Raw genomic sequence first — 138,957 nt, forward strand, 5'->3', positions numbered from 1 at the left:
CCAAACACTTTAAAGTGCATCCTTTTATAACAGCAGAAAGTGATCTCCCATCTCCATATCTGACAAACTACCCCTCAGTGCTGTATAAAGAATAAGCAAAGTGTCAGATTTATCAAATTCTAACACTTCAATTATCTTGAATCTGTTTCTGTAAGGCTTTAATTGCCAAGATACATCAATTAGCCGGATACTTAGGCTAGTATTCCCTTTGGCATCAGTTTCAGGCACATCCATAAAAGCGAAACCCTCTCTGGCACAACTTGCTGTCTGTTGTCTGCTAAGGGCTGTGACACACGGGGAGATTAGTCGCCGCTAAACAAATCTCCCTTGTCGCGGGCGACTAATCTCCCCGAAATGCCATCCCACCGGCTAGAATGTAAATGGCCAGTGGGATGGCATACGCGGCGCCGCGATTAGCTGAGGTCGCGGAAGTTTCCTCTCAAGGCATCTTCTGTGACTTCGGCAAATCGTGGCGCCGCGTATGCCATCCCACTGGCCATTTACATTCTAGCCGGTGGGATGCCATTTCTGGGAGATTAGTTGCCCGCCGACTAATCTCCCAGTCTGTCACAGCCCTAAAGAAGCTATAGACTTACGACTGCCCAGGTTATCATTCACTTTCTTGGATTGATACTTAGCATCTATATGTGAATGAGCAGCATTCTGTGTTGGTCTAGTTAAGTGCCAAGAGGTGACCTCCCTTAACCTTATGTGTCCACTTGCCTGGGTGCACACAAAAAATGACATATAAAAAAATAGCATTGCACTTTGCAGGTCTGATTAAAAAAAATTATTTATTAGAGAAAGATTAATGGTCCACTCATTTTTCTCCAATAAATTACGTTTTTTTTAAATTAGACCTGCAGAGTGCAATGCTATTTTTTCAGTATTATATATATATAGAGAGAGGTGAGAGAACCTTTCAGGCTTTTTTTTTTACTGGGTCAAAGGTGGGCCCATGACATGAAGGGCGGAGCAATGATATTAATTGGGGCGGTGCATGAAGTCAGTGGTCCGCATCAAATGAAATTATTTTAAAGGAACAGTAACACCAAAAAATGAAAGTGTATAAAAGTAACTAAAATATAATGTGCTGCTGCCCTGCACTGGTAAAAGTTGTGTGTTTATTTCAGAAAGACTACTATAATTTATATAAATAAGCTGTTATGTAGCCATGGAGGCAGCCATTCAAAGGAGAAAAGGCACAGGCACATAGCAGATAACAGATAAAACACTATTGTATTCTATAGAGTTTATCTGTTATCTGCTATGTAACCTGTGCCTTTTCTCCTTTTTTCCAGCTTGAATGGCTGCCCCCACGGCTACACAGCAGCTTATTATATAAATTATAGTAGTGTTACTGTAGCAAACACACCAGTTTTACCAGTGCAGGGCAACAGTGCATTATATTTTTATTATTTTAAAGCTCTTTCATTTTTTGGTGTTCCTTTAAGGGCAGCTAGAAAGGGAGCTAGAAGAGGGAATAGGAGGTGGGCTGGGGGCAGATAGGAGGTGGGCTGGGGGCAGATAGGAGGTGGGCTAGGGGCAGATAGGAGGTGGGCTAGGGGCAGATAGGAGGTGGGCAGGGGGAGGAGTACAAGCAACTACATTACTGGCTAGGCCAGTGATATACCAGCCTAGCTACTCCTTTCTTTCCCTTAGTGTTAGGTGTTTCTCCTCCTGTTTCTCATCCATGACAGCAGGTCCAGTCTCTTCTTCATTCAGTGCAAAATCAGGGACCCTTGTGACCCTCGTGTTGCCTGAAACCCTCCTGTTGGGCTAGTCCAGTCTGTATGCCAATTGGACAATACTTTCATGGCTTATTGCCTGTCTTGGATTTTGCTGTAACTATCGGACAGTGACTGATCATATTTGCGTATTGCTGTGACTTTTGTGCAAAAATGACCACCAAGGGGGTAGTTGGGAGTAATATGGTTGATCCTATTTGTAGTGATAGATAATGGTGGTAGAATTCTGTTTTGGTCTGTTTTTTTCACAGGGCAAGAAGTGGCTCAAGGTAAACATGTTGCAATTGTCCATTGGAATATTCCGGTAGGTAACTATCATCTATTTAGCTGAACCAAATGTAGTAAAACTTCCTGAAAAAAATGGTTTATGGTTTAAAAAAGGTTTATTCATATACAGGTATAGGACCCATTATCCAGAATGCTCGGGACCAAGGGTATTCCGGATAAGGGGTCTTTCCGTAATTTGGATCTCCATACCTTAAGTCTACTAAAAAATCAATAAAACATTAATTAAACCCAATAGGATTGTTTTGCATCCAATAAGGATTAATTATATCTTAGTTGGAATCAATGACAAGGTTCTGTTTTATTTCTACATAGAAAAAGGAAATCAGTTTTAAAATTCTGAATTATTTGCTTAAAATGGAGTCTATGGGAGACGGGCTTTCCGTAATTCAGAGCTTTCTGGATAACGGGTTTCCGGATAAGGGGTCCGATACCTGTATAGAAAAAAACCCCAAAAGAATAGCAGTTTTGTTCTCTGTTCATTTATCTCATTGGTGTCTCTTTTTTTGGTCACAGGCATGGCTTTCTCACATGGCTTGTGATTGTGGGTTGTCTCTTTATACCTTGATTCCAGGCACAGATATTGTTCTTTCCCTGGTCGTACTCCATATCAGCACTATCTGGGATATCCCCGCCCCCATGCCCCATCAGAAGGATCCTCCCCAAAGCTTTAAAAGCCACCCCCACCCCCTCTATGGTGTCTTTTTTCCTTCTGCTTTCCTTGCTCCATTGGAAGCAACATTTTTGCTTTTTAGCCTTGGGAAAGCATTAGGTGACTGGAAATGGCACCTAGGGACTGGGGTTTTTGGTCCATGAGATCTTTTCCCCTGCACATTACCTCATATCCTGGGATCTTCGGCTCTGTTCTGCTTGATAAGGTAGGACAATGCTGTTGGTATATTTGATCCCATGTGCCTTTCTGGTTTGTCATAATGGCATCCAATGGCAAGTGCTAGTCCCCCCATCCGTATGCCCTCCCAGGCCATGAGTGTCTGGTGGCAATGGTGTGTGGCCCGACACACTTAATATTTTTGCGGATGGGCGAGGGAGGTGGAAGTTAGCAGTCCTCAACATTTAGTTAGTGGCCTGAGTGGCGATCTCCATATTCCTTTTTGTTCTACTGTGTGGAGCGATTTTTTTTTTTTTTTTTTTTTTTTGAATGGAGCCAGAGTTCGAAGCCTACTGCCTCCCTCACAAAGTCTTCCCTAAGGTTTTGTATTAAGAGGTGTTTAAAAAAAAAAAAAAAAAAGGGCCTGACAACCCGCTGTCTTTAAACATTGGGCTGCATTATGTACTACAGATGGGTTAGTTTGCCTGCTAGTTGCTACATACCTGGATAGCTTTAGCTGAATGTAACCAGTCAAATATTATGGTTACTTGCAGACAGATTGGGTGATTCATTGAACCTTTCAGCTGCTCTGGATTGTGTTACGGTTGCTAGGGCAGAGCCATGTAGTAACCTTGGGAACTGCCTAATGAAATGCCTGAGCATGCCTGAGTAGCCTCAGGTGAATGTGATTATGTGCTAAGCTACACTCTACCTGAGCTTTCCAGAGATTGCAGCAGTCCTATGTTATAGCTACTTGCTGATACATGGGGTAATGCGTCAACTCCTTTCAGCTGCCCGCATTGTGTTATGGTTGCTAGGGCACTGTAGTGTAGTTACTACTAAGAACTGGCTAATTAGATGCATTCCTGGGTAGCCTCAGGTGAATGTGATTACGTGATCAGCTACACTCCAGCTGAGCTTCCCAGAGAGTTGCACCAGTTCTGTGTTATGGCTACTGCTACTACACCAGGTAATGCACTAATATTTCACTTACTGTGGAAGGTGTTTATAGTAGTCAGGGCATTATAGAGTTGAAGTACCTCTGAGATCTGTATCTGCATTAGCTGGGTATAATTATGTGTATGCACATGGATCCAGTACTTTGCCATCACGAATGTAGCCAGATTGTATTGCTGCTGAAGTTGTTCAGGTGCCTAGCTAGTAGTAGCCTGGCTAATTATGTTTAAAACTCTGTATAAGGGTCTGTAGTATAACCCTACTGGCTAATTGGGGTGTAACCAGAGTACCTCTGCTGAAGGTAATTATGTAATTAGCCAAAGGTGTTGTGGCTCTCATTCCAATCCTGAGTTCCCAGAGTATAGCACCATGGGCTGGGAAGGTAAGGTTCTGTATACTGATTTTGTTTGCTGGTTTCCTTTAATCAGTCCTCCTTTAGGAACCTCTTTCCAGTTTTAGATGCCTAAGGTAGGCCATAACTGTTTGCTTAGAGAGCTATAGTATTATAGAAATTGAGAGCCCTTTATTCTGATCACTTAAAGGTGTTTTGTAGCACACTGCAGAGGGCTGTAATCCTACCTTGTCAGGCCAGGCTTGTGTTGCTACCAGTAAACTAACACAATTATTTGATTTGTGATTAGCATTCATCTGCATATGTGTTAGAGTGTATTGCCATGTAGTTTTCATTCAGGCTATGCATGGGCACATTGCCATTAAGTGTTCTTATACTTATGCTGTATGTTTCTCTGTACAATAATCACCAGCAGATTTTTTTTTTTCACTTTTCTAAGATTTAGAACCCTGTATTATGCATGCTTAAACTGCAAATGTCTGGGTACCAGATAATAATCATTAGTTCTTCAGCAACCATTGGCTGGTACCAGTTTGGGCAGTAAGCATACCTAGAGCTTTAGCTGACTGAATGTTTTGCTGTACTGGGCAATGTGCATGTTCATGAATCTGCAGCCCAAACAGAGTGCATCTCCAGCATTTCCAAATCTGTGCTATTAGCATGCCTAAAGCTGCAGCACAATTCATGGTTCCTGTATTATGCATGCTTAAACTGCAAATGCCGGGGTACAAGGTAATACTCATTAGTTTCTGCAGCAACCAGAGTCTGGTACCAGTTTGGGCAGTAAGCATACCTACAGCTTTAGCTGACTGAATGTTTGCTGTACTGGGCAATGTGCATGTTTATGAATCTGAAGCCCAAACAGAGTACTATCTCCAGCATTTCTTTTATCTGTGCTATTAGCATGCCTAAAGCTGCAGCACAATTCATGGTTCACTGTGTCCTATTATCGATAAGCCTCATAAGCTGTTGCCAGTTCAGGGTTTTGTAGGTCTTTTTTGCAGTACATCTAAAGGTGGCCATACACGTGGCGATCCGACGATGTTTCGTACGACCATCGGTCGCACGAAACATCGTAAGATCCGCCACACACCATTCAGGGCTGAATCGGCAGGTAAGGAGGTAGAAACAATAGGATTTCTACCTCCTTCTGCCGATTCAGCTCTGAAGGGAGAATTTTGGTCAGGCGCCTTCTATGGCGCCCGATCAAAATTTTCAAACTTGTCCGATCGGCGAGTCGTCCGATATCGGCAGCTTCCTGCGATATCGGTCGACTCGCCGACATGCCATAGACGCACCGATTATCGTACGAAACGAGGTTTCGTACGATAATATCGGTGCGTGTATGGCCACCTTAAGACCAGGTAGTATGTATGGGCCAAGCTGCAAGTTTCACTGGGCCCTGTGGTATGCAAGCTGAATGCATTATGGTTATAACTACAGCTGAACCAAAAGGGTTAGGCTCACATGCTGTAGTTCAACTGTGGGGCCATTGGCCCTGTAGTAATTATTGAGCCTGGCATAAACCATGATCCATAATATGCTGCAAAACAAACATTCCTCTGAGTTTGCAGTTATTCTAGAGCCCAGCAACACGTGTTCCTCTGTGCCACAGGGAGGCATCACTTTAGTAGTATATACACTTGGTGAACGGCATCTGACTTGCGTGTTCTACAGGGCTCTCTCATGAGTTTCATCTACATGGTAAGTCAGTCCAAAAACATTTAAGTTAAATAGGGGCTGGCTCCATGACCGGTTTGAAGCAAACCCATCAGTGTGTTCATGAATCTCCGCATTGCTAGTGTATAACACAGACTTTTTTTTTTTTGAAAGGTGCCATTACACTTGTTGGTATTGCCTCTTGGGACCTAAAGGCTGGCAGGTTGCAGCCAATCTCATGGCATCTGCTGGATCACAGTAGCTCAAGCAGGGTAATAAGATGGCATGTACATTACATCTTAATTAGGTTGCTGGGTATCTTCTCTGCCTTGAATAACTTCACAGCTGGACGCTTGTTATCGAAGCTCTGTTTTTTGTTGACACGGGTTAGGTGCTTGTTGCCCAGCAAGCAGCTGTTAAATAGACTTATTCATTACCTTGCTAAGCTATCATTGTCACTTCTGTTGGGTTCGGAGGGTCTAACCCTTGCATTGAATTGGCTGTGGGAGTACAGCTGTTTAGGCATATTGTATACATTCTACAGGGCTGGAGAATATATAAAGGTTCACCTGGCTTCCAACTACATGCTATGAGTAAATATATTTTGGGGTAGCTGCCATTCCATACCTAGTTCCCCCAAGAGGACACGTGTTTGCTCTTTGGGTTTTCTGTTATATACTGTTCTGATTGCAGGGCATATGGCATGGAATGACCTTGTCTCTCAAGGGATGTGTCACATTCGCACTGCTCGGGATGACCTATGCTTTCAATTTATAGACTGTGCCATCATAGTCTTTAGAGGTAAGTTCTACCTACATCTCCCTGCCTAGGGCCCAGTTATCTGGCCCATAGTATTACCTGCGCAACAGTTAATTACTTGCCCTGAAGTATTCTCCCTTGGGTGAGGGTGCCTCCAGCTGGGAAGCTTGAAACAGGGTGTTTTTGGCTTCCATCAGATTAGTCCGGATACAGGGCATACACACTGGTTAGGTCTAGAAGTTCTAACCTTAACTCATACTTGAAAGACATTCCTTATTCCTACCCAGTTACCTACATTGGCTGGGATTATGTCTTCCTGTTCCTATGCTATATATTAGTTTAGCGGCATGGTGGCTATGATTATGCCTTCCCTACCAGGGTATATCATATGTAGTGGCATTGCCGTTTGTCTTCTGCTTGGCTTGCTCGGGGAACAAGGTAGTAATCAGTCATGGGTTGCCCTGCTTGTTTCATTTTATGCCAGTCATCCTCAAATGTTTACCATAAGGGGACAGCATATAGCCCAAAAATTAGGGGCTGTTTTGTCATTGCAGTACCTGAGATTCCTGGAATTAGGTTACCCTTGTGGAGGGTTATCATTCTAGTATGTAACCTCGGCATGAGAGCAACCTTTAAAGACTGTTATGGGAAAGAATGCTACTAGCGGTCAAGAGGTCAGCATAAGCACTCATAGGACTCATAAAGGTCTGACAGGGCCCACATGGGTTCTGCCTATAGTACTTCCTTCATGATGCATATCTTCTACCTTGTGATGTTCATGTTGCATTAGTTTCAGATACGGATGTGTATAGAGACCGGATTCTCTGCTATGGTTTAGCAGGTATTTTCCCACTTGCGGTGAATTTCACAGCTGTCAAATGGTATGCCTCTAAATAGTTTTGTGAAATTCTGGGAGTTTGTTCTTAAGGTGTTTTGGGCACTGTCCACCTCTAACCAAGTGGAGATGAGATGGTCAATTTGGGGTCACACTCACTGTGTGTGTTCTCTGTGTAGGTCTGGGTCCTAGCAGGATCTTCTTTCCTTAGTATCACTGTTCATTCTTTCTCCTGGTTTGGGTTTGAGATCAGCCAATCCTATTTGAAGTCTTCAATACATTGCTAGGTTCTTTTCCTGAAGTCGTTAGCATGACAATGGATAGGCTACTATGACGTTCAGCAAAGTTATTGCAGTACCATCCAGAAGTCTGCCAGAGCCTAGTTTCCCTCCCAACTGGGTATTAGCTTGCTATGTCCCAGATAGTGCTGATATGGAGTACGACCAGGGAAAAGGGAAAATTGTATCATACTTACCGTGATTTTCCTTTCCTGGGAGTACTCCATATCAGCACTATCTGGGATATCCCCGCCCCCATGCCCCATCAGAAGGATCCTCCCCAAAGCTTTAAAAGCCACCCCCACCCCCTCTATGGCGTCTTTGTTACAAGCTTTAAGACTACCATTGCATAAGGGATGGGAACATGCTGATATGGAGTACTCCCAGGAAAGGAAAATCACGGTAAGTATGATACAATTTTCCCTTTTCTGGCATAGATACTGTTTGTTCTTTCACATTTTCTTTCTTATCTTACGGACCTTATTTGTGTGCACCTATAAAAATGAGCATATCCAGGAGCTGCTCAAGCACTCACCCCACGCTGGGCCCCTCAAGCGTATCCCTCCACCACTGATTCAGTAAAACCCTACAAAATTCAGACTTCCCCCTCTTGTTGCTTATTTTGCAATGTTCAGTCAAAAATTAAACAACGGGAAGCCAGCTCAAGATAAACATAAACATTTGGAGAGGTTATAAATATTCAAGCTATTAGTGTCCTGTGTTTATTATTAAAAGGCTTGAAAGAAGACGTATACTGCAAAACACAAGGCGATTCCAGCAGAACGTTGGCCCTCATTCGCCATCAACAATAAATCCAGATTAGGACACATTAATAAACAAGCGAAATATTCCTTTGTGCCACCAAGGGATAAGAGCACGAGGCCTTGTATATGGGATTAAAGGGAAACTAATGTATGTGAGTGTATAGATTGGTTAGTATAGGTTGTGTGCTGGGTTTACTCGGATGGGTTGAACTTGATGGACAATGGTCTTTTTTCAACCCTATGTAACTATGTAACTATGTAACTATGTAATAAAGCAAATAAGTCTACATTTTGATTACAGTATGTTAGGTCCAGCCTGTGCTGCTTTTGCCAAGTACTGTGTCTGACAGGAGCTTAATTTAAAGTGGATGGAGTTCATATTAGATACACAAATAAGTAAAAGTTTACAGATTCCAGCACATATATTGTCAGGAGCATTTCTGGCACAAACAAAACATCAGGCAAGCCGTCCCTCCCCTCGACACTCCGCATTTACAGTGCACAGAATAGGGCGAGGGGGCACCAATCTCTAAATGGCACGGAAACAGCGATGGTAGTTGCCCAGACTCACATTCTATTTTGAATGAATAGAAAACATCATTCGTATCCGTTGCTCTCAACACAATTTGCAGTCAGTTGCCCATGGGCCACAACAATCTTCTAATCAGCTGACATCTTATTAGGCTATGGATATGGTCCAGTACCACCCATTCTGCATGTCCCCTATGTGACTCACATGTTGACCTAAGAACAAAACATGATCTAACTAATCTGACCCAGTACTTGGGTGGCTCAGGCAATGGTCTCCTACTTTGGTGACCTAGCCAAACCATAGTCACATAGTTAGATAGGGTTGAAAAAAGACCAGAGTCCATCAAGTTCAACCCTTCCAAGTAAACCCAGCACACACAACCTATACTTACCAATCTATACACTCACATAAATACACTATATATACAACCAGTAATACTAACTGTAGATATTAGTATCACAATAGCCTTGGATACTCTGCTTGTCCAAGAACTCATCCAGGCCCCTCTTATAGGCATTAACAGAGTCTGCCATTACCACATCACTAGGAAGGGCATTCCCCAACCTCACTGCCCTCACCGTGAGGAACCCCCTACGCTGCTTCAAATGGAAGCTCCGTTCCTCTAATCTAAAGGGGGGGCCTCTGGTGCGTTGAAAGAAGAACACCCCCTATCTGCCTATAATCCCCTCTAATGTCATAGCTTCAGTATCATGCATAGTCCTTTTTCTCGAATTCAAGCCCTTTTGGAGTTAATGATTCGGGACTGTGCTGCTGAAACTGAGTTATGTGATTTTCTGGGAGAAAATGAGACTGGGATGTTCAAAAGAAAGCACTTTGACTATACTGTATCTTTGCATAGACCGTACCTTTATTCCATTGTATACAAAACTCCATCCTGTACCAGGACCAAGGAGTGAAGTGGATTTTTCACATCATTTACCATTAGATCGGCCCCTACTGACTTGCTAATGTATACATCAGCTTTATTCCTTCTCTCAGAGAGACCCATATAGTACTGATCCAACATTATGGCTAATCATTTACAAGTGTCTATTGGTACACGTCACTCTCTCTTCTAGAGTTCGCTACTAACCAAATGTAAACAATCTGTACTAAAATAAAATAACACTGAGATAGGAAAAACAAAATGCTAAGGAAAACAGAGTTTAAGTGGATTAAATAAAGTATTTGTTTTGGAGATAAAAGGCTTGCTTGTTTTGAATTTCCTGGACTGGGGTCCAATAAAAACAGCACTGTAGGCAACATGTCAAATAAATGGCAAAATGATGCCCGGGGGAAGAGCGAAAATAATTACACAATATACAAACCCCTTTCACATATCAAAATAGACTGAGCTATTTGAGGAAAATATGCCAAACGAGCAAGAAAATTTAATTTTGATGGCTGCATGTATGTTCCTTCTAAACTGACCACATCCAATTTAGCATCTCAGTTTTGGCCCAGATTCTGTTCAGTAAGAGAAAGGTTCATCATGAGAAAACCAACGGACGAGATTCAATTTGAGATACAATGCAATTCAAAAAAACGTTTCTCACGGTTTATCGCGTGAAAATTCTATTGAAGTCTATGGGAAAAAAACTAAATTAGGAGCACAGTTTGTTCTCCTTGAATTTAATCTCATCCATAAGTTTTCAACCATAAGGTAACTTTTTCCCGCTGAATTGAATCTGCCCCTTTATTTGAGAAACTCAAGTGGTCAGTATCATAGATATCATTTTTAATATTGCCTTTAGGGTAATACAATAAAAGGCACTAGTTATAGGTCTCCATAGATATGAGTCAAATGTTTTCCTTCTCACCACTAAATACTATCCATAGATGGGTTACTATATACTGCTCAGAATAGATTATTACCGAATTCTATCATAAAAGATAAAAGGTGTGTGAGATGGTTTTGTTTAATAGTTTGAGAAGCCCCAGCATTGACACTTTTTGAGATCATTGGTTTTATAAAGCTATTACTTCTGATTTCACATGTAGAATCCTGGGCAAGAACCTTAAAGGAACTAGATTCTGAGCAACCTCTTGCTCTTTAGATGTTATGAAACTCGCAGCATCTAGACTAAGATTCTGGGCAATAATATGCCAAAATCAGGGGCAAAGAAGGCCAGTCCCTATCCTAATCCCTAATCTAGTCCCTAATCCAGTACCTATCAGCCATAAATGGTCTCTACTTAGCATGGACAAGGCTCTAGGCTTGCCAGAGATGCCATAAATCTATTTCAGCATAGAAAGTCCCCTGCTGTAACATCAATTTCTGCAGAAAAATGTAAGGATGTAAAAAAAATGTAGGGATGTGCCCAATCCCTCATTTTTGTATTTGGCCAAACACCAAACTGAATCCAATCCCTAGTATTCAGGTCAGGTTCAAAATGATACTAAAAAACATTGTAATTTAAAAATATGGTTGCATTAAGTTTTTCCAGAAATAATCAATCACATGATTTTAAGCGGGAGATTTCTTAGTTTAACGTTAAGCTGGCCATACACGTGGCGATCCGACGATGTTTCGTACGACCATCGGTCGCACGAAACATCGTCAGATCCGCCACACACCATTCAGGGCTGAATCGGCAGGTAAGGAGGTAGAAACAATAGGATTTCTACCTCCTTCTGCCGATTCAGCTCTGAAGGGAGAATTTTGGTCAGGCGCCTTCTATGGCGCCCGATCAAAATTTTCTAACCTGGCCGATCGACGAGCCGACCGATTTCAGCAGCTTCCTGCGACATCGGTCGGCTCGCTGACATACCATACACGCACCGATTATCGTACGAAACGAGGTTTCGTACGATAATATCGGTGCGTGTATGGCCACCTTTAAGTTTAACTGTTGACTTTTCTTCCGTTTTATTCTCTGTGGAAAAAAAAAATAGAATCTCAACTGTTAAAAATTCCAATGAAAAATAGTAATAAAATAAATGTTGAAGAGACTCTTCTCTCCAGAATTTCAACAGGGTTCAGTGGGCAAAGTTTTTCAACTGAATGTTTTTCTTAATTTTATAAATATTGAATTTTCTATCTAGTATAAATAAATTTAAAGCAGCTGGACTTGCTGAGTGATCATTGAAGATGTTTCATTACTCATCCGAGCAGCTTCTTCAGTTCAACTGAAGAACTGAAGAAGCTGCTCGGATGAGTAGTGAAACGTCTTCAATGATTACTCAGCAAGTCCAGTTGCTTTAAATTTATTTATACTAGATATACCATGACCTGGATGAATGAAAATCTTCATAGACATTGAATTTTCTAGTTTGAAAAACACTAAAGTATATCTGGTTCCTTTTTTGTAAGAATTTCTTAAATAATGCCCTTGAGTTTTCAGCTAAACCCAATTGCCTGAAGCGAATTGATACAGGCTGAATCCGTATCCTACAAACATTGCTTGCTTTTGGCTGGATCCTGAATTATGTACATGCCTTTAGGGCATATTTATTGCTTTATTACCTCTATCTCAGACAGATTTCAGTGCCTATCAGCCCTAGCAACTAGTCTTATTTCCATCAGGTTGGACAATATCAGGTTTGCTACTAGGGATTCTTCACTTCTATTTCCCAGACCCCTGCCCTGTTCTATCCTCGTGGCTCTGAGAAGATGAAAGGCCCCATTATCTCCTTAGAGAAAATGATTAATGAAAAAAGTGTTATTCACGCTGAACTTAAAATGAACAAATCAAACAGACGACTAATCTTGTGAGGGTGCCAGGGTGCCGGCTCTCCTTCCAGCACCTTCCATTAGCGTCAGCACAGAAATGGCCTACTCATAACCAAAAAATGTTGGCAAAATGAGAAATTTGTTTTTTCATATTTTCTGAGAGCTCTTACACGCAGGCGTTTTTGCATGCGTTCTTGTATAGCAGCCCCACCTTTAGTAAAGGTCCCCCCGAGTGTGCTAGGATGGCAGTGCCAGAGAGATAAATGATACTGTAGCACCAGAAATAGAATCAGAAGAGCTACAACGCAACATGGCAGTACATCTATAGAAAGACCTGTATAATACAAACAGAATTACATTATCACAGACAAAACCCATGAATAAATATATCCTTAATAGGGTACATAACTCACTGAAATGCAGGCATTATAAAAAAAAAAAACTAAATAAAGGGGTAGTTTACCCCTTTTGTATAATGCAGGCATTATAAAAAAAAAAACTAAATAAAGGGGTAGTTTACCCCTATTGTATAGAATGTCCTATTCTTAGCAGAAGTCTCTGTGGATTCTGTGAAGTCTTATGGTTACAATTGTGAATTCTAATCTAAAGTTTAACCAGGTAGTTCACCTTTTAGTTAACTTTTAGTATTTTGTAGAATGCCCTATTCCTAGCAACTTTTCAGTTGGTCTTCATTTTATCTTTTTTTATAGTTTTTAAGTTATTTGTCTTTTTCTACCTCTTTCCAACTGTCAGATGGGGGTCACTGACCCCGGCAGCCAAAAAACTATTGCTCTGTGGGGCTACAATGTTATTATTGTCACTTTTCATTACTCATCTTTCTATTCAGTCCCTCTCTTATTCATCTTCCTCCTGGTTGCTAAGGTAAACTGGACCCTAACAACCATATAGCTGCTGAAATTCCCAACTAGAGAGCTGCTGAACAAAAAGCTAAATAATTAAAAAAACACACAAAAAATAAACAATGAAAACTAAATGAACCCCATCTTACAGCTGGGAAAGTGGTAGAAGAAGAAGAAAATATTTTAAAAAACTATAAAACATATAAAATGAAGACCAATTGAAAAGTTGCTAAGAACAGGGCATTCTATAAAATACTAAAAGCTGAACTACCTGATTAAACATTAGATTAGAATTCACAATTGTAACCTAAAGACTTCACAGACTTCTAATAAAGTCTTTATTTCAGTAAGGTACATGGTTATTGAGGGGAACATGTTTATGCATTAAAAGGCAAATATGAGTTAAAAGTACCAGCATCTCTCACAAAATAATCATTTTAGCAATTACAGAATCTCATGCTTTCAGAGCAAGGGGCACACACTGACCCAGTCGTACTCATTCACCTCTAATTGAGTAGAGTGCAACCCGTCTGGGCGCTGCACCAGGGACAACCCCTAGCCATAAACTGTAATTCCGTGATTTCGCATGCCTTCTTTGTCTAAAAAATGAAGCCACATGAAATGCAGACATCGGGCAGAAGTAGAGTAATAAAGCCTTAATGGTGCTGAATATTGATGTGCGCTGACCTTTTGTATTGTTTTCTCTGTATCATTGCAAAGCAGAAATGTTCCAGCTGCCAGAGAGAGTCTCAGATCTGACCTTACCCCTTATTGGGGGCAGAACAATCCTATTGGGTTTATTTAATGGTTAAATGATTCCCTTTTCTCTGTAATAATAAAACAGTACCTGTACTTGATCCCAACTAAGATATAATTACCCCTTATTGGGGGCAGAACAGCCCTATTGGGTTTATTTAATGGTTAAATGATTCCCTCTTCTCTGTAATAATAAAACAGTACCTGTACTTGATCCCAACTAAGATATAATTACCCCTTATTGGGGGCAGAACAGCCCTATTGGGTTTATTTAATGGTTAAATGATTCCCTTTTCTCTGTAATAATAAATCAGTAGCTGTACTTGATCCCAACTAAGATATAATTACCCCTTATTGGGGGCAAAATACTACTATTGGGTTTATTTATCATATAAATTATTTTTTAGTAGACTGAAGGTACAGAGATCCAAATTATGTAAAGACCCTGGAATACCCCAAGTCCCAAGCATTCTGGATAATGGGTCCTATACCTGTAGCAACAGTATTCACACAATATAAACCTGTTCCACGAATCCCTACTAGTTCTATATTCATATTGTTTGGACCTGGTGTCAAACAAGAGCCTTATGACCCCATTACCTGAATTTGAAATGGATACTCAGGGGTCAGACAAGTGCTGGCCACCAGTAACCTACTGCAGATAATTAGGGCTAGGGTACAGTGGCAATATTTTAGCAAAAACTCCAACAAGGAGTTAGAGGGGCTAGCTGGTATCTGGACTCCTTGTTGGAGTTTTTGCTATAGAGATGTAATTTCTATGTAGTGCTCTATGTAATTTCTGCCAGGAATGTCACCAGCAGTAGGGCTACACTTACAGGTAGGAAGGAGATGGTTGTGCAAAGTGCTACAAAATGCAAATAACCACAAAGGATTTTCTGTACAATATACATATTATACATGTCATGCCCAACTACTGGAAGCTGAATTCTGTTTGTATATTCTACTTGAGAAGGTCAACGGTAAATAAAAAGGTGCTTCATTAAATGTAAAGCTAAACAGAGCAGAGAATTCTGGGAGGCACCACAGAAATGTTTTTCCAAGAGCTTCATACTGTGCCAATGAAGTGTCAAATCATTTAAAGACTCAGTTTCATGGGTGTCTGCAGTATTCTATTCCCCCATTACTCTGCATGGTTGTCTGATTACTAGGGTCCCACTAATGGTCTTAATGACAGAATGGAAATGAATAGGACAGGGCCAGAATAGAAGTATTAATAATAAGAACTATTAACAATAAAAAATGTAGCCTTGATCTCAGAACTAACTTGCTTTCTAGTTGTCGGGAGACCAGCTGCAATTACAACCCCCCAGGACAATCATCCTATCAGTGGGATGCTGGGAGCTGTAGATCACAACATCCAGATGGGCTTAAGTAACCTACCTCTGTTTTAGATGGTCATACTAAGGATTATATTGCCTGACCCCACCATTCTTGATTGACTGAGCACTTATTGCCGATTGTATGTGGCTAAAAAGGTCAGTCAGACCAGTATCTCTCCGATTGGCACTTAGTAACTGGCATACTTTTCTAAAAAATAATTATTGTAATAAAAGGAATGTGAGGGGTCTAATACCTCCTTTTATTGATAATAAAAATATCTCCCACCTAGTCTATCTGTGCCCCCTTGCAACCTGATTGTTGGTCCAGGGCTGAAGAGTTTAGATCTGTCCAATATAGAGGTTTGTCCTTTAAACACCCCACCACTTGGGTGGTTACAGCAGCCGCAGATCTGTTCATCTGGCAACCTTGCCAGTCAAGAATATCCAAAAAGGATTTGGAGTATTTTGAGTATATAAAGTATCAGAGCCAATGGAACTGAGGGAAAAACCTTGTTATTTAAATGTGACCTGTGCTCTGATAAACTTCAGTCACACTTTACTGCTGCGCTGCAAGTTGGAGTGATATCACCCCCCCCCAGCAGCCGATCAGCAGAACAATAGGAAGGGAGCAAGATAGCAGCTCCCAGTAGGTATCAGAATAGCACTAAATAGTAAGAAATCCAAGTCTGGCTTGGGACTCCTCCAGTTACATGGGAGTAGGAGAAACAATAGGTTAGCTGAAAGCAGTTCTAATGTGTAGCGCTGGCTGAAAGCTCAGACTCAGGCACAATGCACTGAGATGGCGCCTACACACCAATATTACAGCTACAAATACATTTGTTGGTTCAAGAATTAAATTTTAAATGAGTGAATTATTTGCTATGTAAACAGTGTAATTTAGAAATAAAAAGTACCCCATAAAAATCACGACAGTATCCCTTTAAATAATATTGTGAATAGCACCTAACTGTGGCTTTTCTACATAGGAGCTGAAGGCCAAAAATGCCAGTTAATGACATCAACAACCTTCAAATCCATTTCTTTGATATGCACACTAAAATATGCACACTGAGCTCTCATAGGTGGCTACATCTATTCCTGACAGTCACAAAAAACCTTTATCACATAAAAGGAGCTTTTGCACGATGGTACTGAAGGAAAAATCAAAAGTTGTGAGCGTGGCCTGAGTTGGCCCTGTAAGCCATCACCAAAAATTCAACAACAACTACAGACGTCTCAGGGCGTTCATTGCAAAGACTGTCAACCTCATGATAATCACAAAAATATCAAGGAGCTCTGCCTGCATACCCCTGGGGACGAGAAAGATGGAAGTTAATTAGTATAGATTGAAGAACATTTGCTACGTCACCAGTGACCTTGATGATAACTTACTTCGTACTGTGCTATGCTTTTAAATTGTATTATAATAAGCAATAATACCAGATCAACAAGCAGCAATGTACATCTGTCTCTTTTCTGAGATTCACATTATAGCCAGAGCTCGGACTGATAGCATATTCATACTCATACTCAGGCAAGCGTGCTCCAGCCAACAAAACAAAAACAAAGGACTAGAAAACTCTTGGTAAGTAGAGTATGGCCGCAGATGCCCTACTTTTTATTGCTGCATTGTAACATCATACAAGCTATCGATGGAACTCCTTTTCCATCTCTTCTCCAACCGTGTATCTCAGGAAGGGGATCCACTCAGGAGAAGACTACACCATCAATTGAAAGGACAAAATTGTACTGAGTCCTGGCAGAGTCCAGTAAAAGGCTAGAAGGTAAGGGCTGGCAGAAGACTAGCAAGGTCCGTAAGGCAGGCCGTGGTCGTTGGTAGTCAGCAGACAAGCAAGGTCGAGTAAAGAGGAAAGAGGTCAAACCAGAGAATCCACAGAAAACAGGTACCATGTGGGGACAGGAGAGCAGGAACACGGAAACCAGACAGGAAACACAGGAACCGGTCAGAGAACACAGAAACTAAGAATCGTGGGTTAGATCAGGCTCGGGAGCTTTGATGGTCAAGCAATGGGGGGTTGCAAGAAGCTGGCTTACAAAGGCCCCCAATTGCTTGATCAGTAACATGTGGTAAACAAGGAAGGTGGTGACTGTTTTGCAGGGAGAGTTACTGGGATTCAGTTCAGGAAACTGGCCAACATGAGTGCCAAAACAGTCCCAGCGGCTCGCCAGAGTAATGTGAGAGCAATAAATCACAGTCATTAGAGAAGCTTAGCCTCCTGAAAAAGAGTCCAACTGCTATACATTCATATGTAATTATTAGTTCTCCAATGGGAAACTTTCTTTTGGTAGCTCTGTTCTACCATTGCACCACAGCCCCTGGCATATGTTCCAAAAAGCCTAGCTATAAACTGGCACATGATCAGGTCAGTTTGGAGCACACAGAGCTAACCGGTAGCAATCTATCATTGGCCCAGACATGTAGTTGGTAAATGAGCCAAGGCACAGAAATTATATAAAATAAAACAATTTAAGTGATGACAGTTATAGAAAAGCAAATTATTTTTATTATTATTATTAATAATAATAATAATAATAATAATATTAATATTAATATTAATAATAATAATCTTGCATTTTATTTCTGTTGTATTTATTTAAAATGTCAATATTTTACTGGGAATGCTCAGATGGAAATCTATACTACCAAATGGAGACTTTTCTCAATGTTTTTTTATAGCATTTCTTTACTGGAAAAAAATGAAAACATTTTAGAAATGTACAAAAATTGCCGACAATTTTCTGTTTTTTTTGTAAATCTGTTGCTAAATTTTCTTAGTAACTTAATGAGTTTGAAGAGTATGGGTGCTTTATAAATAAATACTGTAGTAACAATAATAAAATAAACTATTGCTCTTCTTTAACAGTAATGACAAGGCACTATTTGTTGTTTCAGAGTGGGCAGAGTTACAAAAACTGAAAACTATGGAAGATTTGGGGATAACCAAGCAAGACTAAGCAATAATAATAAAAAAAATTAATTTAATTGCTCATATTTATGCTTGAAAATAAAAGCATAGGTTCCATAAACATATAATATGGACATGCTGTTGTGTATAGAATACATTCTCTGTGCTGCACCATTGGAATTAATTCCAAACCAAAATCGTACTGGGGTTAATGACAATGCTTTGTAAGACTGCGGAGCTTTCTACTTTGTTTAACTGCAGAGGAGAAGCCGCCTGGAGGGACATATTATTCTTGGGAGGAGAAATGGTTCTACAAAAATGAAATGAATTTCCAGTTCAACAGCAGCAGGTTTGGAGTAATTCTTGGGGACATTGTCACGTTCCGTTAATAAATATGACAAAGGCACATTCACTCACTTTAGAAAGAAGCTCAATGCAACTTTGTAGTGATAAATACTGTTCCCTAGGAATACAACAATGGTATTCTCAGCATTGCATGCAATGTGCCTCAAAGGCATATAATGAAGAGTATTGGTTACAGGAACCCCTACCTGTGGGGTCATAACGAGAGCACAAATAGCTATCTAGCATTCCCATAGGAAGCAATTCTGAGAAGGTCAGGGGCTGACAGTACAAAAGACAGACAACCTTTAAGGCTCCTACAAAACTACAACCCCTAGCAAGCCCCCAGTAGCTCTATTCATGGAGAAATGTGGAGAGTTGCTATATTTTTTTTCTCCTGATAGAGGTTATCATTAACTAAATTGTAGAAAACACTTCTTTTTTATTCAATCTGTGGCTGCCCTACTTGGTTCTCTATGCTTCTGGCTAGAGATTTACATCACAAAGACCTCTGCCATAAGGCTTATGGCACACAAGGCTTTACTGTCACCAGAGAGACACCCCAGACTTTGTTGTGGCTAAAGACGGACTATTTTCCAGAAAAGTCAAATGAGGTGTGAGCCCTTTGTACATTGGTAACCATGGTACCTACTGGAAAGTTCTTCCACAATGCACCATTCCCTTTAGCAAAGTGGTATCTGTAGGTGCTACTGCCTCTTAAATGTGGGAAGTCTAGTTTGCATGTAATTTGGTGCTCACTTTTGTAAAATTCGACTTTTTAGGTGGATTCTACCCATGTGGAAAAAAAAGTCTGGCTACATTTAATCCTTAATTATACCAAAATGTCACATCAAGTAATTGGCTATTGGTAGGGTATGTGGCTGTGCCTCCCTTTGTCTCTCTACTACAACTTATGGGCTGATACTGACGTCTGGGTGAAATTGCCATATGGGTGATGGGAGCAGCTGAAGGGAAACAGGCTAACTGGTAACCAGAGTTTGTTATTACTCAGCCAATTGAGTTCCTTTACCAGTAATAAAGCGAAATATTCACAAAAACACCAGGTCGTAAATATTTATAGAACTATAATTAAATACAGATTTTTGGCTTAGTGATTATTTGTTTTTATAGAGGATTATCAGTTCTCCAAGTTCTATTGTCATTTTCTTAACTATAAAAGACTGGAACTGAGCCCTGGCCTTAAATGTCTTTAAATCCTATATATTATCAACCATTACGGGGCAAAAACTACCCCTGCTTTCATCACAAACCAGAAAAATATTGTTTAGGGCAAATATCTGTGAACTTCTTTTGCTAAGGGCAACAATAGATTGAGCCAGTATTTAGCCATACTGGTCCAACTTAGGGACCTGAACCCCACATCATAGCAAAGGTTAATTTTAAAGTGATTTTGCCATTTGCATTGATATTTATGGTTTCCGGTCAAATAGGGAAATACCGCAATTCTTTAACAATGATAAGGGGAACAAAAACCCTCAGCTACTGCAAATTCTAATTCTCTGTGCATATCTGGGGCACATAATGATGATAGAGGGTTTTAAGAACTGATATATTTGAATATATGAATATTTTCACTGCATTTATACTCATGGGCTCTTAGCTGTACCGATTTAGGACGAACAATATAATTCACAGACCCAAGGAGGGGTGATCTACCTGAAAATGGCCAGAGGTTACCCTCCTGTAACTGGGCATTGCCAAAAGATAAAGAAGTTGCCGAGAAGAACTTACCAGTCAAGTCAGAAATGCTATGTATGAATTCTGTTAAATTCATTTACTCTTCTCCCTGGGCTTATTGATAAACACTGGGTAATTTACACCACAGTATTAACCCCTAGCAATCCATGAACAGTTTTTTTTTTCCAGCATCCGTGGCTAGCACGAGGCTAAAAAAAGGTCTCAAGTAGTTAAAGGAATCAGTAAACCTTTTTCCGTAAAACTATAGGGCCCCCTGGCACAGATGCTCTAAAAGCACTGCCCAAGCACTATTGCATTTGTTTGGGAAAGATTTATGATTAAGACAATCATGGCATACAAAAAGGTCTATGGAGACATATAGGTCAGTGATTCCCAACCAATGGCTGAGGAGCAACATGTTGCTTATTTTTGAATTTCTGGCTTGGAGGCAAGTTTGCATAAAAGCCAGAGGTACTGCCAAAGAGAGCTTCCTGTAGGTTGTCAGTTCACATAGAGGCTACTAAATAGCCAATCACAGCCCTTATTTGGTAACCCCAGGGTACATATTTCATACTTTCTCCCCAACTCTTTTTACATTTGAATGTGGTTCACATGTATAAAAAAAGGGTGGGGATCCCTTATTCCCCAAGGGAATCCAGTTAGACAGCCCTGTTCTAGACAATTAAAAGCTAGCTACAGCCCTTCTTTCTAATAGGGGATTATAGACCAATGCAGGCAACGTTTACCACCTCTAAACCAGGGGTCCCCAAACTTTTTATACCCATGAGCAACATTTCAATAAAAAAAAAGCTGGGGAGCAACACAAAGACAAAAACTTTTGTAATAGTTGACCAATTAGGACTCAAATTGTTTAATTAGTAGCCCAATGTGGACTTGCAGAAATACTAGAGGCTTTGTTTAGCAGTACACATGGTCTTTATGCCTCCAAAACTTGCCTCCAATTCAGAAATTCAAAAATCTCCAACTTTGAGGCCACTGGGAGCAACATCCAAGGGGTTGGTAAGCAACATGTTGCCCCTGAGCCACTGGTTGGTGACCACTTATATATTTGCTTTTATCATTTTTTACTGCTGGATACAAATAAAACCTAAGTGCTGATTAATTGCTCTCAGTTAGTTGGGACAAACATTGCCAATGAAAAGGGTTCCTAGTTGAAGATTTTGTGTTTTCCTTACAGGAATTGCATCCAGAATTCCTAAAAAAAGAGCAGATATCAGTAGGAACAAAGCTCACTACACAAAAAGAGATTTACTGGTACAGATATAATAATTTAGATACAAAAGTGCATGGTAAAAATCTATAGAACATTGAAGTGCAACATTATATTAACCCCCACCCCACCATCTGTACAAAGCTCCACTGGATATATGGGCTATACATGGTCTCTGCAGAGTCAGTCTGGCCCTCTGCTGATAGCAATACCATTTAGCCTCGTATATTCTTTGAAGTCTTTAATATTTGGCAATTGATTGTCCTGTATGTTCTTGCTTGGATTATATCATTGTGGTTTCTGTCTGCATAATGGACTGGGCCCTTGAGTCCCTGTGAAACTGGGGTACACCCTCGGAGCCATTGCGAGAAATAGTCAAACTGTGCATCCTTTTATCGTGCTTCTTGTAGCGGATGTAGTCCAAGCTCCGCCATTTTCTTTTTAGCTCTCCTTGCACCTGGTGGGGGGGAAACGCACAATTAAGGGGGAACTCTGGTTTCCAAACCAAAATTTGTTAGAGCCCCACACAACTCAGAAACCCCTAATATACCTGTCACTGTAATCTGTTCCTTCAATACCACTTTTATATGCTGAAATATAGCTGCAAAACAGTCCTTCTCTTTCTGCATCATTTGAAATCCTGGCAGGGGAGGAGGGACTAAAATACTGATGTTACAATTTGTAACAACTTCTCAACAGCTTACAGACAGCATGCAGGAACTACATAACCCACAATGCATTGCACTGTGATGTTCCTTTCCTTATTGACATCACGTGTGCAGGGAATTCTGGGATTGGGAGGATGCAGGCTGAGGGCAGGCTGAGGACAGGCGACTACTGTTACATTTTATTTGAGTCACAAAGTAGTCAGCCAGATCAGCAGGGGAACAGGGGGTGGGGCTTAGGGAACAGGGGACGGGGCTTACGGAACTGTTCCAAACCATATTATTACATTAAAAATTATAATATTAAGGTTGCATATTTGTTAATTGATGTATATTGCAAAGTTGCTTGAAATTATGTTTACTTTTAAAAAAGCTTAAGTTGTGTTTGGGTAGAGTTCCCCCTGGATTTTACTAGAGGAGGGGAGAAGTCTAGTAACAGTGTTGGTGATTAATTTGATGAACTAGAATCTGCTGTATGACCCATGGGTGAGCCAGGTTTGGCTCACCCATGGGTATTTTAGCTTGGGGGGGATAGCTTGCCCAGACTGCACTAAGACAATGGCACCATGCACTGGCGTAACTATAGAGGAAGCAGACTCCATACCAGAAAAACGTCTATTTTGCAAAAAAAAACCACTTCAGTGGAACCATATGCTAAAAAAATGCAAGTAAAAATGATCCTGGCTTTGAAACAGCAAATGAATTCTGAGCTCAGATTCTTGTTGGTAATATGATGAGCGTTTAATTCTGAGTAAAAAATTAAATTAGGTTAATTTTGGGTGCCTAAGAACCAGGACAAATCTGCAATCAGCGGTTGAGTGTTTGTAACCAGACTTGTGCAGTATTTGGCACTGAATATATCTTGTCTACTAAGGCCACATGTGTTGCTGTGCTGCAGCCTCGCTTTCTCACATTTACTTTGCTTTATATATGAAATATACTAATCATGGAATTTGGAGATATAAATGGCTTACTTCTGTGTTTAAGAAACAGTATAGAATTGCCACCACCAGCCCCTGCAAAGGAAAGAAGAATATTTAGTATTGGCTACTTGATACACATACAATGAAATGATTACATTCGTCATTTGGTCTGCTTACCTGAAAGGACCCGACGCACAATTCAAACCATATCTGACAATCACTGAAACTGGGCATTGGGAAACCCACGAACACCATGTAGTGCACCCCAAAAAGGGGTATGAGCAGAAGGGTAGATTTGGCAAGCCTCCTGGCACAAACAAAAAACAAAAATGTTCATTAAAACAGGAGTAAAATGCACAATTTCAGTTGCTAGTTGGATAGAAACAAATACAAGACAGATAGAGAAAACTAGAGATTGAGACAATAAGGTTGTGGGGTTGCCCATCTCCTGCCGTATCACCCCATTTAAAAATATTGCACTTATTTCCATTTAGTGTGTTAAGTAATGGTGGGCATTGTGGTGTCAAAACAAAGGCTCCATTTGTAGTTTCTGTGCATTAACTCACATTAGTAGTTTACATGGAGCAATTCAAATTCACAAATGGAGAAAATAGAACAGATATATTGAATTCTCCATATCTGCCAAAATTCCAAATTAATTGTGTACAAAAACAAAAAGAGGTAAAAAATGTCCTCCATTTTATATAAAATGGGGATTGGTTATCTATAGATTGCAGAATATTTCAGCTGGTCGGTCTAGTCATATTCACCCCTAGTTTGGCAAAATATAGAACAGCTGCAACATCTATATATATATATATATATATATATATAAGGACATAACATGACCTTAAAATTTAGAAGTATTCAGTAGACACTAGGGTTAATTTATGTCCACAAGGGCAGTGAGCAAAGTACAATTTCAAGCACAATGGCCATGCTTTCCTTCCCACAGAGCAGCATTTTCCCCTGAATACCAGAATAATTGCAGTGGCAAGGGGGTGTTGTGCCTGATGCAGCTGCACTGTATCTGATGCAAATGTGTTTGATTCACAGAAATTAACCTGGGACGGAACTCGGGGTAGGCAGAAGAGGCACGTGCCTAGGGTGCAACAGCGGGGGCACTAAGTATGTACCTTTTGTTTCTGCCTACCCCCCACCAGACTTGGCCAGTTGGTGGTGGAAAATGATGGAGCAAGGACAATAAGAAATGTGTATGATTAGTAAGTGTGATTGTGAATGTGATCAGTGGTAATACAAAAATGTTACGTTTGATATAGTTCAAGTAGTTAAAGTGTCATTTATATCACCGGCCACCAGAGCAGGTGCTCAAGGCAGTCAGGTTAGGCAGAAAGGACAGCCTCCGCCCCAACAAGGAGGAGAAAGGGGAACCAGGTTCCAATGGGCACCCCATTAGATGGGGAATCCAGTGTCAGCATAGGAACAGCTAGTGAGAGAGTACAAGAGGCTCCTGGGCAGAATCAGTTAGAGGAAATGCCTATCCAGGGGAGAGTGGAGGTGTATCACTGAGGAGTATGGTCCACTAGAGAGGGGTACCAGCATGGAATACCCAACCACTAGAGCGGATTGGTGGGAACAGAGTTGCATGGTAATGGAAAGGGTGAGAGAAATTGCCTAGCTGAGTAACTGGCCTATAGGATACCCATGTGGAGAGCAAGAAATAAACACATGAAAGATTATTTGACAACCTGCCTGCATGTGAGCCTTGGTGTGCTTAATTGTTAATAACTGTTAGGTGTGAAGAGTGAGAGCCTGCACGTTTATTACAAAGTGGAGAGAGGGTACATAGTTGTAATACTGTAGAAGGGTTACTCTAAACGGTGGTACTTTAAGATCTGCTTGCGCTCCCTATACACTTACCTCCCTCCCCTGTGTGTAAGGGGGGGCAGTGTGGCCACCCAGGTTGCCCGGCCCTAAAATTAATGCAACTGAGCGTACTTTTTTGCACACATTGGAGGCAGTTGCGCAGAAGCCCAGCTGGCATAATTTCTATTGTTCGGTGTCTAAGTGATGTCTGCGCCTATTAACAGCTATTGACGAGGACGCTAAAATAACCTGCAATTGGTGTTTGTATTTTATATTATATAGGGTTTGTGTTATATACTGTTTTGTCATGAAGTTCTCCAGACTGGCATAAAATGGGTGCAAAGGACATCATTCATTAAAGGCCCCAAAATGCTCCTTGCACCTTTGCGTCCTGCCTATTCTGCTGAATCATGGGCAAGTGCACCCACTGACCCTGTACATTGTAGTTCCTGGGTTCCCACAGCGGCCTGTGCAACATCATGCTATTGGCTCCCTCCTATTAGTACCTTCAGATATACAAATAGACCACTTGCATTGGCACTATGCCCAGACTATACCCATCTACCAGACCCCCTTGACTGGTGAACATGTGCGGCCCACCTGATTATACGCTTTTCTCTGAATACTCACTTGAACTGTGATTGGTCGTTGCCCCCAACGTCGGGTGATAGTAGCTTCTGTAGCAGAATCCGAATTATGTTAATGAAAAGGCAGAAATTAAGCTGCAAGCCAAAATGGGTTTATCCGTTAGTTACCGGTAGAATTTCAATGGGGGAAATCAGAAATCATGCAAAATCAAGGCACGGCAAGCTGTAGGATCGTCTGTTTGCGCAACACAAGGCCTTTCTATAACTTAAGGGAAAACTATACCTCTGAACAATGTAGGTCTCTGTAAAAATATATTGCATAAAACAGCTCATATGTAAAACTCTGCATTATCTAAATAAACCATTTTCATGAAAATATACTTTTTTCATGTGCCATTGGGTGATCCTAAATAGAAAAGTGCCATTTTAAGTACTAAGGGCCGCCCCCTGGGATCATACAATTCACAGTGCGCACCAACCACACCAAGGGCACACATACATGCTAGGCCCCATCAGCCAATTAATGGGCAGAGTTCTGCCTTTTGCTCCCACACTACTTCCTGTTACAGTTAGAGCTGCATTATTTCCTGTCAGGTGATCTCTGAGCAGGGTTGCCAGAATTATTTTTCCAAACCAGGCCAAAACTAGCCAAAACCCACTTTGAAAGTAGCCCATAAATAGCCCAACATGCACAATGAAAAAAAATTCTAAAAAATAAAAAGTATATCTGGGAAAACATGCCTTTTTAAAGCATATAATCACTACCCATGCCCTGCGCCCCCTCTCCAGTTACTGGGATGGCTGATGTTTCCATCAGTCCATGCAGGTTATAGTAGTTTTGCTGCTTCAGGTTCAGCGTCTGTCTATCATTGCATGCTGGGTATTGTAGTTTTATATTAATCTTAGCTGTAGACTAATTGTAAGATACAAACTACATTACCCAGCATGCACTGGGCTAGGAATGTCAGAGGAAAAAACTAGGCTAGTTTCCAAACTACAAACCCGCCAAGGCTCCAAAAACTAGCCCAAATTTGTACCTTGGCGGGTTTTTACTTTAGAAACCCACCTGGGCTTTAAATTAGTAGCCTAATTTGGCAAAAAATCCCACCAACCTGGCAACCCTGTCTCTGTGAGAGCACAAAGATATAAAAGGCCAATATTTACAAATATATATTGCAGTTTGGTAAGATTCTTTAATAGGAAACTCAATATGATCTGAACTATCTGTTAAGTATTAAGTATTCATAAGTTTTCCTTTAATCTTTACAGCAGAGATTCCTGTTGGTGAAAGGATATTGCCACTTTCTGCTTTCTAACTTGTATTGCTAAGATGGTACAGTACATTGGATTAGACACTACCCAGGATCTAAAGTAGACTGAACTAGTTAATAAATGACTCTCTAGCCAAGACAATACTTGATTATTTTGCACATTTTATTTTATTCCCTTCCTACATAATAGATACAAGTTGTGTACAGTTATTAATTAATGATCCTTTCCCCTAATATCTGCCGTTGTCTCAGGCTTATACAATATGTATAAGGTTTAAAGGGGAGGTTCACATTCAAGTCGACTTTTAGTCAACTTTGCAATTGTCTGTTTTTTGTAGTTTTTAAATTATTTGCCTTCCTTTTCTGCCTTTTTTCAGAAATCAGGTGGGGGTCCCTGACCCTAGCAGACTACAATTTTGTTGTTCTTGTTATTTTTTATTACTGATCTTTTTATTTAGTTCTTTGCCTATTCATATTCTCATTCAAATTACTGCATGGTTGCTTGGGAAAATAAGACCCTAGCCACTAGATATTGCAAATGGACTCTTTACTATAGATCTGCTACAGTCCCTTACCCTCCGCCTATCTGCTGAGAGAAACATACAGAGAGAAACTGTTTGCATTGCGCATTTTATTCCACTAATGCTATTTATTCCATACCAGGGCTAGTCATTATGCACAGGCCTCCTTATTTTTCTGTATGTTTTTATGTAAAATTTTGTACAAAGTGCTGTGGGCGAATGAATTATCCAAGAAAGGCTGGCTGCTCTGCCTGACATTATCAAGTAATGGCTTTTCTGCATGATCTCTCTCCAATTAGGGAATGCCCCTTTTTAATTAAAATCCATAACTCTCTGTATAATGCTCTCCTAATCCCATTAATTACTCCCCATGCTGCAGCTGTGTAAACAATATAAACCCTGAAATAATCAATGACCCTTTGGTGGCTCCATTTTTATCTCAACCCTAATGTACAGCTGCAGTTTTTGACATAAAGGTTGGATAGACCCAACCGGCTATCACAAAGTACTGTACCCATACACATATGCACAGATATGTCTGATAGGTCTGCTTCCAAAGGAAAGCCATACCAAAGCATAACACTGGTATGTGTCATTCCCATTACAGGAAAACTATACATCCAGAATAAATACTTAAGCTACAGATAGTTTATATCATATTAAGTGGCCGTTAAAGTAAATATTGCCCTTTTCATCGTTTCTCTTTAGCCACCATTTAGTGATGGGCTGTGTGCTCCCTCAGAGATCACATGACCAGAAATAATGCAGCTCTGACTGTAACAGGAAGTAGTGTGGGAGTAAAAGACAGAACTCTGCCCATTTATTGGCTGATGGGGCCTAGCATGTATGTGTGCCTTGGCTTGTTTGTGTGCACTTTCTCTATTTAGGAATACCCAATGACACACACTACTAAAAAAGTATATTATTATGAAATGTTTGATTTAAATAAAGCAGGGTTTACAAATGGTCTATTTTATGTAATATATTTTTATACATCATTTGGGGGGAACCCTTAGAAAGAACTGTGTATGGGCATCACACCCTATCCCTACCTACCAAGTATCCAAAAGCACCCCAATGCATAGCTCCCAAAACATCCCTGATTGCCATTGAGGCGCAATAGAAATCCAGTGATTTTTAAAGGCAAGACTGACGCCACATCTGATTATGGGATGTGTTACTGGACTTAGATCCAAGCACATGTGCAGAATGTCCGTCCCAAAGCCAATGAACATAACAAAAATCTTTTTCTTGGACATTTACTTACAGTGATAGAAATAATGATTGGAATCCTTATTATCCACCAAGGAACACTGTGATCATTAGTATCCCAGCATCTATAGAAGCAAGAGAAAATGATGAGTTGCAGGAACCAGTACAGTTCAGTTAATCTACTTGATTCCAGGAATTTGTACTTACTCGGTATCGTCTAAATAAACTCTGGACACAATCCAAATAATAATGAATATGGTAGGGATTCCTGGTATAAGAAAGAGAGACAGAGCAGACAAATGAACCATTTTAAGAAAAATATCATCCTAAACCATATCTATATTTTATATATATATATATATATATATATATATATATATATATATATTCGGTCTCACACAGAAACCTTTATCTGGAGTGAAAAACAAAAAGTTGCGTTGCTCTCCAACTCTATTTAAATGTGGCTCATGGTTCAAAAAGGTTAGAGATCCCTGTATTATAGTGTGTAATGCAACGTTGCCCATAGCAACCAATCAGATCTTTGCTTTTGTTTTCTAGGTGACCATTCAATTCTAATTGCTGATTGGTAGGTATGGGCAACCTTACTGGTGATACTTGTTTACACACTATAATAAATATGCCTCTTGGTTTGCTTATATATATCAACCACTGTTACCGAGATGGATTATGAAAAGACTGGGGCCCTAGGCATGCTTATGATTTGTTGTTTTTCTTTTGACTAACAGTGTAGTGGATCTCCCAAATACAAACACAAAGCTAGGGTTACCACCTTTGGGCTCCCCAAACTCCAGGCAAGGGGGCAGGCTGGGATGTCACTGGGGGGGGGGCTTTGATGTCACAGTGTGGAGCGATCATTGGCAGGGGCAGTAGGGTGCTATCAGGGGGTGGGGCGTTCAGCCAATGTGAAAATTGGCTGAACGTCACATCAATCAAGGATAGTCCTGTCTGGATTTCCTGATTTGTAGAACCCGGCAGGCAGTTTTGACCCAGACAGCCCTTCTGAAAAACAGATGGTCTAGGTCAAAACTAAATGGTGGAATCCCTACCCAGAACTGTATTTAGGTGTTTCAAAGAAGGAACTGAACCCCACACATACTGGTGCACCAAAAAAAGGAACATTTAGGCATGGCAGCTATAGGAGGAGAAGATGGCTGAGAGTATGGCATTATGGAAAGGCAGGGCAAAATAGTGGCACTAACTGTGGCCCTTCAGTACAGTTCCCATACCCCAGTATCATAAACACCTGAGGGGACTCTGAATCTGTATTGTCCCCACCTTTTTCACCACTAAAATTCTTTCTGGTCTTACTAAGTCTCCTAGACCTGGAGCAGCCCTCCATCCTAGGCAGAATCCTGTACATTACCTAGTTCTGATCTTGTACAGATGTTTAGTTTAATTTAAATACATTTGCAATATTCTCAACCAAGGGTTGTCCCATTTGCACTAGTTATTTTCTAGTAAAACAACAGAAAGTAACTCACCCCATCCAATCAGTAGGTACACTATAAAAAGTTTATGTGAAGTGAAAATCACCACAAGAAGTGTCTGAAGATAAAGTCCTTCAACCAAGAGCCAGTAGAAATTTGCCATGACGCAGTACTGCATTAATACTAATATAACTTTGCAGCCAATCTGTAAAAAAAAAAAAGGGGGGGGGGTGATATATGCCAGTGTCAAAAACTAACTTAGCCCCATGAATGATCATGATATTTACTCTTCTTTATATATGACCAATTTAGCCAGACTTATCCCACGATGATATCACAAGTTATCCAAAATGTCTAGCCCTGGGAGGACCCTACAAAATGTTTTTGTGTGGTCCCAGTTACACACCACTGAGCATATTCCCAGTAGGAACAAAGGCTAAATAACATAGAAAGAGTGGTAATTACAATTAACGGCCCACTAACCAAAGATTCAGGACACGACTCTGGGTTGGAGAAGAGGAAGCCGTCCTTTATTAACACAGAGATGGCTTTCAAAATGAAAGAGATGAACATATTCAGATGAATGTAATTCCGTGTACAGTGGAGTTTTCTTAAGAGAAAAAAAAAAGATATTTGTAAAGTAAAGTTTTAGCATTACAGAATTTAAAAGAATAATAATAGTGCTATTATAAAGGAGTATTAAAGCCTAAAATGTGGTATGGCTAGAAACGACAGGCATGCATGGAATCTCACCTGAACAAGCAGAGAATGGTACTTCCTATAGTCAGAGCAATCAGGGAAACGCTGTGTCCGAAGGTGTAGATTGTCTGTACTATAATGTAGAAATTCAGCTGCAAATGGCAAGAAAGATGCACGATTCATTCAGCATTCATTTTTTATGCTATATAAAGTAGTATTTAGAGCATATTTATAGAGATTAAAATTATTGCCTGCTGTTCTGCCCTCATGTTAACATGTTAATGGAATGTCTGTTTATATACTGCAGCAGTGTACAACCTACTGTGCTTCAGATGGAACAAAACTCCCAACAACCACTGACAGAGGTCTCGAGACCAGAAATCAGCAAAATAAATACTTATACTTTGGGGCAGATTTATCAAAATGTGAGTTTAGAGCTTAATAAAGTGTATTTATCAATGGTATTTATCAATTCCCATAGGAATAAATAGAACATGGGTGACCAGAAATTTGACTCTTCTAGTGCGGGGGGGGGGGGGGGTGGCGGCATCATGAAAGCCACCTGAGGTAGCATTAAGGCCAGAAACGCTGCTGCCCAAATGGACAACAATTGGATCACCGTGACTGAACTGAGCAATACTGAAGGATACGTTCCCCAAACTGGCCATGTTCCCCAAACTGGCCACGTTCCCCACACTAGTTGGGGGGTTGCAGCTCTCTGGATGCTAACCAACATCTCAATGTCAATGAAGAATACAAAATTGGCTGCATGCACCAATGCTCTTATGGGTGCTTAACCCATTTATTGAGCCATTACCTTATCATCGATTTGGGGGTGTCCACCTCCCTCAGGAAGAAAGTCCTGATGAAAGGAGTTAAAACCTCCCAAAGTGTTGATGTAGTAGTGGATGAATAAATGGGTAAAGCACCCATAAGAGCATTGGTGTGTGAACGGATTCTACTTGGAATGCCAGGTCATTTTGCCCCCCCCCACACACACACACACAAGCCAGCATTAGTGCCAGGCTACTTAAGATTGCAGAATTTTGTCCCCACAGACATATCTTTGGAGGGGCCCGGCACACAGGCACTCCTATCTGGCCACCCACTTGCAGTTGCCTCACCCTCTTCCTAGCCCTGCCTGCTCACTCCCTGGTCCCCCACCTGCATCCCCCCATGTTTCTCATGTCTACCCTTCCCTGCCTGCAGGTAGAAGAATGGCTGGGAGGGGGAATTTATTTGCAACTAAAGAAGAGAGCAGACCCCAGGGTCCGGGTCCCCCCTGCGACCATGGGCTCTACTTTTCTATAGCTATAGTGTCTGTGGGGTCCCATAAAGTTTCCTTCTTTTCTGGGCCCCACCACACTGAAAGACAGCCCTGGAGGAGAACAAACACTGATTTTTTTGGTCAGTTAACAAATCATGAAACTGGTTCTTCATTTCTAGTCTGTCAATAAGTAAACTCCACAAGCAATGAATAATCTGTCATTCTCTCATTAGAATGGGATCTGCATATCCCCTTCAGCAATTTCTAAGAAGCAGACAATCCATTCTGAATTATAGTACCAGGATTAGCTGGCTGCTCGCTCTCGGCCTTTGTATTCTCTGCCCACTGACATAATTAAACAACACTTGGCGCCTTGTCTAGTGAAATGTTTATGAGGTGTAAATAGGCTCCATCAGATCCCGTACTTTTCCTTATGAGTATAGTAAATGCTAGATGCTAAAGTTCATATTCAGAACTGATATTTTATTTCTTTATTTTTGTTTAAAACAATAGATGAACTAAATCTGAATTAAGAACATGGAATATGGGCACTACAGCATTCTAAACCCTTAATACATGTTTTGTCATTTCCTCCTTTCCAATAACAAAGTAACAGGGTTATTGTTTCAGTCAATTTCTTACCATTCTACAAATATAAAAGGGAATAAATAATCACTTTTCCCAAATCCTTCCCTAACTGACCTACCCCTTCCGCTTTGGTCCTCAAGGTCCCGATGGAGTGACAGGAGGGAGTCAGGTATTGGGGTAAGAAAACCAAGCAAGGCAAAGACTATGGTGTGGGGGGGATTCATACTCACAACTTGCCAAATAGAGCAAAAGGTTATCTTATCAGGAAAAAGCATAGTGAGCCTAAAGTACTTATGCTCTGAATGCTTAAACACTATTAATAACTGTACTTGTGCCTATACATTCAGATTAAACAATTATATGCCTAGTGTCATTGCTCCAGCTCAGACTTGCTTCAATGAATAGCAAATAATTCACACAAAGTACAATGACTGCAAAAAAGGAATTAAAAGCTGTCCTGAGGAGTGCTACTTCCGAGGTTTCCCCTAGATAAGGGCTGCCCAATTGGAGGCCCGTGGGCACATGTGGCCCTCCAAAAGATATTTATGACCCCAATCTGTTCAGAGGTTCCATTGACTTTACTATGTCTGAATCTGGCCCTCCAACATGCTGTATGACAGGGGTCCCCAACCGCCGGGCCACGGACCAGTTCTGGGCCGTGGACGGCATGGCAGTGGGCCGCAGCGCACCCCCCCCAGCATGTTGCATGTATTATGCGCCACGCCCCGCCCCCCCTTCCCTCTGCCTCTGGTCCGTGGAAAAATGTTTTTGCCTCCTACTGGCCCGTGGTGCTAAAAAGGTTGGGGACCCCTGCTGTATGAGATATAATTGGCCGACTAATTATATTAAGTGACAACGCTGCCTTAAAGCACCTACACATGTGGCACCCACGCATGCAACTGACTTACACCACATGTACCACACATTTAAGGTCCCCATACACGGGCAGATTGTAGCTGCCGATATCGGTCCCTGGGACCGATTCAACAGCTTATCTGCCCGTGTAGGGGCAGAAACGAGGGGCCTGGCCGACCGATATCTGGCCTGAAATTGGCACAGATATCGATCGGCCAAGCTAGAAAATTCAGTCGGATCGGGGACCGCATTGGCTCATTGAATGTGGTCCCCGAACCGACTGCCCCTTGCCGCCAATATAATTCGATTGTTTGGCCCCAGGGCCAAATGAACAAATTATTTATTTTTTTAACTACAAGCTCCCCGATATCGCCCACCCATAGGTGGGGATCGCCAAGTGAGCGGATCTCAGCGTGTATGGGGACCTTAACACTGATCTTGAGGCATCCCATATGTGTGCCAGAAGTCAAGCCATTTGCATGGCAGATTTTGAAGACTCAGTGGTTTTTGTACTTTGCATGTAACTTATTGAGTGGGCCAAATTCAGTCAGTTCTTACTCTTCTCCCGCCCTACATGTTGTCATACATTTTGACATGGTGCTCCATGGTTTTGTTTGGAGGGGTTGGACATTGATTAGGTTTCTTCTACCTAAAAAGGTTCGAAATGAAAACTCATAAAAACCACATAAAAAATCCTCCAGCCGATGACCAAACTGACCTAGTGTATATGCAGTGTGTATTTTATTTGTTATACCTTCTATTAGTTGCTGGACTAAAGACTTTGCTGAACAGTCGCAATGCAAGGAGCGTCAGTGACCCAAAGTGGCAGGTTGCCTTTGGGTCAATGAGCACAGGTAGCATCAAAATCCAAGTCACTGAGACGGAACTCACGTTCCTTCTTTCTTCTCCTTTATTGGAAAGCATTTCTCAATTTATTTTAACAAAACATTTCAATTCTGCTACGTGGAACAATACCAGTATCAAATAACCCGAATTCATGCTTCGAAATGTTACATTTACATTCTCCATTGTCCAATCTCCAAAATGAATATTAAATAATTAGTTCTGCTCTCTCTACATAATACTGTGTAATCTAAAACCCTATTCATAGGGGAAATTGGCCTGTTCTTTCTGTAACACTGTAAGAGAGGGGTATTTTGCCGGCGGGGATTATTTGCCTTGATTGAAATTAGATAAGTTAAGCGAGGCGTTCAGGAATGACATTATGAAAGGGTAAATTAAGAAACTGAAATTCAGTATGCACCCAGCAGTCCTACATTGGCTTCTAACTTTGTTCTTTATCTATCAGCTTCCAAGCGTCCCACGCATCTATGGGTTGCTGCTCTGGTGTCACAATCTCGGGGGTCAGTTGTAAAGTACCATAAATAGTTTAAACTGACCCTATATGGTATGATCTAAATTTTAGGCCTATGTGCCAAATAACTAGTTTCTAGGAGACTGTCCTCAGCCTGCCTTCCCTGCACACAAGGAATGGAATGTCACAGTGCAATGCATTGTGGGTTATGTACTTCCTGCATGCTGTCTGTAAGCTGTGGAGAAGTTGTTAAATTTGTAACATCAGTGTTTTGGTTCCTTCTCCCCTGCCAGGGTTTCAAATGATGCAGAAAGAGAATTTTTATATTTCAGCATTTAAAAATGGTACTTAGTCATGGGCCTGATTGGACTTTCAGCTCAAACAAAACCATAGTCCAAAATGACGTTCATGCCTAAGTGATGGAAAGCTCTGTACAGGAAACCTGAACAGGTATGGGATCTGTTATCTAAAAACCCATTGTCCAGAAAGCTCTAAATTACAGGAAGGTCATGTTCCACAGACTACATTTTAACCAATTAATCCAAAATTTTAAAACACATTTCCTTTATTTCTCTGTAATAATAAAACAATACCTTGTACTTGATCCCAACTAAGATATAATTACCCCTTATTGGGGGCAGAACAGCCCTATTGGGTTTATTTAATGGTTAAATGATTCCCTTTTCTCTGTAATAATAAAACAGTACCTGTACTTGATCCCAACTAAGATATAATTACCCCTTATTGGGGGCAGAACAGCCCTATTGGGTTTATTTCATGGTTAAATGATTCCCTTTTCTCTGTAATAATAAAACAGTACCTGTACTTGATCCCAACTAAGATATAATTACCCCTTATTGGGGGCAGAACAGCCCTATTGGGTTTATTTAATGGTTAAATGATTCCCTTTTCTCTGTAATAATAAAACAGTACCTGTACTTGATCCCAACTAAGATATAATTACCCCTTATTGGGGGCAGAACAGCCCTATTGGGTTTATTTAATGGTTAAATGATTCCCTTTTCTCTGTAATAATAAAACAGTACCTGTACTTGATCCCAGCTAAGATATAATTACCCCTTATTGGGGGCAGAACAGCCCTATTGGTTTTATTTAATGGTTACATGATTCCCTTTTCTCGGTAATAATAAAACAGTACCTGTACTTGATCCCAACTTAGATATAATTACCCCTTATTGGGGGCAGAACAGCCCTATTGGGTTTATTTAATGGTTAAATGATTCCCTTTTCTCTGTAATAAAACAGTACCTGTACTTGATCCCAACTAAGATATAATTACCCCTTATTGGGGGCAGAACAGCCCTATTGGGTTTATTTAATGGTTAAATGATTCCCTTTTCTCTGTAATAAAACAGTACCTGTACTTGATCCCAACTAAGATAAAATTACCCCTTATTGGGGGCAGAACTGCCCTATTGGGTTTATTTAATGGTTAAATGATTCCCTTTTCTCTGTAATAATAAAACAGTACCTGTACTTGATCCCAACTAAGATATAATTACCCCTTATTGGGACAGAACAGCCCTATTGGGTTTATTTAATGGTTAAATGATTCCCTTTTCTCTGTAATGATAAAACAGTACCTGTACTTGATCCCAACTAAGATATAATTAATCCTTATTGGTGGCAAAACAATCCTATTGGGTTAATATTTAAACGATTTTTTAGTAAAGTATCTTAAAGTATACCCCAGGTTCCAAGCATTCTGGATAACAGGTCCCATACATGTATATATTCAGCTCTCAAAGAATATGATTGTGGAGGATACAACAGACCAAGTAGGGGAGTCATTTAAGATTTTGTAAGTACTTTCAAAACATATATTTTCATAATGAAGATGATTATGAAGTTTACATGCAGGAAACCTCTTCTTAACCACTGCAATGTAACGTATCTTATTAAATTGGGCTACATGAAGCACTACCCAATGGCAGGGTACAGAATTGACTCCATAATGCACAAGCAGTGATGTCATAACCAATGATCAATGTGATGCAACTCCTCCTATCTTGCCTTGGTACAACATGGTCACCGAATCAGAAATATGTGTACTGGCAAATTACTGGGGTCACTGTAGCCATACAATTATCATGATCAACAATATCTGAAAAGTCTAAGCACCTTCATCGGCCAGAGAAACATAAAGCAACTTGTCTTTCTGATCCTACTAATGAATATGACCAATTGCTTCAAGCAGGCGTGTGTGCACACAACTACACCACCCATTTCATATATATATAATCAGGTATATTGCTCCATTGGTTCTTAATACAGCAAGGGAAACTTGGCTGAGCTTATTAGTCTCTTATTTAGCAACGTATGGGGTAATGTAGTAAAAGGGACTAACTTTGTATACTAACTAGTAACCCATATCAACAAATCAAATGATTATTATTAAGTATCTGACCATTACACACCATTGGATAGCTTCTTATTGGTTACTATAGGTTACTAGACCTGTAGCCAATTAGCACCTTTTAGTACATTACCCTGTTCGGAAACTCTTCACAGAAATAATACAGATCTGCAGTTCAGCAAATGACAGATGGCAACAATAACACATACACAATAAATGGTGTAAACTTGGCCACCATTTAGTAACCCTTAGCAACCAATCAGGTAATTGTTTTTAAACAGCTCATTAATACATTCTACCTGCCCATTGGTTGCTATGGGTTACTAGACTTGTAGAAAATCTCCACCTCTGATTACATTAAACCCTTATTATCTCTACTGCCTAATCCATGGCCATTCGGCTGTTGTAGATGTGCAATTCCCAACACCCACTGACAGCCAGAAGCTGATGGGATGATAGGTTGAGTCTTATATATAATTAATTTGGCCCCTCCATAAAAGCTGTTTTGCCATTGGGGCCCCACCAACCTAAAGACAGACCTGGCTGCATGGATAGAAGGGAATGGATGAGCTTAGTCAGATTGGATTGCAGAATTAGTTCTGGGAAATTATTTTATTCAGAGAACAATGTGTAAAACAATGTGAGCAGCCATCAACACCAATATGGTTTCCATCCGGGACTGGCCGGCACCGCTGATAATATAGTGATTGGCAATTGTGCCAAGAATAAAGTGCCCAGTGATTGCTCTTGCAGAGCTTTTCATAACAAGGGGCTATAAACAGTGCTAGCAATCAATAAAGCCAGACTAGTGGAAAGGCTTATATTAATTGAAAATGTAACAGCATCAATAGAACTGCTTCCCCGGTGCTGCGAATACATACAGTAGGCTTGCCATTGAAAGGACTACCCGTTCATAAATTAATAGGCTGAGTTAAATCAATATTGTTAGAGGTTAATGAGCGAGTCATTTCATGCTATAGAATGTTCCCTTCCCACTGATAAAGGAACTGCAACCGTACAATTAAAAAGCCATTATACCTTATAATACAGTCTGTCGGACACATGAAATAGTTCTTGTATAGTTTTGTTGTACTTTTTCCACCCCCTGGCTTCTATAAAGTTGCTTCTGGCTCTCAAGCTTCCCTATTAATACCCATAGTCCCCCTTTTGTTACATTTCTTTAGTTCCATAATATTCACAGAGAACCTTCAGCTTCAATACTGAGTGAACAAAAAGCCTAAAAAGACTATAATGCAGGACATTCTAGGGACCCACCAAGAAAACTGACCTCTATTACTATATGGCAAACCCCTTCACCCACTGCCACCAGCCACATTACCCCTCCACCACTGCACACACCAGCCAATTAACCAGTAGAACAGTGGTTCTCAACCTTCCTAATGCCGCGACCCTTCAATACAGTTGCTCATGTTGTGGTGACCCCCAACCATAAAATTATTCCTAAGACCATCGGAAATATGTGTTTTCCGATGGTCTTAGGCGACCCCTGTGAAAGGCTTGCTCGACCCCCAAAGGGGTCCCGACCCACAGGTTGAGAACCGCTGCTGTAGAACCATGGGCCAAATCGACAGGTGACAGTTAGTGGTTGGGCAGCAGGACAAATCTGCACTGGGGACTGGTTGCATTTTTTACTGGTACCCCAGTGGGCCAGTCTGACCATGCTTGGCATGACAGTTTATTATAGTTCAGTGCTACTGTCATTGCATAATCTGGAATATTTTTAGGGCCACCATGAAGAGCCAAAAGGAAGGCCTCTTTTTGTATGAGATCTGCTGGCCACCCATGGCACGGGCATTGGATCTGCTAGCAGGCCTGGAACCTCCCCTGATATGGGGGCTTTGTAAAAGCAGGACATTTTGAGGTCATTGTCAATTATTCCTCAGTAGCACAGGAATGAATATTCAATACCAAGAGCTGTGAATCCTGAGCTAAATTACTCTTCGTTTGATCAACGATTAGGACAGAATATGCTGATAACCAGTAATGCTTTTTTCCGCTAACATTATACCCAGCTCCCTGCTGTGTTTAATAAGATGGCAACAGGCATTTTCCACCAATGGTCATGTGCAAACAGAGATATACAAAATACACACAATTGGCTGTTTAAACAAAGAGCTAATTTCACAAATCAAACACACTTGAATCATTACTGGATTCATTGCCAAGTACTAAAAATATAACCAAGGCCCTATAAAATGACCATGTTGAATGAGCGAGCAGTGTACGGCAGAGATAGGAGACATAATAACAACCCTCAGTGTGTTGAGCATGAAATATCGGCTATTTGGCTGCTCGGTAACCATGGGGTACATTGAGTAAAACGCGTGTCTGTCAGTACCCCAATGCTGATGCAGCTGCAAAGGAGTTTCCTTACTTACTTGTCCACAGACATCTATTATAAAGGGGCTAACTGGTCAAGAGACTTGAAGGACTAAGAATTTTGGGGCATCAATATCTTTATATTCTTGTCTTCCCTTGTTACAGCTTATGAATGGTGGAACCCTCAGTCCCCTGCTTGTGTTTTAGCCAATACAGGGCAACCACTGAGCCAAGATATGGTATTAGATATTAGTTAAACCCCCCAAAGGAGATTTTTTTTTCTTTTTCAAGGATGCTAGTCAGTTTGTCTTCTTGTCCCCCAAGTAAATGTGTTGGTCTTGGTTTTTATGCTGGATTGGACCAACTTCAAATTGGTAATATGATTTTCTTGCTCCTTTTTTCTTGGATGGCATTAAAAATCATAAGCAGTTTGTGTCGTTGAAGTAGACCTATCACTATTAAATTGAGTGGCAGCTGAGCTGTCTGATTTTGATGGATCAGAGGAAATTTAAGAAAAACAAATTGACAAGTAAGCACAAAATGCTGGTGTCAGTGGCTGGGTTTTAGTTACATGAAAAGATACTAATCTGGCATATTCCCAGGTACAGGGTAATGGCTATTGTCCAGCCTTTAGAGGCTTCTTGGTTTAATGCTGCATTACAGGGGTCTGTGGAGCCCTTGGGCCATAAATATCTCATAAAGGACCACATATGGCCTCCAGTTGGACAGATACACGGTTCAGGGTACTATGTTATATATATGTGATGGAAACTTGCAACACTAATGGCGGAACGATCGCCCATTTACAATATTTTAATTGCAAATGCACAAGGGATTTCTATTTAGTTGTCAAATATTAATAGCTTTGCCTTAAATATAACTTGTAGCACAGAAACCCTACTGGCTTCTTTCTAGGATGACTGAAAACCAAGCGGATCTTGCTTTCAAATTCTCCTATAATCGCCTCTCATTTTTACAGATCCCCCAATATTTATGCAGCAATAGGCATCATTAGACCCTCGGCTGTGCTTCAGACTTTATGTGGCCTTTAATATTAATGAACTCAAATACATATCACTGCAGCGCATTAACAGGATTAAGCAGCCTTTGCATCAATACTGCCAGCCCCTTGGATAATTTCTGGGACAAATCACCTTGTAATTAGTGTGAGATCTCTCTATACAGCACTAATCTGCTGGCAGAAACCTGCTCGAGTAATTAAACGTCCCTAATCTGTATCCTGCTGTTCCAGCCGGGCTTGGTTTTCCCTCTGAAAATGTTTTAATTTGTAATTTCTGCTGTCATTTCACTTAACTGTATGTGTTTAATGTATGTATGTATGTATGTATATCTTTATTTATAAAGTGCTACTTATGTACGCAGCTCTGTACAATAGAATACATTAATACAAACAGGGGGTTATTAATAATAATAGATAAATACAGAGTATAACAATAAATACAAATAAATACAAGGTACAGTTGCAATAAGATAAGAGTCAAAGACACAAGAGGATGGTCCCTGCCCCGTAGAGCTTACAATCTATATGGGAGGGTAATAGAAATGTAACATTTAGAAAATGATGCAGTAAGTGTTACACAATGGTTTATATAGAGGACATCAATACTGATGGCAGAGGGTGGGAATGAAAATGTATATTAAGAAAATGGAAGTGGACCCCTGTTTGACTTGCACCAGGGATGGAGCTAGAGGAGTAGGGTGGATGTTGATAATTCAATATAAGGGGAGCTAAAATGTATATACATCGGGGGTACTTAAACAAGATTTCAGTATTAGCGCAACTTTTGGAATGTTTGGATCTGAAGACTCTTTCCAGATCACCAGAATCACACAGCCTATAATAAATATTACATGGTAAACTCATATTTTGAAATGACACCTTTCCAAGGTGAAGATCCTGGTCAGCTTCTCCCTTTTATACCATAGTAGAACAATGACCTCTCCTGGTCAGTTAGGAACTGCCTGAGGCATACTGTTAAGGTGGCCACACACGTGGCGATCTGTGATCTTTCGTGCGACCATCGGTCGCACAAAAGATCATCAGACCCACCACTAACCTTCAGGGCTGAAACGGCAGATAATTAGGTAGAAACAATAGGATTTCTACCTCCTTCTGCCGATTCAGCCCTGACGGCAGATTTTGCTCAGGCGCCTTCTATGGCGCCCGATCAAAATCTTTAGACCTGGCCGATCAGCGAGTCGACCGATATCAGCAGCTTCCTGCGATACTGGTCAACTCGCCGACTTGCCATACACGCACTGAATATCGTACGAAACGAGGTTTCGTACGATATTATCGGTGCGTGTATGGCCAGCTTTAAACAGGGTTGGCAACTGCTCTTTTTAATGGACTGCCTGCAAACATGAAGGGTAACAACTTTATCAATCCCCTACATATATAAATATTTAGACCCAAATTAAAAATTAGACATGCTCCACATTTTGAAATACAGAATTTCATGGAAACGGAAAAAACTGCACTAACGTTATTGTGTGTATCTCCCTGGATACAAATATTACATTTAAAGTGTATGTCCAAAGTGTGTGTCTTCATGTTGCAATCACGGCTTCATTGCTTTAGGGAAAATGAATCTTACAGGGTAATTATTAATAAGATAACAGCTATATGAGTGTTTAGACATGAGTCTGTTGCCCCGTATGGAGGAAATATAAACTGATGTGTCCGTTTTTATCAAACAGGTGTAAATGATTTATCAGCTGCTCTCAAACCCCTTCGTGTCCTGTAGGCAAAATATTTGCTTTGTTGCTTGGTAATTCTAGGTTCCGTGACTGATATCTGTTTGATGGGGACCTGATGAGTGTTATTTATATACAGAAGTACTAAGCAAGAACATATTTTTTGCTGAATATCTTATTATTTAGGACCAGTATCCATCACATACTTGTATGAGGAATCTGAAGTTATCTGACAGTGTTCTGCAATAGTAAAAGTCAACCAAAGTTCCATGAACATCCTTAACACATGTGCTTATCATATACAGTTGGTGTACCCTTCCATCAGCAACTGAACCCTCCCTACCTGTTGGCTTACTCTATAATAGAATCTAGGTGAAACAAATGTTTTATATTGGTTTACAAGTAACAGTGCCAGGTATCTGTGTCCATAATTACCGGACCCCTACTGCATAATTCAATTAACTACCTGTTGCTCAATAGACTTTTGTATCTTACTACTGCAAGACCCAGCAGGGGACCTCTTATGATTACAGTATTATCACTGGAAGGATAGTTCTCCCCGACATAGGAAAGGTATCAAGTCCTTCAGCAAATGAACAACTACTCTGGTCACACCATCCTCGCCCAAGCTTTGGCTTCAGATTCATTCCCACCAAGAAGAACAAAGAATCATAAGTTATAATTAATCCTTATTGCCGGCAAAACAATCCTGTTTTGTTAACTCAACGTTTAAATGATTTTTTTAGTAGACTTAGGGGCTGAGTTACTAATCCACGAATCCGAATCCCGAATGGGAAAAAATCGAATTGGAAACGAACATTTTGCGTTTTTTTCGTCGCCGTCGCGACTTTTTCGTAGCCGTTACGACTTGCGCGAATTGTCGCGACTTTTTCGTAGCTGTCGCGAAAAAATCTGAAAGGTTTGCCCGCCGTTTACTAGCGCTCAATACGAAAAAGTCGCGACAATTCGCGCAAGTCGTAACGGCTACGAAAAAGTCGCGACAATTTACAAAAAAGTCGCGAGGGCGACGAAAAAATCGCAAAATACAGATCATTACGAAAAAAGCGCATTCGGACGCTTTCGATCCGTTCGTGGATTAGTAAATTGGCCCCTAAAGGTATGGAGGTCCAAACTACATAAAGACACCTTATACGGAAAACCCCAGGTCCTAAGCATTCTGGATAACAGGTCCCATACCTGTATATAACATGATGAAACTAAGAAGCTTGTTTAAATCTCTGAACATTTCTTTTATTGTTTTGTACAGACATCAATGATTGCATTGCCATCAAGTGAGCGCTACCTGTTCAGTAATGTTTTGTATTTTCTAACAGCTCCATGGTTCCATTATTAAAATGTCTGCACAGAAAATGTTACTTAGGGAATCAAAGAGGTTTCAGCAGGGATCTCTCAGAACCCACTTAACATTCTGATTTTTCATAACAAAAGCTCGCTGGATTCTTAACATAGAACCCGGTGACTCACTCTTTCCCTTTCTCCAGGCCGTATGCTCTTGCCTCCCTATTGCAGTCCTAGTTGCTAGAGGAGCTACATTGTTTAGGTGCAATTAGTGTAAGTAACAGCTCATAAGTACGTTTCCACTTTCATTCTTGAAAGGCTTTAATACACAAACATTAGAATAGATTTTTGTGCTGTAAACATAACATATAATTTGCATTTTTTGGTTAAATCTTTACATCTCAAGATTGAGTGGGAAAAAATATTTATCCATTAGTGCCACAGGTTATTTTTCTTAGCTACTATCATCTATGCCGTTCATCCATCCCAGTGCTGTTCAACTGGTGGCCCACGGGCTGCATGCAGCCCCCCTCTGTGTGGCCCCCATCTGTCTGGCTGCTGAGACGGCTTGCTTTTGGTATCAGTACTGTGATTACTGTATTGTTCACATCTCAGATTCAGGCTGTAAGCCCTTGTATTGTTTACACCTGTAAGCCCCTCCATTGTTCACACCTCAGATCTATACTGCCTGTGTGTGCCATACTCTGCCTGCCCTATGCTGTCTGTATGTACTGTACTCTGCCTGCCCTATACTGCCTGTGTGTGCCATACTCTGTCTGCCCTATGCTGCTTGTGTGTGCCATACTCTGCCTGCCCTATGCTGCCTATGTGTGCTATACTCTGCCTGCCCTACACTGCCTGTGTGTGCCATACTCTGCCTGCCCTATGCTGCTTGTGTGTGCCATACTCTGCCTGCCCTATGCTGCCTTTGTGTGCCAAACTATGTCTGCCCTATGCTGTCTGTATGTGCTGTACTCTGCCTGCCCTATACTGCCTGTGTGTGCCATACTCTGTCTGCCCTATGCTGCTTGTGTGTGCCATACTCTGCCTGCCCTATGCTGCCTATGTGTGCCATACTCTGCCTGCCCTACACTGCCTGTGTGTGCCATACTCTGCCTGCCCTATGCTGCTTGTGTGTGCCATACTCTACCTGCCCTATGCTACCTGTGTGTGCCATAGTCTGCCTACTCTATGCTGCCTGTGTGTACGATACTCTGCTCTATGCTGCCTGTGGGAGGTGAATTTGGAAATAGTTATTATATGGTCCCTAAGGTGTATAAGTATGTGATGGGGGTTGGTGCGCTATCCACAGGGGAGGAGGAGCCATATGGATTTGAGGGTATGGCTAAATATGACTTGTGAGTATGGTCTTCAAAATGTTTGAGTTAATATGGGTGGGTTTAAAGTGGGTGTGGTGTAAAAAAGGTTGGACAGCACTGATCAATCCCATGGTTTGCCCAAAAATATAACTTCTTTTTTAGTCAGAAACATGGGGTTACATTATCTAGGAGTAACACCATGTTTCCCCTCCCCACAACTTTGGCTTCTATCCTCTACATACCACCCCCCCCCCCCCGACCCATGCCTCAACAGTTACATTTAGACTGGGTAAGCACTAGTCTTCGGCTGAAGAAATGGGTATTTCGAGGGTACTTGTCAGACAGATCAAAGCTTGGGTGGCAGTTAGAAGAATTAATTGTGCCCACAGATAGGACCACAGCAACCTTGAAACTTAAACCCATTCATCCGCTACTTTGAAGAAAGCATTTTATTACTTTGAGCTTTGATGATGGTTGGAAAGTTATTCTAGGATCCAAAACTGCCGTGCAACTGCCACATACAGAATGCTCCTTCCGTCATATTTATTTTTAGCATTCATGTATTTGTCCTACATTCAATTAGTGTAATGCAGCCTAAGCCTCTCAATGTGGTAAGTGTAATGGTTAATTCCTTTATATCCCTTGGCCTAGGCAGATACCATGTGTGAATAATTGCAATACCTATCTGCACAATTAGAAAATGGAACATTCTATATAGACAGTATAGCGGATAGATATATCATTGTCATGGCAGGGGCTGTGCTGGGTGTAACTGCACTGAATATTGTACTTGCCCCGACAGAATTCAATGCATGGGATTCCGGGTTTCTGGGTTTCCGAGTAAATAGTTTTCAAAATAAACCCAATAGGATAGTTTTGGCTCCAATATGGATTCATGCAGCTTAGTAAGGATAAAAAACAAGGTTCTGTTTATTATTACAGAGAAAAAGAATTATTTAGGAATTATTTGCTTAAAATGGACCCAATAGGAGATGGTTGTCCCCTAATTTGGAGCCTTCTGGATCCAAACATCTAACACTCCTATGATGTCAGCAAACAACCAACCAATGGCAGCAAGTCAGGGTCGGACTGGGCATGGAAAAAACCCGGTGGGCCCTCCCCTGACGCATTGAAAGTAAGTTTTATTTACGCACACTCAGGGGAGGACGTTGGGTGGGTGGCTGGGTCCCCTGCAGTTGTTTAGGGGGGCATGGCAGGGGCACCTTGGGGGTGTGGGGCCCTTTGGGTGGTAGCCCCAGTGGTCCTGCACCCCCCCCCCAGTCCCCCCAGATATTTTCCTGCTGTATGCCGAACTGCAGCCTTTGCCATTGACTTCTACATGAACTTGGCAAGTTTATTCTGGTGAATTGTCGAATTCGGATTTTTAGCTGTTTAGACGCATAGTAAATCTCGGAAAACTTTTTACCCCACAATTTTTTTTTCAAAAAACCCGAATCAAGTTTAAAATAGAAAATCGATGGTTAGTAAATGAGCCCCTTAAAGTCTAGACAACTGAATGCAACAAATTGAATTCAATATTCAAGCTTAGTGGAAGCTTTGGGAGTCCAAAGATTATGGATTTAAGGCATCTCTTGTCAGGGTCGGACTGGGCCGCCGGGACACCGAGACAAAACCCAGTGGACCCTGGCAGCCCAGACCCAATCCATGTTGCTGCTTCCCATGGCCGCAGATATCCTCCCTAATGTGTTTCATTTACGCATGCTCAGTTGAGGATGTCAGGTGGGTGACTGGGGCCCCTGCAGAGGGTTAGGGGGGCCCTGTGGGGGGTGCGGGATGCAGCTGCTGGGGGCACCTTGGGGGTGTGGGGCCCCAGGGGTGGCAGCCCCAGTGGGCCCTGCACCCCCCAGTCCGAGCCTGTCTCTTGTTAGAATATATACATGGATAAACATAAAGAAAAAAAGAAAAGAAAATGTGAAAAAGCAACTGAATGTGCCGTGTTAGGTATTCAAAAAGCTTTGTTCTTTCTAAAAAATCAATGGCCTGAACAGGAGAAATAGCCAACCATACAGTGATATTTTACATTTATAGACCACTTATAGCGAATCAGCCAATTTGAAGCGCTCTGTCCTTATTATCACCTCTCACAGCCTTTCATCCATTCCTCTTTTTTGATAATTTGCCTCAAAGAATTTTCTAGTTTTTAGCCCTAAAGCACCTCACTTTGTTCCATTTATTCCTTCAGAACATTTCCAGTAAAAAGCAATTTCTAGCCTCCTTGCCAACACTCCTCCTTGACATTACATTGGGAGCCATATATAAAGACATTAGCTAACGCTAGCAATTGCCCATCCTGAAAATCCTTTGCATTTCTAGGATTTTATGAAATCATTTTCCCTTCATGTGTGTGCTTTCATTTCTATCTATGTGCCATAGACGTCTCTAGACAAAAGCCTGAACTGAATATTGGAGCAATACAAAGAATCCCATGCAGTTGTTTTATTGTTACGAAGACACAGGCATGCATAGTGATGTGAAGCGCATAACCCATAGAAACCAAAGGGATAATAAGCACGGTGGTAAATCAAAATCTTTTCATGGATGAGAAGGAAAGATGGAGGCACAATTCTACCAAAGCTCTTAGTAGACTGCTCCTAAATTTTGCAGAAACTAAACCTGGGAGCTAGTACCAAAACAACTGCAACAAACACAGCACTCCCAGGATTTAAAGGAGACATATCATGTAAAAATGAAGAATGTTCCAGTGAATTATACTCCTCTAAATATAGAAGGATTGTGATTTAAAAAGTTGTGTCCCGCCCATCTGTTCCACTTCCTGCTGGCTGAATTCTCTGGATGTGCAGCGGGGCCGGCGGCTCTCAGTACCCTGCACTGTAGGATAGGAACCAATCAACAGCTAGGCTGACCTGATAGGGAACTGAAGCCTGTCTTTGCTTGTGTGACTGCAGGGCTGTGATTGGCTCTCCCCTCCTACTGTGCTTCTGGCAGGGACTGTTAGGACACACCCACCCCTCATTTGAAACACTGACAGAGACCTGAGAGGATCTATAGGGAGCTCCAATAAAGGGGCCATTTTTACAGAGAGGATTCATTTTTAGAGCAAAGTGAAACCAGCACCGTATATTATTCATAATTGCCTACAGAGTAAAGCTTTTTTTCCATTTATCCAATATGTCTCCTTTAAAGAATTGTGAGCAATATGTTAATGCAAATATAGAAAGGTTTATTACTCAAGTATATATGTGTGTGTGTACAATGTACAAAATTTTCAGAAAACACAGGTTTGGGAAATCTTTCATTATATATATATATAATATTTCATTATACACTCAGATAGCCACCATTATACATCAGCCATTCCCAACAGGACCCTACCTTCATCGGTTCACTATCATTGTAGCCACAGGCTTCAACAATGTCAGGGTATATATCCGTCCAGCCAGTTCTTTTGCATGTTCTGGTTATATTTCCTGGGGAAATAATTTAGAATTAATTGTGTGGGATGTGATTTTATTTTCTTAACATAGCTAGGGAGCAACTGAGCTCTCTACACTACAAAAAAAGTTAAATATTGAGCTGAAAACCTGTTGTTGGGCTGAACAGAGAGATACAGAAATAAACAATATGAATTCAATATAATTGAAGCTATATAATGGATCTGTTTTTGGTTGCCGGGGTCTGTGACCCAGACAAGTTTCAGACTGAAAAGAAGTAGGTAAGGTTTCACTGGGGTGTGCCCTCGTCAATTGATACACTGCTTAGAATAGGGCCATGTACAGCATACTATAAGGCTAATTTAAGACTTAATAAAGCACCATTTCCTTAACCCACTATGTAGCATTTTTTTTACCCCGAATTCTAGCATAATTGCAGCAAGCTGAGACACAGTTGCAGTCAATAAGTTTATTGAAAGGTTACTTCCCCTTTAAGTGATCCTGGCTATTGATACAGGTATGGGATCCATTATCCGGAAACCCGATATCCAGAAAGCTCCGAATTACGGAAAGCCTGTCTCCCATAGACTCCATTTTAATCAAATAATTCAGATTTTTAAAATTGATTTTCTTTTTCTCTGTAAAAATAATTAATCCTTATTGGATGCAAAATAATCCTATTGGGTTTAATTTATGTTTTATTAATTTTTCAGTAGACTTAAGGTATGAAGATCCAAATTACAGACCCTTACGGGACCCTTGGTCCCGAGCATTCTGTATAACGGGTCCTATACCAGTACTACACTTAGGAGATCAACAAGTCCTCTAATACCGTTTATGGGGGCCAGTTGGGAGGGACTCTCCAGAATATGAACAAATAGAAAATGCTGTTTTGCATTACCATTGGCATACCTCATACCTAATACATTATTAGAACAAATGTTTAGTTTAACAGGGGGAAATTGTACATATAAACATTGATCTCATCTTCATCATCTACAATAGAGCATTTAATCCTTTCTGCCCATTACTTAATCAGATCAAGCACTCGATTGTACAACCTGGCCAAAATAAACGGTACCTTTCCAGCCACGTGCAAGTAATGCCAATGTATCAGTCCCTAACTGGAGTTTTAACTACTGGAGCAATTCCAGTTCTACTTCTTTCTTTCTAATGGGAAAAGTCTGCTCTTGCAATTAGTTGCCTTGATTTAGTCACCAAAGAATGTCCGGCACATTGTACCTCCCAGAGCACCATGGCAGTTGGCTGGCACACTCATAGCAGTGTATGTTGATAACTAATGAAACTGTAGGACTTGCCAGGCTTTAGGTTGGCATGTTTAAAGGGCCACAATACACTACAATTATTCTTCAGAATTGTGCTTATAACAGAGGGATACACACGCTGGTAGAAATGTACTAAGAAGTTCTTAGAAGTTCTGTTACCTATTTACAACCCAGTCTGGTCTGACCCCCAGTGATACCACATACAGCCTGGGCTTCTTCTTAGGGTATTATAATAAAATAGGAGAACTATAGGAAGCTATAGGGTTAATTATGGTCAGGCTGAGAGACAATACAGGTATGGGAACTCTTATCCAGAATCCTTGGGACCTGGGGTTTTCTGGATAAGGGGTCTTTATGTTATTTGAATCTTACATAATATATGTCTACTAAAAAAATGTAAACATTAATTAAACTCTATAAGACTGTTTTGTCTCCAATACGGATTAATTATATCTTAGTTAGGGTTTAAGGGATTCTGTCATTTTTATGCTGCACTTTTTATTTCTAAATTACACTGTTCACATTGCAAATAATTCATTCTACTATTTAAAATTTTATTTTTGAACCACCAACCAATTTTTAGCTGTAATATTGGTGTGTAGGCGCCATCTCAGTGCATTGTGCCTGAGTCTGAGCTTTCAGAAGGAGCCAGCGCTACACATTAGAACTGCTTTCAGCTAACCTATTGTTTCTCCTACTCCCATGTAACTGGAGGAGTCCCAAGCCGGACTTGGATTTCTTACTATTGAGTGCTATTCTGATACCTACTGGGAGCTGCTATCTTGCTCCCTTCCCATTGTTCTGCTGATCGGCTGCTGGAAGGGGGGGATATCACTCCAACTTGCAACACAGCAGTAAAGTGTGACTGAAGTTTATCAGAGCACAGGTCACATGGCTCTGGCACCCTGGGAAATGAAGAATATGGCTAGCCCCATTTTTAAATATAAAAAGAATCTGTGTTTTTGAAAAACAGATTCCAATGCAGGATTCTGCTGGAGAAGCTCTATTAACTGATGGGTTTTGAAAAAAAAAACATGTTTTCCCATGACAGTGTTCCTTTAAGTACAAGGCACTGTTTTATTATTACAAAGATAAAAAAAATGTAAATTATTGGATGGAAATGGAGTCTATGGGAGATGACCTTCTCATATATTGGAGTTTTATGAATGACAGGTTCCTGGATAATGGATCCCATACCTGTAGCAACACTGGAAAGGCTGAAACTACAAAGCTGAGACATTCAGGGCTTTATAGGAGCTGTGCGAAATATGTTGGAGTTTATGAATAGCTGCTAGTAGTAATAATAATAATAATAATAACTGAGATAATCTTTGTGGAGAACTAATTTAATAGCACAGGTGCTGAATTGCAACCAGTTTGTTCTGATCAGTCTATTATGTGTTACAAAATGAAATAAAAGATCTAATTGGTTGCTATGTTAGTTTAACCCCCCCACGTATGTTGGCAGTAGGCTCAATACATTACCTTGCTTCCTCAAGATATGCCGCAGCGCAACCGGGCAGTTCTGCGTGACTTTTTCTCCATGCCGAGCTGTGTCCCAACATGTAATGTTATCCCAAATGCCGATGCACCCTATCAATAGTATAAAACAGGAATTATTAGCCATTCATTCTGGTGCGGGGGCATATACAGTCAATATGGCAGCAAACAGTAAAACACAAGCACATTGTGCAAGTTTTCCAGAGCAAAACAGGAATATGATGCAGTATCCCAGTTTGTGTGGCCCTAAAGCTGCTATTCTACTTGTATAACGGCTAAAGAGCAGCTGCAGGTCAGGTAACATAGATGTTGCTGTCTTCCTGTTGCACCACTGTCCCCATCTTGTTCTGCTGTCCTGCCTACAACTGTAATATGTGCAGGATCTAGGGTACTCACCCCTATGTACACCCCCAAAGACAGTTCTGTGCTATCCAAAGGAAAAGCAAAGACCTGAATGACTTTTACAGTACAGGTATAGGACCTGTTATCCAGAATGCTCGGGACCAAGGGTATTCTGGATAAGGGGTCTTTCTGTAATTTGGATCTCCATACCTTAAGTCTACTAAAAAATCAATAAAACATTGATTAAACCCAATAGGATTGATTTGCATCCAATAAGGATTAATTATACATTAAATAAACCCAATAGGGCTGTTCTGCCCCCAATAAGGGGTAATTATATCTTAGTTGGGATCAAGTACAGGTACTGTTTTATTATTACAGAGAAAAGGGAATCATTTAACCATTAAATAAACCCAATAGGACTGTTCTGCCCCCAATAAGGGGTAATTATATCTTAGTTGGGATCAAGTACAGGTACTGTTTTATTATTACAGAGAAAAGGGAATCATTTAACCATTAAATAAACCCAATAGGGCTGTTCTGCCCCCAATAAGGGGTAATTATATCTTAGTTGGGATCAAGTACAGGTACTGTTTTATTATTACAGAGAAAAGGGAATCATTTAACCATTAAATAAACCCAATAGGGCTGTTCTGCCCCCAATAAGGGGTAATTATATCTTAGTTGGGATCAAGTACAGGTACTGTTTTATTATTACAGAGAAAAAGGAAATCAGTTTTAAATTTCTGAATTATTTGATTAAAATGGAGTCTATGAGAGCCGGCCTTTCCGTAATTCAGAGCTTTCTGGATAACGGGTTTCCGGATAAGGGGTCCAATACCTGTATTAATAAAAATTTTTATAAAAATTAAATGTCTATTTCCATGTCTTTGTAGTGGGCATTACTGAATTCAATCTGACATGCATCTTTTGTACGCAAAGGAAATCAACGTCTCTTGCCTATAGGCTGGCCTGCATGGGTATGTCGATTGGTGCACCCAATAAGCCAATAGCAGAGGACAAAGGTAATTTACCAATTCCTCATATGCATGTGCTAGAGCATAAAAATCCAGCACACAATTCAGAACACAGTGCTGATGGGTGCAAGGCAGCCCTTTCCAATTTTAGACTGGGGTGTCCGGGCTCACTGCGGCCGCCACCTCAACACCCCAACAACACAGTTGCAGTGCAATCCGATCCCCCTGTCCCAGTCCTGGGCAGGCCAGGGTCCCCTAGGTTTTCTCCCAGTGCCCTTCTGGACCAGTCAAACCCTGGACAACAACAAGAGATCCTCTGCACTCACCCATTATCAATATATATATCAAGCTACTAAGCAATGCCCTCCCCTTTAAGCAAAACAGGGATTGTTTGTTAATATATTGCAATATATTCAAGCTGGCCAACTACGTCCCAGTCACCCCCGGTCTGGCCAGTCCTAAACTCACTCACCCCCGGTCTGGCCTGTCCTACACTCACTCACCCCCAGTCTGGCCTGTCCTACACTCACTCACCCCTGTTCTGGCCTGTCCTAAACTCACTCACCCCCGGTCTGGCCAGTCCTACACTCACTCACCCCCGGTCTGGCCTGTCCTACACTCACTCACCCCCGGTCTGGCCAGTCCTACACTCACTCACCCCTGTTCTGGCCTGTCCTAAACTCACTCACCCCCAGTCTGGCCAGTCCTACACTCACTCACCCCCGGTCTGGCCTGTCCTACACTCACTCACCCCCGGTCTGGCCTGTCCTACACTCACTCACCCCCGGTCTGGCCTGTCCTACACTCACTCACCCCCGGTCTGGCCAGTCCTACACTCACTCACCCCCGGTCTGGCCTGTCCTACACTCACTCACCCCCGGTCTGGCCAGTCCTACACTCACTCACCCCCGGTCTGGCCAGTCCTACACTCACTCACCCTCGGTCTGGCCTGTCCTACACTCACTCACCCCCGGTCTGGCCTGTCCTACACTCACTCACCCCCGGTCTGGCCTGTCCTACACTCACTCACCCCCGGTCTGGCCTGTCCTACACTCACTCACCCCCGGTCTGGCCAGTCCTACACTCACTCACCCCCGGTCTGGCCAGTCCTACACTCACTCACCCCCGGTCTGGCCTGTCCTACACTCACTCACCCCCGGTCTGGCCTGTCCTACACTCACTCACCCCCGGTCTGGCCAGTCCTACACTCACTCACCCCCGGTCTGGCCAGTCCTACACTCACTCACACATGAGGTGCATGTTAGGGGGCAGGTAGAAGAACAGGTCAGGGTTGCCAGTGTGCCACCCCCTGCCCGCTCTTGATCAGTACAGCACAATTGTTTGATACATCAAGGTTTCCCTATATTTGTACTCATTTCATGAGCCAATGTGTGATTGAAAAGGAAAAGTCCAACAACCACTGCGAGTGGCATAAATTTGTGGGTCCAGCCCCCTGCTCCCCCCCACCAGCAAAATTTCTGGACAATCAGGACATATCTGAATACATACCAGTTCTTTGTGCAGAATAACCTTTATCCAGGGTCGGACTGGGAGGTGAAGGGCCCACCGGGGCTCCCGCCCCGGGGGCCCTGCAGGTGCCCATGCCGCCCCCCCAGGGGCTCCCCTAGCCCCCCTCGCAGGGCCCCCCACCCGACGTCCTCCTCCGATCGTGTAAATTTAACGCATCAGGGGAGGAGCGGTCTGGCAGGGGGAGCGCCGGCAAGGGTCAGGTCTGTGCCACCGGGATTTTTCGCAGTGTCCTGGCGGCCCAGTCCAACCCTGCCTTTATCTATAAATTATACTGACAATTTGTAGAAAATAAACAAAATTCGGGCCCTGCTGAGGAGTACTGTATTTTGTCTGGCGACAAGTAATGCTGCCTACCCAGCAAGCAGGTTAATAAACAAATACTTTTGCTGTAAAGGTCAGTTAAAACAAATTCTGTTAGAAATTAGTGAAAGTTAGTGCCCCACCCGAGGTGCCCAGCAGTACTTTGTCAGCTCTATGTGTCTAAAATTGTCCCCATATCCCTCGTCACATACTGTTTTGCCCACCCTATCCCTGCTGCTGGACAAAGACAAAAAGAATATAATGACTGGCACTAGTGCTTATTGAATAAGCTCCTATGGCGGCTCAGTGCCCACTGATGGAGTTTGCCAACATCAGGAAGGTAAGGAGATACAAGGAACATATTTGGAAAATGGATCTTCACTTTCACAGGGATTCAGTACCATCAGGTTAGTTGTTCTTCAAAGGTAGATTTTATAATTTAATGGCATTTGTGTTTCCACTGACTTATAGGGTTGCAGAAGGTACAAACTTATTCCTCTGAATCCGGTTGCAACTTCGCAACCCTCGGCTGACAGTTTTATAACTTTTGTAGCTCAGAAATGATTCATTTGCTCCTTCTGTCACGCTGATTCCTGCCTCACGTCTGACATTTACAAAGAAAGGCACAGATTGCTCTGAAGCTCTGAACAGTTCAGCTATTATGTAACCTAGTCTGGCAGGCCAGAAGGGAAAGTCATATATATATATCTTGGAATGTTATATGAGTGTGCCATATTTTACATGGATGTGACATGCTACACAGATCTCTTTCTGTACTATGTATGAATAGGAGCAGGGTGTGCGGTACGTGACTAATGCAATTCATTAATTCAAATGAAGTACAAATGAGATAAAAATTCATTCTATAATCTTAATTAAAAACTATACATATGCACCCATTAAATCACCCATTAGTCACATTAGGATGCACAGATACAGATATGTATTGTATAAAGGCTTCCCACCTCCCATCCCCTATTTATCCCCTAAGGGCTGTAACTAGGGTGAATAATTCTCCCCTAGAATGTAAATCGCCGGTGTGATTTGCCGAAATCGGTGCCGCGTATGCCATCCCACCGGCCATTTACATTCTAGCCGATTCACATTTTTAAATAAGATTTCTGTAAAAATTTTTGGGGGTTTATTTAATGTTTCAATTATTTTTTGTAGACTTAAGGTATATATATATATATATATAATGGAATATAGCTGCCAGGAGACATTTCTTTCTATAATAACATTTTATCCCAGCATAAGACAGTGGATATAGTAGATATGTGGGGGGGGGGGGTGGAGGAAGATGAGTTTATGTGAAGTATTTTAAACACATTTTATTTCAGGAAAGATATAAATCCTATATATCCATGGTACGATACACGGTATAAATCATCCCTATCCAACTTCTTATCCTGCAGCTGTTGAAACCAGTACCAAAACAGTACAAATCCCTAATATAAGCAAATGTAGGATCCCCACAGCTGGAGGGCTGCCAGCCTGACATCTCTGATTTATAAACTTGTGTTTAAACGGAACCTTTTATTTTTCTGAAATCTCCTGTATTCTAGCACTAAAAACACCCCCACTGATATATACAGGCTGTTCATTTTGTTTTGAACTAGCTGCCTGCCATTCCAGTGGGAGTATTCTCAGGAAAGTTGCAGTGGGTGGAAACCAGGAGCCACAGGGGCCTAAACAAGATTTCCTACCAAATAAAGCCCCTGTAAGCTGATAGTGAGCATAGAGGCCCCTAATAGCCAATCACAGCCCTTATTTGGCTCCTCCATGAACTTTTATGGTGCTTGTGTTGCTCTCCAAGACTTTTTACATTTGACTGTGGTTCACGAGTAAGAAAGGTTGGGGATCCCTGACCTAGAGGTATCTTTTATTGGTGTTAATTTATAGGAAAATTACCCAGATCGCTCCTCTTCTTAAAAATAACCATTTGGCAGAGAGCGCCACCCTGTTTCCCCAATCATCCAAATGCACTGAATGAAGGTGCAGAGTGGAGAATCATTGGGAAGAACAATTCCGAAGGTTGGGCTGCACTCTGCACAACTTACCAAGGCTGGTGCGCTTTCTAAACAAGAAGAGCACTTGTCCATGGTCCCAGGTTAGCCAAACAAATAGGCATCTCCCATCTTTAAAGTTGCCATAAAGCAGGCAGTAAGGATTCTTCCTAACCTGTGTGTTTGAATGATTCCTTCATGCCCCCCCACCCGCCCCTCTTGGGTAGACTGCTGTCTTTCGCAGGCAGCACTCAATTCATTGGGCTAGCCATTGGTCTCTGTGCTCCATGTCAGACAGCAGAATGCAGTGTGCATTCATAGTGATTTTTTGCACTATGAACACTGCAGTGTAAATGACCCCTGAATCTTGGGCTTTGAGATAGTCATGGGAAAGGATGGTCACACTGTTTTTATATTTTTTCAGTCCCTTTAGCTTTTGATCCTGGATTAAATGTATTAGTGTTATCTCTACTGATTAAGGATTATATTTGCGTCTAATCTCATTTCTCTTGATTTTCTTACCACTCCCACTTTTCATTTTGTTAAGGCCTCTAATTGCTACAACCTTGCACCCCAGTTTACCCTTCTTTGGCTATGTAGCCCCCCACGCTGAATGGAAAATGCAAACTTAGCCCCCTGCTGAACCTGTGACTGGAGAAAGAGTGCGTAGCGAGGCAAATGCGGATACACAATTTGTCCCTCAATCAGACAAGCAAACAATGATTTATGAATCATTTAACATTTGAAAAGAAATGTTTGTAGCACCCTTAATGTACTGTATGTTAGTTACTCACAGCGGATGCTGATCGACACCAGAAATTGCTATGTTAAAGTTAAAGCCAGTAAAAGAATGAATATGTATAATAATGTAGTGCCAGGGAAGGAAAAACTTGGCATTATTACCTAATGTAAAACAGAAAGCAAGATTCCTTGGGAAAGGAGCCAGAAGCTTTGACTTGCTCCCCCACCTGCCCAGGACACCCCCAATCCCGATGGCCCAAGTCAAACCCCAACCCTAATCTTGCCAGCCCGCCCCAATCCCAATTGGCCCAGCATACCCCCAACCCTAATCTTGCCAGCCCGCCCCCAATCCCAATTGGCCCAGCCTCCCCCAAACCCCCATTGGCAGCAGTCACTTGGACAGAAGAAGAGGCTGGCACTGTTCACCCAGCCCTGGAACCCTATGCCAGATAGCGAAACTCCTTCTAGGGGGCCTTGCCAAAATAGTTCCAATTGGACCCTGCAGCCGGTTAGACCGACCCGGTGTAAGAGGGACCAGGGAAACACAGGATATGCAGTGACCCAATCTTTACATGAAGTCGGACCTATGGGCCTTCAGCTGCTCATGATCTACAACTCTCAGCACCATTCAATAACCATCAGTTGTTGGTGCTGTGAGTTGTATTTCAATGATGCCTGAAGGGCTACAGGTTTGCAGCAATGTGGTTCTGTCTCAAAAGCCACATCATTGGGTGCAGCAAATAGTACTCTGCTGTGTATTGTAATTTGAAGGGTGCTCCATATACTTCAGAGGGTGCTGTTCTTTTTGGCAGAGCTATAGGACGGACGTTTCTGTTGTAAACTCTCCTCCCATAACTGCAGAATGTACAGCCAGCTGGGAAACTATAAGGGCAGAATGAATCTCACAGTGAAAGCCTCCGCTCTATGGCCCTGCTATACACATGGGATGGACTGAGCTGCAGTTTCATGGTCCAAGAGGAACACAAGGATACTGTTATTTACTGTCATTGGTTGTTTAGCAAGAAAATGCAGAAAACAACAAACTGTTTCTTTACTCACCGATCAGCAGAAAAATAGAAATAACAGAACTACTGTAAATGTCAATGTCATATATAGCGTCCAAGGCATTAATCCGAACCCCCACCACTGCCGGTGTAATCCCTTAGCATTGCCATATGGAAATCCCTCTGCCATTCTGTTTAGATTCCTATCTGTCATATGTATATACTGCATGTATAACCGGCTTTATAACCTGCCTTGGTATTGGACCGTACGTATAGATGTGCCTGTATAGCCACAACCATACAGTAAATAAAAGATCAGTAGTATCTTGTAGATCAGAGACTGTCAGACTGTTTGCAGCTCATTCACTAATATTTGTCAATGAGGTGTTAATGGCATTAGGGGGATGAAGTGCAAGGCACAAAGGGGCACAGAAGCTCATTCAGGCAGCACTTTTGCCCCTTGGGAATGGCTAAACGGATAAAATCTGGTGCAAGGTGCCCAGTACAGCGTCATTAAGGTTGTCACTTGATATTTTTTTTTAAAAAAGGGCCAGGGCAGATATTACAAATTCACCGGCAATGTACTTGCTAGTAAACTTGTAATACCCTTTCCTTGTGAGCCTAGAATGAACACTTAAACCCCGATTTACCCCTTCAATATCCTGATCCATCCAGAATCCACCCCATGGCCCACCTTATTTCATTGTTAAACCCCGATCATGACATCACCCCACCCCTTTATGTCACCATCCCACCCCTTACATCACCACCAATACTACCTGCAGGCAATAGTAACAGGGCCCTTTGTAGCCTGAGTCCTCTGCCGCTCCCTAACCTCCATGTCTTAATGTTGTGCCCTCCCCCTACTGCCCCTCGCAAATATATCACTGAGGAACACAGTTAGCGCTATATTCGAGTTGTAAATAACCCCTATTAACTGCTCTACAATGGGGCTATAAATAAGAGCAGGGGGCTTAGACCGTTTGTAGGGCGAGGAAAAAGGAACAGAAGATGTGGCCTTCTGATATCTGAGAGCATTGTGGGCACCATGTATGGTTGCCACCTAGTTTGTATTTTACCAGCCTGGCCTGTAAATATGTTGCTTGATGCCAATGTTATTATTAGGGAAAAAACATGAAACTATAGGGCCAGTATTTTCTTCCAGAAAAGGTGGAGACACCATGATAGCCTCTAAAGATACCCTCAGGTTCAGTAGCAAGCCCTCTTTCTTTTCTCTTGCCTTCTATAGGGATATTTTGTATCCAGGGATAGATAGAGAAGTTGGGCAGCCTATGTTCCATCCTTTTCGACAAGGGTAACTAAAACTACACAACAATAATTCCCAGTATCTAAAAAAAGCCCCAATCTATTGTGTTGGCTCCAACCTTTTTCTGACGATATTTCTGTTGCCTGTGCCTTCAGCTTGGCCATGCATTTCATCTCTTGCTGCTTGAGTGCCAGCTTCATCCTGCATTCTGGGTGGAAGCCATGCACCTGGTAAATAACAATTACAAAACATTGAAGATTTTTTTTCACCTGTAATTTTATTGTATTTAAAAAAAAATCTCCATTATTTGCCCCTCAAAGATAAACGTCAGGTTTCTCCTCTGCCAACAAATCATTCTTTTCTCAGCTTAATTACCAATAGATTTAGGGGATGTAATTCTAGACGTTTAAACACATAAATAAGACTCTCCATTTTTTGTATTCTATTTGGAATATATTTTTGAAACCAAAGAAGGAATTTTTTCTATGACCTGTGGGAAATATGAGAATATCATTGCTAACTCAGGGGCCCCAACCGCCCATTCACCCACTCATATGGCAGATAGTTATACAGTTTTGCTGTTGATTTTTGGGATAATCCAATAAGTTGTCCAAGAGCCAGTTATCAATTTATAATGGGGATCTATAGAGACTTGTTTTGTGAGGACCAGATCAATGCAGCAACACAGTTCTCATCCCATGGGATCTTTAAACTGATCGATATCAGGCTAATTTTCCCGTAGGCCCCTACACAGACCACTAGTTTGCAGCTTTTATTGGCCAATGTCTGGCCGGCTTTGATTCCATTTTGTGATAGTGACAGTGACAATGAGGTGGCAATATACCTGACTCAGTTGCTGGCCAGGGCCAGATTTAAACTTGTGCCCCCCAGCCCCCCCAAACCTGTCCCCCCTACACTGCTCAAACCCCCTCTCTGTAGCCCAGACTAACCTTCAGATGCTCTCAACTCCCCCACCAGTCCATAGCCCCTCACCAATCCTGTACTGGGCTTCTCCACTGCGATGGGCAGGAGATTTAAGTGGCTGTCAAAATCTCTCACCCAGTCCCCAGTGAAGCTGCACCCAGTGGGCAGTGTGCCACCCCCGAATCATTGCCGCCCTAGGCTCTGGCCTTTGTGTCGCACCCAAAATTTGGGCCTGTCGCCCACACTTGGCCATGCGTTGGACGCAATTACACTGAAATTTTTCAGTGCTGGGGTGACATCATTTTTGAGGTTCAGTGTTAAAATGACATCTGTGCCCAACACTTTAGGTACTTTATGACAAATACAAGGAGCGGCTGTAGGTGCAAGTACAGGTATGGGATCTATTATCCAGAATGCTCGGGACCTGGGGTTTTCCGGATAAGGGATCTTTCTGTAATTTGGATCTCGGTAACTTTACTCTGCTAAAAATCATTTAAATATTGAATAAACCCAATAGGCTTGTTTTCTATCCAATAAGTATTAATTATATCTTAGTTGGGATCAAGTACAGGTACTATTTTATTATTACAGAGAAAAGGGAATCATTTAACCATTAAATAAACCCAATAGGATTGTTCTGCCCCCAATAAGGGGTAATTATATCTTAGTTGGGATCAAGTACAGGTACTGTTTTATTATTACAGAGAAAAGGGAATCATTTAACCATTAAATAAACCCAATAGGACTGTTCTGCCCCCAATAAGGGGTAATTATATCTTAGTTGGGATCAAGTACAGGTACTGTTTTATTATTACAGAGAAAAGGGAATCATTTAACCATTAAATAAACCCAATAGGGCTGTTCTGCCCCCAATAAGGGGTAATTATATCTTAGTTGGGATCAAGTACAGGTACTGTTTTATTATTACTTGGAAAAAGGAAATCATTTTTAAAAATTTGAATTATTTGCTTATAATCTATGGGAGTCTATGGGAGATGGCCTTTCCGTAATTCGGAACTTTCTGGATAATGGGTTTCCGGATAAGGGATCCGATACCTGTACCTTTATTCAATGGTGCCGATTTGTGCAACAACTTCCTCGACTGCAGCTGCGATTATGCTTCATAAATTACTTCTAACATTATCTCAGACCCCCCCGAGAATGACCGCTCTAAACTATTAAATCCCATTGTAGGCTACAAATTACTTTTTTAAATTTTCTATATTTATTTTCTATTTGTTCGATCTTCGATATAAATTAAATCAGCGCAGAATTCACTTTGAATTGATCTGATTAAATTGAGTTCCATATAGTCATTATTAAATCACAAACTCTGCACTGATATAAGTGATTAGAATTGATTGATTCCGAATAAATGTTTAGTGTCTCAGGACCTTGATTCTGGACAAACAGCCCCAGAGCGAGCAGCCCGCGGATTCGGGGGGTATGTAATAGAGCTTTCTCACTCTTATGCGTTTCCCCACAAACTTTAGGGCTAGTTTCTGCAATTGGATTATATTCTCTAATCTGTTCCATTCTATTCATCAGTATCCTTCGTGATTCAAACGGGATGAGTAATTATCTCAGATATGTATTATATTAGTACTGTCACTTGCATGGGCTACAGGATTTTATCCTCTGGTAGATATTTACTTTACTTGATTATATATCAGACCTCCTGATGCACTAGGATAGAAAAGGGGATTACTGGTGTCACACAGCACTTACAGTCAATTGGTCTGCTGAAGGGAGGCAACTATGGTGGGCTATACCATGGCCGGAAATAGGGGTAGGCAGAAAACTGCTTAGGGCTCAACAATGGGGGGCCAGGCAGGTACCTCTAGTACCTATAGTAAGTGCTCCATTTCCCCCAGCACTTCTCTAGTGTGGCAAACCCTTCTCCCCCCGTGCAACACCTCTGTGCGCCCCCCAATACGCAAGTGTGCGATACTTTACGGCATGGGTAAGGTGCCCTGTCCCCTTGGCCCGCCCCTGGGGTGGCGATGCAAGGAACGCGTCCGCCAAGGGGCACCTGCAGGGCCCCTGGGGGGGGCCTGCACCCCCAGTCCGACCCTGCCTATTAAACATAGTAATCTTTTAAATTGTAAGCTCTAATGAACAGGACCCTCTTTTTTTACCTCCTGTATTGGTCAATATGTCTATGTAATCTGTAATTTTGACATGTACACCCTTCTATTGTACAGCACTGAGCACTATGTTGTTGCTTTATAAATTCACTGTGATCATTATATATATATATATTTTTATTATGTATTATAATAACAATATATATGCATAATAATTTTATATATACACATATAAAATAATATTTTTATTGCCAAACTAAGGCAATAGTGTTGGTTTTAGATACATCCACCAGTCCAATGGTGCCCTCTACAGCTTGTCTAGATCACTGACGCACATCAGCCTCTATCAGATCTATTAAATGGATCTAATTAAAGGGCTTGTTCACCTTTGGGTTAACTTTTATTATGATGGAGAGAATAATATTCTGAGACAGTTTGCAATTGGTCTCCATTTTTTATTACTTGTTCAGCAACTCTCCAGTTAGGAGTTTCAGCAGATATCTCTAACCTCCCAACATTTGAAAAATGGAAAGAGGCACAAAAAGAAAGGGCACACACACCTTGGCGAAAATTATTGACCACGCCCATTTAGTGACCACACCCCCTAAATCCCATTTTACAAACTTTGGCAGGTTATTTAAAGTTTGAACACATTTCTAGAGGTTTTGTTTTGTTATTACAGTTTTGCTAAAAAAGGTAAAGTTGCCCTTTAAGCTTCAAGTCTCAGTTCCCCCAAGAGACTGGTTTAGCTTATTAGTTATAATTGTATCTAAGTGCAGATTTCTGGACTCTCTGCCAAAAGCTACTTTTTTAATTAAGTTTGAAAATCATTGTATCTAAGTGCAGCTGTAGCTTGTTAAGATTTCTGAGCTCTCTGTCAAAAGCTACCTATTTAATTAAGTTTGAGAAACATTGTATCTTTTTAGTGTTCAGTGTAGGAAATCAGAGGGAAATGAGGGAATTTTCAGTAAGAATCCGGGACTGCGGGCTGAGGTATTAAAAGAAGGACTCGTACATGAATAGGAGAGGTGCTGAATGGAGAAATAAATTATAAAAAGTAAAATTGGCAAAAAAACTGTAGCCTCACAGAGCAATAGTTTTTTGGCTGCCGGGGTCAGTGACCCCCATTTAAAAGCCAATTGAATAGTTTCTTAGAAGTGGCCATTCTATAACTTAATTAAAATGAACATAAAGGTGAACCAGCCCTATAAGGTCCCATATTAATCCCTAGCAGGGTGCCAAGCTGTGGAGATTTCTATGGAATGAAATATTTATGGACAAAACATATAAATAAATTGAATTGCTTTAAGAACGGTGTTTCCTATTTAAGCCCCCCTTCTTTTTATATAGGGTGCAAAGCACCTACCTACGTACCCCCTGAAAAAACATGAGCTAGTTATTTTTGTGATAGGAGGTTGAACAAACAATCAAAAGTAAACCCTGTAAAGAAATGTAATTACATGTATAAAATAAAGTGTGGGGCATATTTTCACATAATAGGTCATTATTAATGTTGGTGCTTTAAAATCCAAATATCACACTAAAAACAATTCCAGTATAGAGCTTGTTATTAGGTAACACTGGTTAGGGGTCTAAACACTTATGTAAGGCAGTGTGACATGCAGAACTTCATAGAGAGAGAGCTCCCCCCCCCCACACATGAGCTTACACTCTAATTTCTATACCAGACACAGACTAGGGTCAATCTCATTTGGAGGCATTTAATGTATTAGTTGTATAAGTTGGAAGGGGGCAGTGGAATACCTGGAGGAAAGCCACATAGACTCGGGGAAGAACAACCAAACGCTATGCAGAAAGTGCCATCATTGGGATCAAATCCAAGACCCTTTGTGATGCAATAATTGTAAGGAAAGTGATTACCTTCAAATACACACTCTGCATTTTATAGATCTTTCCTAGGAAACAATTCAACCGCTCTTATCTCACCTTTTCCCAGGTTACAGCTGAGTTGGTGGGCGGTCACGGACCCCCAACGATCATAAAATCAAAATGATTATTTCTTTCCTACTTTCTTCTGCTTATCCTACTATTGAATATTTTGTCTTCCAAACTGCTGTCTCGTGACTAAGGTAACTACGTCCTAGCAACCAAATCCAGTTGCGATACAAAAATGGAAATTATTCAATAACTCAAAACCATAAGACCAAATTGAAGATTATGCCTTAGAATGCTTCATGATCAACATGAATTTCTGTGTTTTTATGAATTTACTGGTTATACAATATTTGTACAAAGTATATAGAGCTGACATTATCCCTTTCTGTGCAACTGATCTTAAGGGGAAAACTTATTGGAGAAATTTCACATTTTGTGTAAAACTGTCTGGCATTTTCAAAATGTATCCATTGAAAGAATGGGCAACTAAAATCCAGGTTCCTTCTATAGAATCCGACAGAAAATGGATTTTCAGCAGTCAAATTTTAAAAAAGAATGGATCAATTTTTTTCAATTCAATTAAGTTTTAACTTTTCTGCCAATGTGCTAGCAATCACGGGAAAACAATCACTTGCCATTAACAAATATTTTTGCGAAACTTCTGCTAAATGACGCCAATAGACCCCAATGTATTATACAGAGAAAAGGTTCCTGCGGAAAAATGTGCCAACGATAAAACACCAATAGGCTCCAGTGTATTGTGCATTGAAATAGTCACCAAGAAGTTGCCGTGAAAAAATTGAGGCATTTTCACAAACAGATTCACTTATCACTAATCAGCTGATCTCCAACCAAGGCAATGAATGCAAACTTGTAAGTTGCTCTGAATTACATTTTTTATTTTATATTTTTTATTTACATCCCCATTAAGGTCCCATGTCTGGCATATGCAGTAAGCGCTGTGCCATTAGCCCTAACTCCCCCAATGTGCACAGTAATAACCACTCATTTCTGTATGTATGAATCCTACCTGACTGGGAAGACTACTAAAAGGCATAGGGGGGCTACCAAAAGATATGTCTGTATGCTGTGTGCACTCAGTTTGAAGGAGGCGACATATAAACTGGAGGGGAGAGCAGTACAGGTATGGGATCCCTTATCCAGAAACCCGTTATCCAGAAAGCTCTGAATTACGGGAAGCCTGTCTCCCATAGACTCCATTTTAATCAAATAATTCAGATTTTTAAAACTGATTTCCTTTTTCTCTGTAATAATAAAACAGTACCTGTACTTGATCCCAACTAAGATATAATTACCCCTTATTGGGGCAGAACAGTCCTATTGGGTTTATTTAATGGTTAAATGATTCCCTTTTCCCTATAATAATAAAACAGTACCTGTACTTGATCCCAACTAAGATATAATTACCCCTTATTGGGGCAGAACAGTCCTATTGGGTTTATTTAATGGTTAATTGATTCCCTTTTCTCTGTAATAATAAAACAGTACCTGTACTTGATCCCAACTAAGATATAATTACCCCTTATTGGGGGCAGAACAGCCCTATTGGGTTTATTTAATGGTTAAATGATTCCCTTTTCTCTGTAATAATAAAACAGTGCCTGTACTTGATCCCAACTAAGATATAATTACCCCTTATTGGGGGCAGAACAGCCCTATTGGGTTTATTTAATGGTTAAATGATTCCCTTTTCTCTGTAATAATAAAACAGTACCTGTACTTGATCCCAACTAAGATATAATTACCCCTTATTGGGGGCAGAACAGCCCTATTGGGTTTATTTAATGGTTAAATGATTCCCTTTTCTCTGTAATAATAAAACAGTACCTGTACTTGATCCCAACTAAGATATAATTACCCCTTATTGGGGGCAGAACAATCCTATTGGGTTTATTTAGTGGTTAAATGATTCCCTTTTCTCTGTAATAATAAAACAGTACCTGTACTTGATCCCAACTAAGATATAATTACCCCTTATTGGGGGCAGAACAGCCCTATTGGGTTTAACTAATGTTTTATTGATTTTTTAGTAGACTTAAGGTATGGAGATCCAAATTACCGAAAGATCCCTTATCTGGAATACCCTTGGTCCCCAGCATTCTGGATAAAGGATCCTATACCTGTATTAGGATTTACAGGTATGTTATCCAGAAACCCGTTATCCAAAAAGCTCCAAATTATGTCCCATAGACTCCATTTTAATAAAACTGTACATTGTGCTTAGTCTAATATATATTTAATTGATATTGGAAGCAAAACAGTTCTATTGTGTTTAAAATATTTTTAGTAGACTTATAGTAGGGTGATTCAAATTCTAGAAAGAAAATCCCCAGGTCCCAAGCATCCCGTTACAGGTCCCATACCTGTATAAAGACATGAAACCCTGAGGAGTTTCATTATAACTAAAGTTTGGGGCTATGAATATAACAAGGAACAACTTATTCTGCATGAGTTTAACCCTTGCCAGTGCAGATATAATTACTATGCTCTATAGTATAACAAAGGCGGGTGTTGGCACTGGTTATGTGCATAAAATGCATTTATCTATACATTCTACATCTTCCCTAGCAGCAGAACCCAATGGTACACCCTGTGGCAGTTGAGTATTAAACCTGCAGGCAGAAGGCACAGGGATCAGCACTGTATACAGGGAAGGGGACATTCCACAACAAATGCATGCAAGGCAGATACTTACGGGCAACAGGAAGGGAACCATCAGTACAAGCATATATACAAGGTTCTCCATGGCACAGAGTGGATCAGGTTGCTAGAATTCTGCTGCTGCTGTGAACATCCAAATGCATTAGATCCAATGGCATAGAGTCCAGAATGGGATGCCCAGGGCACTGATCATGCACAAAGCGTCCCCCCTTCCCAGGAGATCACTTGTAATATTTCTAATCTAGGAGATGCCCAGGCAGTGATCCTGTGGGCACTAAGCTGCCAGTGTGACTGGGCTAAGCCTTCCAGCACATTGACAGATCTGCATAATGAACTGCTGCTTACTATGTGCCACCGGCAACAGTTGCACTCACTCCCCTCCGCTGCTCTGGCTTCACATCACTCCCAGCACTTTGTAGCTGAACTTCTGGCAAAGCACAAGCTCCTCTATCAGAGAAACACTACAGAGGCAGCAGGGGATCCTTCCCAGCGCATTTCACATTCTAATGAATGAGTGGCCAGTAACAGGTCCAGCAGAATAGGCTGAAACTCCCCACCACTCAGAGCTGCACCTCCTCACTCTCACCAACAACAAACTCAACTCAGTGTGGAGTCAGACAGTGCAGAGATCCTAACTAGCTAGCTAGGCACACACAGACTGATAGGTGGGATCATACATACTGTATGTACAACATGGGCTGATAGGTGGGATCATACATATGTACAACATGGACTGATAGGTGGGATCATACATATGTACAACATGGGCTGATAGGTGGAATTCGTACATATGTACAACATGGGCTGATAGGAGGAATTCGTACATATGTACAACATGGACTGATATGTGGGATCATACATATGTACAACATGGACTGATAGGTGGAATTCATATATATGTACTACATGGACTGATAGGTGGGATCATACATATGTACAACATGGGCTGATAGGTGGGATCATACATATGTACAACATGGACTGATAGGTGGGATCATACATATGTACAACATGGACTGATAGGTGGGATCATACATATGTACAACATGGGCTGATAGGTGGAATTCATATATATGTACAACATGGGCTGATAGGTGGGATCATACATATGTACAACATGGGCTGATAGGTGGGATCATACATATGTACAACATGGGCTGATAGGTGGGATCATACATATGTACAACATGGGCTGATAGGTGGGATCATACATATGTACAACATGGGCTGATAGGTGGGATCATACATATGTACAACATGGGCTGATAGGTGGGATCATACATATGTACAACATGCTAATAAGCAGCTATTGTAGAGGTTTCGCAGTGTGTAGTACTAGTTCATTGCCTTATTAAAATGTGCCTAAATAAAATGTAGTATTTATTAAAGTTGCTTTGAGGGGGGAACTGATTTCATTAAGTATAAAAAAAAGAAACTTCAGATGGACTATGAGTCTCATTCATTCCTTTCACAGAGCAGCAGTTGTGTTGTGCTTTATGGCTGAGATTCTCTCTGTTTCTGTTATAATGCAGCAGAGTAACTGAGATAAGAAAGCTAAGCAGGGAAAGGGGAAACACTCCACGGCAGTTTTTCAAATATCTGATTTTATGAAAGTGGAATATAGCTAGCAGCAGAACATTGCCCAGCACACACCAGAAATGCGTAAAAAAAAGAGAAATGGAGATATTTTTGAAAATGATAACAGCTTTTGTTCAGCTCCTCCCATGTCAGTTAACAAAAGGTTGTACTGGAAAATGACAGTGGAAATACATAGTAATGGGAATGAGACCACGTACTGGTGGGTTTATGGGAGTTGCACTCGTTATCACTTTGCTTCTGACTATTAGATAAGTCACTGGGATTTGCCTACACAGCTGTATGCAGTGAAGCTATGCAAAAGCTTGAGGTTTTTGATTAAATTCAGACCAAGATGAAAGTAATGTGTCCCTTAAGGTGGCCATACACGCACCGATATTATCGTACGAAACCTCGTTTCGTACGATAATCGGTGCGTGTATGGCATGTCGGCGAGTCGACCGATATCGCAGGAAGCTGCCGATATCGGACGACTCGCCGATCGGACAAGTTTGAAAATTTTGATCGGGCGCCATAGAAGGCGCCTGACCAAAATTCTCCCTTCAGAGCTGAATCGGCAGAAGGAGGTAGAAATCCTATTGTTTCTACCTCCTTACCTGCCGATTCAGCCCTGAATGGTGTGTGGCGGATCTTACGATGTTTCGTGCGACCGATGGTCGTACGAAACATCGTCGGATCGCCACGTGTATGGCCACCTTTAGGCTTTTATGTTGTCTGTCGGAGGTGATTAAACGTGTATTTTGCTTCTGATTTTACCATTTATTCATGCATCTGTACAGGGCAAACAATAAGATACCCCAAACCAATATGGCATCTTGTACAAGAGCGTGTTTGTGTCCCAGTAATGGAGGGGACCTGCTGATTGTGGAGATAAGGAAAGGGGAAGATCAGATGTAATCTGTTTTACTTTCCCATGGGGTCCCATAATCTGCTGTTATTAAGTGCAGTTAAGAGACTCGGCGGGGGGAGAAACACACGATTACAAGCACTTAAGTACCGGCCCCGGAGTATGGGAAGCTGATTATAGGCTGCTGGGGATTTTACATGATGCGCAAGAAAGCAAGTCACCCACACTATTCTGTATAAAGAAAGAGGATCTGTTAGTAATGCAAATACATTCACTGACTCACACCTATGTTTTCTGGCACCAGTACAGCTATTTATTTGTGCTGCTCACAGGTACAATGGAGCCCTATACTCTGACTGTTGGCCGGGCATTAATGGGTGCCCATGGATACCTGCCAGTAATGCATATAATGAATGATGCACTGTTTATATGTAGGCATTGTATCACTGCTTATGCCTAACTGTGTGTGCAAAATGGTGCATCCATTTACGTATAGCTGGGGATAAAAGCTTGCCGTGCTGGGCAAAAAATCATTTTGTGCTGTTTTTTGTAATGTGCCCGATGCAAGAAATTTGGTAGCTGAAAATGGCACAAATTCATCTTGTTCAACCTTGTATTTAATTGTTCCTGGTTTAGGGTTACTACCCAGCCGGTACTTGACCGGCCCAGCCAATAAATTATGAGTTAGGGTGGGGGCCGGAATTAAAAATTTACCACCAATGTCATTGCCGGTAAATATGTACGGTAATACCCTACAAATCCATCCCTGACACTCCCCGCTGATGGATTGCACCTTTATCACCTATACTTCACCCTTTTCCCACCCATTTCACCCATTTTCCCACCTAGTCCACCCATTTCCCTGCGCAGTTCACCCATTTCCACCCTGTGATGTCATTGGCTGCCCCATGTGGCATCATCACCTACTTTGCGACCCAAAGGCCAGTATTATACTACAAACATTATTATATTAAAATAGAGTCTATAGGAGATGGCCCTCCTGTAATTCAAACTTTCTGGATAACGGGATTCTGGGTAAGGGATCCTATACATGTATGTTATGTTCTTTTGCCTCTGGTTACAATCAAAGCTAGGACCCTGGTGCTGTAAGGCAGAAGTTCTAACAGAATCCTATTCTCTGTACTAGCCAGGAAAGGGTTAACCTCCCCCAAGCTCCTGCAATCATGTGTTCCTGAAATAGGCCAGGCTTTTATAAGCCTCGTAGAACAGGCATTAAACAGACTCGCTGGGTAGTGGAGAGGCAGTGAGTAAGTTTGCTGAATCAGTCAGATTAAGAGCAGAGGTGTTGTGCCCCGGTCTCACAGTCAGGTCCATGGCGCGGCTCTAAAATAAGCCTGTTTGTTACATCCAGCTCCGTGCAGATAAAACATGGAAAGTGGGCCGGTAAAAGGATTCAGAGCAGCCTGAAAACATTGCAAGTCTCTATACAAATATATAATGTAAAACAGTTTTTTAAAAAAATGCACGGCAAATATAATTTTCTGATAGTATGTGTATCCCACATTGGCATTTTAAAGGAAATTGTGCCCCAAGAATAAATACTTAAATTGATTTTTATGGGGGGGGTACTTCTTATTTCTAAAATAATTCACTCTGTCATTTAAACTTTTATTCTTGAACCAACAAATGTATTTTGTTTTGTAATATTGGTGTGTAGGCGCCATCTCAGTGCATTGTGCCTGAGTCTGAGCTTTCAGAAGGAGCCAGCGCTACGCATTAGAACTGCTTTCAGCTAACCTATTGTTTCTCCTAGTCCCAAGTAACTGGGGGAGTCCCAAGACAGACTTGGATTTCTTACTATTTAGTGCTATTCTGATACCTACTGGGAGCTGCTATCTTGCCCCCTTCCCATTGTTCTGCTGATCGGCTGCTGGGGGGGGGGGGATATCACTCCAACTTGCAGCTCAGCAGTAAAGTGTTCCTGAGTCTGAGCTTTCAGAAGGAGCCAACGCCACACATTAGAACTGCTTTCAGCTAACCTATTGTTTCTCCTACCCCCATGTAACTGGAAGAGTCTCAAGCCGGACTTGGATTTCTTACTATTGACTGCTATTCTGATACCTACTGGGAGCTGCTATCTTGCCCCCTTCCCATTGTTCTGCTGATCGGCTGCAGGGAGGGGGGGGGATATCACTCCAACTTGCAGCTCAGCAGTAAAGTGTTCCTGAGTCTGAGCTTTCAGAAGGAGCCAACGCCACACATTAGAACTGCTTTCAGGTAACCTATTGTTTCTCCTACCCCCATGTAACTGGAAGAGTCTCAAGCCGGACTTGGATTTCTTACTATTGACTGCTATTCTGATACCTACTGGGAGCTGCTATCTTGCCCCCTTCCCATTGTTCTGCTGATCGGCTGCAGGGAGGGGGGGGGGGATATCACTCCAACTTGCAGCTCAGCAGTAAAGTGTCCCTGAGTCTGAGCTTTCAGAAGGAGCCAACGCTACACATTAGAACTGCTTTCAGCTAACCTATTGTTTCTCCTACTCCCATGTAACTGGAAGAGTCCCAAGCCGGACTTGGATTTCTTACTATTGAGTGCTATTCTGATACCTACTAGGAGTTGCTATCTTGCTCCCTTCCCATTGTTCTGCTGATCGGTTGCTGGGAGCGGGGAGGAGGGGGGGGGGGGGATATCACTCCAACTTGCAGAGCAGCAGTAAAGTGTGACTGAAGTCTATCAGTGCACAGGTCATATGGCTGTGGCACCTGCAGGGGGGGAACTGGCCTGGGTATGTGGGGGTTGTGGGGCCTGGGTGCCTTATTTTTTTCCCGGTGCTCCGAACCTGCCCATAGAACAGGTTTCATTCTTAATGGATTCAGAGACACAGTCTAACCCAATTTCATAAACGAGATAATAATTCAATTTAAACCTAAATTCCTATTGCTTCTTATTGGTATTGTGAAGCCTGAACTTTCAGTTATTTTATGGACCAATCGGCATTCGTTTTGGCTGTCCCCTAAAAACCACCATGTGTGCTATGCTCCAGGCAAGCAGAGATTACAGTTTTACATTTGGCCAATAAACATATGCAAAACTGAGAGCATAACGATAACGGGAGAGCAGAAGTAATGGCTGCACTCTGAGTGGCATATTTATCAACAGCAAATAAATGTGATGAAAAACCCTCCAGAGGAGGAAACAAGAGGGAAAGATCTTCAAGTACAAGAATCTACTCTCTTGTTCCAAAAGTTAAGTATTGATTTAATAAATATTCAGTTTATTATGTAATTTTTATATTATTTGAAGCCTGCTTGGTCGGGATTTGTTTATACTGTACATTACTGCTTCCTCTGTGGTCAGGCTCTGGCATGGGGGGCAAGGATCTCGGTTGGGTGGCACAACCAAAAGTATCTCTCACTGGAAGGTAAAATATTAGTTTTCTGCTTTAGAAACATAAAAGCTTTTTATTATATGAGAACCAAAGGGACAATGCTCATACCTTGGGCACATTAACCACCTATATTTGTCATAGGTGAATATAATACCATTTTTTATTTAACCCATTCCCTCACATTGCAAAGAGCTCAAATTGCAGAGAACTCCAGCATTTTCTAGTTAATATCAAGTTACATGGCAAGAGGATGATGATGGGGTTTAGGAGAATGACCCCCGTGCTATCTATCCATGTCCCTGCTGTCTAGGGGATAGAGTATATTATTATTGATCCTCCAAACTCTCTATTCCTCATATTCCAATAGAGATGGGATAGCAGCATAGCACTGGGCAGAGTTGGTGGTAGATGCACTATATTTCCCCTTAGATTCCTATTCAGTAACTCCACAATTTTTAAATGTTGGGGCAAAGGTAGGATTAATGCTATAATGACCCCTTATTTTTGGAGTCTGGGGACACTCAGGAGTAACGCCTGCTGACCCCAATACATGATGTTTGTGAATAACACCCAGTTAGCAAGTGGCCCAGAAACACCCTGAACTTTTCTATTAATGGCGCCCAAGAGTTTGCATTCAAGTACACTTCTTGGTATCTTGCCTCCATTACACCTGATCGCCCTTAGCCCAAGTCTTATGATTTCCATGTTACAGAATGACTCGGTAGAAATATATTTATTTTTACCATAATGTTTTCTCTTTTTTAAACTATAACCTATTCCGTATCTTCTATTTCGCAGTATGGCAGATAGAATACCAGCCGGAGTACCTAAGACATTAGTCAGTGCCACTTTAAGTAAATAAAAGTAAAGGTTAGAGGTGGATCGCAGGGTATCGCTCTTCAAATTGGGATTTTTTACTGCTGAAGTATCATGCCAACGTCAAGCTGTTATAGAAAGTGAAATCCTGCAGGAAGAGATACAAACATGGGGGGGAGGCTCATTTGTTCAGTCTTTTATCCACAAAACATTCTGTATACAGAGGATTAGAAGCCATGTGATGCCAAAACCAGTGCCTACAGCCAACATAGGAGGCTAGGAGATCCGTTAATAATAAATACAGGCCAAATAATACCATAAATTAAAGTAATGTACCTATTTGGCCAGCATATGCAGAGTAAATATTCATTTTATATGAAAAAAGGCTGCAAAGAGCCCATGAATGATAGCTGCTCTGCTTAGGCTAATGTCATACCTGCCCGTTTCTCTGCTGGCATTTTTCAATGGGTGGAAAGACACATGAAACTTCCATTGTCATTGGGAATCATTTACAAAGTTCACATAATACATATTATTATTATTATTAACATTTATTTATAAAGTGCCAACATATCCCGCAGCGCTGTACAATAAGTGGGTTACATACATTGGACATACAGAGTAACATATAAAGCAATCAATAACAATACAAGAGGTGAAGAGGGACATATTTGTTGTTTGTGCATGTGTTTCCCCTAAACACTTGCAGTTTTGCACTGCTGTACACGTCTTTTTTCATGAAATGCGAATTGCACACAAAAATTCGCAAATATTGCGGTTTGCATGTCTTCTGTGTGTGTTTATTGTGCATGAATATTGCGCCGATTTTCACTTTGCAAATATAACATTCGCAATTTGAAAATTTGTAAATATTCGCAGTTTGCAAATATGCCATATTTAAAAAGCTTTTAAGGACATTCACAACGCAAATAAAAATCATAATTATGTTTGCACATTAAATGCACCGATCTTGTCCAGCTTTATAAATATAAACGTGGGCAGGGCAAATGGGTTTACTGTGCGAATTTTATAAATAACCCCCAACTGAGTTTAATGTAAACCAGCTGTGACTGCCAGTACACCTTTTTGGACTGGAAACAGCCTGTACCAGGGGTGGCAGACAGTAGCCTATGTTTTGTTTACCCTGCCTTAGCTAATCTCTCCCACATTTATAACTGAATCAATCATTGGCATCTCCTGAGAGCAGTATAGTAAGGGTAAGCGATCCCTGCCTTCGACGCTAGCTCTAATTCTCAGTGTCTGTCTGACATAATGCAAGGCAGGGCTGCTGTTTTATTTCCAGGATAAAAACAGAAACAGTCCTATAAAATACACTTCCCCATACCTGAGTAAAAATAGATCACCGCACTTTTTGAATATGTAAAGGAAATGCAATATTCCTAGTATTCCTTTTCATGAATGACTGATTCATCAACTGCCATCTGGGATAAATAGTTTCCTTTATATGTATGTATGTATTTATAAAGCGCCACAAGGGTACGCAGCGCTGTACAATCTTATATATAACAATTACAGTAAACAACAATTTAAAAAAAAAGTGCTCAAAAATTGTATAGTCTAAAAAGTTAGTTTTGTGCCCAAGGTTACCATAGCAACTGTCTTTACACTCTTTACAGAAACTGTAAACAGCCACTATGACAATGGTTATTGTCCCAACTGTATTTATGAAAATTTTCTCCATCTAAATTTAAGGTTTTTCTATTGCCACTATTGTGGCACAAGCTTACTTGGAAACAGTTTTTATGGCAACAGTTCCCTGGCAACTGTTGTCATGGTAATTGTAACAGGCCTTCATTACCCATAAACCATAACATGGCATATTTCTCAGGAAAAAGAACTTCAGGGATAGGATTTTCTAGTAATTTTAATGTAGCAATTAGCACAAGATGTTGGTGCCATTTTAAGACATGAGTTTGTAACAGCGCCACCAACTGGCAGGATTTAACCAGAGTCTCCCACAGTCCATGGGGCACATTTACTAAGACACGAATCTGAACCGAATTGGAAAAATTCTGATTTGAAAACGAACATTTTGCGACTTTTTCGTATTTTTTGCGATTTTTTCGGCGTCTTTACGACTTTTTTGTTACCAATACGATTTGCGCGAAAAAACGCAAGTTTTTCGTAGCCATTCCGAAAGTTGCGCAAAATCTGCCGATTTTTTCGTAGCGTTAAAACTTGCGCGAAAAGTTGCACCTTTTTCGTAGCGTTAGAACTTAAAAGGTGCGATGTTTCGTGCAAGTTTTAACGCTACGAAAAAAGCACAACTTTTTGCGCAAGTTTTAACGCTACGAAAAATCGCCCGATTTTGCGCAACTTTCGGAATGGCTACGAAAAACTCGCGTTTTTTCGCACAAATCGTATTAGTAACTAAAAAGTCGCAACATTTTTCCGAAAAAATCGCAAAATACCGATCATTACGAATAAAACGCAATCGGACGCATTCGGTCCGTTCGTGGCTTAGTAAATGTGCCCCCATGTGTAGCAAAGCCAGAAAGGCTGGTATACTGCAGTTCTTTATTTTTTTGTTCCTTCAGGTCGCATAGATCCATAGGGGCTGATGGGTCTATAGGAATCAAAAGGGATTTAATGGTAGGGATGTTGGTCCCTGGGCCTCCCCTCATTTGGAAAAAATAATTCCTCTCCTTTTAAGGGGGTTTGAAATCTCCATGGGCTTTATGGCTCATTCTGCCAGTTGTATTAATGTTTGTATATATAATGTATGTATGTGAGTGTATAGATAGGTAAGTATAGGTTGTGTGTGCTGGGTTTACTTGGAAGGGTTGAACTTGATGGACTCTGGTCTTTTTTCAACCCTATGTACTGTAATTATGGTATGTAACCCCCTTGGAACATACCTTTCTGGGTTGTAGGTGGGAAGAAGTAGACAAGGTATGAACAGGAAACACATAGGGAATGGAGCTTCCATACTGAAAGTTGTTAGATTCACAGAATGGCACCAGTGCCTCTAAGAGCTACTATCCAAATCTGAAAATAATTTAACCCTTTATATTCACACATGGCGCAAAATCACCCACGTGATATAGGATAACTATTAATAGCAAACAAGCCCAAGACAGTAGTAACTTCCATGGTAACACTTACATTGCCAGTGGATACTGTGGTATAGGTTTTATGGCAACTACCTGCTTAACTCAACAAATTGTCAGGGTCAAGGGCAATCATGGAGTTTAGCAAGAATTTATGGGACAGCAGTTACTGGGGCAGAATGGGCAAGACTAGTAGTGGGTGCAGGACAGGCAAAACAGGCATAGCGGTACAGGTATAGGACCCATTATCCAGAATCCTTGGGCCAAGGGTTTTCCGGATAAGGGTTTTTTCTGTAATTTGGATCTCAATACCTTAAGTCACTAAAACATTAATTAAACCCAAAAAGATTGTTTTGCCCCAAGTAAGGATTAATTACTGTATATCTCAGTTGGGATCAAGTACAGGTACTGTTTTATTATTACAGAGAAAAGGGAATCATTTAACCATTAAATAAACCCAATATGGCTGTTCTGCCCCCAATAAGGGGTAATTATATCTTAGTTGGGATCAAGTACAGGTACTGTTTTATTATTACAGAGAAAAGGGAATCATTTAACCATTAAATAAACCCAATAGGATTGTTCTGCCCCCAATAAGGGGTAATTATATCTTAGTTGGGATCAAGTACAGGTACTGTTTTATTATTACAGAGAAAAGGGAATCATTTAACCATTAAATAAACCCAATAGGACTGTTCTGCCCCCAATAAGGGGTAATTATATCTTAGTTGGGATCAAGTACAGGTACTGTTTTATTATTACAGAGAAAAGGGAATCATTTAACCATTAAATAAACCCAATAGGGCTGTTCTGCCCCCAATAAGGGGTAATTATATCTTAGTTGGGATCAAGTACAGGTACTGTTTTATTATTACAGAGAAAAGGGAATCATTTAACCCTTAAATAAACCCAATACGACTGTTCTGCCCCCAATAAGGGCTAATTATATCTTAGTTGGGATCAAGTACAGGTACTGTTTTATTATTACAGAGAAAAGGGAATCATTTAACCATTAAATAAACCCAATAGGGCTGTTCTGCCCCCAATAAGTGGTAATTATATCTTAGTTGGGATCAAGTACAGGTACTGTTTTATTATTACAGAGAAAAGGGAATCATTTAACCATTAAATAAACCCAATAGGATTGTTCTGCCCCCAATAAGGGGTAATTATATCTTAGTTGGGATCAAGTACAGGTACTGTTTTATTATTACAGAGAAAAGGGAATCATTTAACCATTAAATAAACCCAATAGGGCTGTTCTGCCCCCAATAAGGGGTAATTATATCTTAGTTGGGATCAAGTACAGGTACTGTTTTATTATTACAGAGAAAAGGGAATCATTTAACCATTAAATAAACCCAATAGGATTGTTCTGGCCCAATAAGGGGTAATTATATCTTAGTTGGGATCAAGTACAGGTACTGTTTTATTATTACAGAGAAAAGGGAATCATTTAACCATTAAATAAACCCAATAGGACTGTTCTGCCCCAATAAGGGGTAATTATATCTTAGTTGGGATCAAGTACAGGTACTGTTTTATTATTACAGAGAAAAGGGAATCATTTAACCATTAAATAAACCCAATAGGGCTGTTCTGCCCCCAATAAGGGGTAATTATATCTTAGTTGGGATCAAGTACAGGTACTGTTTTATTATTACAGAGAAAAGGGAATCATTTAACCATTAAATAAACCCAATAGGACTGTTCTGGCCCAATAAGGGGTAATTATATCTTAGTTGGGATCAAGTACAGGTACTGTTTTATTATTACAGAGAAAAGGGAATCATTTAACCATTAAATAAACCCAATAGGGCTGTTCTGCCCCCAATAAGGGGTAATTATATCTTAGTTGGGATCAAGTACAGGTACTGTTTTATTATTACAGAGAAAAGGGAATCATTTAACCATTAAATAAACCCAATAGGGCTGTTCTGCCCCCAATAAGGGGTAATTATATCTTAGTTGGGATCAAGTACAGGTACTGTTTTATTATTACAGAGAAAAGGGAATCATTTAACCATTAAATAAACCCAATAGGACTGTTCTGGCCCAATAAGGGGTAATTATATCTTAGTTGGGATCAAGTACAGGTACTGTTTTATTATTACAGAGAAAAGGGAATCATTTAACCATTAAATAAACCCAATAGGGCTGTTCTGCCCCCAATAAGGATTAATTATATCTTAGTTGGGATCAAGTACAGGTACTGTTTTATTATTACAGAGAAAAGGGAATCATTTAACCATTAAATAAACCCAGTAGGACTGTTCTGCCCCCAATAAGGGGTAATTATATCTTAGTTGGGATCAAGTACAGGTACTGTTTTATTATTACAGAGAAAAGGAAATCAGTTTTAAAATTCTAAATTATTTGAATAAAATGGAGTCTATGGGAGAGGGGCTTTCCATAATTCGGCGCCTTCTGAATAACGGGTTTTCGGATAATGGATCCCATACCTGTACTGGTAACAGGTTGGTATTAATCAAGCAAAACAGGCAAAGCATAGAACAGGATCAGGCAAAAGGCTTAAACACATTGAATAAGGCTGAATTTCTCCATCCAAGTCTATGTACAATTCTTACTCCTTTATTTCAATATTAGCACAGCCGGACTGATAATGACAGTTCAGTTATAGATGAGTGTCTCAAAGGTGGTTGTTTGATGGACACGTAATTCGGCTGTTTCTGCTTGAAACTATCCAACTTCTTGTTTTAGTTTTGTCCCTTTACATTATGGAAGAAGTAACTACACAAGGGGAGTTTAGTGTCTTAAATCAACCCCATCATGCATGTAGAGGTATTTTACCTAAAATATATGAACCTGTGGGATCAGAATATGAATTCCCTTAATAGTCTTCCCACTCAGCCAGTCAGCTGCACATATTTGATTTTGTGTACAATGGGACAATTTGGAAAGCTGTCATGTGACTTAGAAATGCAAAGTCATGCCAAGGGTGGCCCGGGCACCTGATTGTTGCGTAGCCCCTATAGGAATGCCGGATTCCATCTGTTCTTCGGGTCATTTGAAGGCCAACAGCGTCGCCAGATCATACGGAATGAACTTTACGCAGAACAGATAAAAATATAAAATGACAGCCCTCGGGCAGAGGAAGCGAGCGCATGGGGGGATGTAACAAGGACGGCAGTTAAACAAAGCTATTAATATCTTTAATTCTGGAACATTTCCAAATCCATATTTGGAATTACACACCACATACTTGTCATTTTCTCTTTGATTCAGTCCAAATACTAACAACGGTCTGTGACATTTAAACCTTTCATGCATTTATACATACGTAATTCACATAGATTAGGCAATTTTTGTGCATGAACAATTCCATTTGTGTTTAAAAAAATTACTCTGGGCCCCTCTGATTTCATTTATTTCATATCCAGTTTACAGACATTTAAGTGTTTTTTTTCCAATCTCACCCTTTCTGACTTTCAGGCTTCCAGCTTCCAAATAGGTCTACAGATAAGTCACATGTAACAAATACTCATTCTCTAAATGTCCCTCAACTGCAGGGATCCCCAACCTTTCTTAAGGTCCCCAAACACGGGCCGATAGTAGCTATTGATATCGGTCCCTTGGACAGATTCGGCAGCTAATCAGCCCATGTATGGGCACTCCCAACAGGCCTGCCCGACCGATATCTGGCCTGAAATCGCCCAGATATTGATCGGGCAGGTTAGAAAATCTAGTCGAATCGGGGACCACATCGGCTCGTTGATGCGGTCCCCGGACCGAGTTTTCCTATACCTGCCATTATAATTTGATAATCCAATTACCCTGGATCCTCTCGATATTGCCCACCCGTAGTTGGGGAATATCGGGAGAAGATCTCGCATGGTGACATCGCCAAACAAGTGGATCTTATGGTGTATGGGCACCTTTACTCATGAGCAGCAGTCAAATGTAAAAAGACTTGGAGAGCAACACAAGTACCATAAAAGTTCATGGAGGAGTCAAATAAGGGCTGTGATTGGCTATTAGGCAGCCTCTATGCACCCTATCAGCTTACAGGGGGCTTTATTTGGTAGGAAATCTTGTTTTTATTCAACCAAAACTTGCCCCCAAGTCAGGAATTCAAAAATAACTCCCTGGTTTGGGGGCACTGAGAGCAACATCCAAGGGGTTGGTGAGCAACATGTTGCCCCTGAGCCACTGGTTGGGGATCACTCTCAACTAGGCCCCCCAAGGGAGACCCCTCTCACAGTTTATAAATAGAGATGTAGCGAACTGTTCGCCGGAGAACTAATTCGCGCGAACATCGGGTGTTCGCAAGTCCGCAAATTCGCGAACTTTTGGTGATGTTCGCCATTTTGGGTTCGCCGCGGGTTTTTTTTGCGCCGCGTTTTTTCACCTCGTTTTTTCCGCCGCGTTTTTTCGCTTCTGTTTTTCGCCTTTGCATAAACATAGGAATAGCTTGTGTTTTTTTTGGGCGTTATTTTTTGGCGTTTTTTTGGAGTTTTTTTGGCGTTATTTTTTGGCGTTTTTTTTACAAAGTATTTTTCAGAGAAATTTTTGCTTGATCCCCCTCCTGCATGCCACTGTCCAGGTCGTGGCACCCTTTAAACAACTTTAAAATCAGTTTTCTGGCCAGAAATGGCTTTTCTAGGTTTTAAAGTTCGCCTTCCCATTGAAGTCTATGGGGTTCGCAAAGTTCGCGAATATTCGCGAGTTTTGCCGAAAGTCCGCGAACGGGTCCGCGAACATTTTTGGCGATGTTCGCTACATCCCTATTTATAAAATAGTGGTTTGGGACCTTCAATAAGAAAATTCTAGAGGCTAATTTCAGACCCGGACTAAGATTCAAAACAGACCCTGGCATTTTATGTACACAGAGACCCAAACAGCCCCCCACCAGCCCAATAAATAGTGACTGTCTATGGAATCTTACAGCAGCCCCTCTGGCATTTGCCTGAACCTACAGATTGCCAGTCCGGCCTGGTCTAACAGCAGTACTAAGCAAAATACTGTACTGTATGTTTAGGACCTTAAAGGAAAGTTATACCTCCAGAATGAATACTTAATGAATAGGTAATTTATACTATTAAAGGACAATGAAAGGATAATATAAATTAAAAGTAAGTCTAAAGGCATTATTTTTAAGTACTTACTGCATATCTAAATTCCCAGATCCCTGCTTGCTTCTCTGAGATATGGTGCTGGCAGCCTACAGCAGTGTGAAGCCTACAGTGACATCACTGAAATCTCTCTCCCCTTCCTGTAGGTGCCAGCGGCAGCCTTCCTATTCTCTGAGCATGTGTGTAACTTGATCCTGTCTCCTGTTCTGAGCTATACATACCCACCAGCCAATCAGAAGCGGATCTGGCAGAGGGGAGGGGGGAGGGAATGAAACACATGTGCAGTATGAAGCAAGGAGGGAAAGGAAGGGAGAATACCTTTAGAGATGGCTGCCTGTTCTAGAAAATGTGAAGTAAGTGTGACTGAGTAAATATGTGATTAGGTGAGCCAAAAGTGTGGGGTTTTTACTAACAATAGGAGGACTATTGGGCAGTATGCTTTTTACATTTTGACTTGCATTCTCCTTTAAAGAATCTCATCAAACTGTAATATATATATATATCACTGTATATACTGATCACATGACAGAAAATAATGCAGATCTAACGGTAACAGGAAGAAGTGTGGGAGCAATAGACAGAACTCTGTCTATTAATTGGTTGATGTGCATAATGTGCCTAGCATGTATGTGTGGATTAGTTTATTTGTGTGTACTGAGAATTGTACGATCCTAGGGGACAGACCTTAATTTTTAGGGAGAATTTAGTATTACCCAATTCATGGCAATGGTTTGGGTGAAGCAGGGTTTTACATATAAGCTGGTTTATGCAATATATTTTTACGGAGCCCTACATTGTAGGTTGAAGGAGCCCGTAGTGAAAACCTGAACTTAGGCTAGTACTGTAAGTACCACATGTTCCAACAATACAACAGACAAAACAGTAGTCCTTTTAAAGATCCTAGGAGAACTGGAAAGTACTGATTGTGGCAATATTCTAACTGCTTGCTTATAAATCATTTCTCTTTATTTATTTTTGAGGGATGAGAAATATATTGCTATATTTATGTTAGAGTATCAGTAGAACATATTGGGATTAAAAAAGATCTTTCATAAAACTCACAAAGTTTGCACCAAGTCTACTAACACTAAGGGGCACATTTATCAAAGTACAATTGTTTCTGAATACAAAATTTGTATTTTTCGTAGTTTTCGTACTGTGTGTATTTTTTGCAACTTTTTTGTTAATTTGCGCAACTTTTTCGTACCTTGTGACAATTTGGCGACAATTTGTTCAACAAAATCGTATTTGGATTCATTCAAGCTTCGGTATGGTGACTTTCCTTGGGCCGGGTTGGAGCTGCAGAGTGCCATTGAGCCCTATGGGAGACTTTCCTTGGGCCGGGTTGGAGCTGCAGAGTGCCATTGAGCCCTATGGGAGACTTTCCTTGGGCCGGGTTGGAGCTGCAGAGTGCCATTGAGCCCTATGGGAGACTTTCCTTGGGCCGGGTTGGAGCTGCAGAGTGCCATTGAGCCCTATGGGAGACTTTCCTTGGGCCGGGTTGGAGCTGCAGAGTGCCATTGAGCCCTATGGGAGACTTTCCTTGGGCCGGGTTGGAGCTGCAGAGTGCCATTGAGCCCTATGGGAGACTTTCCTTGGGCCAGGTTGGAGCTACAGAGTGCCATTGAGCCCTATGGGAGACTTTCCTTGGGCCAGGTTGGAGCTGCAGAGTGCTATTGATTCCTATGGGAGACTTTCCTTGGGCCAGGTTGGAGCTGCAGAGTGCCATTGATTCCTATGGGAGGCTTTCCTTGGGCCGGGTTGGAGCTGCAGAGTGCCATTGATTCCTATGGGAGGCTTTCCTTGGGCCGGGTTGGAGCTGCAGAGTGCCATTGAGCCCTATGGGAGGCTTTCCTTGGGCCAGGTTGGAGCTGCAGAGTGCCATTGAGCCCTATGGGAGGCTTTCCTTGGGCCAGGTTGGAGCTGCAGAGTGCCATTGAGCCCTATGGGAGACTTTCCTTGGGCCGGGTTGGAGCTGCAGAGTGCCATTGAGCCCTATGGGAGACTTTCCTTGGGCCGGGTTGGAGCTGCAGAGTGCCATTGAGCCCTATGGGAGACTTTCCTTGGGCCGGGTTGGAGCTGCAGAGTGCCATTGAGCCCTATGGGAGACTTTCCTTGGGCCAGGTTGGAGCTGCAGAGTGCCATTGAGCCCTATGGGAGACTTTCCTTGGGCAAGGTTGGAGCTGCAGAGTGCCATTGAGCCCTATGGGAGACTTTCCTTGGGCCGGGTTGGAGCTGCAGAGTGCCATTGAGCCCTATGGGAGACTTTCCTTGGGCCGGGTTGGAGCTGCAGAGTGCCATTGAGCCCTATGGGAGACTTTCCTTGGGCCGGGTTGGAGCTGCAGAGTGCCATTGAGCCCTATGGGAGACTTTCCTTGGGCCGGGTTGGAGCTGCAGAGTGCCATTGAGCCCTATGGGAGACTTTCCTTGGGCCGGGTTGGAGCTGCAGAGTGCCATTGAGCCCTATGGGAGACTTTCCTTGGGCCGGGTTGGAGCTACAGAGTGCCATTGAGCCCTATGGGAGACTTTCCTTGGGCCAGGTTGGAGCTACAGAGTGCTATTGATTCCTATGGGAGGCTTTCCTTGAGCCGGGTTGGAGCTGCAGAGTGCCATTGATTCCTATGGGAGGCTTTCCTTGGGCCGGGTTGGAGCTGCAGAGTGCCATTGAGCCCTATGGGAGGCTTTCCTTGGGCCAGGTTGGAGCTGCAGAGTGCCATTGAGCCCTATGGGAGACTTTCCTTGGGCCAGGTTGGAGCTGCAGAGTGCCATTGATTCCTATGGGAGGCTTTCCTTGGGCCGGGTTGGAGCTGCAGAGTGCCATTGATTCCTATGGGAGGCTTTCCTTGGGCCGGGTTGGAGCTGCAGAGTGCCATTGATTCCTATGGGAGGCTTTCCTTGGGCCGGGTTGGAGCTGCAGAGTGCCATTGATTCCTATGGGAGGCTTTCCTTGGGCCGGGTTGGAGCTGCAGAGTGCCATTGAGCCCTATGGGAGGCTTTCCTTGGGCCAGGTTGGAGCTGCAGAGTGCCATTGATTCCTATGGGAGGCTTTCCTTGGGCCGGGTTGGAGCTGCAGAGTGCCATTGAGCCCTATGGGAGACTTTCCTTGGGCCGGGTTGGAGCTGCAGAGTGCCATTGAGCCCTATGGGAGACTTTCCTTGGGCCAGGTTGGAGCTGCAGAGTGCCATTGATTCCTATGGGAGGCTTTCCTTGGGCCGGGTTGGAGCTGCAGAGTGCCATTGATTCCTATGGGAGGCTTTCCTTGGGCCGGGTTGGAGCTGCAGAGTGCCATTGAGCCCTATGGGAGGCTTTCCTTGGGCCAGGTTGGAGCTGCAGAGTGCCATTGATTCCTATGGGAGGCTTTCCTTGGGCCGGGTTGGAGCTGCAGAGTGCCATTGAGCCCTATGGGAGACTTTCCTTGGGCCGGGTTGGAGCTGCAGAGTGCCATTGAGCCCTATGGGAGACTTTCCTTGGGCCGGGTTGGAGCTGCAGAGTGCCATTGAGCCCTATGGGAGACTTTCCTTGGGCCGGGTTGGAGCTGCAGAGTGCCATTGAGCCCTATGGGAGACTTTCCTTGGGCCGGGTTGGAGCTGCAGAGTGCCATTGAGCCCTATGGGAGACTTTCCTTGGGCCGGGTTGGAGCTACAGAGTGCCATTGAGCCCTATGGGAGACTTTCCTTGGGCCAGGTTGGAGCTACAGAGTGCTATTGATTCCTATGGGAGGCTTTCCTTGAGCCGGGTTGGAGCTGCAGAGTGCCATTGATTCCTATGGGAGGCTTTCCTTGGGCCGGGTTGGAGCTGCAGAGTGCCATTGAGCCCTATGGGAGGCTTTCCTTGGGCCAGGTTGGAGCTGCAGAGTGCCATTGAGCCCTATGGGAGGCTTTCCTTGGGCCAGGTTGGAGCTGCAGAGTGCCATTGAGCCCTATGGGAGACTTTCCTTGGGCCGGGTTGGAGCTGCAGAGTGCCATTGAGCCCTATGGGAGACTTTCCTTCGGCCGGGTTGGAGCTGCAGAGTGCCATTGAGCCCTATGGGAGACTTTCCTTGGGCAAGGTTGGAGCTGCAGAGTGCCATTGAGCCCTATGGGAGGCTTTCCTTGGGCCGGGTTGGAGCTGCAGAGTGCCATTGAGCCCTATGGGAGACTTTCCTTGGGCCGGGTTGGAGCTGCAGAGTGCCATTGAGCCCTATGGGAGACTTTCCTTGGGCCGGGTTGGAGCTGCAGAGTGCCATTGAGCCCTATGGGAGACTTTCCTTGGGCCGGGTTGGAGCTGCAGAGTGCCATTGAGCCCTATGGGAGACTTTCCTTGGGCCGGGTTGGAGCTGCAGAGTGCCATTGAGCCCTATGGGAGACTTTCCTTGGGCCGGGTTGGAGCTGCAGAGTGCCATTGAGCCCTATGGGAGACTTTCCTTGGGCCGGGTTGGAGCTGCAGAGTGCCATTGAGCCCTATGGGAGACTTTCCTTGGGCCGGGTTGGAGCTGCAGAGTGCCATTGAGCCCTATGGGAGACTTTCCTTGGGCTGGGTTGGAGCTGCAGAGTGCCATTGAGCCCTATGGGAGGCTTTCCTTGGGCCAGGTTGGAGCTGCAGAGTGCCATTGAGCCCTATGGGAGACTTTCCTTGGGCCGGGTTGGAGCTGCAGAGTGCCATTGAGCCCTATGGGAGACTTTCCTTGGGCTGGGTTGGAGCTGCAGAGTGCCATTGAGCCCTATGGGAGACTTTCCTTGGGCCGGGTTGGAGCTGCAGAGTGCCATTGAGCCCTATGGGAGACTTTCCTTGGGCCGGGTTGGAGCTGCAGAGTGCCATTGAGCCCTATGGGAGACTTTCCTTTCATACACTGAAGGATCAAAGTCAGAAAGGTTTTCCCGATGTTTACGAATGTTCGGATAGAAAAATTTTGTAACTTTCGGATCGCCAATACGATATTATCGTGACTATTACGATTTTTTCAGAAGCATATTCGTGACATTTCCGATCATCAGAATTTATCGTATCTAATCTGAATTTTCAAACTTGTACTTTGATGAGTCTGTCCCTTAGGGGCATATTTATTATGCTGTGTAAAAAACGGAGAGAAAATTCGCCACACATCACCAGGCTTCGCTGTGTAAAAACAGCTCGTTTTTTTCTTCCGCCGGAACTTACGTAAAATAACGGCGTTCAATCTGGTGTTCAGAATGCGATGTTCTCCGTTTATTTTACACAGCTTTTTACGCCGTTTTTTTGGCGATTTTGTTTTACACAGCATAATAAATATGCCCCTTCTAAGCAGGAATTCCCTGCCTCAGTCAGTCTGATTTTCAACCTTCCCTAAAATGACTGGCTTCTAGAGACAAGTATGAGACTCCTAATATTTCTGTCATGGCTACCAGTTTAAATGGGCTATCCCGCTACTGATTGCTCTGTTTTCAGTGCGTTCCCAGACACATTCACTCCACACCACTTATCACAGCCATTCATCGCCGCTTCCCACCTTTGTTCGGATCCATTCATTCACACCATCTGCTGAATGAATCAGTCATTGTTATTTGGATCTGTGTGAGTGGCCACAGACTGGGTGGGTTTTCTGCCCCATTCACTTGTCATTTTTGCACGTCCACCGGCCTGTAGGTCCTATCGAGCCTTCTCTATATCTATATTTCTACTGCTACAGCTGACTTATGTTAACATTATCTTAAAGAGATAGGAATGGTATGTTATTAAAAAAATAATGAAAACTATATTCATTAGTCTGTTACATTAGCATATAGCTGCTGGCACCCAAGCAATGCGATTTAATTGACCTTTGTGGCTGCTGTGTAAATGAGAGACTGAAATATTCCGCATACAGTCATGCATATATTCATTAGAGCTATATACAAATAATAGAAAGGCATAGCCCAAACAGTAAAAGGGGTTTAAATAATATATTGAGGTCTTACGTGGTGTAAATTAAAGAACAGAAAGATTATATTGCCAATATGTTTATTAATAATGGCATTCTCCACAGACGGTCATATCATATTTCCTTCTAAGTCATTTTAGGAGGAATGCTCCATCTGTGGAATGCCATCTTGCATTTGCTTTTCCTATGAATGCACACAAGTACAGATGAGCATGGCAAGTGAAGAATCAGGCATAACACAGCTCACCATTTTTTCAAAAATGCAAGTGCCATTTCCTTGTGCCAGATGTATCACAAAAGTCTGTTCCATCTGTAGACAAAAACTTGAATATTCTGCAACACAACCAGCTGTGCTCTCATCTTCACTTCTCAGGGGAAATACATAGAAGATACCAACTACAGGTATGGGATTTGTTACCCAGAAAGTTCAGAATTACAGAAAGGCCATTTTACATCAACTCTATTATAATCAGATAGACAAATTCAGATTTTTAAAAATGATTTCCTTTTCCTCTGTAATAATAAAACAGTACCTTGTACCTTGATCCCAACTAAGATATAATTACCCCTTATTGGGGGCAGAACAGCCCTATTGGGTTTATTTAATGGTTAAATGATTCCCTTTTCTCTGTAATAATAAAACAGTACCTGTACTTGATCCCAACTAAGATATAATTACCCCTTATTGGGGGCAGAACAGCCCTATTGGGTTTATTTAATGGTTAAATGATTCCCTTTTCTCTGTAATAATAAAACAGTACCTGTACTTGATCCCAACTAAGATATAATTACCCCTTATTGGGGCAGAACAGTCCTATTGGGTTTATTTAACGGTTAAATTATTCCCTTTTCTCTGTAATAATAAAACAGTACCTGTACTTGATCCCAACTAAGATATAATTACCCCTTATTGGGGCAGAACAGCCCTATTGGGTTTATTTAATGGTTAAATGATTCCCTTTTCTCTGTAATAATAAAACAGTACCTGTACTTGATCCCAACTAAGATATAATTACCCATATAATTACCCCTTATTGGGGCAGAACAGCCCTATTGGGTTTATTTAATGGTTAAATGATTCCCTTTTCTCTGTAATAATAAAACAGTACCTGTACTTGATCCCAACTAAGATATAATTACCCCTTATTGGGGCAGAACAGCCCTATTGGGTTTATTTAATGGTTAAATGATTCCCTTTTCTCTGTAATAATAAAACAGTACCTGTACTTGATCCCAACTAAGATATAATTACCCCTTATTGGGGCAGAACAGTCCTATTGGGTTTATTTAATGGTTAAATGATTCCCTTTTCTCTGTAATAATAAAACAGTACCTTGTACCTTGATGCTGGGGGGAAATACCATTACCCCCAGCATTCTCAAATGGCCAAAACTAATTCCTTAACCATTTAAATGTTCTTCTTGCTTTTAGACAGCACCAGAACAGGATCGGAATAGATGTATTAATACTTTTAGTGACCGGTGGAGGTGACCATCAGAAAAATGCTCTGTGTTTAATTAATCTGGGTTAGTTCTTGTTTAAGGACTTTCTATGTCCCTTTATGGCTTGGCTGGTTGGCATGATGTCCCCCAACCACTTGTCATTTGTGTAATTGCTTCCTCCCATAAGCCCTTGTGAGCCTGGTATATCTCAGTATCACTGAATGTAATTCTACAGTCTCTTAACATTAGCCGACTGTTGTACTGAGATTCCTAATGAGAAAAAAACTATAATAATAGCAGGACGCATTAGTCTATTAATGAACATATAGCTACAGGCACCCAAGCAATGCAATTTCATTAACCTTTGTAGTTGATGTGTAAATGAGAGCCTGAAATATTCCCTGTACAGTCATGCATATAATCATTAGGGCTATATAAAGCTAATTAAAAATGCATAACAAACTGTAACATTTCTTGAGTAGTTAAGTCATAAAGGAACAAAGTGTTATAGAGGGTTTAAATAGTGCATTGACTTCTATGTGGAAGGCAAGAACTGTGTCATATAAATGGCATTCTCCACAGACCTTCCCTAGGGGTCATTAATGGGTGGCACCGTATGACTGCTCGCTAAGAAGAATTCAAAGCAAAGGGCATTTCCTTGTACCAGGTGCTTTACCGGTGTCTGCTCCATCTATAGGCACTAAAAGGGGAGTGTTCTCAGTTCTCTACCACAATGAGCTATTGCCTTTATTATACAGTCCGCTTGTGGGAAATCCATTCTCCCTACAAAGGTTATATTTATACATGTAATACTCAAGAATAACCTGTTCATTATATATGGTAGTGATGTCATAAGATACAATTGATGCTTAGTGATGTCACCAAACTCTATGTACAACTTATATGTTTAGAGAATATATTGTATTCCATACCTTACCTGAACACAATATGTATTGCAGATGGAGCCTTGAAAATCTATACCCCTGAACAAGGTAAACCCCTGCTTCAGCTAAATAAAACATTTTTATAGAAATATACTTTTTTAGTAGTGCTATTGGATAATCCTAAATAGAAAATTGCCATTTTAAGTACTAAGGGCCGCCTCCTGGGATCATAGGATTCACAGTGCACACAAACAAGCCAAGGCACACATACCTGCTAGGCCCCATCAGCCAATGAATGGGCAGAGTTCTGCCTTTTGCTCCCACACTACTTCCTGTTACAGTTAGAGCTGCATTATTTCCTGTCAGCTGATCTCTGAGGGGGCACACAGCCCATCACTAAATGGCGGCTCAAGGGAAAGGATGTAAAAGGGCAATATTTACTGATATATATATTCCAGTTTGGTGAGATTCTTTAGTAGCCTACTTAATATGATATAAACTATCTGTTGTTTAAGTATTCATTCTGGGGGTATAGTTTTCCTTTAATGAGTTTATGCAGTAACATAGGGCAACGTTTTCAAAGAAACCCATAACAACCCCTCAGCAATTTGCACTAATCAATCTTATTCAATTAACATCATGTCTGATAGGCTGCCTGGAGCAGATATCCCCCCATGATTTCAGTTCATGTACCAAATAAACCCTACAAATCGGCATTTGGGTCAGAATAAACTCTCTCTAACCCCGGCCCATCATAAAAATGGTTTTACGTTATTGCCCCCCTTCAGGTTTAAAGATCTGTTTCGAACATGTTGTGTACTTCATAAATCTGAACACAAACACAGCATGTTCTTCATTTCACAAGCAATCTGGGGAAATATAAATATTTACATTCTTGTTTGTTTTGGTTGCATTTATACATGTGAAGCCCTGGTCACCCTGTCCCAATCAAACAACTGGAACAGTAAAACAAATAAACCGGTTCTTGCACATAGCTTGCTTGTGGATAGGGCTTGTGGCTTTAAGGTGAACGAGCTTTGTCTTGAATAGAGATGTATTCCGAACTCTGAATAAAACTCAAGGGTCTATCAATAAATATTTATGTTGTAGTTCAGTATTTATTACATGTGGAACATATGGATCTCTAATTCACCTTCTCTTGGTAGCACGGTTGTGTTATAGTGATGTTCAGGTTCGGACTGGGGGTGAAGGGCCCACCGGGGCTTCTGCCCCAGGGGCCCTGCAGGTGCCCCCGCCAGGCGTGTCCCCCTAATTCCCTCCTCCCCCCCTTGCAGGGGCCCCCCTGACCCCCCTCGCAGGGCCCCTCACCCGACGTCCTCCCCTGAATGTGCGTAATTTAACGAGTTGGGGCAGGAGCGGTCGGGCAGGGGGAGTGCAGGTAAGGGTTGGGTCCAACCATGGTGATGTTTGCAGAGGAAGCGGAAGTGCAAGTCATGGATGGGTAGAAAGGGCATTTGCTTTTAGCTTATGATATTAAAGGGGTCGAGAATGTAGCTACAAAGAACAAATTGGAGCTCATTTACTTCAGCAATACAGTGCCATTGCTGTATCAAGGGGGCAAAGCTATTGGTGCAATTGTGCTGTGCCTAACACAACTACCACAAATAACACAACTGTGTACGTTTCATCAGAAATCGGACGCAATTGTGCAGAAATCTAATTTGTCATCATACCGATGTTCGGCGTGCGAGTGATGTCTGCATCCAACTCTTTATGTGCAAGGGTGCTGGGTGCAAAGGGAACCCTGGAGCTACACCCTAGTCAGAAGATGGCAGTAGCTCCAGGTTCCCCTGTGTCAATAGGTGCAGCATTACTCACTTTGGAACAGAAGGCAGGAAGAAAAAAGCGGGCTTCCTTACATGTCTCCTGGATTGCAACCCTTATTAACATGTCTCTTGGTTTGCCACCCTTCCTTACATGTCTCCTGAGTTGCAACCCTTCTTTATATGTCTCCTGGGTTGCAACCCTTCTTTATATGTCTCCTGGGTTGCAATCCTTCCTTACATGTCTCCTGGGTTGCAACCCTTCCTTACATGTCTCCTGGGTTGCAACCCTTCCTTACATGTCTCCTGGGTTGCAACCCTTCCTTACATGTCTCCTGGGTTGCCACCCTTCCTTACATGTCTCCTGGGTTGCAACCCTTCCTTACATATCTCCTCGGTTGCAACCCTTCCTTACATGTCTCCTGGGTTGCAACCCTTCTTTATATGTCTCCTGGGCTGCCACCCTTCCCTACATGTCTCCTGGGTTGCCACCTTTCCCTACATGCCTCCTGGGTTGCCATTTTACTTAGCTACCCAAGTGTGCTATATACAGTATAGCAAAGGAGATATGGCTTTGTAACATTGCTGTAAAAACAATTACTGTGTTTCTTTACGTCAACTTAAACACACACATACACACACATGGTTGGGGGTGACAGATACAGACAAGCTGTGTATAAGGTCACACTACCTGGGTTCTCGACATGTTTGTAAAGAAATCTGAGTCCTCAGTTCACCCAGAGCCACAAGTGTTAAATAAAGGCAAGGCTTTAGCATATTTATTGTTTAGTTTTTTTGTTAAGGACATTGTGTGCTTGTTTATTATTGTGCAGAACCTCACAATTGCGCGGAATACTGAGAAACGTTACATGTGGCAGCGTCACGCTCAGATGTTCCTACGTGGTCACTGTAGCAGCTCAGGTGTAACGTTGTAAGCCCACATTTGCATAATGGAACTCTAAACAGCTTTCCAATTTGCATTAATCAACATTTTTGGTTATTTTTAAAAAAGAGCATGAAAAAAAGCTGTGCTCAGTTACCAGCTGTGCAAAGCCCCCCCTGCCCCAAAACTCCCCCCTATGCCCCCTCCCAATACTGCCCCATTTTCATTATGTATGCACAGAGGGGTTTGCTCCATTTAATCTCCTTTTGTTAATGATCCTAAACATGAATTATGTGCAGTTAAAGCTCAGTCTGTATCAACTGTGCATGCTCAGTGTAACGCAGGTAACGAAGCGGCACATAACTACAATCAGGGGCGTTACAGGGATCAGTGCTGCCCCCCCATGGCTTTATGCCGCCCCTGGTAACTTGTGGGAGGGGAGTTATTAAGGTCCCCATACATGGACCAATTGTAGCTGCCAATATCGGTCCCTTGGACCGATTCGGCAGCTTATCGGCCCGTGTAGGGGCAGAAACGAGGGTCCTGGCCGACCGATATCTGGCCTGAAATTGGCCAGATATCGATCGGCCAGGTTAGAAAATTCAGTCAGATCGGGGACTGCATCGGCTCGTTGGTGCGGTCCCCGAACCAACTGCCCCATTGCCAACTATCCCCCAGGGCCAAACTATCAAATTTGCCTAAATGTTACCCAATATCGCCCACCCGTAGGTGGGGATATTGGGTGAAGATCGACAAGCGAACGGATCTGCCCGTGTATGGGCAGCTTTACTGGGGGCAAGATGGGCCAAATCCCAGGGTAGTTCCCTGCTTCTCCAGCCACTTCTGCAATTTAAACGTTTCTGTTAGTGATGAGTGAATTTGCCCTATTTCACTTCTCCATAAAATTGGAGAAACGACAAAAAAATTCGGGAAACGGCAGAAAAATTGTGAAATGCATTTATCGCGCAACTTTTTCGTCGCCCGTGTCTTTTTTTGCGAACCATGCCCATTTTTGACACGACTGTGCCCAATTTTGATGCGTCCGCGCCCATTTTTGATGCGACCGCATGCGATTTTGACTCGCCCGCTACTTTTTTTTAAGTGAGACGAATTTTTCTGCAGAGAATTTTCACGGAAGTTTTGAGAAACAGTTCGCCAATGGCGAAATGTGGAAATTCACTGCAAATCTATGGCTAGTCCCTGTGTGTTTGCTTGTTTACTCCAGAATGCTTGAGACCTGGAGGAGTAAGTAATTTGGATCACCATACCCTAAGCCTGATAGAAATCATTTAAATATGAAAAAAACCCAATAGGATTATTTTGCCTTCAATACACATTTATGCAGCCTAGTCACCACCAAGCACAAGGTACTGTTTCTCCAGGCATCAATTAACCTGGTTGACTTTCTATAGAACATGGGAAGAAATCTACATGAAGAATATAGAAATTGTTGCAAATAACATCCCGGTGGGAATTAAGCTTCAGACCCCAGTTCTGCAAGGAAGAACAGCTGACCGTAGGGCCGCTATCCGATTGCAGAGCTTGTTGGGAAATGGTAGATCTGGGAATACTCCTCAATTTCCCGCTGGGGCCTAACATATTATTATTCCAGAACACAGAAAATGAATGACAATGTTGCATATTAACCTATAATTGTGTTCTTGCTCAGACCCACCTGCCCTTCAAAAGATTTTTTTTAAAAATCTAGGTCCACGGGGATACAAAAAATATATAAAATGTTGATTCCATCTACAGCGTACCCCAGTCATTGTGGCTTCACTTCCATATTGTCTGGACACAGGTGCCAGAGTGCCAAGATGCAAAAGCGCCACCTTAGTGCTCATTTATAAAGCACTGGTGTGTGGGTCTGCACTTTGTTTTATATTTGCAAGCACAGAGTATAGAGCCAGGAGGTGCAATACCACCTGACATAGGGGCTCAGTTGCGGCCCATGTCCACTTGTGCTTTCTGATAGATGTGCAACTTAAAGAGATTCAGTTGTGATTTTTATTGTGTTGTTTTTATTACTAAATTACACAGTTTATATTGCAAATTTAAAATGTTATTCTTGAACCAACAAATATATTTTTGTTTAGATATAATATTGGTGTGTAGGTGCTATCTCAGTGCATTATGCCTGATCTTGAACTTTCAGAAGGAGCCAGCGCTACACATTAGAACTGCTTCCAGCTAACCTATTTTTTCGTCTTCCCAATGTCACTGGAGGAGTCCCAAGCCGGACTTGGGTGTTTTACTATTTAGTGCATTCTAATATCTACTAGTAGGTGGGGCATAGGAGCATTTTTGGATATGCTGTTATCAGGGAGCTGCTATCTTGTAACCTTCCTATTGTTCTGCTGATCGGCTGCTGGGAGGGAAAGGGAAGGGCTGACATCATTCCAACTTGCAGCGCAGCAGTAAAGAGTAAGTGAAATTTATCAGAGCACAAGACAAGCTGACGCCACTGGGGAAGCTAAGAATATGGCAAGACCCATGTCACATTTTAAAATTCTTTGAAAAAGAATTTTAATGCAGGATTCTGCTGGAGGAGAGCTATTGACTGGAGCATTTTGTAAAAAGAAGAAAAAAAAAACAAATTTCAAAACTCTAATTGGTGAGGGTGCAAAGTGCAAAAACCATGTGCGATTTCAACATAGGAACAAACTTTACAATTGTTTTAAATTGTATCCCTTGTATAAACTATGCAGTATTTTTGCCACAGAAAATAAGGGCAAGTAAACACTGCGAATTTTCAAGCCATAAATTTCTGTTACTTTTTAATAAACTGACTTCGAAGTTTATAGCCTCACAGAATCATCCCTTGCTATCTATGGGGGGATATGAGCTTGTTCCATACTGCGAGTAGCACAGTGGAATTATAGTTTTGTCAGATCATCTTTCAGCTCCAATGTAAATATTTACTTGCGCCTCCATGAGAATGTACACCCCAGGCTGCAGCGGCGCTAGCCACATGCATGCCGACGCTACGGCCCAAGGAAGTGTGTATATAGACAATCCACAGTTGTTTATGGTGAGTCAAACTTTTTAATGGCACAGAGTACAACCTAGTTTATAGTATTCTCATCCAGTATGCCATTTAATCACACATAATCTGATGGGCGGCCACCCAGAAGGTCTAGTTAGCTCCTTCAGTTTTGGTGAGGAGCAAATACTGTTTGTTCATCTCTGAAACAGGAAGCCTCATATTCTTGCGTTACTCGTTCTGTTGTAGGTTGGTCAATTTGGGAAATTCTCTAGCAGAAATGAGTAATGTAGTCATGGTGAGCGGAAGCTTATTTTTAATTCTGTGTTAGCGAAACATGAATCATCAACTGACCAAGATAGTTGGGTAAAGCCCAAAGGCCACTGTGTAACTCATTGATTTACTCACCTTTCTTGGTCAGTGGAAGATCCTGGTGCATCACACACTGCCTGTGGGTTTATGTGACTGATACTTTATATGGCAGTGTTCTCTCTAGGGGGCCGATTCATTAAAACACGAGTTCAAATCCCGAATGGGAAAAATTCAGATTGGATATGATAATTTCTTAAGATCGCACAAATATGCTTACAAAAAAATGTATTAGTCACGATAATATCGTATTGGCGATCCGAAAGTCACAAAATTTTCATATCCGAACAATAGTAAAATGCAGGAAAACCTTTCCGACTTTGATCCTTCTGTGCATGATTTTGGAAGCCTCCCATAGGGCTCAATGGCACTCTGCAGCTCCAACCCGGCCCAAGGAAAGCCTCCCATAGGAATCAATGGCACTCTGCAGCTCCAACCTGGCCCAAGGAAAGTCTCCCATAGGGCTCAATGGCACTCTGCAGCTCCAACCTGGCCCAAGGAAAGTCTCCCATAGGGCTCAATGGCACTCTGCAGCTCCAACCCGGCCCAAGGAAAGTCTCCCATAGGGCTCAATGGCACTCTGCAGCTCCAACCCGGCCCAAGGAAAGTCTCCCATAGGGCTCAATGGCACTCTGCAGCTCCAACCCGGCCCAAGGAAAGTCTCCCATAGGGCTCAATGGCACTCTGCAGCTCCAACCCGGCCCAAGGAAAGTCTCCCTTGGGCTCAATGGCACTCTGCAGCTCCAACCTGGCCCAAGGAAAGTCTCCCATAGGGCTCAATGGCACTCTGCAGCTCCAAACCGGCCCAAGGAAAGTCTCCCATAGGGCTCAATGGCACTCTGCAGCTCCAACCCGGCCCAAGGAAAGTCTCCCTTGGGCTCCATGGCACTCTGCAGCTCCAACCTGGCCCAAGGAAAGTCTCCCATAGGGCTCAATGGCACTCTGCAGCTCCAACCTGGCCCAAGGAAAGTCTCCCATAGGGCTCAATGGCACTCTGCAGCTCCAACCCGGCCCACGGAAAGTCTCCCTTAGGCTCAATGGCACTCTGCAGCTCCAACCCGGCCCAAGGAAAGTCTCCCATAGGGCTCAATGGCACTCTGCAGCTCCAACCCGGCCCAAGGAAAGTCTCCCATAGGGCTCAATGGCACTCTGCAGCTCCAACCCGGCCCAAGGAAAGTCTCCCATAGGGCTCAATGGCACTCTGAAGCTCCAACCTGGCCCAAGGAAAGTCTCCCATAGGGCTCAATGGCACTCTGCAGCTCCAACCTGGCCCAAGGAAAGTCTCCCATATGGCTCAATGGCACTCTGCAGCTCCAACCCGGCCCAAGGAAAGTCTCCCATAGGGCTCAATGGCACTCTACAGCTCCAACCCGGCCCACGGAAAGTCTCCCTTGGGCTCAATGGCACTCTGCAGCTCCAACCCGGCCCAAGGAAAGTCTCCCATAGGGCTCAATGGCACTCTGCAGCTCCAACCTGGCCCAAGGAAAGTCTCCCATAGGGCTCAATGGCACTCTGCAGCTCCAACCCGGCCCAAGGAAAGTCTCCCATAGGGCTCAATGGCACTCTGCAGCTCCAACCCGGCCCAAGGAAAGTCTCCCATAGGGCTCAATGGCACTCTGCAGCTCCAACCCGGCCCAAGGAAAGTCTCCCTTGGGCTCAATGGCACTCTGCAGCTCCAACCTGGCCCAAGGAAAGTCTCCCATAGGGCTCAATGGCACTCTGCAGCTCCAACCCGGCCCAAGGAAAGTCTCTCTTGGGCTCAATGGCACTCTGCAGCTCCAACCCGGCCCAAGGAAAGTCTCCCATAGGGCTCAATGGCACTCTGCAGCTCCAACCTGGCCCAAGGAAAGTCTCCCATAGGGCTCAATGGCACTCTGCAGCTCCAACCTGGCCCAAGGAAAGTCTCCCATAGGGCTCAATGGCACTCTGAAGCTCCAACCTGGCCCAAGGAAAGTCTCCCATAGGGCTCAATGGCACTCTGCAGCTCCAACCTGGCCCAAGGAAAGTCTCCCATATGGCTCAATGGCACTCTGCAGCTCCAACCCGGCCCAAGGAAAGTCTCCCATAGGGCTCAATGGCACTCTACAGCTCCAACCCGGCCCACGGAAAGTCTCCCTTGGGCTCAATGGCACTCTGCAGCTCCAACCCGGCCCAAGGAAAGTCTCCCATAGGGCTCAATGGCACTCTGCAGCTCCAACCTGGCCCAAGGAAAGTCTCCCATAGGGCTCAATGGCACTCTGCAGCTCCAACCCGGCCCAAGGAAAGTCTCCCATAGGGCTCAATGGCACTCTGCAGCTCCAACCCGGCCCAAGGAAAGTCTCCCATAGGGCTCAATGGCACTCTGCAGCTCCAACCCGGCCCAAGGAAAGTCTCCCTTGGGCTCAATGGCACTCTGCAGCTCCAACCTGGCCCAAGGAAAGTCTCCCATAGGGCTCAATGGCACTCTGCAGCTCCAACCCGGCCCAAGGAAAGTCTCTCTTGGGCTCAATGGCACTCTGCAGCTCCAACCCGGCCCAAGGAAAGTCTCCCATAGGGCTCAATGGCACTCTGCAGCTCCAACCTGGCCCAAGGAAAGTCTCCCATAGGGCTCAATGGCACTCTGCAGCTCCAACCTGGCCCAAGGAAAGTCTCCCATAGGGCTCAATGGCACTCTGGAGCTCCAACCCGGCCCAAGGAAAGTCTCCCATAGGGCTCAATGGCACTCTGCAGCTCCAACCTGGCCCAAGGAAAGGCATGATAACAAAGCTTGAATGAATCCAAAACTTTCGTACACGAAAAAAATCAGCGAAAATATGAAAATATGAAACACTCCAATCGAACGAACGCTTGGAGTGTTCGTGTCTTATTAAATCTCCCCCTAGGTGTAAATATCTGATTCTTAGTGCCCAAGGTGGTCTGGGTTTGTTTAGACCTTCTATTGTTATGCTCTTGGAATTATGCAGGACTCCAGAACAATAATGCTTGAATGGGTAACAATGTTCTAATGTTACGTTTGACAGTGTAATATGGTTGAACTCCATTAATATAACCAAAACACAAAATATAATACAGGTATAGGACCCGTTATCCATAATGCTTGGGACCAAGGGTATTCCGGATAAGGGGTCTTTCCATAATTTGGATCTCCATACCTTCTAAAAAATCAATAAAACATTAATTTAACCCAATAGGATTGTTTTGGCCCCAATAAGGGGTAATTATATCTTAGTTGGGATCAAGTACAGGTACTGTTTTATTATTACAGAGAAAAGGGAATCATTTAACCATTAAATAAACCCAATAGGGCTGTTCTGCCCCCAATAAGGGGTAATTATATCTTAGTTGGGATCAAGTACAGGTACTGTTTTATTATTACAGAGAAAAGGGAATCATTTAACCATTAAATAAACCCAATAGGGCTGTTCTGCCCCCAATAAGGGGTAATTATATCTTAGTTGGGATCAAGTACAAAGTACTGTTTTATTACTACAGAGAAATAGGAAATCAGTTTTAAAACTCTATTATTTGATTAAAATGAAGTCTATGGGAGACGGGCTTTCCATAATTCAGAGCTTTGTGGATAATGGGTTTCCGGATAAGGGATCCCATACCTGTACCAACAATGCAAGTGATGAGGTATTGCCTGAAAAACAGGCACTACCTCCTCTTCCTATGGGTAGTACAAGCCCCAGTTGTGTCCCCTTCATACTTTGCATATCATGTGCCTTGCTGGTGGGACTTATGTTGAGGACCACCACCCCTTGATAAAGTTTTATAAATCTCGAACATTTGTGGGTTTTAAAAAAAAAATCTAAAATTTTTTGAGAAAAAAAACGTATACAGTATGTAAATCTCGAAAAAAACGAAACATAAAAAAAAATCTTAATTAATGGTCCCCTTGGTGTTCAAACTGACACCATGAACTTGTTAAGATAAATATGCTAAAAATAGCTAGCCTAGTAATACATATGGAAGACATATGGAAGGAGAGACCAGTTCAAGTGGTTACCTGTTTTAAAACATTAAAGCCATATTTAGAGTAGATGTTTCCTTAGGAAACGCAACACAGTGCAGGATGTGCTCTGCCTTCATATTAGTGTAATGATCTGCAATAGCACTGACAGGAATAGCAACTCTCAGAGTCTATATGCACCATTAGTCAGGCTATGTTCTGTGCCTGAGGAAGGACACTTACCAGATATGTTCATCAGAGGCACAAGAACAAATCTATCGGATGTTAGAAGAGTAACATCTGTTTTAACTAAATAATATGGGGGTTTTTTTTCTTAAGGACCAATATATGGAGCAGATGAGTATGGAATGTACAATAACAAAGGAGGATGTTAGAGATATTTTTCTGAAACATTATTGTTTGTGTAGGTGATATGAAAGAGTTAACTTGGGAGCAAATTTCCTGTAGGGGTGATTTCAATTTGCCCAAAAGTTTTCTGAGTATTCCCAGTCTATAACAAACAAGGGATCCCATATTTCTTAAGTTCACAAGAACCTCTCATGCCACATTTTTGTCTCTGTGGAGTCCACCTTTAAGAAATAGTTATGTTACAGTCTGTATGCTTAGGAGCCCGGTAACTGCCCGGAATAACCCCTTAGATAAGCAGGAGAGCCCGGCCGACCCCGGTGTTCACCGACGCCCTTTTGGGGCCCCGGACTTTCTGCGGCGGGAGAGGCAGGGATCCTACTTACGGCCAAGGTTATTCAACGCGGTACCAAGGGTAAAGCTGAAATCGGAGTCGTGGTCAGGCAAGGGTCAGTGGCAGGCAGCAAGGATCGTAGTAGAGAGTCAGGCAAGGTCAGTGGCAGGCGGCAAGGATCGTAGTCAAAAGTCAGGCAGGGAGTCAAAAACCAGAGAATCAGATATAATATAGCTTAGCAAGGCACCAGGAAATCAGGACCAGCTTGGGCAATGAAAACAAGCAAGGAACCGCTTTTTAAGTTTGAATTTGGCGCCAAGGTGACGTCAGCGCGTCCACTGACGTCATCGCGCAGCGCCGGGAGGACCTAAAGCTACTGCGCATGCGCGCGCGCGCCCTTTGCCATTGCGCGTCGGGACGCGCCGAAGAGAGGTGCGCGCAGGAGCGCGCTGTACCGGAGGAGTCCGGGGACCGGCGCGCTTGAAGGTAGGAATGCGCGCTGGTCTCCCGGTGCTCCTTACAAGTTAATGTGCTGGAGAACCTAAGGCAAGAACTTCTTAAGGAGGAGCCTAAACCATAATATAGAGTGGAATTTTGGGACAAGGATAGTCTAGTAGATATTTGTTCCACCACAAAAAACTGTGTTGGATTATTAATCCTAGGTGACATAGGCAAACACTATGGACCTAAGTGACAAGGAAGTAAGGATAGAACTCGGCCCTTGACCTGGTCCCTTTATATGGTCATGAAATTCCTCAGGGAACTTTTTTTTTACAGATATTTTGTATTTTAAAATTATATTTTACAATAGTGGGTACATGTTTCTATATAACTGCTCATTGCACCCTACAGGGACCTGAGTGGACCTTTGAATTTTCTTTTGCTTTTTTTTTTTTACTGCACCTCTCCAGTTTGGAATTTAAACCGTTATCTGGTTGCCCCTATCAACCAGGCATTGGTATGGCTGAGACAGTGGAAGATGAAGTTAGAACAGAGAGATTAGCAATAAATAATACAAAATGACAGAATGAATCTGCTTTCTGGGTGCCAGGTGTTGCTGCTTGGCCTTGAAAATAAATAAATGGCATATTTATTATCAGGTTAACATCATTCAATAACCACAAAAGATAAAAAAAGGCCAATTGTGAATTGTCTCAGAGTTTCAATGTCTACATCATGCTAAAATTAATATAATATGAACTTCCCCTTTAACCTGGTAAATGCCACGTGCAATCGCCTGTCTGGAAACCCAACGGCCTTAAGACGCATTATTCGTGAAAGACTGTTGGGCTAACTCTTATTTATAAACTCACAATTCATGTGTTTTTGTTGACAAATTGCCATATTTCAATGTCTGGGCTTCATCACGGCTGCCTAGGAAATATCCTCTATATGAAATAAAAAAATGTTACTGTTTGTTTATACAGAGCTGGCCTAATGGCTTCGTATTATAGATGTTGCTCCTTGAATAATACATCCTTTTTCTATGGAGACGAACAATAATGAATGCATTCTTGGAAAAGGCTTGTGTGTGTGTGTGTTTTTCCGGAACCTTCCTTTTTGCCATATTGAAGTACTTGATGTGTCTGATGTCCATAATAATATCCAGCTTTCAGAATCAGACACGCCACTTGTGGCTCCATTAACTGCATCCAGTTTAACTATATTACACTGTATCACAATTTTACGTTTGATCGTATGCACCATACATGTCAAACACAAGGCCCGTGGGCCAAATCCGGCCCGCCAGGCCTTGCAATGTGGCCCGCACCGCGCTGTCATCACTGCACGCACGTGCAAAAACATACCTTCTTCGTCAGCGCCAGCGGCTCCTTCTCTCTTATGCCGCGGCAACAGGCCCTTTTATAAGGTTGCACCCGTGCGTATGACGTCACACGTCAGCGACGAGGCGCAACCTTATAGTAGTGCCTGTTGCCGTGGCATAAGAGAGAAGGAGGTGCCGACATCACTGGTCTGTTGGGGGTACTTTCTGTGGGGGCTCTGTGTGTGCGGGCTGGCTACTGTCTATGGGGGGTACTGTGTATGATGAGGCAATTGGGGGTACTTATTTTTGGGGGCACTGTTTATGGGGGCAATTGGGGTACTTTGTATGGAGGCACTGTGTGTGGGGGCTACTGTCTATGGGGGGTACTGTGTATGAGGCAATTGGGGGCACTGTGTGTGGGGGCTACTGTCTATGGGGGGTACTGTGTATGAGGCAATTGGGGGCACTTTGTGTGGGGGCTACTGTCTATGGAGGGTACTGTTTATGGGGGCAATTGGGGGTACTTTGTATGGGGGTTCAGTAAACCATTCGGCCCGCGATTTAGGCTGGATTTTAGATTTTGGCCCCTTCTCTGATTGAGTTCGACACCCCTGGTATGCACTATGCACGATAAATCTCTTGGCAATTTAAGGCACAAGATAATTTTTTTTCTCTTAGTTCTAGATTGTGCAAGCTCAGAAATTCCACATACTGGATACTTGAATACAAGTTTTCTTCCGATTTAACGCATAATATAAACTTTCTGTTTTCTCAAGAAGCTAGTAATTATGAATGAACAAATACATGATACACAACTTATCATGGTTTGGTAACACAAAATGGAAAATTATCCTAAATAAGTGCGAAACATGGATTTGCAGTGAATTTCCGCATTTTGCCATAGGTGAATTGTTTTGCGAAACTTCTGTGAAAATTTGCTGCGGAAAAATTTGCTGCGTGTAATTTTTGTTTTTTTGTTGTGCGTCAAATTGGGTGCTGTCATGTCAAACAAGGGTGCGGTCAAACATGGGCACGGTTGCGGCAAAAAAATACGGGCGACAAAAAAAAAAAAAAAACAAGGCGCGGGCGACAAAAAAAAATCACACGCCAAATGCATTTCCTGAATTTTTCACCATTTCGTGAATTTTCTTGCTAATTTATGGCAAAGCGAACAGGACAGATTCGCTCATCACTAATGGTGATCCAATAACGGAAGTGTTTTAAAAGGAGCCAATCATTCCATTTTGACTACCCTAACCTCATTCCGATGTCACCTTCTATGGACACACTGGGAAGCCTTATTGCATAGTGACTCTAGGGTTTAAGATTTACGCCAAGGGAGAAATAAAATTCTAACACACCGCATAGAATAAACAGGTAGAGTTTTATAGGGACACAAGGGGACCAGATAATTAGTTAATACAGATGGAACTGACTAATTCAGTCTAGTTGAAGTAACAGTCTCCTCAAAAGCTCTAGCTGGATAACAGGTTCAGTCCTGCCTGAAGAGCTCTAATAAATAATCAAATCCCATAGCCTTTGCCTAGGCTTCTTCCACTGCCCTCCATATAGTGCTTTACTCACTTGGGGTCATAACAGCCATACAGAGGGGGTATGTACCTATTGCCCACTTACACTATGACTTTAATAAAACTAAAAAAATACCAATGGAATTCAGCATTACCTAAATCGTTGGAACCAACGCTGCAGGTTCAAATTCTCATCTAGGTATTTCTGCCATACTTCATGTTCTCTGAGACGCAAGATTTTTACTAGGTCCTCCCAGTCCTGTTTGAGGGCTACAGCCTCCTTTCTAAATTGTTCAATAATAAAGATGTAACTTGCTCCCCACCATTTAATATAATAGAAAGTAATCTGCCACCAGTGGGGCTGTTCCATTAATACCAGTTTCCCAGCTCAGATAAAAACTTTCCAGGCAGCTAGATTCCATCCCATAGCCAATGGAAAAGGGGATATAAATATATATACTGTATATACACATACACACACATTGTAGGAATGGATATCCACTACATTTAGGGGCATATTAACAATAAGGCACCCAAGGGCTCTACCTAGGGCGGCAGGTTGGGGGGCAGCCCTCGGCTGCCTATATTTTCTTTTTTTATTAAAAAAAAAATGCCCCAGCCTCTGCCACAGATTTCAATATGAAATCCAGCGATGGAGCTAGGGGGTCGCAGCACGTGACATCACGCTCACAAGCATGACGTAAGGGCGTATTTAGGTCCTAAATACGCCCCTGAATACATTGTAATGCATTATATATGTATGGCATACAGGGGCGGGCCAAGCTGACCGGGTGCCATAGGCAACCCGGTCGGGCACTTCCCCCCCGAAGGCGCCACAGCACAAGCGAGGGGGGGAGAGGTGCCAGGGGGGGCACGATCCAAACGGTCATTGCCTCCACCGTTAATGACAAGCGGCGGGGGCAATGACAGAGGAAGATGACTAGGGGTAGGCAGGAGAGGTTCCTGTCTGGCGCCCCCCAATCGTTGCTCCCTACGCAGCCGCCTCTTCTGCCTACCTATAGTTCTGGCCCTGATTCCATAACAAACTACAGGGTACATTAAGTTCTTAGCTACTGTACTTCCCAAAAATGTTTTTTTTTGTAGGACACAGCAGGACCATTTAATCAGGACTCTCATTTATATCAGTCTCCCTAAGCACAAATTTTGATTACGCCGCTTCAGTAATTCTTCAGTTTTCCATTCTATTCATTCTAATTTCTTTATATACCACTTACACAATTACATTACTAGTCTGGGACACAATGTACTGAACTGCATAAACCGTTACAGAATCCAAATTGTTCTTGTCTGAATATGTAGGTATCAGCGCTCACACATACATTAAATATTTTATGTGTTTGTAAAGTTTCTCATTCACCCAGGCCATGGTATATCTGTAGTAATAAGTCAAATCAACTGGACTTGCTGTGTTTGTATTGAAGTCCCATCCCTATGCATGTAGTGTGCATGAAAGCTTCTGTTTCCTTGCATTTTAGACCACACAGACTTGATGGGCCAATAAAGTGAACAATTTATTACACACAGGGTTTTAGTTTAGTAACAGGGGCGCTAACTGCACAAGCTTCCAGAAACAACCAATCAGCAATTAGTTTTGATCAATCTACGCCAAGTCAGAAAATGAAAGCAGAGTTCTGCGAATTCTCAGGAGCTGAACCCATATATCTATGTCCTGATAAGTTACTTTTTTCATTGAAGAGCATAGTTAATAAATGCGGAAACGTGACTTAAAGGAGACATATCCTATAAAAATTAAGAATGTACCAGGGAATTATACTCCTCTAAATATAGAAGGATTGTGCTTAAAAAGTTGTGTTTCTGACTGATTTATTGAGAAATTCCACAAAAACCCCACTAGCCCCGCCCATCTGTTCCACTTCCTGCCGGCTGAATTCTCTGGGTGAGCTGGGGAGCCGGCGGCTCTCAGTAAAGGCACTGTAGGATAGGAACCAATCAGCAGCTAGGCTGACCTGATAGGGAACTGAAGCCTGTCTGTGCTTGTGTGAGTGCAGGGCTGTGATTGGCTCTCCCCTCCTACTGTGCTTCTGGCAGGGACTGTTAGGACACACCCACCCTTCATTTCAAAGTGAGAGGATCTATAGGGAGCTCCAATAAAGGGGCCATTTTTACAGATAGGATTAATGTTTAGCCCAAAGTGAAACCAGCACCATGTATTATTCATAATTGCCTACAAAATAAGCATTTTTCCCCATTTATCCAATATGTCTCCTTTAAAGTTTAAAAAGTGGCCCTTTTTGAGGACAACAAAGCAAATATACAAATATCTTGCCTTTCAATACAAGCAAAACAGTTCAACAAATGAATTCAAGCTACTTTATATGATAGCCGGAGTGTGAGTAAGCAAAGCAGTTCATGCAAACAATGACCTTGTAAGGGAAGTAGTAGAGTTCATGCTAACACACAAACTGGAAACAATGATCCTTTAAGTAAAGCTGTAGAGATCATGCTAACACATGCATTGTGAGTAAGCAAAGCAGTTCATGCAAACAATGACCTTGTAAGGGAAGTAGTAGAGTTCATGCTAACACACAAACTGGAAACAATGATCCTTTAAGTAAAGCTGTAGAGTTCAAGCCAACACATGCATTGGGAGTAAGCAAAGCAGTTCATGCAAACAATGACCTTGTAAGGGAAGTAGTAGAGTTCATGCCAACACACAAACTGGAAACAATGATCCTTTAAGTAAAGCTGTAGAGTTCAAGCCAACACATGCATTGTGAGTAAGCAAAGCAGTTCATGCAAATAATGATCTTGTAAAGAAAGCAGTAGAGTTTATGTTCAGGGTTGGACTGGGCCGGCGGGACACTGGGAGAAAACCTGGTGGGCCTTGGCCCTTGTGGGCTCCACCGACTCAGTTCCGCTACCTGCTCAATCTCTAACCCAGGTGCTCCTCCCTTATCAACCCGATCACAGCTGCAAATATAAGCAATGTGGCATGTAGGGGGGTGGGGTGGAGGTTCACAAGTGGTGGGGGGAAGGTATGCGACTAGGGTTGGGTGACAGCCCCGATGGGCCCTGGACACCCAGTCCAACCCTGTTCATGCCAAAACATACATTCCCCCATCTGTAATAAAAGGTACTAAGTTTGCCCAGGTGCCGTATCTCATAGCAACCAATAAGATGTTTGCTTTTAAACAGGTGACCACTAAATGCTACCTGCTGATTGGTTGCTATAGGTTACTGCTCCTGGGAAACTTAGTGTCTTTTATTACATTACCCCATCAGTGTGGTCCAGGTGCTCCCACCCCAGACCCTAAGCTAAGGGACTGGAAAACCATAGAGTGTGAGTAAGCAAAGCAGTTCATGCAAATGATCTTGTGAGGAAAGCAGTAGAGTTCATGCCAACACATGCTTAGTGAGTAAGCAAAGCAGTTCATGCAGATAATTGTCTTATGAAGAGAGAAACAGTTCATGCTAGCAACAGGTTTGTAGGTTTTAAAAAGCAATTCATGCATATGAGAGAAGTAACACAGCTAATGAATATATCTGAGTGTGAAGCTTACATAGTAACATAGTAACATAGTAAGTTGGGTTGAAAAAAGACACACGTCCATCACGTTCAACCATAATGCCTATATATAACCTGCCTAACTACTAGTTTTTAAATGGAACCTCCCTTCTTCTAAACGGAGTGGGTGCCCTCGTGTCCGTTGGAAGGACCTACTGGTAAATAAAACATTAGAGAGGTTATTATATGATCCCCTTATATATTTATACATAGTTATCATGTCACCTCTTAAGGGCCTCTTCTCCAGTGTAAACAGACCCAACTTGGCCAGTCTTTCCCCATAACTGAGACTTTCCATACCCTTTACCAGCTTAGTTGCCCTTCTCTGGACCCTCTCTAACTCAATAATGTCCCGTTTGAGCACTGGAGACCAAAACTGAACAGCATATTCTAGATGGGGCCTTACCAGCGCTCTGTAAAGGGGAAGAATAACCCTCCCTCCCGTGAATCTATACCCCTTTTAATACAGCTCAAAACCTTGTTTGCCCTTGCAGCTGCTGCCTGGCATTGCTTGCTACAGCCAAGTTTATTATCCACAAGGACTCCAAGGTCCTTCTCCATTAGGGATTTGCCTCGTGCAGTCCCATTAAGGGTATACGGGGCTTGCATATTTTTACATCCCAGCTTAGTGTGGCATATTGCCTCCAAGCCTACCTCCCCTCTCTGGGGTTGCTTATGCCAGTGGCTTAAAAAATCCCTTAGCTGTACAAAACCTTCCCACTGGGGCACTTAGTGGGACACAGGCATAAGGGGATAAGGGCAGAAAGTTAACAATACTAAACTATGACCCCAGCGACCACCCCTGAGCACTGGCAAAGCAATGATTTATGTGCACATAATATACTAACAGCTACTGGGAATAGAAAGTACAGTGAGCAGAACAAAGAGCAACGTATAAAACATGTAGTTAACAATAACATCTCATATACAGCAGTATATCACGCACTCACACTTCCCTGCACCCCCTTGCGCCTAAGAAGCCCCCAAAGACGGCATCACAAGGCTTGGGAGCCTTTGGGTTTATATTACAAAAAAAATGCAGTCTTCTAGTTGAAACGGCTTTTTTTGCCTTGAGAGGTAGCAGATTGTAGTGACATAAAACTCAGCGCTATTCAGATAGAAGGCAGAAGCAGCCTATAAAATCCGCATAACTGACATTATAGCGACACACTTTTAATAACCCGGATTGCTTGCTGCATTAGCCCATAACATGTTATGCCAACAAACTATAAATAAGTATTTTATTATCTGGGCAGAGGCTATGAATTGTGATTGAACCCAGAATTCCGTGGTTCGGTCCTGAGCCAAGAATGCTTTTCTGAAGCCTAGAAATAGTCAAGCTGTGCTCTGTGCAGTCATTAGTAACAACCCTATCTGGACCTCCTACCCTATCTTCACTATCTTGCTTGGTTTAATCGGAGGTTTTATGGTGAATAACTACTGTACATTTATCTGCAGCAATATTTCAGTTTGGGCGCAAAACGTTAAATCCAACAACTACTGAGATACACAGGTACAAAACTGTGTCTAATTAAGACACAATAATAAGTTATAGAAGAAATACAAAAACTCCCTTAATTTGTTATAAAAATCTAGGAAGAATATAAAAACCATATTTGGTGTATTCAAACCCCCCCGTATGTAGCATTCTTAAAGGGCCATTACACACTCCTTTTCAACATGAGCTTTGTGAATAGGATCCTTTTTGCCTATTGTATTAATAAAGATATATCTCTGGTTTCTGTTATTTCTGGCACCAAACAAGAATATAAAGCCACTTTCACTTTAGCACAGGGGTGGCAGACTCGGTCCGGTCACAATCGACCGGCCCGACGCGGAATGCGGAAGTGCGGCGTGTGTGCGTACGCATTCACGGAGCACTTCAGCATCGCGGTCCCCCAGGAATCCTCGGGGGATCGACTGATGGACCACGAACAACGTATTGGCCACGCTGTTTTAGCACTTCCTGATCCCAACCAACTTCAAAGGTGTGGATAAAACTAATTACCAGTCCACCAAAAGCCCCTGATAATAAGCTGCTGATTAGAGAAAAAAGGTGTTTGCTTGTTTTAAGGTAGATAGGGAACTTTGAACAAACTGGCCTGTTTATAAAGGAAAGGGAAAGGAAAGCAAGATCAGTGGAAATAACCCAAATTTCAAATTATTGCTTTAGATTGTAAGCTCTTTTGGGCAGGGCTCTCTTCACCTCCTGTATCGGTTATTGATTGCTTTATATGTTACTCTGTATGTCCAATGTATGAAACCCACTTATTGTACAGTGCTGCGGAATATGGTGGCGCTTTATAAATAAATGTTAATAATAATAACATAACAATTTGTAAGGGTGGCAACCCTACCTATAATCCCCCCCTACCCTGACTCTCTCCATGACAGATCACTCCCTTTTCTGTCCCGCCCGTTTCCCTACCCATCCCGCCATTTATTCACCCATTCCCTTGCCTAGCCCGCCCATTCCTCCACCCCTTAGTGATGTCACTGCCCAGCCCCCAAACTAAAGGCTGGTAAGAAAACAAAAAAAAATGGTGGCAACCCTAGTTGCTTATCACTGGTATGATGCTTATGATGGTATGGACCCTGATTGTTATAATTGAATAGAAGGGCAATGACAGAGAAGAAGATTAGTTGCCCAGAATAAATCTTCAAATGCCTTCTCACTGGTGGGAAATCACTGGTGGGAAAACACGTTGCTTTGGTTTTCCAAAGTCAACTGAAGATTCCTCGCCTCACAAACCCGGAGCGGCTCATATGTTTTCCCACTGGTGATTTATATTATCGCTGGTGGGAAGGTATTTGAAGGAGATTATTCACCAAGATTATTCCAAAATTATAAAGCAATTTATATTGATATTTAGTGAATCTGACCCTAACAATGTTTATTGTGAAAAGTAACATCTAGACATATATATACATTAAGGAGAAGGCAAGGCAAGCATTGCCCATTTGTGTATATACTGCAGGTTTAACCTTTTTATATTATTTTCCATTCCAAGGCACAAAATGTTTCCACTCCTCCTACAAGTTCTTACTCACCTACAAATCAGAGCTCTTATTAAAAGGTTCAATACTCCTTTTTAGAACCCTAGGCTTTTCCCTCTGCAAGATGTTTGCATTGTTTTCTATTTGGTCAGAGCTTTAATGGAACTTTCAATAATATCTAGCATTCAGCAATTCGCCAGCATGAATCATGTTATAATAGAGACTGAGAACATTCCAATTGGTTCCGGAGCTACAAGTATGCTTTTAGTTAATGCATTTACCCCAGTGCACTGAATATATATAAATAAAAAGGATAAAAACACTTAAAACAACTGATTCTCAGTAAAGGCTAAAGAAACAGGAGATGGTCTATCCAAGCATAGGGTATATTGTCTTAAAGGGATACCACCAAATATTTTAGACGTAAAATGAAACCTGAAACTAAGGGTGGCAAAGGCCCCCCAGCTAGCAGATTGGGAAATGGGCTGGAAAGGTGCAGAACCCAAAGGCACTGGGACAGGTAGGGTTCAATGGAAAAATAATCAAAGGCAGATACTGCCACATACCACATAATAGGCAATAGTCCAAGGCACAGTACAACTAGTATTACTGATACAGAGTCCAGGTAAATGTTCAATGCAGGCAGCATTCAGAGAGTCCGGACAGACCAAGGTCAATAACAGGATCAGAATACTAAGGTTAGCGGGAGTGCCGACCTCAGGCAAGGTGACCAAATATAAAGGCAACATCATTGGTTTTACTTGGCCTTTTATCTTTGAATTCTACACCAATGCCCTGAGCACTAACGTCCATCCTGGAATCCATGGTGTCTAATGAGGTGCCAGTGGTCCAGAGCCGGCATAATAATGTCTTCCTGGTGTAACACCTATTTGGCTATAATATGGCCAACCCAGACTAGTAGCGTGCTGTAGAGCATGTGTTACATGCGACCTTAATGCACAGGAGTGGGCCTCCGCTAGGTGGGAGTTATATAATGGAGCTGAGGGTGTTGTTGAACTACAACTAGCTGAAGTAGTGTGGTGCAATAGATAGAAATGGACGCCAGAGGATTCTTATGAATGAACTGGGTAATACTTTATTTGTCCAAGACAAAGGTATTCAGGGTATTTCAGTATACTCACTTAATAGATGTTATGCAGAACAGTATGCAGTTATACAGATGATGTAATTATGATCAATAGCAGAAGTATGATGCTCCCCTGCGTATCCCTTCTCATCAAGAGGATTGGGCAGGTAGAACAACAACAGAGTGATAGGTAGGAAAGCTCACCGGCATAGTCCCATGCTCTTGTGGAGGTTAGGGCAAGGCATATTTGCCAACCTATTTCCCTAGCACTTCTGTGTCCCTAATCTAAGGCCAGTAATGCCTGTTAGGAAGACTACTCCTTTGCTATTATCCTGGATGGAGCAAATGGCTGCTCTTTCTGTATAATTCTGTCTGAACTCACCACTTCTAGAGGGTGCTATGAAATATGCTGCTATACTGTCTTTTCCTCATTCACGGGGCCCTGTCCCCGACTTAATTTGGATGGATAGTGGCTTACTGGGCCGGATCTGTACCCAGGCTCGATGGAGCTCTGCTTCAGGTAGCAGATCAGCAGCCAAAGAGGAAAACACTTCCTTGTGCAAGACACTATATAGTCTGCCAAGGGGAGTGGTTAAATGAGCTAAACCTGTAAGGGATAGCTTAAGAAACTGTCTACCCTATAACAGTACAGATAAGGAAAAGTAGGGAAGTAAAGCCATAGGGAGCTTAACCCTATGGGTCCCTACATTGGCAAGCTTGGGAGCACCCAGGCAGAGGCAATATTATATTGTATATATTATATATAAATATACATTTTATAAAGATGTACGGAAATGTTACAGGCCAAAGAAAACTAATTCTTCAGCACACCACTTACACATATCCAAAGTGTATTCACTTCCCCGGCTGCTTCCAAGCCAAACACCATTCAGTCATACCTTATATTGGTAGAAGCACACCTCTATACTCCGGCAAATGCCTTCAAAATTTCAGCAGAAATGTAGCACAAGCTTTCCCCCCTTCCTCAGGTGCAATAACCACACACTGAAACGCATCATTCATAACATGTGACACAATCATGTGATCAATTTAACCCCATAATTAGTGATGAGCGAATCTGTCCCGTTTCGCCATAAAATTTGCGAAACGGCGAAAAATTAGCAAAACACATTTGTTTTGCAATTTTTTTTTGTTGCTCACATCCTTTTTTGGTCACCTGCGTCTTTTTTTTTTTTGTCGCCCGCGCTTTTTTGACACGCCCATGCCCAATTTTGTGCCCAATTTGGCACGCAACTACATTTATTTACGCGCTGCAAATTTTTCTGCTGCAAAATTTCACTGAAGTTTCGCTAAACAATTCACCAATGGCGAAATGTGTACATTTGCTGCGAATCCATGCCTGGCGAAGAAATTTGCTCATCACTACCCATAATGCTTAACATCCATAGTCCAAAGTGTCCATAACAATTACATATTAGCCAGTAATTATTTGGTAGCAATGCTTATAGGCCACTACCTAGAAAAAATACAGCAATAAATTATCTTAAAAACCCCACTACATCACAGCACAATCCGATAAAGGGATTAATTGGTTAAATTGATCACATGATCGTGTCACATGTTATGAAGATTATTTAATGGTAGTTTTTCACTGTGTACTGTATGTATCGCACCTGAAAAAGGGGGTGTTCCCCCGAAAACTTGTGCTGCATTTCTAATAAAATAAATGGCTTAAAGGCATTTGCTGGTGAATAGAGGTGTGCTTCTTCCAATGTAAAGTGCCTAAATGTTGACCATTTACTTAGGTTACACAACTTTTGATTTGTTTCCTTTCCCTTGCTAAGCTTTACTATTCCAATCATTCCACTAATTATCCCTGCTAAGGGCTAAATTTTGCACTAATGTAAGAAATGGGTTTTATGATCAAAATGGTCTTTTTAAATAAAGAACAAACAAAGAGTAACCTCAGATGAACTTATAAGCCAGCTGCTATGTTATACAGGTATGGCATCTATTACCTGGAATACTGGGGACCAGGGGCCTTCTGTATAAGGGCAACTATCCCAGCTATCCCAGGCAGCACCAAAGCTTGAGAAAATTTGAGACTCTTACATTATCCAGCTTATAGTACTTCCAGATGGAATTTGCATTCTCTGTGATCTTGTCCCAAACTACTAGTCATAAAATAAATGACGAAACCTTTGTTCCCTCGGCCCTTATCAAGATTTATTGGTTCTGAAAATAACCATATGGGGCTGTTAGTATGACAACTGTTTTAGTTGGGGTCATGAACACATTTGTCTGGATTACTCAATGCTCCCCACTTGAAAGAAAACTAATATTTGGGTAATTAAAGGGTGTAAGCCTAAGGACTGATAAGAATAAGACTTGCTGGCACGCTGAATGTTTTAAGAAAGGATCCCCCTCTGCTATAATAGTCCTCAAGGGCACATGTACGTAAGTGTTAGGCTATGGAACGAATGAGCCAGCATGAATGCTTCCTTTGAGTTGATGTTGTTGTGGAGCCATCAAAGCTTCTGTGTTCCCTTAGAGACTCCAATGAGACAAGAAGCAGTCTATCTCCACCTCTGAGGTCTATGCTGTAGGCCTGTCTCCCAGGTTCTTGTTTTTATTCTAGGTCCTTTCAGGTCTCCATGAATTTATGAAAAGGAAGGTTGGGTGAAAAGTACAAAAAACAGTTGCAATCTACCATACTAAATGCAGACAAAGAAAAAGAAGTAAATATAAAACAAAAAGCCTGTATAAAGCTCCAATTTAAATCTACAAAACTCTTTCTATAAATATATGGGTCCATCCCAAATAGGAAAAAGGACCCAGGTGTATACACCCCAGGTCTATTGCTAGGTAGCATTAGTCAAAAGTCCCAGCACGATCGACAATAACCTTAGTCAGGAAGGAATTCACCGTGTCCAAAAGGTGGTCCGGGTGCCTGAAGCCCCAAACTGGTATATAGGGGAGACAAAACGAAAACCAAAGGATTACTTCAAACACGCCGGGCAGTGGATATCCTGCTGTCCAGCATGTTTGAAGTTATCCTTTGGTTTTCGTACAATCTACCATAGACTGGGAAGTGATTAACTAGAAGACACTTTAAATTTCTGTTTTAGAATGTATTCATTCTATGTAATTACCATTATATGGCATGCCACTCATTAAGGTTCTTGGGATCAATGCCTTGAGGCATTCCATGCTGTCACTGATATCCAACCTTGTAAGATTTGATATAATATTAATAATAATATTATTCACCCCTCTTACTAGTTCTTTTGAGAAACAGAAAAATAATCCACACGAATAAGCGTATATGAAAGGGAATATATTGAATAATAAATCAACCAATTGTTACAACTGAGTGATTAAACTAAAACAATATATACACTATGTTCAGTTACAAATTAATTATTCATTGTTATTGTTACCACCAGTGTAGAATAGAGGTCAGCTTGTATTCCCATCATAGCTGTCCTCTGTTTTCCAGCACCTCTGGTCTGCAGTCCTCACATGCTGCCCCCTGGTCACTTCAGATGCTCCCCTCCCTTCACTTCTGTCCAGTCCACATTTATACATCTTTTCAGCCACTACCCCCACATACCAACTGATCAGATGGGGTTGATAAAAACCACACCTTGCCTTTGTTCAGAAACTATTGAGAAGGTTTCTCGTATTCAGCTTCTATAGCAGACGTCCTGTCCCACCACTATTCAAAGAAAAACCCTTTGATATGTGAGCTTCCTGGACAACTGGCTCTGTAATCAGTACAAATCCCCAATACACAGTGTATAACACATTACATTACATTAACATTTATTTATAAAGCGCCAACATATTCCGCAGCGCTGTACAATAAGTGGGTTACATACATTGGACATACAGAGTAACATATAAAGCAATCAATAACCGATACAAGAGGTGAAGAGAGCCCTGCCCAAAAGAGCTTACAATCTACAACAACAATTTCTTACAACCTTGTGTCCCATTGTCGTCCCCTGCAAAACAAAAAGCTAGTTCTGACACTTGTTCCTAACTGCATCAGATCTAGACTTGTGATGGGCATCTTGGTCTCCTGTGTCACCCTATCCCAGTGATCCCCAACCAGTGGCTCAGGGGAAACATGTTGCTCCCCAACCCCTTGGATGTTGCTCTCAGTGCCCCCAAACCAGGGAGTTATTTTTGAATTCCTGACTTGGGGGCAAGTTTTATTTGAATAAAAGCAAAGTTTACTACCAAATAAAGCCCCCTGTAAGCTGATAGTGTGCATAGAGGCTGCCTAATAGTTACATAGTTACATAGGGTTGAAAAAAGACCAGTGTCCGTCAAGTTCAACCCATCCAAGTAAACCCAGCACACCTAACCCACAACTACCAATCTATACACTCACATACATAAACTATAAATACAACCACTAGTACTAACTGTAGATATTAGTATCACAATAGCCTTGGATATTCTGATTGTTCAAGAACCCATCCAGGCCCCTTTTATAGGCATTAACAGAATCTGCCATTACCCCATCACTAGGAAGGGCATTCCCCAACCTCACTGCCTTAACCGTGAAAAACCACCTACGCTGCTTCAAATGGAAGCTCCATTCCTCTAATCTAAAGGGGTGACCTCTGGTGCGTTGATTGTTTTTATGGGAAAAAATAACATCCCCCCATCTGCCTATAATCTTAGCCAATCACAGCCCTTATTTGGCTCCTCCATGAACTTTTATGGTGCTTGTGTTGCTCTCCATGTTTTTTTACATTTGACTGTGGCTCACGAGTCAGAACGGTTGGGGGTCCCTGCTATAGCCTAAGAGTGGTTTGCTCCCATACACTGTGCTTTTATAAAAGCGTATGTGCGATATTGGTTGCTGACATTTGTCACAAAACTCATTCACATAACATAACTGCAAATTCCATGGGTTTTCTGTATTGTCAAAAAAACACTGGGTGTATGGTATATTTTTCAGAAGGAATGACGCTAATAGCTTGGCACAGCACCTCCATAATAAATGAGTGGTACTGTATGTGTGTTTGCGAGCGTCTTCTCTCACATCCATTTTTGATGACGTTATGTTTTAGTTTCTTGTTATAATAGTATAAATATATATAAAAGGAAATCTTCTGAGTGCAAAACGTGAGAGATCGCCCTTTCCCCTGCTTATGTTTATGTCTGGATCTATCCAATCTTGCCTCTCCTTTCCATAGTAAGAATTTAAAGGGCCCCACAAGCCATTATGGTTATTGAAGGAACGCTTTTAGGAGAAAGGTCATGACTGGCTCCATTTAAAACGAGCATTCTTTGGCTAATCCCCGTTTTTCATCAATCTTGCCTTTTCTATGTTCTTTCAAAACATTTTTTGACACCACATAAGTATAACAAAAACAAAATCTCCCGGATTTCTCCCAAAGTGTTAGAATTTTCCAATCTTAATGGCTGCCATCTGTAATATCTCCTTTTGTTTTGTTTCCATCAGATTCTGTGAAGGTGTTATAGGCAGATTTAGTCAAGCTCAAGCTTCCATTACCTTAGGCTATCTAAACACAACTGTCCCTCTCATGTCACATCTTATGTCACATAGCCCCTCCTAACTGCCCTCCTTCATCCTTTTGTAGTTTATTTACTGATGTCACAAGAGGGTTTGGTCAGTCAAACATTATGAATGGCCCCATGGCTAGGACAATTCCCTGAGTTTAGCCTGTACAGAGAGGGAGGATAAAATGCCAGTAGGTGTATTTTCCTGCACTAAGCACTAGTCTAGGAAGGTTTAAGTTTACAGGAGCAGCAGGAGTACTAGTAGTAATAGTAGTAGTAGTAGCAGGATGAATGACTTGTTGCTGCCTATATGTAGTAGGGCAAGGATCCTTAACCTTTTTTACTTGTGAGCCCCACTCAGATGTAAAAAGTGTTGGGGAGCCACACAAGTATGAGAAAAGTTCTTTGGGGTGCCAAATAAGGGCTGTGATTGGCTATTTGGTAACCCCATGTGGACTACTGGCCTGCAGGAGGCTCTGCTTGGAGTTAAAATGGATTTCTATGCTTCCAAACTTGTCTCCAAGCCAGAAATGTAAAAATGGCACCTACTTTGAGGCCACTGGGAGCAACATCAAAGGGGTTGGTGAGAAACATGGTGCCCCTGAGCCTCTGGTTGGGGATCTCTGTAGTAGGGTATAGGATAAACTGCACAAATGTAGCAGAGTCCAACACAGGAAATACAGCTGGAACAGATACAATTTGTGATAGAGGGGATAGTATTTGGAACATAGTGGTGTTTGGACCACCCCTGGGACCATGGGCTTCTAATTACACCCCTGTCCAAATATTATATTAGCACCTCTGCATGTGCATGAACAGTCCTGGTATTCATTCTTTGCTTGCTTGTTGTGCAGGACTGTAGAAGGTCTTGTCACTGTATAAGACGATAATAACCTGCAAATAATGATATAGTGAATTAATATTGATTCCAAACAAAACAATAAAAAAGCAATTATGTGAAAGTTGTATTATGGTAGAGGTATGGGACCTGTTATCCAGAATGCTCAGGATCTGGGGTTTCTGTAATTTCAGAAAGTCTACTAAAAAAATCATTTAACATTATATAAACCCGATAAATTTATTTTGCCCCCAATACGTTTTTTAACATCAGGGATCTGAAAAAGAATAAGGGATTAAATGAATGTGTTCGGGTGGATAAATACACCCAGAAAAATGCAATAAAATCATTTGGCAGAAGATGGAACCTTTTCTTAAATATTTATGGGACACTGAGTGCATTTGTTCATGTGTGTCTTTAATTCAAGAGAAGGTCCAGAACAGATATAATCCTCTACGTATGTGGCTCTGGCGAGTGCTTACAGTTCAATGAGTTTCCCTTCCCTTTTGCTCTTTCTCTGATCAGCAACCAAATGACAGATGGCTTGAGAAGGTATCGCGGCTCATTTACGTACAATCTCAACCACAAATCAGCATGTTTTTTTACACTCAATGCACTATTTTGCTTCTAATTTCAGCGTAAGTTGCGGATAACATTTTCAGGGTCGGTGTTACAATGAAGTTGCTATGTGATCCTTTTGGCACAAGTCCAATGCACCTATTGTTCTGTGGGAACTCTAGAATTAGCACCATGTTCAGGGTGGCGGTAGCTCCAGGGGCCCACAGCATCAATAGGCGCACTTGTCCGCAATTCAGCGGAAGAGACCAGGGTGACGGAATGGCGCTTGGCACAACAATACAGAACTGCAAGTAGCATGTTTCTCGTTTTTGGTAGACCAGTTTGGTTGGTCTGACAAGGGGCATGGGCTCCAAGTTTTTTGGAATTTTGGTCCAATGGTCATAGTTCCAAGAATATCTAGGACGGCATGTATGCGTTCATTCTAGATTTCAGACTCCAAAAACAGACCAGCTTGCAGAGTCTATTGGAGTGTCAGCATTGTTCTATATGCAGAAATCTGTTCCTAACTGAAGCTCAACACCCAGGCTTCATGTTTTACTGGTGAGTAGGGTTGAGCAAACTTTCCAATTGACTTCAATTCATTTTGGAATAATGTTTTGCGAACAGTGGCATAACTAGTCTGCCCAGGGTCCCCCTTCCAAAAAAAAATCTTCTCCTATCTACCTTCCAGCTTGTCCATTCCTCGACCCCCAACTACGCACTCCATACCCCAACCTGGGTCCCATGTCAGCCCCTAGCGCCCCCCACTCTCTGCCCACAGGTAGAAGAGCAGCTTTAGATGGGGCATTCATTTGCAAGTACAGAGGAAGCAGACCCCATGGTCCTGGTCCCCCTGTCCCCCAGGCCTCCTTGGGTCTACTTCCCCTTTAGTTACATCAGTGTTAGCACTGTTGAATATTTCTACTAAATATCAATTCTTCTTTCTTTCTACATCCTAAATCTCACCCTAGATGGTTTTCAAGCTGGGATTTTAGGACCATCAAGAAGACCAAATATCCATTATTTCTCCAACTGTCCTTTAGATTAGCCTACAGGGTTCAACTCCAACATTTGTCAATCACCTTTCTACGTCATTTTATGGAGACCCTGCCCAAAATATATCAAATACTTCTGCAATGGCAATTTTCACACCAACATATTTTCTGGTGAATGGATGTTATATTTGAGAATTGAATATCTAATGATTGTCTTTTTTTATAAATATATAAGAGTAGAGCTACAGAGAATGTTTAGTTGGTTATGGGCACCCAGCCCTATGATAAATCAGTAGTACAATCCAAGGAGCTGCAATAACACGCGTTTCTGACGTAAGACTGTGAAATGCTCGGCTTGGATGGCTTCCAGTTTCCCACTTTTACAGTGTGGCATGTTTTTAATGACTTTATTTGACATCCTTAGACATAAGACTTTGTTTTACTGGAACAATATACGACTTCCAAAGCAAACTGTGAAACTGTGTGGGGGGTATTAGATATAAATATTTCTAATGCAGGATACAGTATATCTCCAGCCATAGAAAGAAAGCAGTCCATTTCCTATACTGAGTATTGTAAACTTACTGCGTCGGTATGTTTGTTCATTATTTCTTCACGGTACCAAAACATTTTGGCAAACACACCCGTGAGAAAATGGATCACACAGAAATCTGATATTAAACTTAAAAGAAGAATATCACAAATGACGGCAGGATCCATGCCAGAAATCCAGACACGTATTTGTGATAGAAGGAGACAGGAGACTGCACCATTGCAATTTAAAAACAGCCATTGCTTCATGGTCAAGGAATTTCGCAGGAGTGTCTGGGGTGCCGGAGAATTAATGGTTCTTCCCATAGATTTAGCCACTATGTACAATGGAACTGTCACAGGACTAAGTACAAGAGGAAGAAGGAGACAATGTAAAGTAAATACAGAAATAAATATGTTAGAAAGGTGCTGTGAGCCATTGCAAGGCACTAGGACAAGTCTAAAGCATTTAATGCAGTTAATGAAAAAATGGATAAACGACAAAGCCACTGCCTTTAGTGGAACTCAGGCTTTCCCTGGAAATGTGGATGAGGCTGAGCTTTCTGACAGATTTACCACTGGATTCTGAGAATTGTCTTATGTGACATCATGTCATTAACTTGGCAATTTTCTCAGATTGAAACATATAAGTATAGGGTATTGCTTTGTACAGAAGCAGTGTGCGGAATATTGTTATTCAGTGACAGAGGCAAGTGTACTTGGATGCTTACAGTACTACACTGGGGGGAGATTAATGGACTAAATGTCCCAATTTTTCAATTTTACTTTTAGTTATTAGGTATTCTATATGTTGCCTGTCCTCCTCCCTTACTTACTGTGTGCTTGTGTGCCCCTTACATTGCCCACTAAAAACTGCCTGTACACTCCCTTACTCACTAAATAATAGCTGTCTAACCCTTCTTTATTCATTATATGCCCCCTGCCGGCCCTGTTTCTCACTATATGCTGACTGCACCCTTTGTTACTCTGTATAACGCGCTGGTCCCCTGTGTTCTTTGCTGTTTGCTACCTGCTGCTCTTCCTTTTCATTATGTGCCATCCACCCATTCCTTCCACACTATGTGCTGCCCACCACTCCATTCCTCACTATGGGTTGCCACCCCTTCTTCATTCATTCTCTGCTTCCCACCATTCAACAACCCTCCATTCCTTGGTATGTGCTGCTGTCCAAGTATTTCTTCCCAATGTGCCACCCTCTGTCTTCCTCTCTATGTGTTGCCATCCCTCTCTCTCTTCCTCACTAAATACCAACCTTCTTCACTATGTGCTGCCCGCACTAGGGATGTGGGGGTTGGCCCGCAACCTGTGGGACCCGTAGGTTTACCCTTAGTTTGGGTGGGTTAGGGTTAAAATTTGGGTGAACATTGTGGGTTTGGCTTGGGTGTGGGTCAATCTGGGAAAGTTTCCATGTCTTGGAACATAAGGTGTTGGCATAAATAATGTGGAGAGCGGAAAACCGCAGGTACAGGTTGTGTGTGGGTCCTACAATACATTTTTGGGTAAGGATTGAGTGCAGGTTGAGTTGTTCCTGACCCACACATCACTAGCCCACACCTCCCATTCTGAAGCTACCTAAATCTTCCTTTCCCATGATGTGCTGCCCACAAATCCCTTACCCACCATATGTTGCCCATACCTCTCTTCCCAATTATGTCCTGCCCTACTATACCAGCTATCCTCTATTCTTTCTCCTTACAACTTCTATTATCTGCCCCCACCCATTATGCATTGAGCCGAAGGCAGTAACCTATGGTCACTTCCCACAGCGACCCCCAGGTTTCAGCCACACCTATACCCACTATAATCTACCACTGATCAAAATCATAAAATGTTGCCACTTCCTCTCCAAAGACTATAGATGCTTAGCTGGTAGATTGGAGAGATCACATCATTGGCTTGTGATGAATCATATGTACTTATCACAACAAATATTTCTAAGTAAGCAGATGCATAGTTACATAGTTAAGTTGGGTTACAAAAAGACCAAAGACCATCAAGTTCAAACAGTCCTAACTAACCCCGGTGCACATATATAAACATACTTATACCGACCTATCTATACACTCTTCCATCTCTTTTACCAGTTAATTGCACGTCTCTGCACTCTCTCCAGCTAATTATAATCATTCTTAAGGACTGGAGCCCAAAACTGCCCCCCATACTCAAGGTGAGGCCTTACCAGGGACCTATAAAGAGGCAAAATTATATTTTCATCCATCGAGTTAATGCCCTTTTTATACAAGACAGCACTTTATTTTCTTTTGTAGCCGCTGATTGACACTGCCTAGAGTTACACAGCTTGTTATCCACAAAACCCCATATCCTTCTAAATTAACAAAACCCACTACCATTTAGTGTATAACTCACATTTATATTACTTCTACAAAAGTGCATAACTTTGCACTTTTTCACATTGAACTTCATTTTCCAGTTTGCTGCCCAGTTTTCTAATTTAGTCAAATCATAAAGTGGAAGCATCCTGCACAATTTAGTATCATCAGCAAAAATACCCCTGCAGTTCTTTGCTAACAACACTGGCCCAATTAGAAAATGTTTCATTTACCACTACTTTTTGTAATCTATCCTTCAGCCAGTTCTCTAAGTACAACTATTATGTTCCAAGCCAATATTCCTTAATTTAACCAGTAACCTATATGGTACTATATCAAATGCATTAACAAAGTCTAAGGGGCAGATTTACTAATCCACGAAAGGTCCGAAGGCGTTCGAAATGCGTTTTTTCGCAATGATCGGTATTTTTGCGACTTCTTCATCGGCGTCGTGACTTTTTCATATGTCCTGCGATTCTTTCGTCACTGTCGCGACTTTTTCATATATTTTCCGCAACTTTTTCGTCGCCGTCGCAAAAAAATCGGATTGGTTTTTCCGCCGTTTACTATCGCTCAATACGAAAAAATCGAGACGGCAACGAAATAGTCACGCAAAATACGATAAAGTCACGACGGCGCCGAAAAAGTTGCGACAAATACGAAAAATCACGACGGCGACAAAAAAGTCGCAAAATTCTCGTTTCCAATACGATTTTTTTCCCTTTTCGTGGATTAGTAAATCTGCCCCTAAGTAGATCACATCCACTGCCATCCCAGAGTCAAGGTTCCAGCTTACTTCCTCACAGAAAACAATTAAATAGTCTGGAAAAATCTGTTCTAGTCACTTTTGAATATCCTCCTGAGTGACCTTTGCATTAGAATTGGGCCTATCAAAATGAAAATGTTTATTGGCTGTTTCCTCAAATGTGTAGACAGTTCAGATTATCTGCATTTAACATGCTCTCATCAATGACCGGACTTGTGGCTTGTCTGTTGGCTACAGGACTCAGAGATCACGAGAGAAGTTTTGTGTCTCATTTGATATGAACAAGCCATGGATGTGTTTACCCACTATAATGTGTACCACCCAGGCAGTGAAAATATTTTTCTACTTTTTCTAAATCCTTTTTTTTTTTATATAATTTTATAGTTGGCCCATGTTTGCTTGTATAGACAGAGGACTCCTCCCAACCCAAAGCAAAACAATTCTTTATAAACATTTAGCTGCATGCAATGGGTATGTGGACTTGTGCAATATACAGCTGGGGTCAGCAGCCTTTACTTTATCATGTTGTTCTGCATCTCTGCTAAAGGGTTTGCTACTTTATATAGTGTAAATAAGTTTGCTTCCTCTAGGTCCATTAGATAATGTGAAATAGGCTGGGGGCAATGGGCAAATGGGGCATTTGCTGGGGATATGGGATGACTTTTGGCAGAAGTATCCTGCAGGGGTGGTAGACCCCTTATTGGAATCACCTGGAGGGGTTTACTCAGCTATATAATATACAGGGAATATTTTTCCCGGTGGATCAACCACAGGATAGGGACCCAAGCAGATAGGAATAGGCTAATGAGAGGGTTTGATAGGCTTCGGGCCAGAGGTCTGCCAGTAAGAAAAGGCCTGGTAGGAATAGCACAATGGGCACCACAGGGAGTGTCGGATTGCTGAGACAGGTGGGGAACAAGGATTCCCAGGGCCTGGAGACAAGTGTGAGAACCCAGCCTAGTCATCCTTGGGTAAAAGTTCTTTGGTTACCCGTGAAGGCAAGTCTGTATGGGATATTGTGCAACTGTGAATGTGAGTCTACTTGAGAACATGTGGTTGTTGCCTGGTTGATCTAATACTGGATGTACCAATAAAGTTACTGCGTTGCATGATTGACTGGAGTCTGTGTGCTATTTCATGTGGGTGTGTGCCAACTGCTGGTTCTCCTTTCCTACAAACTGGCCCATCTCACCTATACAAACAAGGAGACCGGAATTTCCATTTGACTGAATGGAGCTTAATACTCCACGTGGTGCCATGCAATGAAGCTCAGGGAAAAGCACTGGGACACACAAATTGTCATCAGCCGCTCCATTGGCATAACTCCCAATACAGCAGACCCCGCAGTTACAGGGGGGCCAAGACCACAGGCTCTTATGTATCCTTGTCCCCCCTTCCTCTCCCCTTAGCTGTCAAACAAACTTGTAAACTTGTCGTTTTCCCTAAATAGCAGCAAATTCAGTCAACCCTGTGTGTCGTCTTTCCTCTTTGTTATGTTTTCCTATTTAATAAGCACTAAAATATAATCCAGAATTTTCAGGTTTGAGATTTCTGTGCTGTGTTTACTCTACTGGCTGCTGTTACATTGTGCGCTTCCAAAATAATATAAATTGTGTTCTGCTATTTTGGACCGACCAGTTAAACACAAATGCATTGGGCAAGTTTATCTTGAATTAGAGGATCATAAAGACCATAGTGTCCTGGTGGAATTATTTCAGCATTAAGCAATGCTGACAGGGGGAGAAATGTGTTTATTCTACAATGGTTTGTCTTTGTTTTGGTGGCAATTTGTAAATAGAAAATACAAGGGAAATGATGTGGCACAAATGGGCACAAAAGGAAAAGGAAACAGAGGAACTATCACATTTTTGCAAGAAATAATTGGGGCTTATTAATTACAAAATATGATAGTTCCTCTGTTTCCTTTTCTGGGATATGGGGGTCATTTACATTTATATAACTAGTTGGTAAATTTGCCCATGGGCAGTAACCCATAGCAACCAACCAGTGATTAGCTTTTCACAGCCAGCTGCAGGCTGAACAATGAAATTACACACTTGATTGGTTGCCATGGGTTACTGCTCAGGTGCAGATTTGCCCAATGTTTATAAATGAGCCCCACTGTGTGAAAAACAAGAATGTGCCAGTGCATTATACTCTTATATAGAGAAGGAATGTTCGTAAAAATGTTGTTTTGGATTAAAACCCTACCCGTCCCTCCCATTCCACTTACATTTCCTGCTGGTTAAATTCTCTAGATCTGCAGGGGGGCCGGCGGCATTCCGCACACTGCACTGTAGGATAGGAACCAATCAGCAACTAGACAAACCTGATAGGGAACTCAAGCCTATCTTTGCCTGTGCAGGACTATGATTGGCTATCCACCTCCTACTGTACTGCAGAGACCCCTTATTTAAACACAGACAGGGACCATAGCAGATCTATAGGGAGCTACAATAAAGGGGACATTTTTTAAGATATTAATAATATTTAGCCTGGAGTGAAACCAACACCATATATTATTTATTGATGAGATTTGGGCGATTTCCACTTACTTTATATGTTTCCTTCAACAATGGGGATAGGCCAACCTTAATGTTCCAGTATAACCAGCATCAGGTTATCGCTCAGTAGCTTTCTACATGTTGTGATTTACTATTAATACAGCTGCAAGCTATGAATTGAACTTCCATTCATTGTGCCCAACTCACAGGTTCACTTGAACCAATTTGATTAGAAAGTTCACACATTTTGGGGCTGATTTATCAAATCCCGAATTTCGGATGTTTTTAAGTAAGAAAAATTCGGATTAAATACGTAAATTTCGCCCAAAAATATTGTGGTACGATCCCAAAGTTACTAAATTTTTGTATCCAAACGATCGGAAACGGCGCAAAAACCTTTCTGAATTTGATCATTCTGTGCATGATTCTGGAAGTCTCCCATAGGGCTCAATGGCACTCTGCAGCTCCAACCCGGCCCAAGGAAAGTCTCCCATAGGGCTCAATGGCACTCTGCAGCTCCAACCTGGCCCAAGGAAAGTCTCCCATAGGGCTCAATGGCACTCTGCAGCTCCAACCCGGCCCAAGGAAAGCCTCCCATAGGGCTCAAAGGCACTCTGCAGCTCCAACCCGGCCCAAGGAAAGTCTCCCATAGGGCTCAATGGCACTCTGCAGCTCCAACCCGGCCCAAGGAAAGTCTCCCATAGGGCTCAATGGCACTCTGCAGCTCCAACCCGGCCCAAGGAAAGTCTCCCATAGGGCTCAATGGCACTCTGCAGCTCCAACCCGGCCCAAGGAAAGTCTCCCATAGGGCTCAATGGCACTCTGCAGCTCCAACCCGGCCCAAGGAAAGTCTCCCATAGGGCTCAATGGCACTCTGCAGCTCCAACCCGGCCCAAGGAAAGTCTCCCATAGGGCTCAATGGCACTCTGCAGCTCCAACCCGGCCCAAGGAAAGTCTCCCATAGGGCTCAATGGCACTCTGCAGCTCCAACCCAGCCCAAGGAAAGTCACCATACCGAAGCTTGAACGAATCTGAAACTTTTGCAGTTGTTGCCGCAAATATGATTTTGACGCACAAATTGATTCAAAGCACAATTGGACCCATTCAGACTTTGATATATCTGCCCTTGGTCTTTGCACCAAGTCAGTATGTTCATTGTAAAGAGAGAGAAATTATGTCACGGGCCGCAGTGTGAACCCCTACTCCTCCAGCTCTGTCAGTAGATTTGCTTAGCAACTCTGCAGCAGAGGGTGGGGGTTTCTTTAAAAAAAAAAGAGAAAACTCTTATAACACAGGCCCCCGGGTGCTTATATATAAATACAGTCCTCTCTGGACCTGCAACTCACTGAAGTCAATGGGATAAATACCAGCAACACATTTTCACAACAAGTATGAACTATAGTGTGGCAAGGGGCGGCAGGGTCAGATTGGGGGGTGCCGGGCCCACCAGGGCTACTGCCTTAGGGGCCCCTGAACCCCGCAATGGGTCCCTGCCGTGGTCTTACCTCCAGCATGTGGGGGCAGAGAGACGGGGGGCTCAGGGGAGCGCACTGCAGGGATTGGGTCTGGACACTGAGGGACAGGATTTCCTTTGACAGATAGGACAATGCTGAGCCATATAAACACCATAGGAAATGCTTACCAACAAAGTGTATTTTAATGTCAGGAATCCAATTCCAGTCTAAGAGACTCAGAATCCCTTTAATTTAGACTCTCATTACACAGTTGACTGTAGACTGATAGCTGAACAGAATGCTAAGCACTTAGGCCCTATTTTTGTCGCTAAGCTCCATTTTTCCCAGCACGCCGCGCAGCAGCAATCTCCAGTCGAACACACAAAAGCGAAAATAACCTTAAAATAACCCGCAGCCCTACAGACAGAGTCCAGGCACACACAGCAAGATTTACTCGGAAAATGGAGCCCCTTTAAATTCAGCCCTGACAGGTTACATCTGTGAGGCACAAATGCGTTGTGTCAGACAACTGTAGGCTTCCAGTCCTGCTTCCCAAGCGCTAAATAGATCTCACCAGCGAATGGCACGTTTTCAGCCTTGGAGATATTTGTTGGAAATTACATTTATAAAGAGATGGGCTGCACAGTATTCAAATAAACTGACATATTTCTGTAAGGAGAGCCCATACTTTTGCTGGGAGGAATTTGGTATAAAAAGGTAAGAATTTTTATATGTTATAGAAAAAAAAATTCTTTATAGGGTCAGTAACACTAAAAAGCAAAACACTCTCATTTACTAAAGGAAGACAAACTGCAAAACATTAGTGGGATGTACCTAAAATGCAACATTTCCCAGAATTCCAGTGCAGCTGTGCTCCTACTAGGTCGGACTGAGCCATTGAGACACCAGGAAAAAACCCTGTGGACCCTGCAGATCTAGTCCTGCTCCCCAACCCTGCTGGGAACTGTCTGTGGGTGCTCCACTCCTAATAGTGCCCAAAAAGAGGCAGGAAGGCACACATGGTTGCCATTAGAGCTGATCCCTCCGGAGATGCTCATGACTGGGGTGGGGGGCCCCTGAGGTGGCAGTCCTGGTGGGCCCCACACACCCCAGTTCAACACTGGTGCCTGCCAAGGGCCTGCAGGGGAAGAGTGGGCTAGCATGGGGGACTTGGATATACACTTACATGTTGCTATATAACTGCACATGGTGCCAGTACAGATGAGCACATATAATTGTTGATGGCATGTAAATGGGTGCAATTCTCAGAGCGGTGTTGGCACCAAAGACTACTTGGCCTGGCAATTTTGCTCCTATTTTGTGCCTATACAGCAGCGCTTCTCAACTTGTGGGTCGGGACCCCTTTGGGGGTTAAACGACCCTTTCACAGGGGTCGCCTAAGACCATTGAAAAACACATATTTCCAATGGTCTTAGGAACCAAGACACCTCTCCTCTATGGTTTGGGGTCACCACCACATGAGGAACTGTATTAAAGGGTCGCGGCATTAGGAAGGTTGAGAAGCACTGCTATACATTTTTTATGGGAATAAGAAGAATAAGTTTTGTTCATAGCTGGAACTAGGGGTATGAAAAAAGGGACATATTTATATACTGTATAGGCACCCAAGGACCTAGAGTTGTATCTTTAGGGGGTGGGGCGTGGGTAGCCATATAATATATTTTTCTTTTTTTTGAAAAAGATTAAAAAATCCCCCCAGCCACCACTGCAGAGTTCCTGTGGAAATCTGGCTATGGAGCTGTGGGGTTGATGGGGTACATGGCCTGGGCGTGCTGAAGTGACATAACTTGCACACTGCATGTGATGTCACTTCCGACGCATAAGGGGTTGCATTTAGGCCCATTACCTATGGTGCCACTGGCCCTAAATACAGCCTTGGATAGGCAGGAGAAGCATGTGCCTAGGGTGTGATGGTGGGGGCCCTAGGCACATGTGACTGCGTTCATTCGCACACAGCGGCGGGATTTCCTTGGTTGCCCAGTTGGCTTGGTCTGGCACTGTTCCTATTTTATATTTCCTTCTCTAGGTGTGGAGAGAGCCATGCACAACATTTGGCTCCTTTATCACTAAATTTAAGTAGTAAAACCATTGTATCTCATACATGTTACTAAAAATAATGCAAATATATTGTAAATAGATTGTGCAGTGATTTACACCCTGACTTACTGCTGGACTGGATGAAACAATTTCCTAAAACTTGCACACAAGTGTTTGAGTACAAGCGATGCTCTGCTTTCTGGAAATGATATCGCAAATAGTTTCATTAGCCCAAACCACAAATCACACAGAGGTAAATGGTATAAACTAAAAATACACTATGAGAGAACCATTCCACTTTTCTTAGACATACAAGGGTGTTATGGAGGCAAAAAAATGCAAAAAAACTCCCTATCTGTACAGACCCAGGGAATCATGATTGAACGGGGGGGGGGGGGGGTCGTGCTCTCTGCCTGGAAAATTTGTGAGTAATTACTGGAAAGTGTTACTTTACCGAAATAGTATGGGGGGGGGGGGATACATTGATGATTGGGCAGGACATTGCCCTCATACTGAAATTATTGACAAAACAATATGATTCTTCTTCAATTTCATTTCCACAAAAGTTACAGATAAACAGTGCATTTAATTCCACCATTTATTTAATGCAGCAAATTGGATTTCCTGTTACAGACTGGGGCCCACCAGGATTTTGGACCACTAACTCCCCCAAATGTATTCCTTCTCTCTCCATTCATAAAGGGGGCCTCCTTGAGAATCCCAAGTTGATGGCCCTGTTAGATAACAATGTATTCTCCAGCCAATTCCTTTACATGAACTGTCATCTTGCAAGGCAATGCAGAATTCTATCTGCCTACTGATTCGTAAAGTCAGTATTAACCCAATGCAAGTCTGTAGGCAGCTGTAAAATTATTTTCTGCATCATGATAGGGTAATGTTGGCAGCAATGAATAACCAATCAGTAACAGTCCTCCTATTGTTAGCACAAAGTGTTCAAGTTGCTTCATATGTACCGTATATTAGTCGCTTGAAATCAAAGTAGTCCTTGGGGCAAACAAACCATGATTGACCACATAAAAGTTATATTGAGTAAATACCAATAAGATATACTTGTATTGCATAATTTAGACCAATAGGACTTTTTTTGTCCTTAGATGAGGAATTTTATTTTAATATTCGGCTGAAATCATTCACAGAACAACATTGTTTTTAATTTATGAACTTCCATTTGAAATATATTTTCCATCTGTCCAGACCATAGGAGATCTGCTTTCAGTTTGCTTTGTCAGCTTGAAGCAAGCATCCTGGATACGCTGCAGACCTATTAGACCAGGACAGAAAGGGGATTTTGTTAAAAACTTTTTTTTTCTAAACTGTCAAAATTTTTTTTTGTAGATTTTCAAAAATATTAAATCAGAAGAAATGTTTCTTTGTGTTCAAAGTGAAGTTATAAATACCATACTTGGGTAGAATTGGAGCAGAGCGAGGCCCCGGGAGTGCAGGGCTGTTAAGGGGGAAAATTACATGAAGCTAGTTAGACCATAAGGGTCATATAAATACAAAGTGCAATTTTCAGATGCAAACTGTCATATTTGTTTTGCCTATTAACATCAGCACACTGTGGGAACCCTGGAATTTCCACTTTGTCCTTAGTGGCATTAGCTCCAGGGCTCCCTAGCGTCAGTAGGCTCGCTTTCCATCAGAGCAGACTGGGCAGGGCCATTGGTACATTAAGCACAACATTTGCATCCATTTTTGCACAACCCCACTTTGTAATAAGAATTTTGTATCTTTATTTGGGCTCTCTTTATTCTGCACAGCAGGACGTCTGGTCCTTGTTCAATGGGAATCTAAAGCACTTTCTACCATGGTGCCCCATTGTCAGTCAATAGGGGTTCCTTGTAAACTGGGATAAAATACTGGGTCTTCAGGAAGTTCTAAACAAAAGCTTTTTGCAGATGTTCCTTCTGCAAAATGGCTGTGATACACCCACACTGCTTCATAAGTAGTTTGTCTATTATACAAACCAGAACTTACCGATGATGGCAACTACACCCTTAACTAAGCCGGATATTCTTACTCATGGTCTATCTGAACTAGAAAAGAAGAATTATTCTGATCCAGGAAGAATTCATACAAATTAGACCCAAAGAGGAAAGATCAGAACCAACAAGTGGTGTCCACTGAAAAGTCAAATGATAAAGCAAAGGCCAGAGAAGTGAAGTCACAACTTTATTCACTACAATGCATCCAGGGTATTTTGTCTAAGGTCAAGTAGCTCCGTAAGTACTGCTCAGGCCTGACTGAAGATTATCAGCCGGAAACCCTGCTCCTACAGCCAACGCCTGACTAAAACCCCAGAAAGCTACGGACATGGGAATTACAAGCTAAACTAATGATATTAATCAAAATAAAGTGACGTGTGGAAACTGAGTGATTCAACAAAGTAAAACTGATGGACCTGATCTGCATTCTTTCCATCTTCAAGAATGCCAAAGTGCATTTTTCCCCTTCAGTTCATATATGGTATGCTGGAAAAAAGCAAAAACCTCGGTGTAACTGAACTGGACCCTAACCCATCTTTGTAATCAAGGAACAAGTTGGGACTGGGAAATACATCTGAGCTAATGGTCTAGCACATTTCAAGATTATAAAATCTTGACTTATATTGTATACTTGTGGATAATGAACACAATTTCCCACTAATTTAATAAAGGGAATACGGAATGCGGTTCATTTACTTACTAAGCCAAATCCCAATTTGCAATAGTTTCTCAAATTAGGTATCCTGTAATTACCATTTTTAGTTCCTTGGACTTTAATTAGTTCCATACAAGCCAAAAGCCGGATGGCTGAAATCCAAGAACCTAATATAAAGAAAAATAGTAAGTAGAAAAATAGAATGTTGTAGCTTCAGATCATTATTGTACATGGTTTTATTATTGTACAGGTATAGGACCTGTTATCCAGAATGCTCGGGACCAAGGGTATTTCGGATAAGGGGTTTTTCTGTAATTTGGATCTCCATACCTTAAGTCTGCTAAAAAATCAATAAAACATTAATTAAACCCAATAGGATTGTTTTGCATCCAATAAGGATTGATTATATCTTAGTTGGGATCAAGTACAGGTACTGTTTTATTATTACAGAGAAAAGGGAATCATTTAACCATTAAATAAACCCAATAGGGCTGTTCTGCCCCAATAAGGGGTAATTATATCTTAGTTGGGATCAAGTACAGGTACTGTTTTATTATTACAGAGAAAAGGGAATCATTTAACCATTAAATAAACCCAATAGGGCTGTTCTGCCCCCAATAAGGGGTAATTATATCTTAGTTGGGATCAAGTACAGGTACTGTTTTATTATTACAGAGAAAAGGGAATCATTTAACCATTAAATAAACCCAATAGGGCTGTTCTGCCCCCAATAAGGGGTAATTATATCTTAGTTGGGATCAATTACAAGGTACTGTTTTATTATTACAGAGAAAAAGGAAATCAGTTTTAAAATTCTGAATTATTTGATTAAAATGGAGTCTATGGGAGATGGGCTTTCTGTAATTCGGAGCTTTCTGGATAATGGGTTTCCGGATAAGGGGTCCGATACCTGTACATAGTTGTACATAGTTCTAGAATTCAATATGGAGATCTTGGGCCAGTTAAGGATCCCAACAATGTCCCATGAAGGAGAAGAATAATGACAAATCATGGGATGTCCATCATGTAGCTGTGCCTGCTCGGTCAAAGGGTGAGTGGGGGGCAATATGTCATAGACATTAAGGTCAGTCAGCGAGTCAGTATTTCTGTGATTAAGAAAGCGGAAATGGAGGAACAGATGATATTGTAATCCTTAGTAAAACAGCTGCTCCAATATATCCAACATTTCTCTTGCTTATAATGACACAATGTGATGTATATACAGTATATAGACACTTCTGGTGCTCCATAAATATCTGAGTAGCCATTAAAGCCGAGCCTTGTTTCCTTCTATAGGAGTCGATTAATCACATTTGTCAACTGTTGAATAAATCTGTTTTCAGCGGCTTCTGTGTTGCATCTGGGATTTCACATGATCCATCTTTTTTTGCATGAACTTAGGTCACGGTTTATAAAGCATTAAAATGGTTCTGTTTTCTGCTCTTCCACATTTCCATTCACTTTGGAAATGCCACTGTATAAAGTTATGGATATAGTTATAGCTTCCATCCTTCCATAGCAGTTGGGAGGGATCTGAAAGTAGCGGTCAATGTAGTAATATAGTAAAATGTTTCTGAAATACAACTATTTCAGTAGCATATCATTGATTATCAATAGCAATGAGTTAAACTATCCTGGTAAGCCCCAAAAAATTGGCCAGTGGACTTTTTTTTCTGCACCAAATGCACTGAAGTCTTGACAAAGGGGAAATCTGGAGGTTCCCACAGCAGCTACAGCAATTGCCATTGTACTCTTGCATCTATGGAATTAAGCACACATTTTATTTTGATGCCAATTGCATCCAGTTCACATTAAAACAGAAGCACAATTGCATAAATTGTGATGCACGGGCTGCAATTGTATCTCCCCCTCCTAACTGTGATTAAACTGGAATTATGAGGAAAATGCTGCATTGTGGGTGATTGCATCTGTAAATGATCCCTATAATCTAACCTTGGAGCAATAGGCGTATCTGGTGGGCCACTCCAACCCTGGTTTAGGTACTGCAGAATATTGTTATCAACTTATTTTCATTGTAAAGCAAATGATTAGTATGTATGTATGTTTGTTTTATTCTGGTCAATATAAGAAACATACATACTTAGCTCTTCCCTCATAATAAAGTGAGGTTTCTACCATTCCTGGGAGATGACTTGTCCAAAAGTTACTGGACTGATGGTGGGCCTCCTGATCTTTTGGCCCAAAAGATACTCCCCTTTCTGCCTATTTGTTAAAGTAGCCCTGGCTATAAAAACATATACATGTCCCATGTCCCATTTATTTACTTGCTCTTTAGCTTACAAGAACAATTAACCTTTTGAGCTTATGTTATATATACCGGACAGTAAATAGACCTTCAGGTGGTGACATTGTGCAAGGGAAGGCTGATAGACACTCCCTACTACCCTTGGCAGCTACACGGCTGCCCTATATAATAGCCCTTCCTCTTCATTTTGCTTTGTTTCCTTCAAAGGAGCCTGAAATAAAGTGTCAATTTGGACAGAGAAAAGAAATAACACATTCTTGTGTTAATTGTGCAATTTTCATGGCAAACGTTGAGGGCAGATGGTTTATTTTGCTGTAGTTCTGTGACATTTACATATATCAAGCCGCTTGACCTTCATGGGGGAAAGAAATGTTTTCTATGAGGCAGGAAGGAGACCTTTTGCTGGCCCAGCAACGATCCATTACATTTTACTTTATAATAAGAGTAATGGCATACGTCACAGAGCCGCCAAAGAGCAAAATTCAAAACAAAAGGAATAAAATAAATGAACCAACAGATGTGTAGTTCAACATTTTAGCCTGTTTGATATCCAGCCCATTGTCATACTGGTGGTTTTTGGGTTCACGTTCTCCTTTTTTGCTGTGGATTTGGTCTGAACAACACTTATATCATAAGAGGTTACTATATATAGTGATAAGTGATATATAGTGATAAGCAGTGATACCCCTTCTTATTAGTGGGAAATGAAATATGGAAAGTGACAGTTCCCAGAAAATACCATTATACAGCAATCACATTATGTCCTTCATCTCCCTTAGCCACATTGTGATATATTCTAATAGATTCAGTGGCTAAAAATCTAGATCTGTAATAACCCGCCATGTGATCTGCTCAGAGGCCAGTTTACACCGTACCCAGCAATTGACTGAAATGAGCACAACGGATGGAGCCTGTGACCTACAATCATCACCGCACATTGATGATGAAGTCGGCAGCTAGAATTGGAAAGGGTACGGATGAAAGCATTAGAGGGGTTCCTAGGGGAAAACACACAATTTATGGGCAGGTGATATATAGTGAATAAAATACCCCCTGTTGTAAAATATAGGGATATTATAAGTCCCTGAGAAGTTCCATGACCATATATAAGCACAAGGTGACTTCTAATATCGTCACATTTTTCAACAAGGGTACTTTATTTATTATAATATACAAGTTTTAGTGAGTCATGTGACAGAAATTACATCACTAAGCTCCAATTATAACTGATGACATCACTAAGCACCATTTATAAGGATATCATTTACAGTTTGGTCCCAAACTGTATATTATAATAATATAATAACCAGATATTCAAGATCCTGTAACCAATACCATCATTTGCTTTTTTTGCTTTCCAAACAGTAAACACTACCTCCTGAATGGCTGCTATGTATTACCCGAACTGGAACAAAATTTGCAACTGTCATTACCTTACACCTTGTTACATATTTTGCTCTATATCTCTGGGACCAGAGGCAATCATTGTCCCTTCTAGCTTCTATTAAAATGGTTTCTGACTTAAGAGATTCTGTCATGGGAAAACAAGTTTTAACATGGAGACATGGGGATAGTCATTACCCTACTTCCCCAGGTGCCCTTAGCCATGTGACTTCTGTCTTGATAAACTTCAGTCACTCTTTACTGTTGAGCTATGAACTGGAGTGATATCACTCCCCACCCAGCAGCCAATCAGCAGAACAATAGGAAAGGAGCAAGATAGCAGCTCCCAGTAGGTATCAGAATAGCACTCAATAGTAAGTAATCCAAGTCCGGCTTGGGACTCCTCCAGTTACATGGGAGTAGGAGAAACAATAGGTTAGCTGAAAGCAGTTCTAATGTGTAGCGCTGGCTCCTTCTGAAAGCTCAGACTCAGGCACAATGCACCTACACGCCTATATTACAACTTGAAAAAATATATTTGTTGGTTCAAGAATAACATTTTAAATGGCGAGTGAATTATATGTATAATGTAATTTATTTTAAAAAAAAAAAAACTACACCATAAAAATCACAACAGTATCTCTTTTGCTTGCAGTTCATGCTTCTGTAAGCTGCCATTGTCTCTCACATTGACTGACCACACCCTTCCTAATCAAGGAAGGGTGTGGTCAGTCAATGGTCAGTCATGGGTGGGGACATGCCCACCTAAAGGGGTCTGAATGGTTCCTAGCAGCAATCACCTCCTTGGCTCTTTTAATAAACATTGTAGTATATAACTATGTATGTTTGGTAAATATAATATGTATGGAACTTTCATTCATAATGAAGTACCAGAGATTACACCTCCTTAGCCAGGGGCATGAAGTTTTACATGATACAAGTCTACTTTCTCTCTGAACTATGAGACATTATAGCCTTCCTTCTCCCTTACCTTCCATCACCCAGAGGATGGGGGGTCCCAAAGGGAGCAAATTCAATGTAATATATGGAAGCACTTTATTTAAGCATTTTTCTTATCTGCAAATTCTACATAAATAGAACCTCCCAATGGATTTATGGTGTCTAGAAATGACAACACATGTTTTCTCTCAGCGATTTCTAATGATTAAAAGAGTGATTTTTGGAGAAGCATCTCCAACTGTCTATTCAGGATAACAGCTCAGTTCATTAACATTCCAATCAGTAGTAGTTTAAGCCACAATGCTGGACTTTAAAGGATAAGTAAAACTGAAAGTGGTTGTGCACCTTTGAGTTAACTTTTAGGGGCTGATTTACTAACCCACGAATCCGACCCGAATTGGAAAAGTTCCGACTTGAAAACGAACATTTTGCGACTTTTTCGCATTTTTTGCGATTTTTTCGGCGTCTTTACGAATTTTTCGTTACCAATACGATTTTTGCGTAAAAACGCAAGTTTTTCGTAGCCATTACGAAAGTTGCGTAAAATCTGGCGATTTTTCGTAGCGTTAAAACTTGTGCAAAAAGTTGCGCTTTTTTCGTAGCGTTAAAACTTACGCGAAACTTCGCACCTTTTAAGTTTTAACGCTACGAAAAAGGCGCAACTTTTCGCGTAAGTTTTAACGCTACGAAAAATCGGGCGATTTTACGCAACTTTCGTAATGGCTACGAAAAACTTGCGTTTTTACGCAAAAATCGTATTGGTAACGAAAAATTCGTAAAGACGCCGAAAAAAATACGAAAAAAATCGCAAAATACCGATCATTACGAAAAAAACGCAATCGGACTCATTTCGACCCGTTCGTGGGTTAGTAAATGTGCCCCCTAGTATGATATAGAGCAGTGATCCCCAACCAGTGGCTCGTGAGCAACATGTTGCTCCCCAACCCTTTGGATGTTGCTCCCAGGGGCCTCAAAGCAGGGGCTTATTTTTGAATTTCTGGTTAGGAGGCAAGTTTTGATTGCATAAAAACCCAGTGTAATTGCCAAACAGAGCCTTCTATAGGCTCCCAGTCCACATAGGGGCTACCAAATAGCCAATTATAGCTCTTATTGGCACCTCCAGGAACTTTTTCCATGCTTGTGTTGCTCTCCAAAACTCTTTCCATTTGAATGTTGCTCACGGGTATCCCTGATATAGAGAGTAATGTTCTGAGACAACGTGCAATTGGTTTTCGTTTTTCAGCAGCTCTCCAGTTTGGAGTTTCAACAACTATCTGGTTGCTAGGAAAAAATAAAGACAAAAAGGAACACCAAGAGCCCCAATAGTGTAATTTTATTTTACAAGGAGTAATGGTAGAGTAAACAAATTAATACTCACAAGCCAGGGTTACCATTAGGCAACCACTGTATAGGCAGGTTGGGAGATTATCCTGACCCCACTCAGGAATAAGAAGTCGCTCTCTGTAGAAGGAAGAAAAATGGGGATGACACCCCTCCACTCCGGGTGGACTCGATATAATGACAAAGACAAAACAGAGGTGCCTCCTCCAGGCAACGCGTTTCGCAGGCTTTTCCTACTTCATCAGGCAATGTAGAATAGGAGCAAAAAAAACAACTAAAAACACAGAGACAGGCAAATTATTATAAAACAATGTTGTATACAGCTATTCGAATTATGGGAAACGCGTTGCAATATTGTTGTGAATAAACTATTATTGAAAATTACCACTTTTGTTGGTATCTGCCTGGAGGAGGCGCCTCTGTTTTGTCTTATCATTATATCTGGTTGCTAGGGTTCAAATTAGTATTCCCTAGTAACCAGGGAGAGGTTTAACTGAGAGACTGGTATATGAATAGGAGAGGACCTGGATAGAAATATAAGTTATGAAAAGTAACAATAACAACAAAACTGTAGCCTAACAGAGCAATAGTTTTAGATGTCGGGGTCAGTGACCCCCATTTGAAAGCTGGAAAGAGGTGAAAGAAGAAGGCAAATCATTTAAAAACCATAGAAAATAAATACTGAAGACCATTTGAAAAATTGATTAGAATTGCCCATTCTATTTAAATATTCAGGTGTTATGTACCTCTTCCCAGGAATACACCATACGTATATATCTGCCATGCAGGGACACCAAAATAAAATACACAAATCCATGATATCATGAATTACTTGTTGTTAAAATACAGTTTAATAAACATAAACACTGAAATGGTTAAAAAAATATTCCTACAGTCAGCACAGGATGGATCCCCTGGAAACCTGCGAAGGAGTGCGATTACAGGGTGCCTCTTGCACTGGCAATAATGCCTGATGGAAACTTCAGCAAAAAATCCCATTCCATGTGAAGCGTAACAGAAGGGAATTATTAGGTCAGCAGATGTATAGGGAGAGAGCAAATCTCCCCAGAACAGCACTGCTCATATACTCAGCTTGCAAAGCCGCCTAAGCAATTCTATAAAAGCAGATAGAAAAGCGCCGCAGATTTCCATTACTTCTCTTACACAAAGTGCCCTATTTGCTGCTATTAAACTACAAGGGATTATTCTGCAAGTTATGCTCCAGCG

At 42.0% G+C, this 138,957-nt stretch overlaps 1 protein-coding gene across 1 annotated transcript; it reads right to left on the minus strand.

The window, feature by feature from the left end:
• Window positions 1-21,844: 21,844 nt before the first annotated feature.
• Window positions 21,845-67,414, minus strand: vipr2 (vasoactive intestinal peptide receptor 2). Its single transcript, NM_001127144.1, is given in 13 exon segments — window positions 21,845-22,282; window positions 23,465-23,506; window positions 23,591-23,720; window positions 25,871-25,962; window positions 28,887-28,956; window positions 29,039-29,099; window positions 30,334-30,484; window positions 30,763-30,889; window positions 31,033-31,130; window positions 48,411-48,505; window positions 51,241-51,348; window positions 59,541-59,649; window positions 67,046-67,414. Coding segments are annotated over 13 exon segments (1,308 nt in total). The 5' UTR covers window positions 67,097-67,414; the 3' UTR covers window positions 21,845-22,108.
• Between the last annotated feature and the right edge of the window lie 71,543 nt (window positions 67,415-138,957).

The sequence above is a fragment of the Xenopus tropicalis genome, chromosome 6 (assembly GCF_000004195.4).
Source record: "Xenopus tropicalis strain Nigerian chromosome 6, UCB_Xtro_10.0, whole genome shotgun sequence".
In the NCBI taxonomy this organism is placed as follows: Eukaryota; Metazoa; Chordata; class Amphibia; order Anura; family Pipidae; genus Xenopus; species Xenopus tropicalis.